Source organism: Lathyrus oleraceus, chromosome 5 (genome assembly GCF_024323335.1).
Source record: "Lathyrus oleraceus cultivar Zhongwan6 chromosome 5, CAAS_Psat_ZW6_1.0, whole genome shotgun sequence".
Lineage (NCBI taxonomy): Eukaryota > Viridiplantae > Streptophyta > Magnoliopsida > Fabales > Fabaceae > Lathyrus > Lathyrus oleraceus.
Window position 1 is genome coordinate 520,781,518 of NC_066583.1, and position 144,179 is coordinate 520,925,696.

At 39.1% G+C, this 144,179-nt stretch overlaps 1 protein-coding gene across 1 annotated transcript; it reads left to right on the forward strand.

The window, feature by feature from the left end:
• Nucleotides 1–15,061: 15,061 nt before the first annotated feature.
• LOC127081774 (uncharacterized) lies at nucleotides 15,062–77,842 on the forward strand. The gene is made up of 4 exons (XM_051021991.1): nucleotides 15,062–17,467; nucleotides 77,186–77,340; nucleotides 77,499–77,553; nucleotides 77,639–77,842. Exons 1-4 carry the CDS (start codon nucleotides 15,062–15,064, stop codon nucleotides 77,840–77,842), a joined length of 2,820 nt encoding a protein of 939 aa, XP_050877948.1.
• The last annotated feature ends 66,337 nt before the right edge of the window (nucleotides 77,843–144,179 follow it).

The window sequence follows — 144,179 nt, forward strand, 5'->3', positions numbered from 1 at the left end:
CAAAATCAAATTTGAGAATTTTAACCATTGTGTTTTCTCTTTTCATTTAAAAATAGAGTATGATATGATCAATTTATAATGAGTAAATTTAATGCAATGCTAAAAATAATTATATTATTCGTAGCCCTAAAATGAATAATATATTTTGTTTGTCCCTTTTGCACACTTAATAAATACCTCCTAAGCCTATTTTGTAAAGGGGATAACATAAAAACTTTATAATAATTTGATAAATATTTTTTAAGTTACTTTACATCCTTTGGTGATAGAAAAACAACACGTTTTTTGTTTTTGGAAAATTGTTCAATTATGTTCAAATTATTTGTATAACTATTGTGATGGAAAATTAACAAACAATAACATACTAATACACAATAGTAAAAGAAATTCTCAAACTTGTAAGAACCTATGAGTTTCAACAACACATATATGGGAACCAATAAAACAAATAAACGTCCAAGAGAACATCGATATTTTAACGTGAAAAATCTTCAATGTGAGAGTAAAAAACCACAAGTCGTCCAAATCAAAGAAATTTTGTTACTCTAGAATCAAATAAGGATACAAGAGAGTCTTAATGTGATATATAAACTAGTGCTAACAACAATCAAACTGGCTTAAAAATAAGAAACAAAATGCTGAAAAATACCCAGAACTACACAGCTCAGACTTTGTTTCAACGACCCGAATGGTAAAAACGATAGACACATGTGTTGCAAACGAGCCCTCCAAAAATGATCCTGATCGAATGGATAATGAATTTGGAATCGGTGTGTTATTAAGAATGGTTGTAAGAAACGAAAACGGGTTTCTCCCTTTTGAAGCTGATTTTCTACTTTATTCCCCCCCCCCCCCCCTCTCTCTCAACCCTAAAATGACCTTATCCATTTAGGATAAGTGAAACACAAATGAGCTAACATATTTGAGTATTCTCCACATAAGAAGGAAGTACAAACCCAACAAATGTCCACCTCGTAAATATGTGGAGGAAATCGTCAAAATAATGATATTATAACAAGTTTCAAACTTCCTTCTTTGTAACGTTTTACTCATCATATCAAAACAATTATCATTAGTAGGAAATATAGCTAACTCCAACAACTTAGCATCCAAACATCACATATCAATTGAATAATTGAATTCTTACCAAGACGAATAACACTTTAACTATTAACAAATAACACATATTTATCTTGAACAAACAGAAACTCATACAAAAAATTCTTCAACCATAGAAACTCTTTTCATGCTTCAACAATGATAATGATCTTTACCTATGTAGTAGACAATACTACACACTTTCGCTATCTAGAGTACTAAGCCACAACTCCTCATGCAAATTTAATGATGTAGCCCGAAGTGGACTTCCTAAAATCAATGTCTCCAGTCATATCTAAGTCAGAGTACCACTCAAGAAAAGTATTATCTCCTCCAAGAAAAGCTTCATACAAGTATTACCGCAAATATACCTTAAAACCCACATTACAATATTCCAATGCTCTCTATCTGCATTTGACAAAAATCCACTAACTGTACCAACAACATGTGTTATACTTGATCTTGTACATAACATTGCACACATCAAACTAGCGATAATAGATGCATAAGAAACATGTTTAATATAAAATGTTTAATCTTCACGAGAAGGACTTTGATTAGAACTCAACTTGACGTGAGTAACAAGAGGAGTACTTAGGCCCTTAGATATTTCCATATGGTATATATGCAACACTCTTTTGAAGTAATGTTTTGTGTCATCCAAAGTTACTTCTCCTTTCTATCACCCATATGATTTTAATATCAAGAATATCTTTATCTACACCCATGTCTTTTATGGAAAATGGCTCGCCCAACTGCTTATTTAACCTATCAATGTTAGAAATATTTTTACCTACAATAAGAATATCATCAACATATAACAACACAATAATGAAGTCATCAGAATAAAATTTTCTAACAAAGAAGTAATGATTTGAAGTAGTCTTCTGGTCTCCTTGATCACACATAAAAAAAAGTCAAACTTCTTGTACCACTGCCTTGGAGCTTGCTTTAACTCATATAGACCCTTTCTAAATCTACAAACAGGGTCTTCTTTTCCTTTAACCTGAAAACCATTGATTGTTTCATGTACATCCCTTCCTCGAAAACAGTATGAATGAAAGCTATTTTCACATCTGTTTTCTCAACCTTTAAGTCAAAAGTATCAGCCAAGTTCAACACGATTCAGATTGATGACACGTTTACAACAGGTGAGAAAATCTCACTAAAATTAACACCTTTTATTTGAAGGAAACCATTCATCCTTAATGTGGCTTGATGTAGCGGGAAATTCATGACCATCAAGCTATTGACAAGCTAAAGATCAATTAACAAGAGTCGCCATCGCGCTTTTATTGTTTCCAAGGGAAAAGGGAAAAAGTACGAACAAAACCCAAAAAGTAAGAAGTTTTCAAATAAAAACTAATAAAAGTCAAAGATCACAGGTAAGGGGGTTGGTTACACAGAGGGAAGGTGTTAGCACCCAAAGTGTCCTAGGTACTCCTAGGGAGCCCTTTTTGTGTGCATATGTATTTTGTACAAAGTGATGTTTACAAACAAATAGAATGAGGAGATGTGAAAAGAATTCATTAATTATATTTTTGTATTTGACAAGACCTTCGGTCTTGTGCCTACGTACCAACATAAAAATGAGGGATCAAAACCTCATAGTTCGTGCTACAAATTTCAAGGTGGATGCATTGATTTTAACAAAAATTTAAGTTTGAAAGGCACAAAGGCCTGAAAATGATTTGAATGAGTTAGTTCTTTTTGGCTTTTTTGAAAGTTTAAGTCAAGTATAGTTAAGTTTATTTACAAGTTTGATTTAAGAAAATAGGTTTGAAAATGCAATGGCATAAGGCCAAAGTTTCTATCTTTTGCAAAAGTGGTCAAAGTTTAGAACAAAAGAATAGTTCACACAAAGAAGATTTTTAAAAATGGAGGGAGAGATTTTGAAATTAAAGAAATGGTGAGAAGATGAAGAGACTATTCTATGCACAAAAAATTAAAAGTTTAGAGTTGAAAATATCTAACCAAATGGGTAGCAATCCAATAGACAAGCATGTCAATAGAAACCCAGAATTCCCTTGGACTTTTAGAATCAAGCAACACACAAATGCACAATTATATTATCTTGAAGAGCAAGGCATCAAATAAAGATGACCTCGTCCAAGCTTATCCACTTCATGATCTTCTTCAAGATGGCCCATACAACAGATGAATTCCATAAGTCACAGGTTCAAAATAACAACTTAACAATGATCAATGTTGCAGATGAATCTTAGAGAGATCTTCAAAGATGTATCAAATGAATTTCAAATTGCAAGCACTTGGTTCTTCAACAAGTTAGCATTGGCCAAGTCCATTAGCAAAGGATGTTGCCTAAGTTCTAAGTCCATTTGTCCAAGATCAAACCAACAGTCCACTCAAAAGTTTTTTAGGGTTTTTATGATTATTATATGCATTAATGGTCAAAGACCACACAAACAAACAAAGTATACACAAACAAAATATATCACACAATATGGTCCAAATGGACAAAGTGAAAATTACATTAACATAAACAATTAGAATGATATGTATAATGGCAAATGATATAAAGTGCTAAAAGTAAATTGCATTAAAGTAAAGACTTAAAGTTAAAAGTTAGTAGTTAGTAAGTTAGAGGTTAGTTTTATTTTGCTTTTGATTTCAAGACATTCTTTGGAGAACACTCAACCCACTTATCACAAGCATGGATCCTTGAAATAAAACATCTTCCAAAGGAAGGAAAGAAGGCCAAGTTTCCACACAATACCATGAAATAGGGGAGACTTACAATCTCACTAACTAGAATGCTTATGCCTTTTATGTCACAAATTTAGCGCTATGTTAAGCAATCGTAATTGGACTTATATAGAAGTCACAACTATTTGAGGCCGGGCAATAGATTTTTGGTGTTAATGTATGTTGGAGACATAGTATTATGAACTATGCTTATGAAACATACCACACACAAAAATATGCAAAAAGTGTGGCCTAATCTCATCCATACTCATGTCAATCTTTCAATCAACTAGCATTACGACTTTGAGATGTCATATGCCAAATAGAAATGAATGAATGGATAAGAGGAAAGAGATGAAGTGGGAAGGGTATGAATGACATCACAAATTGGTCAAAGGAGGACTTTTACCAAATTAATATCATTCATTCATTTTGGGAGATGGAATGTATATTCCATCAATCCCCTAAATCCAATGATATTAACTTGACAAAGTCAAATCAACCTTGACCAAGGCCCAACAACAATAAGCAAACTCAATTAAGTCAATACAAATGGTCAACAAAATTTAAATGGCATTTATTCAATTAAAAATAATAAAATAGTGCATTTAATTCAAATATGTTTTGTCCAATTCCTAAAATCTCATTAAAACACCAAAGAAATGGCCATGAGATTTATCATAGGTCAAACAAGGTCAAAGGACCTTGGAGAAAAAATTTCATAATTTTTGGACATTTAAAAATATTTTTAAACAATTAAAAACAAATGCAAAATCAATTAATTCATGAAAAATATTAATAATGACCCAAAAAATAATTTTAATTCAGAATATGAAAGAAAAAAATATTTGAAATTTTTTGGTGAAAGTCCCATATTTTTTGGATGAATATTGAATTTAATATGAATTATTGAAGAAAATGCAATTAAAATAAAAATTCAGAAATTCTAAATTACGTGGACCATCAGATCTCCCTCATTAATTGAGGTGGCAGATCTGATGATCCAAAGCGCGCATTTCACATGTACCTTAGTCAATTGCGTTGTACCAATGATAATTAAAACAAACGTTCAAGATTAAAACGTGAAAGGAGGATCATGTGGTTCAGATGCAAGACACCTCATCGCCGGAGCCAGAGCTCCGGTCATCTTCTCCGGTGAGCCTCACCGGACTGGTCAACATGAACCATCACCAAAATAAAAAACAGGGACATTATCTTGAAGAAAAAATGGCACTGAGCTCGAATCTGACCTCCATTCATTCCAATTCCAAATATATTAAGAGATATGTGGATTTGAAATTCGAGGTACATGAACTGAGTTGCTTCGATTTGACCTCAAAGCAACTCAATCTTCTTGCCTACATTGGTAGGACTTTAGACAACCAAAGAATCAATAGAATTGAGCAAGAATTTGAGAGAATCGATGAGTTTAAAATTTCTGAAAATTACCTTCAATGGAGGTCTGAACACGATGGATCTTGATCTGGCTTGTGCTTGGACTCACTATACTTGCTTGCAGAAGGAAAATGGAAAGGTTTAGAAGCAATGGATTCCTAGAGAATTGAATTCCAAAACAGTGGAGATTCAAGCTTAAATTCAAATGAATTTTTCAGGTTTATCCTATGAGAGTGAAGGGTTTTCAATGAGGGATCAAAGCTGACGCAATTGTGTGTTTATTTTTGAGCAATTGAAGCTCTATTTATAGCTGAATCATGTGATATATGCACACTCTCTTTCACTATCCAAATTTGGCAAATGTGATGTAATGCTGCATAAGCCCGCATAGGCCCATGAAATGATGGCTTGAAGTCCATAATTGAAGATCAGATGTGTTGAAGTTAGCTTAGATTGCAAGGCACATGTGCATTGATGCTTGAAGTTGGCTCCATGCCAAATGATATCAGTCTGTTTAAGCCATGTGCAGCCTATGCATTTCTCATCCAAAATGAAAGAATTTGAGCTCTTTGGAAAGGTGAGATCAAGGAGAACAAGTTTGATGTTGAGCACTTTTTCATTTGGAGCTTGGAACTTGGAGAAATTTGAGGTGGAAGTTTGGAAAAATTTGACATATCAAAATTTTTCTAAGTGTCAAGCCATATGTCTCAATATTCCACCTTGCTTAACATTCTATAAGAGCTTCAAATGAGAAACGTGTCTTCATCAAAGTTGTAGCTCTCTCACAGAACTTAAAAATGGTCACCAATTTCACGTCATTTGGATTTGAAATGATAGAGTTATGCATTTTTGAAGTTTGGAAAAATCACTTGATCAATGGTATAGGTCAAAAGTGACCTATAATGTAGCCTCATATCACATGCTCAAAAAAGTTGAATTAGCTCCCACTCCAAACATAAAAGTTGAAGTAGACGCATTGAATTTGATTGTGCAACTTGGAAATATTTCATCTCATAAAAATTTAGCATGTTATGGCCTTAGGAAGTTGACTTTCAAATTAGGGTTTAGACAAAATGACCTATAATGTTTCAATATAGAAAATGATTTTCCAAGCAAAACTAGCTCTAGGTCTCAACATGAAAGTTGTTTGTAATGTCATTTAGAGTAAGTTTTCTCTTGGAATCACTTTCATATGGTGCAAATTGTAGGAGATATGGTCTAGGGAGACCCAGTTTTGATCAGATAAATCCATCTGGCCAACCACCATCAACCAACTTGCTAACCTTCAATTCTCTTGACTTTCTAGGCTCATGGTAGATCATATATGCATAAGATGATGAATTTTAAAGTGCCCCTTGAGAAATCTTATCAATTGGTGAGATAGCTTGTTGGAGAAGTTACTCAAGATACCCAGTCAAACTAGGGTTTCCAAGGCAAATCACCCTCAAACTCTTGAAGCAAACTTGATCAATATAACGTGTAGAGAACATTGGGACTCATATATGATGTTCATAAGCATTCTTGAATCAATTCCTGGTGGTGCTCTTTGTTCATGAGGGTCTCAAACCCTATATGTGACCTTGATGAATCAATGAGATCATGCCCTACCTACAAAAGAGTTAGGCAAATACAAAGACATATTTTTGGTATTTTGGTTAGTGAAATGATAAAATAAAAGTATGATATAATCACAAAGTGCTTGGTGATCTCTCCCAAAACAAACCCAATGAAAGAGGGGTAAGGAGGATGCCAAGGTATGATCCCAAGGCTAATGCTTATGATGGAATTGCATGAGGGATCTTAGGATCAAAATTGGGGTCTTACAGCTGCCCCTATTTAAGGACATTCTAACTGAGGAGGCGAAGGTTAAAATCTTCATGTCGACTCAGTAGAATGAGCTTAAATAACAACATATAGAAACAAATTTTGGTCCCTAAGAGACCTCATGATGCAAATGATATGAATGCAAAAGTTAATGCTCTGTGGGGACATATTGCCACAAAGGAAAAGAAATCAGAGAGACCGAAAGTCCGCAGGAGCATAATGCATTCCGTAAGGAAAACTCGTTGGGAGACAGAGACTCTGAGGGGTAAAGGAGTTATGCGCAGGCTAGGCTACGACTTAAAACTACTGGGGGACTAGAGGGATTCCACAAAAATGGAGAGACTCAGCCGGGGAAATAACAATATCTGCAGGGGATATGAATAAGTCAGGATAAAACTGAGGTACTCGAATCATGCAGGGGATATGAATAAGTCAGGATAAAACTGCGCACTCAACTCAATTGGGGAGGAATAAACTCCAACACAGGAGGAGTAGAAATATATTATCTAATACCTGTTAATGGGTAAGGAGATAATAAAAATATGACAGAGAGAACATTCGTCACCGGTTAGGATGAATATATCAAGGATGACTCGCTGAGGAAAACCAGGGAGGAGTATTCATTACCGGTTACTGGGTAAGAATAGCCTTGCTGGGGAAAACTGCAGAAAATAGGATTTACAACTACCGGTTACTGGGCAGAAGACCAAAGGGTGAGAGTATCTGTCATCGGTTAGGATGAACATATTAAGGATAAACTCGACAGCGAAGAAAATCCGTCACCGACTAAGATGAACATATCAAGGATAGACTTTCCTGGGGATGTTGAGGAGGATACCCGTCATCGGTTAGGATGAACATATCAAGGATATACCAACTTAACAAAAAGGGAGGAATTACATCTATCGAAAACTGGATAGAAAACCGTCAGAGAGAAAAACCCGTCATCGGTTAGGATGAACATATCAAGGATTAACTCTACGAGGGGACAAAGTAGGATTTACAACTACCGGTTACTGGGTAGAAGACCAATCAAAGTGAAAATCCGTCACCGGTTAAAGTGAACATATCAAGGATAGACTCTGAAAAGGGGAATAAAAATAGGGATTACATCTATCATTTACTGGATAGAATACCAAAGGAGAGAAAATTTGTCACTGGTTAAAGTGAACATATCAAGGATAGACTCTGCACAGGAAAAAGTAGGATTTACGACTACCGGTTACTGGGTAGAAAACCACGAGGAGAAGAAAACCCATCATCGGTTAAGATGAACATATCAAGGATTAACTCTCAGAGTAAAAAATAGGGATTACAACTTGTCGCATCCGCGAAAAACAACCGGCGGGCTAAAACAAAACAAACAGAGCCACCACCATGCGTTATTTATCCCAAAGAGGGAAAGGAAACGCTCGAAGTAAACCTGGAAAAGACATGGTCTCGCGATCAAAGAGAGATGGGATCGGGAGTCGGTTATGCGAAGGGAAGGTATTATCACCCCTACGCATCTGTCGTACTCGACGGGATCCACGCTCAAAAGAATAGAAGAAAGGTTGCTAAAACTACTCACAAACAACACACACACACATCAGAAACAACACAGGTGGAAAGAGAGGAATGGGCTCGCTAGGATATCGCATCCTATGCCTACGTATCTCATCTGGAATGAGAATCAGAGCTACCGTAGTTCGGCTCCCGCACGCCAAACAAAACACACATGCACAGGCAAACATGGAAACTGAATGCCAATCGCTGGACTTATACCAGACTCCGAACCAAACAAACCCACACTGGAAATCAAATGCCAATTGTTGGACTTATATCGGACTCCAAGCACACAACAATAGGATACGGAATACCAATCGCTGGGCTTACATCCATCTCCTAACACACACAGGAAAGTTAACCAACAAACAAGTTACTAAGGAGTCTGGCACTCGAGCCTAGTAACTGTCAAGCAAACTCACACAAAAAGAAAAAGGGTGAACACACAGACTAACAGGGAGTCGGGAACTCGAGCCTGATAGCTGTTGTCGCACCCCAAAATTTGACTTTGGCTTTGTTGACCACATCTTGATTAATCTCGTTGTCTCGTATTCATCTCAATTTTTTAAACTTCGCGTGACAACTGGTTTGATTAGGTTTTGTGTGTTTTCGTTGCTTACCGTGTTGTATTTCGTTGTTTTAGCAAAACCTGGCCGATATCGTTGCCTCGTATTTATCTCGCTTATCTCTGTTGTGCGTGGCATCGCTTCGATTAGCTTTTGTGCGTTTTTATCTATTTAATTGTTTGTTTGTCGGTATTTTGACTGTATTTCGAATATATTAGAGTTTTCGTATTGTCCGATTATTTGTGATTGTGTTTGTCAGCGTTTTCGTGATGTCGTGTTGATTTTATTATTGCCTAGGGTTGTTTATTTAATTACGTGTTGTGCCGTGTGATTTAATAGAGTCTGTTTGAGTCGTGTTGTTGATTTTACTGGTTTACCGATTTACTGGTTTATTGGTTTTATCAATTTGTCTGTTTTGCTGTGCAAATTGTCATCGTTTTTATCGCGTTCGTGTCGCTCGATTTTATCGTATTTTAATCGTGTGCCGTTTAATATTATTTGTGCTTAATATTAATTGTGTTTAGTTGTTAATTAGTTTATTTAATTAGGATTAATATTATATTAGTTTATTATTATTATTATTATAATATATAAATTATATTATTAATTTATGTTAGATATTTTTTTAGGTTTCCTATTGTTTAAGTAATCTAAATATATATTATTAATTTATGTTAGATATTTTTTAGGTTTCTTATTGTTTAAGTAATCTAAATATATATTATTAATTTATGTTAGATATTTTTTAGGTTTCTTATTGTTTAAGTAATCTAAATATATATTATTAATTTATGTTAGATATTTTTTAGGTTTCTTATTGTTTAAGTAATCTAAATATATATTATTAATTTATGTTAGATATTTTTTAGGTTTCTTATTGTTTAAGTAATCTAAATATATATATATATATAGATGTGGTTAGTAAGAAAAAGAAAAAAGGAGGTGGATCAGTAAGGAAAAAACGTGTGGTGAGAGAAACAGAGAATTGAAAAGAAATATTTTTCCAAAAGCATTACCGTATTTCACTTGTTCTTCATTTTCGGTAACCCAAAATCGTCCCGATTATTCACCGAAATACAAAACCGATTTCATATCTTTGAAGTTCGTTGAGTCCAGGTCACAAATATCCAAGGTTCATTTCATTCCGGCGTCGTTTCACCGATCAAAAGCGACGTTGAAGTCAGGTACTCACGAAGGCAGCCAGCACTGCGTCGGTGACGGTTTCCAGCTTTCGGTCGATCATTTGGACGATCAGAAGTTCATCCTCTTCACACAAGGTAATATTCTTCACTTATCTCTGAAATCGGCAAAGTTCCGGCTTGCCGACATGTGTTTTAATATATTATTTATCTAAATATATATATATATATATATATATATATATATTTATTAATTTAGATATATATATATATTATTTTTGTCTATTATATATTATTTGTCTAAATGTACATATATATTATTTTTGTCTACTAAATATTGTTTATCTTTTATTATTATTTTGCATATATGTTTTATTTAAATGTTAGTTAAATTAATTATTTGTTTAAATGTTTATTTTAATTAAATGTTTATTTATATCAAATGTTTATTTTGTCTAAAGTAAATGTTTATATTGTTTTTTTATATTTGTTTATGTTGTTACTAACCGTTTCGTTTCAGTTTCAGCTCGATTAACTCCACTAACTATTCGTAATACTAACTATTCATAGCTAACTGTGTTGTAATAATTTACTCTCTCGCATTTTTTATGTTCTGTATTGTGTGTTTAATCGTATTGTTCACGTTTTATGTTAAAAAATCGAAAAAATCCAAAAAAAGAGAAACCCGATGCGATTCCAACGGTCGCCGTTTAAGAAACCCTTTTCACACACTCACAAGCTTACTCTTGGGCTTCCTTATAATGAGCCCATTTATTTATTGTTTCAGGGTTTAGGCTCATTCAAATCTTTTGCCAGCTTTGACTTTTCAGTTTAAAAACATTTTCAAAAGGACGTGTCTGTCTCGAAGCCTCCCGCCTAGGTCGAGCAAGAGATGGCAAGACACGCCAATCTAAAATCAACAAAACAGACTTTCCCCTTTTCTTTTGGGAGAACTACGTGGATTCTGATTTCTCCATTGCGCCTTGGAGATACATAGGCATGAAGTCTACGACTTTATCGAGTCCAAAAGCAATAAAATCAAGTTCTTTTCTCATCTCCCCAATCAAACGATCAAAGCGAAAAAAGCAAAGCATTCACATAAACATAAGCAAAAAGGTTCCTGTGGAGTACCACAGATGTAGAGGGTGCTAATACCTTCCCTTTGCATAACCAACCCCCGAACCCGTAACTCTAAAGGGATTTATCGTTATTTTTCCCTTCCTCTTTTTGGATAAAATAAAAGACGGTGGCGACTCTTGCATTTAAAATATTTTTCAAACGGGTTAAGTTCAATCAATACTTAATCTCGTGAAAAATCCCGCCGCGACAGAATGGCGACTCTGCTGGGGACTTACATGATTAAACTTATTTGAGGGTTTAGCCTATCTTTGCTTGTTTATATGTTTGCTTTGTGAATATTTGCTAAATTGTATTGTTTGTAATGTTTGTTATTTTGGGTTTTGGGGGATACTTGTGATAAATCCTATACCCGGATTTGGGGCACATTTGAGATAGGATGGATGATAATTCAGGTTGACTTGATAGGAGACAATCCTTACCGAGTTGACTTGAGCCTTTGTCCACTTGGTGGAGGCCTCTTTGAGGGTGATAGTGCTAAACAAGTCATTTGTGAGGCATTGTTGCTTTCGACGGGCCCGTGAAGCCAAGGACCTTAGTTTACCTTTACCCCATCTTGGCCTTACTTAGGATGTGATGCGGTGACCACTTCGAACCAAAAGTCTGGTTTGGTTGATACGCGATATCACACTCAAGCGAGATTCTTTTGAGAATAATATTGGAAAGCGAGCAGTTGCTTAACCCGGTATTATCCGAAGAAGGATCCATAACCTTGGGAACTTTTAGAACCCGTTTGGCAGGTGAACCTTAGAACTTATCTTGGGGCTTTGTCCTAAACTCCATGCTGGTGATGAACTTTGAGCCTTGTATTGTTTGACCATGTTTGTGTTTGTTGCATTCATGCATGACATGCATTCATTCCCATCGTTTCAACCTTTTTCCAAGGAACTTAAAGTGAGGATTGCAAATATTGCAGGAAACATGGATTTTGGACGGAGAAGTGTGAAAAAGTACAATCTCATCAATCCAAAGATAGATGAACTAAAGAAACTGGTTTCTTCGATCGCAGATCCTATTGGTTTCAGAGACAGATATGGGGCACTTATATCTTTATTGACACTTAGGATGGAAGAAGGGTTATTGCAGACATTAGTACAGTTCTATGATCCAGTCTATCACTGTTTCACATTCCCAGACTATCAACTCATGCCTACATTGGAAGAGTATGCCCAGTTGCTTCACATCCCAGTTGCTGATACAGTACCTTTCTCTGGTTCAGAAAAGTTACCCGAGCACAGTTCTCTTGCAAAAGTGTTGTACATGAAGAAGTCAGAATTCAAGAATAACTTCACCACCAAAGGAGGACTTCCAGGTTTCACTGCCAAGTTCTTAATGGGGAAGGTTTCTTATTTTGCCAGTCAAGGTTGTGATATTATTGTGGAGCATTTGTTCGCCTTGTTGATCTACGGTTTGTTACTATTTCCTAATATTGAAGGTTTTGTGGATTCATATGCTATACGCATCTTCCTAAGTGGTAATCCTGTTCCAACTTTGCTCGGAGACACCTATCATTCCATCCATTACCGTACTTTGAAAGGAGGAGGAACCATAGTCTGCTATATACCGTTACTCTACAAATGGTTTGTCTCTCATCTTCCTAAGTCAACTACATTTTGGGATCGCAAGTCAGGACTTCAGTGGTCACAGAGGATTATGTCTCTTACCCAGTCAGATATTGCATGGTATAGTAGAGTTTTAGACGATGTGAAGATCATTGATAGTTGCGGGGAGTTCCCCAATGTGCCCCTCATGGGCACAAAGGGATTCATTTCTTATAATCCAGTACTTGCTAGGAGACAACTCGGTTACCCTATGAAGGACAAGCCTCCTAACATTCTTTTAGAAGGTATTTTCTTGAGGGATAACGAGGAGGACCCTACCATGAAAGAGAGAGTAGTAAGAGCTTGGCATCGTGTTTGTCGCAAAGGGAGACTTGAATTGGGTAAGAAAGATTGTACCTCCTATGAGCCATACCTCCAGTGGATCAGAGCCAGAGGTATACAGTTGAAAATGCCATACCCACATCATGATCCTATCAAACCCGCTCCGTTGAAGACCCCCTACCTTCCGCTAGATGACAAAGAAGAACTCCAAGCCACCTTGGAGAGGGTCAAGAAAGAGAGAGACGCTTGGAAGGATAAGGCCCAGGTGCTCGAAATGGAAAATGAAGAACTTCAGAGACAGTTAAAGGAGCAGAGTGGAGAAGATCGTGCAGGTAAACGTCCAAGGGTGAAAGAGGATTTATTTTCCTCAGGCACAACAGATTACTCCCAAATTCCACAGTCCTCAGGTGCATGGAAAGGTCTTGTAGACAGTTTGGTGAAGGAGAAAGCTTTTATGCAGAAGGCCTATGAAGAAAGAATTGAGAGACTTGAAGGACAACTCTTACTTGTTTATGCTCGTCCTGATGACACATGTCCTTAAATGGTTTTCTTGGTTGTATTTTGGGTTGATAACTTTGTATATTTTGATAAAAATGCTTAAAATGAAAATTTTTGTTTTGTTATCAAAAATGTTTGCAATTCTATCTTTTCTTTCACTTAGAGTTCCTTGGAAAATCATTCATTTTGCATATCCATGCATCACGTGCATACAGGTTGTCTGTCTTGGTCCAGTCTTCTAACAGTTGCTTCCCGCCAGCAGATCCATTTCAAGCTGACGCATAATTACAACACAAGAGCCAACTACAAAAGAAGAATGGAGATAACAGATAACGAGAACCGAGAATTGAAAGCTCAGGTTGACCGCCTTTCTGCTATGGTCGAGACATTGATAGCAAACCAAGCAGCCCAAGCTGCTCAACTTCAAACAGCACAAGCTCAGGTTGCCGAAGCACAAGATGCACAGATCCAGGCGCAAGCACAGGCAGCAGAGATGCGCAACCAAATGTTAACCGCCGGTCTACAAGCAGAGGAAGCCCAGGCTAGGGCTCAAGTTCATAATTCAGGACAGACTTCGGCACAGAATCAACCTCAAAATCAGAATCAGACAACAGCAGCACCCGTCACTACAGTCATCGCTTCAGAAGTCCATGTTGTCCCAGTCACTTCTGTTACCATCACAGCATCCCGTCCTTGGGAAATACCCAGGGATCTTAATCAAGATAGATATCAACAAGAGTTCGTTCCACCAAATGCTCTTGTCTTCACTAATGTGCCTCCCGTTGTTCACTATACTCCTCACCTAGGAGAACCTGTCTATCACGGCCCTACCCCAAGTGAGGATCCTGGTCTCAATGATAGAATGGATGAATTCCAGGATCAGTTTGCAGAATTACAAAAAGAGATAAAAGCTCTTCGTGGGAAAGAACTGTTTGGCAGAGATGTAAATGATATGTGTTTGGTTCCAGACGTAAGGATGCCAGCAAAATTTAAACTACCAGAATTTGAAAAGTACAAAGGAAGTTCTTGTCCACAGACCCATTTGGTTATGTACGTGCGAAAGATGTCAATGTAACCCAACGACCAAAGGATGCTCATTCATTGTTTTCAAGACAGCCTTACCGGTGCAGCTTTACGCTGGTATATGGGATTAGACAGTTCTCAGATCAAGACTTTCAACGATTTAGGCGAGGCCTTTATCAAACATTACAAATACAACCTTGATAATGTGCCAGACCGAGATCAGTTGAGGTCCATGCAACAAAGAGAAATGGAGACATTCCGTGAATACGTGCAAAGGAGGCGCGAAATTGCAGCACAGGGTGTTCCACCTATGGAAGAAAAGAAGATGACGAAAGTGTTCTTAAAGACTCTTGATACTTTTTATTACGAGAGGATGATTGCAAGCGCTCCTACAGACTTTACTGACATGGTAAACATGGGAGTCCGTTTAGAGGAAGCAGTTCGAGAAGGGCGTCTAGTCAGAGAAGGAAGTTCATCTTCAAGCGGGGCAAAGAGGTACGGCGGTTTTATGAAAAAGAAGGAACAAGAAACTAATGATGTGTCCTATAATCATCCAAGAAGGATTAATTATCCTTACCATTTCCAACACCAACATATAGCATCCGTGACTCCAGTAATCACTTCCGCTCCAGTTCAAGTCCAATACCCTCCGCAGCGTACCAACCGCTTCCAACAGAATACTCAGTATCAGCAACAACATCAACCTCAACAACATCAACATCAGTTACAACAACGTCCACCACAACAGCAAAGAAGAACCAATTTTGATCCAATTCCAATGTCATATGCAGAATTGTATCTAGCTTTGATCACTAAAAACCTTGTGCAACCACGACCACGACCTCTTGTACCAGAAGTGCTACCTTGGTGGTACAAGCCAGAGGTATCTTGTCCCTTTCATCAGAATGCTCCAGGTCATGACTTAGACAACTGTTTTGCTTTAAAGTTGGAAGTACAGAAGTTGACAAGAGCAGGTATCCTGACCTTCAAGAACATGGGTCCCAATGTGAAGGACAATCCAATGCCAAGTCATGGTCCTTCATCAGTGAACAATATAGAAGTTTGTCTCAATGAACAACGTGTTACGAAGATGGAGGAGATTCGGCGGTCTTTGGTTGAAATTCATTCTGATTTATGTGCTCATGGTCTATTCCAACATGACCACCAGATCTGTGGTACATGTTCAGTCAATTCAAGAGGTTGTAGAAAGATTCAAGATAATTTGCAAGGTGTCCTTGATCAGGGTTTGATTCAGACTTCTAGACAAGTGAGTTCTCCAGAATCACAAGAACAAGAGGTGAATGTCATCATTCTTTGCTTCAACATTCCAGAGAAAGTAGAGATAGCTTATCATCCGAGGGAGCCAGTGGTGATTTGCCCTCCGGGCCCAATGCCTTACACTTCAGATAAAGCGGTCCCCTACCGCTATGCAGCAACTATTATTGAGAACGGTAAAGAGGTCGAGATTAAAACCTTAGCCTCAGTTACCAATATCGCAGCAAATAGCCGAATGACGCGCAGTGGCCGCGTGTTCGCTCCGCCGGTTATCCCAAGTAGAAATGTTGAGAAAGATCCAGTAGTCGTGGTACCAGTGACAAGAGAAGCAGAAGGGCAAACAAGCAATTCAACCTTTGACAAAGAAACAGATGAACTGCTCAGAATTATCAAGCTCAGTGACTACAAAGTGGTAGATCAGTTGCTACAGACACCGTCAAAAATCTCGATCCTGTCCTTATTATTGAACTCAGCTGTCCACAGAGAAGCACTACTGAAGGTGCTTGATCAAGCCTTTGTAGAACAGGATATAACAGCAGAACAGTTCAACAATGTTGTAGGCAGCATCACTTCGTGCAATGGCTTAGGCTTTTGTGATGAAGAACTGCCAGAAGAAGGAAAGAATCACAACTTCGCTCTCCATATCTCAGCCAATTGTCAAGGGGATTCTTTGTCTAATATCCTAATTGACACCGGTTCATCTCTGAATGTCATGCCCAAGTCTACCTTGTTGAAGCTAAAGTACAAAGGGGGGCAAATGCGGCACAGTGGAATTATTGTGAAAGCGTTCGATGGATCAAGAAAAACAGTCATTGGAGAAGTTGATTTGCCTATTGGTATTGGACCACACGTATTCCAGATCACTTTCCAGGTTATGGACATAGTGCCAGCTTATAGCTGTCTGCTCGGACGCCCATGGATTCACGAGGCGGGTGCCATTACATCCACGTTACACCAAAAGTTAAAGTTTGTCAAGAATGGGCAAATAGTGACGGTTAATGGGGAGCAGGCTATGCTGATTAGCCACCTTTCATCGTTTAGTGTGATAGAAGTAGACGAGACGGCTGTTGAAACTCCATTTCAGACCCTGACCATCAATGATTACAAGAAAAGTGAAGGTTCAATCGCGTCATTCAAAGACGCCCAGCAGATTGTCAAGACAGGTCCTACAGAAATGTGGGGCCAGGTGATAGAGTTGCCAGAAAACGTTAACCATGCAGGATTAGGCTTTGTTGATGGAAAACAAGTGCAGACTTCAGTGGTGCGACCTTTCAAAGGTATCTTTCACAGCGGTGGGTTTATCAACATGGTAGCAGTTGAGGAGGATACTTTTGAGGGAAAGACAGAAGACGAAGGCCCCAGATTTGTGACACCAGGAGTAGTTATGAAGAACTGGACCGCAGTTGACACCCCACATTGTGTCCACATATCAAAGTAATTAAGCTTTTCAGTTTTCAAAAATCTTCCGCTTTAGCCCAAAGCGCGAAGCATTAATTTTGTAAAATGGGCACTTTTGTCAAAAACGTACTATCCATGAAAAAGATCTTTTGTGTTCCTATACACTTGTGTCCTTTTATCTTTTTAGCTTTTTCGGAAAATGGTAACACAAAAAAAAACCTTAAAAAGAACAAATTTTTGCATGTCATGGTCAGTCCCCTAAAAACAATTGTTTGTACAGGTTACTTAAACCCGTTGAACACAATGACATCATGCCCTCTCCCAACTTTGAACATTCTGTATTCGAAGCTGAAGAGGAAGAGTGGGATGAGATTCCAGAAGAGGTCGCCCGCCAGCTTGAAAATGAAGAAGACACTATTCAGCCATACAAGGAGCCTTTGGAAACAGTCAACTTGGGTTCGGAAGAAAATGTGAAAGAAGTCAAAATTGGAGCATTGTTATCCCCACAGGTCAAGGAGCAATTGATCAGCCTGTTGAAAGAGTATGTAGATGTGTTTGCTTGGTCTTATCAAGATATGCCTGGTCTCGACACTGACATCGTAGAGCACAAGCTACCTTTGAAGCCAGAATGTCCACCGGTCAAACAGAAATTAAGAAGAACACATCCAGATATGGCCGTCAAAATTAAAGAAGAAGTTCTGAAGCAAATAGATGCTGGTTTTCTTGCCACTTCAGTGTATCCAGAGTGGATAGCAAATATTGTGCCAGTTCCTAAGAAGGACGGGAAGGTACGAATGTGTGTCGACTATCGTGACTTAAATAGAGCAAGCCCAAAGGATGATTTCCCCCTACCTCACATTGACATGTTGGTAGACAATACAGCAAAGTTTGACATATTCTCCTTCATGGACGGATTCTCCGGGTATAACCAGATCAAAATGGCTCCCTAAGACATGGAAAAAACTACATTCATAACACCATGGGGAACATTCTGTTATCAAGTGATGCCGTTTGGGTTTAAGAACGCAGGTGCTACTTACCAGCGAGCCATGACAACGCTCTTTCACGACATGATGCACAAAGAGATTGAGGTTTATGTGGATGACATGATCGCGAAGTCTCGTTCAGAAGAAGGTCACTTAGTAGATCTATTGAAGCTGTTTCAATGATTGAGGAAGTTCCGTCTTCGCCTCAATCCGAACAAATGCACATTTGGCGTTAGGTCAGGTAAACTCTTGGGCTTCATTGTCAGCCAAAAAGGCATTGAAGTTGATCCAGATAAAGTAAAAGCTATCCAAGAGATGCCCGCACCAAAAACAGAAAGGCAAGTGAGAGGTTTTCTAGGACGATTCAATTACATATCCCGGTTTATTTCTCACATGACTGCCACTTGTGAACCTATCTTCAAATTGCTGAGAAAGAGTCAGAATTGTGTTTGGACAGAGGATTGTCAGAAAGCATTTGACAATATCAAAGAGTACCTCATGGAGCCTCCTATCTTGTTACCACCGGTTGCTGGAAGACCGTTGGTTATGTATTTGGCAGTGCTTGAGAATTCTATGGGCTGTATTCTGGGTCAACATGACGAAACTGGAAAGAAAGAGCATGCCATTTACTACTTAAGCAAGAAATTTACTGACTGTGAATCACGATACTCCTTACTCGAGAAGACATGTTGTGCATTGGGCTGCTAAGAGATTGAGGCAGTATATGTTAAGTCACACCACTTGGTTGATATCCAAAATGGATCCAATCAAGTACATTTTTGAGAAGCCTGCACTCACTGGTAAGATTGCAAGATGGCAGATGCTGTTATCAGAATACGACATTGAGTATCATACCCAGAAAGCTATCAAGAGCAGTGTGTTAGCCGAGTACCTTGCTCACCAACCCGTTGAAGATCACAATGATAATGAGGATGAGTTTCCTGATGAAGATGTCATGTTCCTAAAATCCAGAGATTGTGAAGAGCCATTTCCTGAAGAAGGACCTGAACCAGATTCTCAATGGGGTTTAGTATTTGATGGAGCTTCCAACGTTTATGGACATGGAGTAGGTGCAGTCATTATCACTCCAGAAGGTTCTCATATTCCTTTCACGGCAAGAATTTGCTTTGAATGTACAAACAACATTGCTGAATATGAAGCCTGTATCATGGGTCTTGAAGAAGCCATTGACCTCCGCATCAAAAATCTTACTATTTATGGTGACTCAGCGTTAGTTATCAATCAGATCAAAGGAGAATGGGAAACACGCCACCCTGGCTTGATCCCATACAAAGACTATGCAAGAAGATTGTTGACTTTCTTCACCAAGGTTGAGTTGCATCACATTCCTCGGGATGAGAATCAGATGGCGGATGCTCTAGCTACGTTGTCTTCAATGTATCAAGTGGGTTTTCCAAACGAAGTACCCAGAATTGTGATCAAGCGACTTGATAGACCAGCACATGTGTTTACAACTGAGGCCAGTTTTGATGATAAACCATGGTACCACGATATCAAGCATTTCCTTCAGACTCAGGAGTATCCTCTTGGAGCAACAGAAAAAGATAAAAAGACTTTGAGAAGATTGTCAGGCAGTTTCTTCCTTAATCAGAATGTGCTCTATAAGAGGAATTATGACATGGTCTTACTCAGATGTGTTGACAAAAAGGAAGCAAAAATGTTGATGAAAGAAGTTCACGAAGGGTCCTTTGGTACTCATGCAAATGGCCACTCTATGTCAAGAAAGATGTTGAGAGTTGGTTACTACTGGTTGACCATGGAATCAGATTGCTACAAATTTGTAAAGAAGTGTCACAAATGTCAGATCTACGCTGATAAGGTTCATGTACCACCAACCTTTTTGAATGTGATTTCTGCTCCTTGGCCATTCTCAATGTGGGGCATTGACATGATCGGTATGATTGAACCCAAAGCTTCCAACGGACACCGTTTCATTCTCGTGGCAATTGATTACTTCACCAAATGGGTGGAAGCAACTTCGTATGCAAAGGTGACAAAGCAAGTGGTGGTCAGATTCATAAAAAATAATCTCATTTGCCGATATGGCATTCCAAACAAGATCATCACTGACAATGGCTCCAATCTGAACAACAAAATGATGGATGAATTATGTGAAAGTTTCAGGATCGAGCATCACAACTCTTCTCCTTACCATCCCAAGATGAATGGGGCAGTTGAAGCTGCAAATAAGAATATCAAGAAGATCATTCAAAAGATGGTTGTTACCTATAAAGATTGGCATGAAATGCTGCCTTTTGCACTACACGGATATAGAACATCAGTCCGTACTTCAACTGGGGCAACCCCATTTTCACTTGTATACGGTATGGAAGCTGTGTTACCGATAGAGGTTGAAATTCCATCAATGAGGATACTAATGGAAACTCAGTTGTTAGAGGCTGAATGGTGTCAAAGCAGATACGATCAGTTGAATTTGATTGAAGAAAAAAGAATGACTTCCTTATGCCATGGACAGTTATATCAAAAGAGAATGAAGCAGACATTTGATAGGAAGGTTAAGCCGAGAGAATTCAAAGAGGGTGACCTTGTGCTCAAGAAGATGATACTATTTCACAATGATTCTAGGGGCAAGTGGACTCCTAACTATGAAGGACCCTATGTTGTCAAGAAAGCCTTCTCAGGCGGTGCTTTAATTCTTACAAACATGGATGGTGAAGAGCTTCCACATCCCGTGAATACAGATGCAGTCAAGAAATACTTCGCCTAAAAAATGAAAAGAACAACTCGCTAAGTTGAAAACCCGAAAGGGCGGCTTAGGCAAAAATGAGCGTCTCGGTGGACTGAAAACCTGAAAGGGCGGTCCAAGCAGAAATTAGAGACATAAAAAAACAAAGAGAATATTATCCCGGTAGATTGAAAACCCGAAAGGGCAATCTAGGCAAAAGTTAGGGATTTCAGGCAAGTAACTGCATAACGGAGACAAGATCATTGAAGTATCAGAATATTTTCAACAATTCTCCAACTTTCTTAAGGCTGCAATACAGGTTTCAAAAGTGGAAGAGAGAATGATGTCATTGTAGTTCAACGTACCCTTTTTCCACGAAATTACCATTTTCCAATTTGTAAAGATCTATGGAATCACGCTGTTGGCTGATTACCATCCTATCAAATCAATTTGAGCCTTTCTATATTTCTTGGCACTCTTAATTTTCATTTCAATTTACGAAAGTTCTTTTACTTTGACAGATATGTTTTGAAACAAAAGTTTTGAATTAAAAACAGTTTTTGAAAACTATAAAGATTATTTATTTTGATTTGTGGACATCAATAAAAGGATTGAGACATGTGGTCCCAGTAATTCTGAAATCATGTGATTCCAACTAGACATGTTCATATTACTATCCTTATATGTATATGATGAAAAAATCTCCACAGGTGTCTTGGCAGTAATATTTCTCCAGCAGAGGTTGTGATTCTGGATATCCCCAGCTATGCTTCCTAGTTTTCCTCAAGAGATCATGCAAGAAATATTTCAAGAAGTTTCTTCCCTTCACTTGGGGCATGAAGACTCCCCAGTTAATTGATCATGAAGACTCCCCAGTTTAATTGATCATGAAGACTCCCCGGTTAATTGATCATGAAGACTTTGATCCAGGTTTTAAGTTACAGATTTGGCCTATGGGATTACTACAGGTATTTCCCCAGTAATTTATTAAGGCGGGATCAGCAATGTCCCCAGCAGAGGATGAGAAGGAAGATTTGATTTCCCTGAGCAGGAGTAATACAGAGGTCTCCATCCCTCAGCGAGTGAAGAAAGTTGATATTCAGAAACTACAGGGAATCTCCTGTTGTTCTCTGTCCATTCAATAGAAGGATATGTCTCCGCCTCAGTAATGTTTTGTAGTAAAAGAAGAGTGTGTTATGCATTTTAAGCAAATTCAAGAATTGCAGGATTTCTCCTGAATTCTCATTTATATTCAAAGGTCAGACATCACTGTTCCCCGACAGAGTCTCCTAGAGGAAAGATCTCGTAACCAGATATCAGACACCATAATCCCCTGCAGAGTCTTCAGATATAGAAAGTCTCCATGATAATTAAAGCAAAAAAATCAAGGATAGATTTCCCCTATATTCTTATTCCCTGGAAAGATACCACCTATCCCCAGCGGACTTTATCCCCAGCGGAGTCTTCCAGAAGAATAATCCCTTCTGCATTATCAGCAAATTCAAGAATTGCAGGACTTCTCTTACAACATCATCTTATTTCCAGAGGATAACACCTTGTATCCCCAGCGGAGTCCTCAGAAAGGTCCAATCCTCATATACCTCACAAATTCAAGAACCGCAGGGAATCTCCTGCATTTTTGAAGTAGAAGGCATCTCCATTCTTCTACGGAATCCTCAGCAGAGACAGACTTTTAAAGAAACCTGGATATGGTGCTCTTGTACCAATTCCCCAGCAAGTCTTTGTACTACTCCCCAGCGAGTCTCAGTGCAAATCTCCAGCAAGTCCTTATGCAGCTGTTAACATTTTTAGTTATTCCTAGTTTTGTCTGTCCATCATGCATTCATTACTAAATATTCATGCATATCTATGACATATCATGCTTGCATTCATATGCACCTTGTTTCCTTGTTTATATTGTGGGTTGAGTCAATCTCTCCATATAAAGTATCCTCATAAGCAGCAAAATACCTTTTATTGGTCATGTTCCCCACAGAGATCTATGCCTCGTGGAAGATGGTTGTTTCAGTTGTAAATCCTGAGGAGTTCATTCCTCTTCAGTTGAAGTCTTGTTTGACCGTTTCATTCTAGTTCTATCCTAGTTTGAACCTCGTGTCTCCAGATAAAGCTCAGAAATTTCCAGTAAAAGAAGGCAACAATATAGTCGTTGTGACTCTCATTCAGTAAAACAGACATGACAGATATTGTGTCCAAGTCCTTTATACCTTCATCTTTGAGTTGGTACCCATTACAAACTTGAGTTACCTACATCCATGAGTGGTAACCTTTGTTATCCCTCGGATAAATTAATTACTATCTCCATCTATGAGTTGATAACATCCTCACAGAAAGTTCCATGGTTCTACCTGCAACTTTGAGCTGGTAGCGTGCTTTCGTCTTTGAGTTTAGCACAGATTCCTTTTGATTCCACCTTCGTCTTTGAGTTGGTGAAGTACCTGCAACTTTGAGCTGGTAATATGCATTCATCTTTGAGTTAGCAAGATTTCTTTTAATTCCACCTTCGTCTTTGAGTTGGTGAAGTACCGTCATCTATGAGCTGGTAGTGTGCATTCATCTTTGAGCTTGCACAGGTTTTCCTGTGATTCCATCTTCGTCTTTGAGTTGATGGAATGCCTTCATCTATGAGTTAGGTACACTTTATCCTGTTACCTTCATCTTTGAGCTGGTAACGTGCTTTCGTCTTTGAGTCAGCATAATTTTCTTATGTTTCCATCTCCGTCTTTGAGTTGATGGAGTACCTTCATCTATGATTTAGGTACATAGTGAGCCCTCATCTATGAGCTGGTAGTATGCATTCATCTTTGAGTTCGCACATTTTCCTGTGATTCCATCTTCGTCTTTGAGTTGATGGAGTACCTTCATCTATGAGTAGGGTACGTTTGATCCTTGTTGAACTGATAGTGTGCTTTCATCTTCGAGTCTGCACAGATAACTTCTGATTCCATCTTCGTCTTTGAGATTGATGGAGTACCTTCATCTATGAGTCAGGTACATTTTGTCCTTCCACCGTCATCTTTGAGTCGGTAATGATAAACATCTCCAAGAGAATATGTTCTAAATTCTTTTAAACACCTTTGTCAATGAATCGGTGGTTGCCTTCAACTTTGAGTCGGCATTTCTCTGTCTACCTCATCAATGAGTTGGTAGTGCGCATTCAACTGTAAGTCTGCACAATGATCCTTAGATCTGATTCTTCATTTACACCATCATCAATGAGTTGGAATTTGATTTCCCTAGCAGTGTTATTATCAATCTTTTGAAGCTTGCCTTCAACTTTGAGTTGGCATGTCCTGTTTACCTCATCAATGAGTGGGTAGTGAGCTGTCAACCATCAGTTAACGCAGTTCGATTCTAATTATGCCCTTGTTATACCTTCATCCTTGAGTTGGTATTCATCTTTTCTGTTATCTCCATCTTTGAGTTGGTAATGTACTGTCACATCAGTACTCTTGTTATATTGATCTTTTTCCACTTTCATCTATGAGATAGTGATGTATCGTCAACATTGAGTCGATACCTCTTTTCCTCCTATTTTCCATCTATGAATAGGTAGTGAATCTTCCCCAGCTGAGTATTCTCAGTGTTTACCTTCATGCATTGAGTCGGTGTATGTCCTTCCCCAGTAGAGTTTGCACTCCTGTGTCTCTGTGTCTGTCTGTCTTTTGCATCATGCATACATGCATTTGCGGTCAAATTTTGTGGCGTTTGTCATATTTAATTACCTTACGCCATTCGATAGCTTCCAGCTATCTGGCCTAAGTTAATTAAATAGGGGCATCTGTCGCACCCCAAAATTTTACTTTGGCTTTGTTGACCACATCTTGATTAATCTCGTTGTCTCGTATTCATCTCAATTTCTTAAACTTCGCGTGACAACTGGTTTGATTAGGTTTTGTGTGTTTTCGTTGCTTACCGTGTTGTATTTCGTTGTTTTAGCAAAACCTGGCCGATATCGTTGCCTCGTATTTATCTCGTTTATCTCTGTTGTGCGTGGCATCGCTTCGATTAGGTTTTGTGCGTTTTTATCTATTTAATTGTTTGTTTGTCGGTATTTTGACTGTATTTCGAATATATTAGAGTTTTCGTATTGTCCGATTATTTGTGATTGTGTTTGTCAGCGTTTTCGTGATGTCGTGTTGATTTTATTATTGCCTAGGGTTGTTTATTTAAGTACGTGTTGTGCCGTGTGATTTAATCGAGTCTGTTTGAGTCGTGTTGTTGATTTTACTGGTTTACCGGTTTACTGGTTTATTGGTTTTATCAATTTGTCTGTTTTGCTGTGCAAATTATCATCGTTTTTATCGCGTTCGTGTCGCTCGATTTTATCGTATTTTAATCGTGTGCCGTTTAATATTATTTGTGCTTAATATTAATTGTGTTTAGTTGTTAATTAGTTTATTTAATTAGGATTAATATTATATTAGTTTATTATTATTATTATTATATAATATATAAATTATATTATTAATTTATGTTAGATATTTTTTTAGGTTTCCTATTGTTTAAGTAATCTAAATATATATTATTAATTTATGTTAGATATTTTTTAGGTTTCTTATTGTTTAAGTAATCTAAATATATATTATTAATTTATGTTAGATATTTTTTAGGTTTCTTATTGTTTAAGTAATCTAAATATATATTATTAATTTATGTTAGATATTTTTTAGGTTTCTTATTGTTTAAGTAATCTAAATATATATATATATATATAGATGTGGTTAGTAAGAAAAAGAAAAAAGGAGGTGGATCAGTAAGGAAAAAACGTGTGGTGAGAGAAACAGAGAATTGAAAAGAAATATTTTTCCAAAAGCATTACCGTATTTCACTTGTTCTTCATTTTCGGTAATCCAAAATCGTCCCGATTATTCACCGAAACACAAAACCGATTTCATATCTTTGAAGTTCGTTGAGTCCAGGTCACAAATATCCAAGGTTCATTTCATTCCGGCGTCGTTTCACCGATCAAAAGCGACGTTGAAGTCAGGTACTCACGAAGGCAGCCAGCACTGCGTCGGTGACGGTTTCCAGCTTTCGGTCGATCATTTGGATGATCAGAAGTTCATCCTCTTCACACAAGGTAATATTCTTCACTTATCTCTGAAATCGGCAAAGTTCCGGCTTGCCGACATGTGTTTTAATATTATATATATATATATATATATATATATTATATATATAATATATATATATATATATATATATATATATATATATATATTATATATATATATATATAATATATATATTATTTTTGTCTATTATATATCTAAAAAAATAAATATATATATATATATATATATATATATATATATATATATATATATATATATATTATTTTTGTCTATTATATATTATTTGTCTAAATGTACATATATATTATTTTTGTCTACTATATATTTATTGTCTAAAATATAAATATATATATATATATATATAATATATATATATATATATATATATATATATATATATTATATATATATATATATATATATATATATATATATATATATATATATTACTTTTGTTTACTAAATATTGTTTATCTTTTATTATTATTTTGCATATATGTTTTATTTAAATGTTAGTTAAATTAATTATTTGTTTAAATGTTTATTTTAATTAAATGTTTATTTATATCAAATGTTTATTTTGTCTAAAGTAAATGTTTATATTGTTTTTTTATATTTGTTTATGTTGTTACTAACCGTTTCGTTTCAGTTTCAGCTCGATTAACTCCACTAACTATTCGTAATACTAACTATTCATAGCTAACTGTGTTGTAATAATTTACTTTCTCGCATTTTTTATGTTCTGTATTGTGTGTTTAATCGTATTGTTCACGTTTTATGTTAAAAAATCGAAAAAATCCAAAAAAAAGAGAAACCCGATGCGATTCCAACGGTCGCCGTTTAAGAAACCCTTTTCACACACTCACAAGCTTACTCTTGGGCTTCCTTATAATGAGGCCATTTATTTATTGTTTCAGGGTTTAGGCTCATTCAAATCTTTTGCCAGCTTTGGCTTTTCAGTTTAAAAACATTTTCAAAAGGACGTGTCAGTCTCGAAGCCTCCCGCCTAGGTCGAGCAAGAGATGGCAAGACACGCCAATCTAAAATCAACAAAACAGACTTTCCCCTTTTCTTTTGGGAGAACTACGTGGATTCTGATTTCTCCATTGCGCCTTGGAGATACGTAGGCATGAAGTCTACGACTTTATCGAGTCCAAAAGCAATAAAATCAAGTTCTTTTCTCATCTCCCCAATCAAACGATCAAAGCGAAAAAAGCAAAGCATTCACATAAACATAAGCAAAAAGGTTCCTGTGGAGTACCACAGATGTAGAGGGTGCTAATACCTTCCCTTTGCATAACCAACCCCCGAACCCGTAACTCTAAAGGGATTTATCGTTATTTTTCCCTTCCTCTTTTTGGATAAAATAAAAGACGGTGGCGACTCTTGCATTTAAAATATTTTTCAAACGGGTTAAGTTCAATCAATACTTAATCTCGTGAAAAATCCCGCCGCGACAGCTGTCAAGCACAACACACTCAAAAACAGAAAAGGGTGCCCGGAGAGATCTCGTATGACCTCCTGCCTACGTACCACATCTGGTATGAGGATCAGGGCAACGTAGTTCCCCTTAACAGGGGAGAAACTTTCTCCTAACCAGAGACTGGGAAATGACAAACTAGAAGGGAGCCTGACTTGAGCCTAATAGTTATCATGCAATCCACAATGGTCCTAGGTTGAGGTTTCTATCTAACTTGCACAGGCAGCAAGCTATCCTAAACAGCACCAGCACAACAAACATACACACAATTAGCACACACTATATACAAACAAAGTAGGCTCACACAAGGTTAGGCTTTAGTCGAGGGGTCATGTCAACCTCAACAAACAAGCCACTGTATCAGGATGATGTTAGCTCTTAACCCTAACATTGAGAGTTAGGGTGAAGCAGATGAAATGGGAAATGAGGGTAAGACCTCACAGCTCTTATCCCTGGCCTGGGAGAGCTTCAGACAAATGAAAGTGGGAGTTCATAAAGTTGGAACTCTTCTCCACATATGACTGACTCAACAAAGATCTTGGGTTAATATCCACAATGCATCAACACAAGGTGTGTGAGCAAAGTGGATGACACACTGAGTAGCAGGAGATGGGTTTCACATCTCTTTTATCTGCCAATTGCCTTATCAAAGGTCTTTTCCTGCTTGGCACAAAGATAAGCAAACACAAGCATTGCCTCTTAAGGAGGACTTCAGACAGGTGTCTGCCCAAGTAACAGGACAGGTCTTCCAGATTACATGAAGTTAGAGAAGTTATACCTCAAATGGTTAAGCAACCAAGCAACAGCAAAAGCAAGTTCAAAGAACTTAAGCAACTAATGTACCTGAAAACAATCTAACTCAGTCAGTATACAACTCACAAAGTCAATCAGACAGTTAATAGTCAACAGTCAACAGACATAGTCAAACAAGCCAAGCATCAATGAGCAAGGCACAAGCTCAACTCAAATGAGCTAAAAGCAACCTACAAAACAAGTCAAGGTTAGTCAACATCAACCAAACAAGCCAACTTAAGCAATGTGAATCAATCTCCTCAAGACCATATGCTTCTTATCCTGAAAACAAAGCTCAAACATAAGCACAAACCACTAGGACAAGGCCTAGGGTCAAAGAGGGAGAAATAATTCAAAACAGAACATGAAAATTTACACGAATCAACTTCAATCAATTACAAACATCATCCAAAAAATCCCACATCAATATCAATCAGCAATTTCATTTCATGAATCAAATATGGCAAGGTATGCACATTGGAACCACATTGTGACAACAGAATGAACAAATGCACAATAATTCAAAACTGATTCAATTAATTTCCAGAACATTCATGGCTAAACAGAACACACAACATGATCAACACACCAAAAATTAGAGCAATTGGACAAGTTTAAGCATGGTAATCAAATTCATCAAGTCAAGGCAATCACAATAAGCTCAAAAGAGGCACTAGATGCTACATCAACTTAGCACAAGCCTAAAACAGAATTGGAGCATGATAAAAACCTCCAATCAAAGACAAAACAACCTTCAATATGTCTAGAAGCAATGTGCAAAATTTCACATGCATAGGATAAACAACCATCATTTCACAAATCATTGAAGTTCATGACAATCCAAAAGTGCACAAATGATCATCCAGAAAGAAAAATCTCAAACAAATCAGAAATGATTAATAAAAACCTCAAACAAAAGGAAAAACAACCTCTAACATGTCTAGAAAGAGTGTGAAAAATTTCACATCCATAGGATAAAGCACAAGCATTTCACAAATGAATGAAGTTCAAGACAATTCAAAAGCTCACAAATGACAGTCCAGAATGAAATATCTCAACCAAATCAGAAATCAGTCCAAAAATTCCACAAAAAATCAGGAGCATTCACAACATTCATATCAAGCACCATACAAATAATCAGATCATTTGGATTTCATTTGCCATGGTAAATGCATCAATCAAATTGGACATCACAAGGTGTGACACAAATTGTCACACCTAACTTAGAAAAATCATAACTCAGCAATGGAAATTGATAAAAATGCAAACTCAACATCAAAATGTCCAGCAAGATGTCTAGTTTAAGCATGTAAAATTTCATGAGCATTGGATAAGAATTGAGCATTTAACAATTGATATATCAAAGCAATGTCCAAAATGCACACATGTTAACATTCCCTAGCACAAAAAATTATACAGCGCTGCACAATTTGTGAAAAAAATATTCATAAAATTCTAGACACAAAATATGACATAATGCAAAAACAACCATATTTTTTGGATCATTTTTCTATTTATTATGAATTTTGGAAGTGAAAGAAAAATTAAAAAAACATGAATGAAGCATATGGAATGGCATGGATGGAAAATGAAAAAGAAGCAATTGAAACGCTACAGCCTAGGTTCGAACACGGTTGCTTTTTGAGCGTGATTTTGGCGCCAAGCATCAGCCAATCAAAACGCTTGCATGAGCGTTCCATGCAAAGGTGACGTGCAAACACTAAAAGGCCTAAGGCAACGCTTTGCATCACGAAAAAACCGTTGCCGAATCCTGTGTTCTTCTTCTCCAAATTCGCGCGTGCAACAGTAGCCATCAACAACATCACTCAAGAACAAATTTCTTGTTTCTTAAAATTGAACACATGAACATGTAGATCTTTCATAGTACATCAATAATCAATCAACAACTAAGCTTAAAACATCAAGAATCATGTGAATCGGTCAACTTAAGTTTTGCACATGAAACTTTAAATCACCATAACTCACTCAATAATGCACGGTTTTCAGTGGTTCAAAGCTCAGCATGCTCACACAAACAAGATCTACAAGTCTAGCACAACAATTTCAAGAAAAGAGAGACTCGGAATTTTGACCTCTTGATGAGCAGCTTTCGATTCGTGTGGTTTGAGGCCGTGTAACACTTAGATCTTCCTCCAACAAGCTTGTGGAGTTGATTGGAAGAGGTCTTGATGCTTGATTGCACTTGATTCAACAAAAATTTTATTCCACCATTGATGACCTCAAGCTTTGGATATGCTTCAAACTACACGAATTGTTATGATTCTTGATTCAATCTTGCTCCATAATGATGCTAGATGATGAATTGATCAAGAAAAATGCATGAGATGTGAAGAAATTTGGAAAAAAAATGAGAGAGAATTTTGAGAGACTTTGAGAATTTCTAGATCTAGAATTGGAAAATGTGAAAATTCTGTTATGATATGTGTTATATATGCTTCACTAATCATGATTAATTAACCTCTAATCAAATGCTAATGAAAAAAGGTTAATTTGGAGGTGTTTTGCAAAAATTATTTTTTCACCTTATGCATGGCATGGCATGTGAATAGTGCACGTTTTTGCATTCATTTTCTCTCAAAATATTATTTTAAGACCAATGGAAATGTTAAAATGTGAAAACAATGCATTATTTTTGAACTTGATTTTTTCCCTCCAAAATGAATTGAATTTTCAAATATTTATATGAATGGAATGCATGTCATGTAATGTATGTTTTGGATATTATATATCAAGACATGAACAATGCAAAAAGAACCACTCCATTTGGACTTATGGTTTGAAAGTTATGCCCTTTTGAAGTTCCATGTTCATTTGACCAAGATTAATCCATATCTCTTCAACCATACATGAGAAATTCATGATCTTGGACGTTTTGGAAATGGGAGAACAAGATCTACAACTTTCATGTTCAACAAAATTTCATTTGAAGCATTTTTGATGATGTAATCTTGAGGAGAAAGCCTTTCCATTTTTGGCAATTTTAAATTACAAGTCACTTTCCATTTTTGGAAAGTTTTGTCCTGACTTTATTTTCTTCAATGTTGATGTTTGAAATGTCAAATGAGACTTGTTTGCACATGAATTAAGTATTTCTAACCACTTCCCACCTCCAAATCCAACAGTTGACTTGTGGTTGACTTCTGTTGACTTTTGTTGACTTGGCCATGCACAGATGAATTTGAGCCTCAATCTTCTGATGAAATGGCTCCAAGATGAAACCCTAGCTTACACAAGCTCATTAAAACCATATAATGATCCCCATCTCCTTGCAAAACCCTGATTGGCACAATACAACTGATTAGGGTTGACCAGAGGTCAAAACCCTAATCCCAAGGAACTGATCAGGAACAATGAACCTCTTGGTGATGATGATGTATCCATGATGATGGTGATGTACCATTTCAACCAAGATAATACCCAATCTCCTTGAAGAACCAAGAAACCCTAATTGAAACACAAACCCTCAGATGATTAGTGATCAATTCAATGAAACCCTCAGGCTTGAATCTTTTAACCTCTTTATCTTCTGAACAAGACTTAGGAGGATGACTTGCTTATTGTTCACATGATATGCAAAGATGCAATGACTAATGTCCTAAAAATGAAATGCAATATGCTAAGCTAGTCCCAAGAGAGGAGGGCAAATTTTGAGGTGTTACAGCTGCCCCTATTCAATCCACTGTGAACCTGTCGATATGAATAGCCTCGGCTTTCAGATGATCAGGGTGAAGAGTGATTGAATACCAAGAACAGACGAACAATTTGCACTCTGATGCGAAAATAATCAACAAGGCCTGTCAGAATCGGCAAAGAAGCAATCTCAAAAGAAGAACCCGTCTGGTACGGAGAAAGTCGGCCTGAATACCGAACAGAAATATTGACCTGTATACCAAAATAAATGGTAACACAGGGATAACCATGGCCTGAATGCCCCCTTCGGCCTGAACACCGGAAACCTGGCCTGAATGCCGCAATCTGCATCGATCTGAACTTCGGAAGCTTCTTCGATCTGAACATCGGAAACTGGTCTGAATACCCACCTCGGCCTGAACACCGGAAACCTAGCCTGAATGCCGCAAGCTGCATCGATCTGAACTTCGGCAGCTTCTTCGATCTGAACATCGGAAACTGGTCTGAATACCCAACTCGGCCTGAACACCGGAAACCTGGCCTGAATGCCGCAAGCTGCATCGATCTGAACTTCAGAAGCTTCTTCGATCTGAACATCGGAAACTAGTCTGAATACCCACCTTGGCCTGAACACCGGAAACTGGTCTGAATACCCACCTCGGCCTGAACATCGGAAACCTGGCCTGAATGTTGCAACCTGCATCGATCTGAACTTCGGAAGCTTCTTCGATCTGAACATCGGAAACTGGTCTGAATACCCACCTCGGCCTGAACACCGGAAACCTGGCCTGAATGCCGCAAGCTGCATCGATCTGAACTTCGGAAGCTTCTTCGATCTGAACATCGGAAACTTCTTCGATCTGAACATCGGAAACTGGTTTGAATACCCACCTCGGCCTGAACACCGGAAACCTGGCCTGAATGCCGCAAGCTGCATCGATCTGAACTTCGGAAGCTTCTTCGATCTGAACATCGGAAACTGGTCTGAATACCCACCTCGGCCTGAACACCGGAAACCTAGCCTGAATGCCGCAAGCTGCATCGATCTGAACTTCGGAAGCTTCTTCGATCTGAACATCGGAAACTGGTCTGAATACCCACCTCGGCCTGAACACCGCATCGGTCTGAATACCCGAAAAACTCTTCATGCCTGTCAGCATCGGCAGCAATAAGGTAACGTGACGAATGAGACGACACGTGGGCCAACGACTTATGTTGGGAATAATAAGCCATGAGCATGCCATTCCTACTTAATCCACTGTGAACGAACAATCTGCGCTCAGCTGGGGATTATCTCCTTCTCTTTTCTTTACTTTTTGTTCTTTTCTTGGACCCCGAAACTTTTCTGATCATCATTCCATCTCCGCCCGACAGAAGCCATTCCTCCAATATCGCACTACTAGGGAATACTGTGGATTAGAATCACGACGCCAAACTCCTCGGAGTAACATCTTCACCTTCTGGCGAAACCACCTCTCAAACAATAACCACGACTTGAGACTAGCTTATGCTTGCAATGCTCATGCATGATATTTTTTAGCGTAATGCCCCATAACCATGGAAATGCTACGCAAGTAATTATGCAATATGCTATGCTTATCACATGATGAATGCATAAAAAGTATCCCCCTCAAGGGACTCTTCTGGGGAGCTCGAGGCACTCTGCTGAGGAACTCATCAACACTCCAATCTCCACCCTGCTGGGGAATAGCACTGCTGTTGGGGAAAGGACCACCTTTACCAAGGATGACCTCCACTGAACTCAACCCGCTTGGGGACTTCGCTGGGGAATAAACCACCAACGCACTTTGTGGGGAAACAACGGTCTTTGACTTGCTGGGGATATAACAATCCCGACTCTGCTAGGGGAAACCACTACCAATAGATACCTCCGCTGGGAAATAGCAACCTTCGGGCCTGGCTGCTGAGGAAACACTGATCTCAAACCCGCTGGGGAGATAACCATCCCGACCCTGCTAGGGAAAACACAGACCTTGAATCTGCTGAGGAGGTAACAATCCCAACTCTGCTTGGGGAAACCAGAAAATTCTGGTACTAAACACCCTTCGACTCGTCGAACCATGGCATTCATCATCCAAATCCAATGTCAGCTTTCCAATTTTGAGAATTCCCAGACTCGTCTGGACTTTTCTGATTCATCACCTTGTATTCCCGCCTCCTCCGTACTCGACGGAGATCGAACTCCTTGAATTCATACAAACTTTCCTGTCTTCAGACTTTGAAGAGTCTTCTTGATTAATTCTCAAGGATCGTCGTACGTCTTTCCGTCTTTTCACCATTCCTCCATTCATTCGTCCTTGATTGGACTCCTTGGGGATCCTTTGTCAAAAGGCTTCACATCACAACCTGCAAGTGAGTGAAAATATCTAACAGCACCTGCAAAAGAGATCGTTACACAAAACGTGCCCCAGGCGTGCCAACATTTCAACACTTGAGTCACTCAACCTTCCGAATAAGATTTCAAGTTTCAATCTTATAAGCATGCATTGGAAGGGACCTGTATGTCTTGAAATGCAAAGATTTTTTATCAAAATAAACGGATGTTTTTGCAATCAAAGCGGTAATGAAAACAAAAACAAAATTATTTGACTGAATATGCATTTTATTGATTGAAAAGTGTGGCTCAAAACTGAGCAATACAAAGGAAGCAATTCCTGAAAAGAGGTAATTGCGCATAAAAGGAAAAATCTATCCTAATGGCAATGTGAAACCGTGATCTCATTGAGTTCCAACTCGGTTACACCGCATATGTCCTCGGACTCTCCGTGTTTTCTGCCTTCTGAACAAGACGCCTCCGACTGATCCCTACCGGGGATTATCCATGATGTCATAACCAAAGTACAAACGATCATGCCAGACATAGTTGTTCGTTTCAATCCCTCTTTTGCCTGGACCGCCCATTCGGGTTTTCAGTCCACCGGGATACCCTTTTTTGCCCAAGCCGCCTTTTCAGGTTTTCGACTTGCCGGGTGTACATTGTTTTTCATTTTTTATCCCTAACTTTTGCCCGAACCTTTTCATCATTTTTTTTTGGTTCGCCGGGATGCCCATTTTTGCCTGGACTATTTTATTCTTTTCGTCCAGCGGGTCTCTTATACGAAGTATTTTTTAACTGCGTCCGCATTCACAAGGGATGGAAAATCTTCGCCATCCATGGTCGTTAACAACAAGGCTCCGCCAGAGAAAACCTTCTTGACCACGAATGGACCTTCATAATTGGGTGTCCACTTGCCCCTACGATCGTTTTGAGGAGGAAGGATCCTTTTCAGCACCATATCGCCTACGTGATATACCCGAGGTCGCACCTTTCGGTCAAAAGCACGCTTCATCAGCTGCTGGTACAACTGCCCATGACAGATGGCTACCAGCCTCTTTTCCTCAATCAGGCTCAACTCCTCATACCGGGTCCTTACCCATTCCGCCTCTTGCAACTTCACGTCCATCAGGACTCTCAAAGAGGGAATTTGAACCTCAACCGGTAGCACAGCTTCCATCCCATACACCGCTGGAAAGGCTTTGCCCCAGTAGAAGTACGCACCGAGGTCCGATACCCAGGATACCAGCTTCATACTCAATCATACTGTTGGTGCATTCAAATGTTATCCGGGCAACAAAAGGAATGGGGATCTTTTTGGCTTAACCAAAACAGCTCTAACTCATCCACCTTAACCTCCCCCCATCAGACATCAGAATCCGTTCGGATTCAGGGTCAGGCCCCTCCTCCGGGATCGGTTCCTCACAATCTTTCGATTTGAGCACCTCGAGATGTCCTCATCAGGGAACTCAAACTTCCTTGGTTGATAATCCTCAATGGGTTGCGGGGCGATGTAATCGGACAATACACTCTCCTCGATTGCCTTCTGAGAGGTATACTGAATATCGAAATCAGTCAAAATCATCCACCCTTTCGCAACCCGTCCGGTCAATGCTGGCTTCTCAAACATATACTTGATCGGATCCATCTTGGAAATCCACAAAGTGGTATGAACCAGCATATACTGTCTCGGTCGGCGAGCAGCCTATGCCAAAGTACAACAAGTTTTCTCGAGCAGTGAATATCTTGTTTCACAGTCGGTAAACTCTTTGCTAAGGTAAATTGCATACTCTTTTCGACCAGACTCGTCATGCTGCCCCAGTACACACCTCATAGACCCCTCGAGGACCGTCAAGTACAGATTAACAGTCTCTTTCCATAGGGAGGCAACAGAATCGGAGGCTCCTGCAACTTATTCTTTTATTTTTCAATGGCCCTTGGCAATCATTATTTCACCTGACCGTTTGATTTTTTTTTCACGGCTTGAATATGGGTTCACACGTGGCTGTTAGATGAGATGTGAACCGTGAAATGTCGTTCAATCTACCTAGGAGACCACGTGTAGCACCTCAAATTTGCACCTATCATTGTGCATACCATTCTCATATTAGGTCATAGCATATCATGATACATTGCATAGCATTTGCATTGTCCCCAGTTGCCTCAAGAGCAAGCAAGCAAGAATTAGGTCAAACTGATCAAGAGATCAGTCAACCAATCAAGCAAAGTGTGTTTCTCAAGAAGCCAAGGCCCTAGGGTTTGTCCAACAAGTCCACATGACTTGGAGGTTCATTTGAAGTGTTCAAGTCAAGGGTTGAAGGCTCAGAGGTCATCAGTTCATGCATAGCCAGTCAAAAAACCCTAGAAAGCCAACAGTCAATCAAAGCAGTGGATGGTGGCCATTCTTGTGGAATTTGGGCACCGTGGTCAATAATCAAGAGTCTATACAACTTGGGACATCATTTGAAGTCAAGGTCTCGAGGAATTAGGGTTTGGATTTCATCAGAAGTACTTCAGTCATCCAAAACCCTAGAAAAGTCAAAGTTGGTCAACTGTGTTTGATTCTATGGTTTTGATGGATGGAAATGGTTTGAGAGAGCTTATTCATGTCCTAATAGACCCCATGTATCATGGCAATCAACCTCATTGAAGAATTTGAAGCCAATCAGAAAATTTCCAAAAATAGAAACTGGACCTGTAATTTCAACTGCCAAAAATGGAAACTTCTTGATCCTCAACTTGCATCATGATACAAGCTTCAAATGAATTTTTGCCCAACATGAAAGTTGAAGGTCTTGTTCTCCCATTTTCAAAAAGTCCAAGAACTCTCAAATCCCATGTATGGTTGTCAAGATATGATCAATTCATTTTCACAAAATCTTGAACTTCAAAAGGCCATATCTCTCAAACCATAAGGCCAAATTTGGTGGGGTTTTTTCCTACAAACCACATTTTTCATCCCCTTTCCAAAAATATAAATTTCATCCTCCACAACCTTGCCAATCAAAATGGCATTTTTGACCTTTTCCATTAAAAATCAAAGTTTGACCAAACTTTGACTTTTTGATTCTTTGATTTTTTTACACTTTGGCCAATTGGAAATGCTTGGAAACATCATTTGTGATTTGTCTAGAGCTTAAAATCATGCCCATGCCTTCATCATATCACAATTGTGGACCAAAATGCAAAATTGGCATTTTTTGCAAATGGCTTCAATAAGTGAGAGCAAGGTTACCAATTCATGAACAAGTGTGAAACAGCAAATTAGTAAGTCATTTGCAGCCTGTAGCAAGCCCAGCCCGTGCGTCCTGCACCTCCATATACACTTATGTGCAACTTAGCATTTTGGCATTTTTGATTCATTAAGATTAAACTTGGTTTAACATTTCATTAGTGGAGCTTAAACAGTCAATATAAAGTGAGTTTTCTGCCATTTGCCAACCCTAATAGCAGCCTTCATACAGAGAAAAAAACTCATTCTCTCTCAATTCCATGTTCTTGCATTTTTCGAAAATCTCCCAAAACTCCCAAAGAATCACGAGCTGGCTTGGGTGTTTCATCAATTGAACAACATTGTGGGTCTATTTCAACCACTGTTTCACATCTGTAAAGCTCCATCTCCCAGCTGCTACTTCAATACCCAACAATGGCCAAATTCGATTGGAGCATGTTCAAGGGTTGCTAAGCTCAGAGTCTCCACCAATCATCATTTAGAGGCATGCTTTGCAGCTGTTTCAAGCACTAAGGGTCGGAAAACACTTAAATCTCCATCTGCCCTGCAACATTGGTCAGTTTTCGTATCTCTTACTTTCTAGAACCATGCCATGCCTTAGTTAGTTTGTGATTTGCTGATTCCAATAAACCTTAAACCATTGCAAATGATCAACTATGTTAAGAGAAATCTGATTTTGAAGTTCAATGTCCAAAATTGTTTTTGTTGATTTCGTTTTTGTGTGCTCAAATTAGTGATCATGGATGCCATATTATGTTTGTGTTTAGTTTGATGAATCGATTAGCCTGCTTATTGTTGATTTCTGGGAATATTTTTTCTGTTGCGATTTTTGAAAGTGATGGAGTTCATACCCTGCTGCTCATGCTGTTTATCTGCCCAGAATTCCCATGGTTGTGTTTGTTCTGTTGTTAGCTAAATGTTGCTTAGTGATGATGTTTCATGGCCACGTTTAATCATTGATGCTGTTGTTCATGATTGGTGTTTGGATGTTGAAGTTGATGAACTGCATGAACATGAAACCTTAGCTGCATAAGCATGAGAAATTCCCAGAAATTTGATTCACGATTGGTTGCTGTTGCTGTTTACCCTGCATGCGCACTGTTACATTGGGAGATGACCAATCACGTTATTTCCCAAACCTCCCCAATGCACGGTCGTTTCATTTAAGTTGGCCATCAATTACAAATATGCCATTCAGTTGACCCTCGTTTGACCATTAAACATGTTACTTGTTCATTGTTTTCATCCAATTGTTCATTAACTTCCATAATTCACAATTCATTCGATTCAAATCCAAAAATCATGAGATTTTTTCCATAAGGTTCATGAATGTGTCTAGTATTTGATTTTGATTTTTAATTAATTTTTCATTGGCTGGATTTTAAATGATAATTGTTTTCCCAACATGTATGCCAAATTGATACATTGTGTCATTCCTTTTGTGAAATGCTCATGTTGTATCCAATGCCTTTGAAATTTTTTGTGGTAAAACTAGACACATTGACCTTTGTTTCCATATAGGGTTTATGCATTTCCCATTTGTGGTTTGTGAGTTACAAATTTTTGAAGTTATGTGTTGCATTTGGTGCTACATGAATGATATGCATTTTCCCAATTTTTGTTCATACACTTCCTGGCCTCCAAATGACTCCAAATTTTGCATGAATCATCTAATCGCATGTCTAGTTTGTGTATGAATTTTCCTGGAATTAATTGTTCTGTTTCCAATTTATTTGAGAATTTTCTTCCATGCTTAGTCATTTGTTGACTTTTTGTGCCATACATTGCCAAATCTTTTGTGAAATTCTCACATCATATTGTATGTCCATGAAATTTCATATGTGATAACTAGACTCTTTGAGCTTTGCATTGGTGTTAATCTCATTCATTTCTCTTCTGTTTTCAAATTGATATGATTTTTTGAGGTTGACCCATGCTTGTTGACCTTCATTATGCATGCTTGAAATTATGTTGACTTCTTGATTTTCATTAATTGCCTTCCTCTCATCCAAATGCCATGAAATTTGACATGCTTACCATGTTAGATGTTAGGATTGAGTGTGATTTATTTGGTGATTTTTGAAATTGTTTGAGTTGACTTTTGATGCAAGTCATTCTGTTGACTTCTTTGAGCTTTCATTTGCCTTACTTTGACTTCAAATGTTCATGAAATGATAATAATGCATGATTTGAATGTGGGCCCAATTGTGATAGCTTCTTAAATGTTTGACCTTGACTTTGGTTGACTTTTCTTTGCTGTTTTGACTTTTTCTTTCATCTTTGACCCTAGGCTAGCCCTAGTGGTCTTTTGAGCTCACAATTGAGTTTTTGTTTCAGGTTAAGCACCAATGCCTCAAAGATCATTCAAACTTGTTTGAACTTGATTGTTTACCATGTGCTAACCTTTGTTTTGTAGGTGTGACTCATGTGTTTGAGTATTGCTTTGCACAGTCGACCATCTGTGTTGACTGTTTACCCATTCCTTTTGCTTTTAACTGTTGAATTGCATACTGATTGGTTTGACTTTTTCAGGTACTTTAGTTGCCTAAGTTCTCTGAACTTGATTTGCTTTGCTTTTTAGCAACTTGCTTGAGGTATAATCTCTTTTACTTCATGTAGTCTGGAGACCCGGCTTGTTATTTGGCCGGGCAAACTGTCTGAAGTCCTCCTTAAGAGGCAATGTTTGTGTATGTTTAAATCTTGTCCCCAAGCAGGAAAAGTCCTTCAAGTAAGGCAATTGGTGGAAGGTAGGGATATGCAATCTATCCCCCACTACTCTTGTTGTGTCATCCCTCTGCTCACGCTGCTGTGTGTTGATGCATTGGGATACAAACCCAAGATCTTGTACAAAGTGTACAGTGTCAGAGTCTTCGAGTATAGAAGGGTTCCCACTTTCTGGACCCATGCTCATTTGTCTATTAGCTCTCCCTGGCCAGGGATAAGAGCTGTGAGGTCTCATCCTCACTTCATCTTTTCATCTGCTTCACCTTAGCCTCTCAATGGCAAGGTTAAGAGCACACTTACCCTATTCCAGTTGGCCTTAGTGCCTAACCCTTGTGTGAGCCTCTTGTATGCATATAGAGTGTGCTTCTTGTGATTGTGATTGCCTGTCTGCTTTGCCTCTTTAGGTGTAGCTTAGACTTGCCCTTGTGCAAGGTAGGTTGTGCTTGACTTGCTTCCTGTGCAAGTCAGGTCTGTGTGGCTTACCTCCTGTGTGAGCCATGCTTAGAGTTGTTCGGCCGAACTACGGCAACTCTGATTCTCATGTTCAGATGAGATACGTAGGCACGAGATGCGATGTCTTGTCGAGTTTGACTAACAACTAACAGCTAATCCTTGTTTGCTTTCGCCCTTGTTGCGATCCTTTCTCTCGCCCTCGTTGCGATCCTTTCTCTCGCCCTCGTTGCGATCCTTTCTCTCGCCCTCGTTGCGATCGAGACCTTCCCTTTCTCTTGCCCTAGTTGCAATCGAGACCTTTGTTCCAATAGTTTAGGCGAACTACGGCAACTCTGATTCTCATGTTCAGATGAGATACGTAGGCACGAGATGCGATGTCTTGCCGAGTTTTGACTAACCACTAACATCTAATCCTTTTCTCTCGCCCTCGTTGCGATTGAGACCTCCCATTTCTCTTGCCCTAGTTGCAATCGAGACCCTTGCTTCCTGTGCAAGCCTTGTCTAGGATAGGTTGGCCCGTGTGCCATTTAGCTAGAAACCTTAACTTAGGGTTGACTTTGCATGACAACATCTAGGCTCGAGTCGTAGTCTCCCTAGAGTTGTGTCTCCCTCTGTTATCTGGTTAGGCTAGAACCTTTGTCCCTGCGTAGGGGAACTACATCGCCCTGATCTTCATGCCAGATGAAGTATGTAGGCAGGAGATTGAGCTGATCTCTCCGGGCGCCTTTTCTTTTCTTTTGTGTTTGTTTGACAGTTATAGGCTCGAGTCCCCGACTCCCTATTAACTTGTTGTGTTGTTGCGTGCTTGGAAGCCGATGTAAGTCCATCGAGTGGCATTTGGGTTCCAGTGTGTGTTTAGGTTCGGATGCTGATGTAAGTCCAGCGATTGGCATTCAGGCTCCACGTTTGCCTTTGCCTGTGTTTGTTTGTGTGCGTGTCAGCCGAGCTACGAATGCTCTGATTCTTCTTCGTCCAAGAAGATACGTATGCATAGGATGCGATATCCTAGCGAGCATGTGTCGTTTCCCCAGTCCGAACTACTTCGACTCTGATGTCTATGCCTGATAGACTAAGTAGGCCCAGGATACGATATCCTGCCGAGTCAGTTTCAGTCAGTTTCTTTTGTCTCTTTCAGCCAGTGTGTGTGTGTTTGAGCAGTGTTATAGCAACCATTTTCCTTCCTTTTGTGCGTGGATCCCGTAGAGTACTACGGATGCGTAGGGTGCCTAATACCTTCCCTTCGCATAACCGACTCCCGAACCCATCCTCTTTGGTCGCGAGACCATGTTCTTTCTTAGGTTTACTTCGAGCGTTTCCTTTCCCTCTTTTGGGATAAATAACGCACGGTGGCGGCTCTGTTGTTTCTTTCTTTTTCCCGCCGGTTTTTCGCGCGATGCGACAGCTGGCGACTCTGCTGGGGATATAGAGAAGTTGACCTACGCTAGTCCATCTTCCCTGAGCGAGTCTCTCCTAGCGCTCTCTAGGATTAGGGTTTTGGTTGCTTTCTGCTTGTTGTACTTTATTGCATTCATTTGTATATATTTGCATTTACTGTTTGCATTTATTGTTTGCATTAATGTTTGCATTCATTCATATCCATCTGCCGGTTGTCTGTTTGTTGGGATGGGATATTTTGTGAGAAATAAGCCCACTACCCAGGCTTGAGTGTACACATAGGTGTTAGAGTGGATAGTCATGAGGCTTGCGCGGCATGTTGCTATGATAAGTCGTTCATGAGACCCACATTCCGGACGAGGTTTCTGTTGGATATATTTTGTCCTATGGGTGTTCCATAACGACAAATATTCCTTTAGAAATCGTCGACTCTGGTGACCATTTCCCGAGAACTCAGTCGAGGCCTCTCCTCCGAGACGTGATTATGTTAGCTCAGGTGGGCGCATTCTCACTGCTCAATCCGAGGACCCCGAGACTGGGAACTTGCTTTAGGATATCCTGTTGAGGGGAGTCAGCAGAGGTCTTTTATCCCGTAATTATGCCAAACCTTCAGTGGTAAACGTATTATTCTCGACTGAAGGGTTGAAGCTGACAAACTTCTGTTCTTAGAACCTACCAGTGAGGGGAGGGTTTGATCTCTACAGATACAGTTTCTGCCAGTAATGCCGTGTTGATGATCTTGAGTCGGATTTATGGATCGTTATTTCTGGACGCCGGAGGTTTGACCCTGGTATTGATCAGAGGGTTCCGTTTATTTCGGACCCCTGGGCTGAATTTGAGGGTACTCGCTCAGATGGCGACTCAGTTCTCCAAACATGGGTTCAGATGCCAGCTCCTCAGATGACTTTGGGGTTTCAGATGGTTCCTCAGATGCCAGTTCCTGCCAGTCTTGGCTCCATCATTTGCATCATAGCATATTTATTTTCAAAAAATAATAATGCATGAAAAAATATGAAAATGAAAAAAGTTAACTCGCATACGCATATCCTTTTCAGGATCATTCATGATAAAATAGCATTCGCATCATACGCATATCATGTACATATCATCCTTGCATTACAGACATGTTTTGGGGACAAGACTTCTCACTTCGGTTCTTGACTGAGACAGGATTATTGATCACCGTCCGCACCGCGACCAGACTCAATCAACGAAATATGGATCAAGTACAAGCCGAGTTGGCTGAGATGAGGGCAAACATGGCCCAGTTCATAACAACGATGCAAGGAGTCGTTCAGGGGCAAGAGGAGCTGCGTGCCTTAGCCCAGAGACTGGAAGCCGTGATTCCACCAGTCCGTCGCACTCCACCAGGGGATGTACCCGTTCATGAGAATGCTGCTGTCGCTATCCTCGTCGATGATTATGCCGTGGGTGATGAATTGGAGGGGATCAGAATCAGTGAACAGCCTCTTGCTGCAGAGACTGTTAATGTCAGAGCAACCCGCGCTCCGGTTCGCCATCCTGGCTCTTCAAGTTCTTCCGGTTCTAAGAAGCCATCCTCTGGGGCACCCAGAAGGGGAGAGGGTGAGACAAATGCAGTGCACCGTCGAAGGAGTGCAAATAGAGGACCATGTCGGCAAGTTGCTGCTGTAACTATTCCAGCAACTCAACCTCAACCGCAACAGAGAAGACCAGCTCAGCAGCATCAGCGTCAACAACATCGTCCTCAGCAGCGGGCTTCCCAGCCTCACGATGGTAATCAAGCTGGTACAAGTAACGAGAGGAAGAAGATCACTTTTGACCCAATCCCCACGTCCTACGCCGAACTGTATCCCTCTCTGTTAGAGCGGAACTTGATTACTCCCAGAGACCCGCCGCCCATACCCGTCAACCCACGGTGGAGGTATAGGCCTGAACAACATTGTGTGTATCACTCGGGTGCTCCTGGTCATGATGTGGATAGCTGCTTCTAGCTGAAGATGAAGGTTCAAGACCTTGTGAGGTCAGGTATTCTTATCTTGGAGGACTTAGGTCCCAATGCTAATCAAGTTTGAAGATAACAAGTCCTGGGCTGGCGCCGACTTTTTCCTCAGAAGGGTTGTTCGGAAAGCAGAAGCTGCTGATGCAAGAAATACTGACAGTTGTCATCCCCGGTGGGATCTATCACAATTGGGTCACTGTGGGCGTTACTACAGTTGTTCATAAGTCTTTGTAATAATCACTTTGTTTAAAAACCCTTCTCCCATGCCAAAAGGAGAAGTGATGGCATTGTTGGCAACATTTTGTGCAATGATATTTTCATTCAAATAAATTCATGTTAAAACATTTGTTTTTCCAATTGTTTTCCCTTTTCGCTTTTTGCATGAAATCGGTGATCACCAAAAACCCTTAAAAACAAGAATAAAAGCAATCTTTTCATCTGCATAACGATTGTCTTGTTTGATTTTCAAAAAGCTTTTCATATCAAAATCATTATGCAGGTTGTTTCTCAAACCCATTGAACATAGTGATCGGACGTCATCTCCCAAATTTGAATTCCCTGTATTCGAAGCGGACGAAGATGATGTTGAAGGAATTCCTGACGGTATTTCCCGATTTCTTGAGCGAGAAAAGAAGATCACTCAGCTGCATCTCGAGAATCAGCAGAACAGCCAACTGGGGCATTATCAAAAAAAAGAGAAAAAAGAAAAAAAAGAGGAGGGTGCAAGATCAAAAAAAGGAAATCAATCAAAATCAAAAGAAATCAAATCAAATCAAAAGCAAAATCAAAAGAAAAAAACAAAAGAGAAGATAGCACCCTCAAAGTCCCAAGTTGACTGATGCTGAATTCGATCGAAAAGAAGAGATCAACTGCCATGTGTCATGGTCAGTCATATCAGCAGAGAGTGGAAAAGCATTCGTTAAGAAGGTCAAGCCTCGTGTGTTCCGAGGGACCTCATGCTCAAGAAAGTCCTGTCTTTCGTGCTCAATTCCAGGGGCAAGTGAACCCCTAAGCTATGAAAGTCCATGTGTTGTCAAGAGAGCCTCTTCAGGCAATGCTTTGACACTTACAGCAATGGATGAAGAAGTTCACTCGTCCTGTGAATTCCGATGCAGTCAAGAAATACTTCGCCTAAAACAAAGAAAAAAAAGCAAAAGCTCGATAAGTCGAACACCCCAAAGGGCGACTTAGGCAAAAAGGAGCGTCTCGGTGGATTGAAAACCCGAAAGGGCAATCCAGGCAAAAGTTAGAGACATTGAAAAAAAAAAGAATTTGCATCCCGCTAGATTGAACACCTCACACTGGGGCAATCTAGGCAAAAATTAGGGATTTGGCAAGTAACTGCATCTTGACAAGACTGCGCTGTACATCTGTCATCCGTCAGGGATTCTCGATTCGTCATCGACTGAAGCTCTGAATACATCGAAAATTCAGAATGGTAGAGGAAAGGTCATTATGTTCAATGTAGCCCTCTCCATTATATATCACCGATTTCAAACTTGTACAGATCTATGGAGTCTCGCCCTTTGCAGACTACCATTCCATCACATCAATTCGAGCTTTTATCCAATTATTTGCATTCTTATTTGTTTCAACTCAACAAACGTTTTGCATGTTTTAATTGATAAAGTATCATTGTTTTCAAAATAAACAAATTTTTCACAAAACTATTCTTAAACAAAGTGAACATTCACGATGATGGAAGGATACTTAGGAGATCCGCAGTGCTCTCCCGAGGGTGGTACGATTACCAACAGGTAAGACAATTGTTCGTATCTCGAGCATGACTGTATCTTTGTCCTGCAGAACCTCGTATGGTTTCTCCTCAGTGATTTTGCCCGATGCAGTGTTGGTTGAAGTTGTTCATCTTCATGTTCCCGGCAGTACAGATTCTTCCTCCAAATCCCTGTTAGCTCTATTATGGGGCATCCTCAGTAGAGTGTTGTTTGAGCCCTACCGTGGGGCATCCCCAGCAAGTTTGCTGTCTCGGACATTATTGTGGGGCAGCTCCCCTAGCAGAATGTTTACTGAAGACTTCAACTTTCGCCTCTCCAGCAGGGCAGTCTTCATCTCCCCCAGCATGGGTGCTTTTCTCGGAAGATTCAGTATTTGGAGGGTCGACATCCCTGTAATCCGGCATTCTCTCAGATAGATCCCTCAGTGGAGTTGTTGGCATGATGAGCTTTCTCAATGCCTATCTATCCTCATCAGAGATCTGGTTGCTCCTTGGTATCCCTGATTTCCAGCACAAGTTGTTGCGGCGCATCCGCCTGTATGTTGAACTCTTTTCTCCGGTTGTGACCAACGATCCCTCCGGAAGCCTCTTATGGCTCTTCCTCCCCTGCAGGATAAGTGTTCCCTGATATCCCAGTCCCCAGTGGATTTTCTTTGCTCTCTGGTGGCTTTGGTTTTCTCTCCGGACGGTTGATTCCCGGACCTGCGTGTTGAGCATGTCTGTTTGTCAACATTCATCATACATTCATCATGCATAATGCATACATGCATAATCATAGCATTTGGATACTCATGTTGCAGCTGTTGCCGGGTATCTGTTGATTGTTACCTCCTGCTTTTTGTTGATACAGATCTCTCCAGTAGATTTTCCTTAAGCAGATATGGGTGTGTCTGATCTCTCCATGTAGAGTCTACCCCTTAAGCAGAAAGTGTCTATCCTTTCCTTCCATTTCCCCACTGAGATACGTCCTCGTGGATGACGGTTGCTTCCGTTCCCTTCCAACACACATTGGGATGGGTTTTCCCTATTGAGTTCTTTCCTCATTAGGATGAGTCTTGTTTCAGTCTACCTTTTTTGGATCGATCCTGAATTGGCTGTCTCTTGTGCTTCCCTGGGGCATAAATGGATAGTCGCTCACTAGTCGGCACTCATTCATTTCATCCTCAGCGGAATTTTTGGCCTCTACCTACGAACCGGTAGCTGTAAGTCCTATCTTTACGGTCTCCTACCCACTACCCGGTAGTTGTAAATCCTTTTTTCTCACTCTGTCCCTCAGCGGAATTTGTTGGCCTCTACCTACAAACCGGTAGTTGTAAGTCCTATCTTTGTGGTTTTCTACCCACTAGCTGGTAGTTGTAAAATCCCACATTCCTCCCCTTGTCGGAGTTAACCCTTTGTGCTCATCCCGATGATGACTGGTTACTTTTCCATTGGCCTCTACCTACGAACCGGTAGCTGTAAGTCCTATCTTTGTGGTTTTCTACCCACTAGCTGGTAGTTGTAAAATCCCACTTTCATCCCCTTGTTGGAGTTAACCCTTTGTGCTCATCCCGATGATGACTGGTTACTTTTCCGTGGTTTTCTGCCTACTAACCGGTAGATGTAATCCCCTCTTTGCAGTTATCAATACCAAGTTTGCAGTATTGATATTCTTTCCCCTCTGGATACTTGCCTTGATCAAGCAGTATTGTCCCCATTGGGTCTTCCCCTTCTTCTTGGATACTTGCTCCGAGTAAGCAACTTTATCCTCTTTTGATTGGTCATCTTTTGCATACCTAGTCTGGTACCCAGATGCCTTTTTTCTCGGTCGATTATTCATTTAACAACCTACAACCCGGTTATGGATAATCTTCCAGGCGAGTGTATTGTCTACGTTTTGACGGCTATAGATAATATGTCTTATGTTTTTTCCGGTATTCAGACCGAAGGAGTTTCCGACGATCAGGTCGATGTACTCATGGCACAAGGCCAATTTTCCGGTATTCAGACCGAAGGAGTTTCCGACGATCAGGTCGATGTACTCATGGCACTCAGGCCAATTTTCCGGTATTCAGACCGAAGGAGTTTCCGACGATCAGGTCGATGTACTCATGGCACTCAGGCCAATTTTCCGGTTTTCAGACCGAAGAAGTTTCCGACGATCAGGTCGATGCACTTATGTTTTTTCCGGTGTTCAGACCGAAGAAGTTTCCGACGATCAGGTCGATGTACTTATGTTTTGTCCGGTGTTCAGACCGAAGAAGTTTCCGACGATCAGGTCGATGTACTTATGTTTTTTCCGGTGTTCAGACCGAAGAAGTTTCCGACGATCAGGTCGATGTACTTATGTTTTTTCCGGTGTTCAGACCGAAGAAGTTTCCGACGATCAGGTCGATGTACTTATGTTTTTCCGGTGTTCAGACCGAAGAAGTTTCCGACGATCAGGTCGATGTACTTATGTTTTTTCCGGTATTCAGACCGAAGGAGTTTCCGACGATCAGGTCGATGTACTCATGGCACAAGGCCAATTTTCCGGTATTTAGACCGAAGGAGTTTCCGACGATCAGGTCGATGTACTCATGGCACAAGGCCAATTTTCCGGTATTCAGACCGAAGGAGTTTCCGACGATCAGGTCGATGTACTCATGGCACTCAGGCCAATTTTCCGGTATTCAGACCGAAGGAGTTTCCGACGATCAGGTCGATGTACTCATGGCACTCAGGCCAATTTTCCGGTTTTCAGACCGAAGAAGTTTCCGACGATCAGGTCGATGTACTTATGTTTTTTTCCGGTGTTCAGACCGAAGAAGTTTCCGACGATCAGGTCGATGTACTTATGTTTTTTCCGGTGTTCAGACCGAAGAAGTTTCCGACGATCAGGTCGATGTACTTATGTTTTTTCCGGTGTTCAGACCGAAGAAGTTTCCGACGATCAGGTCGATGTACTTATGTTTTTTCCGGTGTTCAGACCGAAGAAGTTTCCGACGATCAGGTCGATGTACTTATGTTTTTTCCGGTGTTCAGACCGAAGAAGTTTCCGACGATCAGGTCGATGTACTTACGACGCTCAGGCATTGGTTATCCCTGTGTTACCATTTATTTTGGTATCCAGGTCGACGTTTCTGTTTCGGTATTCAGGCCGATTTCTTTTCCGTTCCAGACGGACTGTTCTTTCAAGACTGTTTCTTTGCCGATCCTAACAGGCATTCCTGTATTATATCCAGTCGGTGCAAATTTCTACGGTTCTTTTGTATTCAATCCCTGTTTACCCTGAAAGTCTGACAGCCATTGCTATCATCCGTTCGGGTTCCCAGCTGATTGAATAGGGGCAGCTGTAGCACCTCAAATTTGCACCTATCATTATGCATACCATTCTCATATTAGGTCATAGCATATCATGATACATTGCATAGCATTTGCATTGTCCCCAGTTGCCTCAAGAGCAAGCAAGCAAGAATTAGGTCAAACTGATCAAGAGATCAGTCAACCAATCAAGCAAAGTGTGTTTCTCAAGAAGCCAAGGCCCTAGGGTTTGTCCAACAAGTCCACATGACTTGGAGGTTCATTTGAAGTGTTCAAGTCAAGGGTTGAAGGCTCAGAGGTCATCAGTTCATGCATAGCCAGTCAAAAAACCCTAGAAAGCCAACAGTCAATCAAAGCAGTGGATGGTGGCCATTCTTGTGGAATTTGGGCACTGTGGTCAATAATCAAGAGTCTATACAACTTGGGACATCATTTGAAGTCAAGGTCTCGAGGAATTAGGGTTTGGATTTCATCAGAAGTACTTCAGTCATCCAAAACCCTAGAAAAGTCAAAGTTGGTCAACTGTGTTTGATTCTATGGTTTTGATGGATGGAAATGGTTTGAGAGAGCTTATTCATGTCCTAATAGACCCCATGTATCATGGCAATCAACCTCATTGAAGAATTTGAAGCCAATCAGAAAAATTCCAAAAATAGAAACTGGACCTGTAATTTCAACTGCCAAAAATGGAAACTTCTTGATCCTCAACTTGCATCATGATACAAGCTTCAAATGAATTTTTTCCCAACATGAAAGTTGAAGGTCTTGTTCTCCCATTTTCAAAAAGTCCAAGAACTCTCAAATCCCATGTATGGTTGTCAAGATATGATCAATTCATTTTCACAAAATCTTGAACTTCAAAAGGCCATATCTCTCAAACCATAAGGCCAAATTTGGTGGGGTTTTTTCCTACAAACCACATTTTTCATCCCCTTTCCAAAAATATAAATTTCATCCTCCACAACCTTGCCAATCAAAATGGCATTTTTGACCTTTTCCATTAAAAATCAAAGTTTGACCAAACTTTGACTTTTTGATTCTTTGATTTTTTTACACTTTGGCCAATTGGAAATGCTTGGAAACATCATTTGTGATTTGTCTAGAGCTTAAAATCATGCCCATGCCTTCATCATATCACAATTGTGGACCAAAATGCAAAATTGGCATTTTTTGCAAATGGCTTCAATAAGTGAGAGCAAGGTTACCAATTCATGAACAAGTGTGAAACAGCAAATTAGTAAGTCATTTGCAGCCTGTAGCAAGCCCAGCCCGTGCGTCCTGCACCTCCATATACACTTATGTGCAACTTAGCATTTTGGCATTTTTGATTCATTAAGATTAAACTTGGTTTAGCATTTCATTAGTGGAGCTTAAACAGTCAATATAAAGTGAGTTTTCTGCCATTTGCCAACCCTAATAGCAGCCTTCATACAGAGAAAAAAACTCATTCTCTCTCAATTCCATGTTCTTGCATTTTTCGAAAATCTCCCAAAACTCCCAAAGAATCACGAGCTGGCTTGGGTGTTTCATCAATTGAACAACATTGTGGGTCTATTTCAACCACTATTTCACATCTGTAAAGCTCCATCTCCCAGCTGCTACTTCAATACCCAACAATGGCCAAATTCGATTGGAGCATGTTCAAGGGTTGCTAAGCTCAGAGTCTCCACCAATCATCATTTAGAGGCATGCTTTGCAGCTGTTTCAAGCACTAAGGGTCGGAAAACACTTAAATCTCCATCTGCCCTGCAACATTGGTCAGTTTTCGTATCTCTTACTTTCTAGAACCATGCCATGCCTTAGTTAGTTTGTGATTTGCTGATTCCAATAAACCTTAAACCATTGCAAATGATCAACTATGTTAAGAGAAATCTGATTTTGAAGTTCAATGTCCAAAATTGTTTTTGTTGATTTCGTTTTTGTGTGCTCAAATTAGTGATCATGGATGCCATATTATGTTTGTGTTTAGTTTGATGAATCGATTAGCCTGCTTATTGTTGATTTCTGGGAATATTTTTTCTGTTGCGATTTTTGAAAGTGATGGAGTTCATACCCTGCTGCTCATGCTGTTTATCTGCCCAGAATTCCCATGGTTGTGTTTGTTCTGTTGTTAGCTAAATGTTGCTTAGTGATGATGTTTCATGGCCACGTTTAATCATTGATGCTGTTGTTCATGATTGGTGTTTGGATGTTGAAGTTGATGAACTGCATGAACATGAAACCTTAGCTGCATAAGCATGAGAAATTCCCAGAAATTTGATTCACGATTGGTTGCTGTTGCTGTTTACCCTGCATGCGCACTGTTACATTGGGAGATGACCAATCACGTTATTTCCCAAACCTCCCCAATGCACGGTCGTTTCATTTAAGTTGGCCATCAATTACAAATATGCCATTCAGTTGACCCTCGTTTGACCATTAAACATGTTACTTGTTCATTGTTTTCATCCAATTGTTCATTAACTTCCATAATTCACAATTCATTCGATTCAAATCCAAAAATCATGAGATTTTTTCCATAAGGTTCATGAATGTGTCTAGTATTTGATTTTGATTTTTAATTAATTTTTCATTGGCTGGATTTTAAATGATAATTGTTTTCCCAACATGTATGCCAAATTGATACATTGTGCCATTCCTTTTGTGAAATGCTCATGTTGTATCCAATGCCTTTGAAATTTTTTGTGGTAAAACTAGACACATTGACCTTTGTTTCCATATAGGGTTTATGCATTTCCCATTTGTGGTTTGTGAGTTACAAATTTTTGAAGTTATGTGTTGCATTTGGTGCTACATGAATGATATGCATTTTCCCAATTTTTGTTCATACACTTCCTGGCCTCCAAATGACTCCAAATTTTGCATGAATCATCTAATCACATGTCTAGTTTGTGTATGAATTTTCCTGGAATTAATTGTTCTGTTTCCAATTTATTTGAGAATTTTCTTCCATGCTTAGTCATTTGTTGACTTTTTGTGCCATACATTGCCAAATCTTTTGTGAAATTCTCACATCATATTGTATGTCCATGAAATTTCATATGTGATAACTAGACTCTTTGAGCTTTGCATTGGTGTTAATCTCATTCATTTCTCTTCTGTTTTCAAATTGATATGATTTTTTGAGGTTGACCCATGCTTGTTGACCTTCATTATGCATGCTTGAAATTATGTTGACTTCTTGATTTTCATTAATTGCCTTCCTCTCATCCAAATGCCATGAAATTTGACATGCTTACCATGTTAGATGTTAGGATTGAGTGTGATTTATTTGGTGATTTTTGAAATTGTTTGAGTTGACTTTTGATGCAAGTCATTCTGTTGACTTCTTTGAGCTTTCATTTGCCTTACTTTGACTTCAAATGTTCATGAAATGATAATAATGCATGATTTGAATGTGGGCCCAATTGTGATAGCTTCTTAAATGTTTGACCTTGACTTTGGTTGACTTTTCTTTGCTGTTTTGACTTTTTCTTTCATCTTTGACCCTAGGCTAGCCCTAGTGGTCTTTTGAGCTCACAATTGAGTTTTTGTTTCAGGTTAAGCACCAATGCCTCAAAGATCATTCAAACTTGTTTGAACTTGATTGTTTACCATGTGCTAACCTTTGTTTTGTAGGTGTGACTCATGTGTTTGAGTATTGCTTTGCACAGTCGACCATCTGTGTTGACTGTTTACCCATTCCTTTTGCTTTTAACTGTTGAATTGCATACTGATTGGTTTGACTTTTTCAGGTACTTTAGTTGCCTAAGTTCTCTGAACTTGATTTGCTTTGCTTTTTAGCAACTTGCTAGAGGTATAATCTCTTTTACTTCATGTAGTCTGGAGACCCGGCTTGTTATTTGGCCGGGCAAACTGTCTGAAGTCCTCCTTAAGAGGCAATGTTTGTGTATGTTTAAATCTTGTCCCCAAGCAGGAAAAGTCCTTCAAGTAAGGCAATTGGTGGAAGGTAGGGATATGCAATCTATCCCCCACTACTCTTGTTGTGTCATCCCTCTGCTCACACTGCTGTGTGTTGATGCATTGGGATACAAACCCAAGATCTTGTACAAAGTGTACAGTGTCAGAGTCTTCGAGTATAGAAGGGTTCCCACTTTCTGGACCCATGCTCATTTGTCTATTAGCTCTCCCTGGCCAGGGATAAGAGCTGTGAGGTCTCATCCTCACTTCATCTTTTCATCTGCTTCACCTTAGCCTCTCAATGGCAAGGTTAAGAGCACACTTACCCTATTCCAGTTGGCCTTAGTGCCTAACCCTTGTGTGAGCCTCTTGTATGCATATAGAGTGTGCTTCTTGTGATTGTGATTGCCTGTCTGCTTTGCCTCTTTAGGTGTAGCTTAGACTTGCCCTTGTGCAAGGTAGGTTGTGCTTGACTTGCTTCCTGTGCAAGTCAGGTCTGTGTGGCTTACCTCCTGTGTGAGCCATGCTTAGAGTTGTTCGGCCGAACTACGGCAACTCTGATTCTCATGTTCAGATGAGATACGTAGGCACGAGATGCGATGTCTTGTCGAGTTTGACTAACAACTAACAGCTAATCCTTGTTTGCTTTCGCCCTCGTTGCGATCCTTTCTCTCGCCCTCGTTGCGATCCTTTCTCTCGCCCTCGTTGCGATCCTTTCTCTCGCCCTCGTTGCGATCGAGACCTTCCCTTTCTCTTGCCCTAGTTGCAATCGAGACCTTTGTTCCAATAGTTTAGGCGAACTACGGCAACTCTGATTCTCATGTTCAGATGAGATACGTAGGCACGAGATGCGATGTCTTGCCGAGTTTTGACTAACCACTAACATCTAATCCTTTTCTCTCGCCCTCGTTGCGATTGAGACCTCCCCTTTCTCTTGCCCTAGTTGCAATCGAGACCCTTGCTTCCTGTGCAAGCCTTGTGTAGGATAGGTTGGCCCGTGTGCCATTTAGCTAGAAACTTTAACTTAGGGTTGACTTTGCATGACAACATCTAGGCTCGAGTCGTAGTCTCCCTAGAGTTGTATCTCCCTCTGTTATCTGGTTAGGCTAGAACCTTTGTCCCTGCGTAGGGGAACTACATCGCCCTGATCTTCATGCCAGATGAAGTATGTAGGCAGGAGATTGAGCTGATCTCTCCGGGCGCCTTTTCTTTTCTTTTGTGTTTGTTTGACAGTTATAGGCTCGAGTCCCCGACTCCCTATTAACTTGTTGTGTTGTTGCGTGCTTGGAAGCCGATGTAAGTCCATCGAGTGGCATTTGGGTTCCAGTGTGTGTTTAGGTTCGGATGCTGATGTAAGTCCAGCGATTGGCATTCAGGCTCCACGTTTGCCTTTGCCTGTGTTTGTTTGTGTGCGTGTCAGCCGAGCTACGAATGCTCTGATTCTTCTTCGTCCAAGAAGATACGTATGCATAGGATGCGATATCCTAGCGAGCATGTGTCGTTTCCCCAGTCCGAACTACTTCGACTCTGATGTCTATGCCTGATAGACTAAGTAGGCCCAGGATACGATATCCTGCCGAGTCAGTTTCAGTCAGTTTCTTTTGTCTCTTTCAGCCAGTGTGTGTGTGTTTGAGCAGTGTTATAGCAACCATTTTCCTTCCTTTTGTGCGTGGATCCCGTAGAGTACTACGGATGCGTAGGGTGCCTAATACCTTCCCTTCGCATAACCGACTCCCGAACCCATCCTCTTTGGTCGCGAGACCATGTTCTTTCTTAGGTTTACTTCGAGCGTTTCCTTTCCCTCTTTTGGGATAAATAACGCACGGTGGCGGCTCTGTTGTTTCTTTCTTTTTCCCGTCGGTTTTTCGCGCGATGCGACACCACGAACCTCTTTTTTCTGTTTTCGGTTCAGGCATTTCTTGTATTACCCGTTTTTTTTTAGCAGGATCAACCTCGATTCCTCTCTTACAATGAACCCCAACATCTTACCGGACCGTACTCTGAAAGTGCACTTATTTGAATTCAACCTCAGTTTGAATTGTCTCAACTGGTCCACTCAGCTTGGCCAGATCTACCAGATGCCCCTCTTCTATTTGGGACTTTGCTATCATGTCATCGTCATAGCATTCAATTTCATGATGAATCATATCATGAAACAAAGTCACCATGGCTCTCTGATAAGTAGCACCGGTGTTCTTGAGACCGAATGGCATTACCTTCGCTCGTGACACTCGCCTCGAAGGCGGAACCAACCTTTACTTCCTTTCTGACCTCCTCGGTACAGAGGATAACAAGCTCAACTTTCTCTTCGTGCGGCTGAATCACTTTCTCCTCTTGTTTCAACAACCTGGCTAATTCCAGCAGATCACAATCTTCTTCGCCTTATTCTTCGGCATGATAGATCGGATTGTCGAAGTCATACAGAGGTGTAACCAAATTGTTATCAACGAGATCAGGAGAATTATTTTTCGAAGTTGGAACGAGTCAAATCAAAAAAAGGGAAAAATGAAAACAAACATTGCCATTTTTATTTATTTTTAAAACTGCGAAAATAAATGAAAAACAGGGAACACCACTTTTAATGTGAAAAACATCCATTTATTAATGATGCAAAATGTTGCACAATGAAACACATGAGGTGGCCCTTACAATGGACCATTACGTTTCGGGCAAAACGTATGGCTTTCATGCAAACAGAATTGAAAACAGGAAATATTACTCTTCCGGATGAGTGACAGTGATGACCTTTTAGGCCTTCCAGTTCTGGACTTCCATCCCTGGTACGCACGGTTTTATCCAACCATCAAACTCGCAGTCATTGTCAGTCTCTTCACCTACCGCACAAGCGTGATCCGAATCTTCAGCAATTGCACCCACCATCGCCTGACCATGCGCCGGCATGGGATTATCATTAACATTCGGTGATGGTGCAAAATTGATGGCCTTGGAGTCTACCAGATCCTGGACAACATGCTTAAAAGCTCTACAGCCCTCAATGTTATGCCCTGGTGTACCAGAATGGAATTCACACTCGGCATTCTCATCATAGTTAGGAGGCATCTGATCTGATCTTAACGGAACCATCGTCCTTGGCTGAACCAACCCCAGATCCATCAACTTCTTAAACAGAACAACATATGTCACGGGCGGCTTATCGAACTGACGATCAATCCCTTTTCCCCTCACTTGGTACCCGGCTCTCTGTGCTCTCTGTTGAGGTGGCTGATGTTGCTGTCGTACTGACTGATTACCAGCAGGGGTGGTTACCGCAGCAGTGTGCTAGTAGTAACGATCCCTACCGTGTCCTCTCTGGGAATACACATCACTCGATTCACCCTCATTCTTGCGCTGACCATTCCCAAATGGCTTCTTTACTCCAGACGACGGAGCATTTCCCTGTATTTCCCCCATTCTTCAGCCAGTCTTCAATCCTCCCCACCTTCTCGGCAATTGCTTTCTGCCCCAAGGCGAACTCTTGCATGACATTGATCAGCTCTCCCATCTTCTCTTTCAGCTCGAGAATGTCTGTGTTGGGTGTATCCATCAGTTTGGGTGTGTCGTGTCTGGTGAAGTATCTGTGCGGACGGGTTGTGTGCAAGGGAATGATTCGGCGTGCGCGAGCAATGATTCCTGGGTAAACCCAAACATGTTAGAAACTGACACCTGCAAAACAGAAGACAGGTTATTATGACTCACGCATGAATGCAATGTTTATCCATATGAGGAACACTCTTTCCTTCGATTCTGGCTTCATCGAGACGGATAAAAAATTCGACAATAACATTCTGACATCAGGATGTCTCTCAACCAGCATCTCAATCGAGAATGTACCCTGAATATGGATAGACATGAGTTAGATGCCGATGAATGCAAAATGTGGATGATGCTGATGCGTGAATGCAATGCATTGTGCCATCCTCCAAGTCATCTGAACAACCACTGCACTGAGTTACAGCCTCTGAATTGATCTCAACCATCTGAGGTACTGAGTAACCACAAATCCGACTTGAGGGTTCCGAAATAAACGAAACTGAAAGATACATCACCATCATCACCAGAGAGTCCTCTGAACAGATAACCATAAAACCCTCTAAACCAGCCCGGGGAATCCTGAAATAAACGGATCCCCACTGATAAATACCACGGACAGAACTCCGGCTTCTCGGAAATAAATGTCCATAAATCCGACTTATAAATAGAACTCTGATCAATAACTGAACCATTAGTCACCATCAGAACATGCATCTGTAAGAATCAACCCTCCCCTCATAGGTGAATTCTAATCAAGTCATCCTAAGGAGGATAATGGTCTCGACAATCGGACAAAGATACTCAACGGGTTTGCCCTTTCGGGTGTGCCGTTGCAGCTCTCTTAAGATCGTCTAAACCAAAGATCCGGGAAAGAACGGTCACCGAAGTCAACAGCCCTAAAGAGATAACCCAACCAAAGTGGAACACCCCACTAAGGAAGAGCTCACTCAGAAGAACCTCGTCCGGCTTGTGGTATGTCACGTCGCAACATCATGCTGATAAAGCAAGTGAGGAAACGTGAGGCCACACTAATCCTAGGTGTATACTCGGGCCTGGGTTTTAGCCCCACTCAGAACACCCACCCCAAATCAGAGAAACCACCTGTATAGAGGACAACAAAATGATAGTATGATGCATGCAAATATTTATGCAAATATATACACAACATAATAATCATAAATGCAATAAATAAAGCAGCACAAACAACCTAAACTATCCTAGAGAGCGCTAGGAGAGACTCGCTTGGGGAAGATGGACCAGCAAGAGGTCAACTTCTCTATGTCCCCAACAGAGTCGCCAGCTGTCGCATCCGCGAAAAACAACCGGCGGGCTAAAACAAAACAAACAGAGCCGCCACCGTGCGTTATTTATCCCAAAGAGGGAAAGGAAACGCTCGAAGTAAACCTGGAAAAGACATGGTCTCGCGACCAAAGAGAGATGCGATCGGGAGTCGGTTATGCGAAGGGAAGGTATTAGCACCCCTACGCATCCGTCGTACTCGACGGGATCCACGCTCAAAAGAATAGAAGAAAGGTTGCTAAAACTACTCACAAACAACACACACACACACCGGAAATAACACAGGTGGAAAGAGAGGAACGGGCTCGCTAGGATATCGCATCCTATGCCTACGTATCTCATCTGGAATGAGAATCAGAGCTACCGTAGTTCGGCTCACGCACGCCAAGCAAAACACACACGCACAGGCAAACATGGAAACCGAATGCCAATCGCTGGACTTACACCAGACTCCGAACCAAACAAACCCACACTGGAAACCAAATGCCAATTGCTGGACTTATATCGGACTCCAAGCACACAACAATAGGATACGGAATACCAATCGCTGGGCTTACATCCATCTCCTAACACACACAGGAAAGTTAACCAACAAACAAGTTACTAAGGAGTCTGGCACTCAAGCCTAGTAACTGTCAAGCAAACTCACACAAAAAGAAAAAGGGTGAACACACAGACTAACAGGGAGTCGGGAACTCGAGCCTGATAGCTGTCAAGCACAACACACTCAAAAAAAGAAAAGGGTGCCCGGAGAGATCTCGTATGACCTCCTGCCTACGTACCTCATCTGGTATGAGGATCAGGGCAACGTAGTTCCCCTTAACAGGGGAGAAACTTTCTCCTAACCAGAGACTGGGAAATGACAAACTAGAAGGGAGCCTGACTCGAGCCTAATAGTTATCATGCAATCCACAATGGTCCTAGGTTGAGGTTTCTATCTAACTTGCACAGGCAGCAAGCTATCCTAAACAGCACCAGCACAGCAAACATACACACAATTAGCACACACTATATACAAACAAAGTAGGCTCACACAAGGTTAGGCTTTAGTCGAGGGGTCATGTCAACCTCAACAAACAAGCCACTGTATCAGGGTGATGTTAGCTCTTAACCCTAACATTGAGAGTTAGGGTGAAGCAGATGAAATGGGAAGTGAGGGTAAGACCTCACAGCTCTTATCCCTGGCCTGGGAGAGCTTCAGACAAATGAAAGTGGGAGTTCAGAAAGTTGGAACTCTTCTCCAAATATGACTGACTCAACAAAGATCTTGGGTTAATATCCACAATGCATCAACACAAGGTGTGTGAGCAAAGTGGATGACACACTGAGTAGCAGGAGATGGGTTGCACATCTCTTTTATCTGCCAATTGCCTTATCAAAGGTCTTTTCCTGCTTAGCACAAAGATAAACAAACACAAGCATTGCCTCTTAAGGAGGACTTCAGACAGGTGTCTGCCCAAGTAATAGGACAGGTCTTCCAGACTACATGAAGTCAGAGAAGTTATACCTCAAATGGTTACGCAACCAAGCAACAGCAAAAGCATGTTCAAAGAACTTAAGCAACTAATGTACCTGAAAACAATCTAACTCAGTCAGTATACAACTCACAAAGTCAATCAGACAGTTAATAGTCAACAGTCAACAAACATAGTCAAACAAGCCAAGCATCAATGAGCAAGGCACAAGCTCAACTCAAATGAGCTAAAAGCAACCTACAAAACAAGTCAAGGTTAGTCAACATCAACCAAACAAGCCAACTTAAGCAATGTGAATCAATCTCCTCAAGACCATATGCTTCTTATCCTGAAAACAAAGCTCAAACATAAGCACAAACCACTAGGACAAGGCCTAGGGTCAAAGAGGGAGAAATAATTCAAAACAGAACATGAAAATTTACATGAATCAACTTCAATCAATTAAAAACATCATCCAAAAAATACCACATCAATATCAATCACCAATTTCATTTCATGAACCAAATATGGCAAGGTATGCACATTGGAACCACATTGTGACAACAGAATGAACAAATGCACAATAATTCAAAACTGATTCAATTAATTTCCAGAACATTCATGGCTAAACAGAACACACAACATGATCAACACACCAAAAATTAGAGCAATTGGACAAGTTTAAGCATGGTAATCAAATTCATCAAGTCAAGGCAATCACAATAAGCTCAAAAGAGGCACTAGATGCTACATCAAAGCACAAGCCTAAAACAGAATTGGAACATGATAAAAACCTCCAATCAAAGACAAAACAACCTTCAATATGTCTAGAAGCAATGTGCAAAATTTCACATGCATAGGATAAACAACCAGCATTTCACAAATCATTGAAGTTCATGACAATCCAAAAGTGCACAAATGATCATCCAGAAAGAAAAATCTCAAACAAATCAGAAATGATTAATAAAAACCTCAAACCAAAGCCAAAACAACCTCTAGCATGTCTAGAAAGAGTGTGAAAAATTTCACATCCATAGGATAAAGCACAAGCATTTCACAAATGAATGAAGTTTAAGACTATTCAAAAGTTCACAAATGACAGTCCAGAATGCAAAATCTCAATCAAATCAGAAATCAGTCCAAAAATTCCACAAAAAATCAGGAGCATTCACAACATTCATATCAAGCACCATACATAAAATCAGATCATTTGGAGTTCATTTGCCATGGTAAATGCATCAATCAAATTGGACATCACAAGGTGTGACACAAATTGTCACACCTAACTTAGAAAAATCATAACTCAGCAATGGCAATTTATAAAAATGCAAACTCAATATCAAAATGTCCAGCAAGATGTCTAGTTTAAGCATGTAAAATTTGATGAGCATTGGATAAGAATTGAGCATTTCACAATTGATATATCAAAGCAATGTCCAAAATGCACACATGTTAACATTCCCTAGCACAAAAAATTATACAGCCATGCACAATTTGTGAAAAAATATTCATAAAATTCTAGACACAAAATGTGACACAATGCAAAAACTACCATATTTTTTGGATCATTTTTCTATTTATTATGAATTTTGGAAGTGAAAGAAAAATTAAAAAAACATGAATGAAGCATATGGAATGGCATGGATGAAAAATGAAAAAGAAGCAATTGAAAACGCTACAGCCTAGGTTCGAACACGGTTGCTTTTTGAACGTGATTTTGGCGCCAAGCATCAGCCAATCAAAACGCTTGCATGAGCGTTCCATGCAAAGGTGACGTGCAAACACTAAAAGGCCTAAGGCAATGCTTTGCATCACGAAAAAACCGTTGCCGAATCCTGTGTTCTTCTTCTCCAAATACACGCGTGCAACAGTAGCCATCAACAACATCACTCAAGAACAAATTTCTTGCTTCTTAAAATTGAACACATGAACATGTAGATCTTTCATAGTACATCAATAATCAATCAACAACTAAGCTTAAAACATCAAGAATCATGTGAATCGGTCAACTTAAGTTTTGCACATGAAACTTTAAATCACCATAACTCATTCAATAATGCACGGTTTTCAGTGGTTCAAAGCTCAGCATGCTCACACAAACAAGATCTACAAGTCCAGCATAACAATTTCATGAAAAGAGAGACTCGAAATTTTGACCTCTTGATGAGCAGCTTTCGATTCGTGTGGTTTCAGGCCGTGTAACGCTTAGATCTTCCTCCAGCAAGCTTGTGGAGTTGATTGGAAGAGGTCTTGATGCTTGATTGCACTTGATTCAACAAAATTTTTATTCCACCATTGATGACCTCAAGCTTTGGATATGCTTCAAACTACACGAATTACTATGATTCTTGATTCAATCTTGCTCCATAATTATGCTAGATGATGAATTGATCAAGAAAAATGCATGAGATGTGAAGAAATTTGGAAAAAAAATGAGAGAGAATTTTGAGAGACTTTGAGAATTTCTAGATCTAGAATTGGAAAATGTGAAAATTTTGTTATGATTTGTGTTATATATGCTTCACTAATCATGATTAATTAACCTCTAATCAAATGCTAATGAAAAATGGTTAATTTGGAGGTGTTTTGCAAAACTTATTTTTTCCCCTTATGCATGGCATGGCATGTGAATAGTGCACGGTTTTGCATTCATTTTCTCTCAAAATATTATTTTAAGACCAATGGAAATGTTAAAATGTGAAAACAATGCATTATTTTTTAACTTGATTTTTTCCCTCCAAAATGAATTGAATTTTCAAATATTTATATGAATGGAATGCATGTCATGTAATGCATGTTTTGGATAGTATATATCAAGACATGAACAATGCAAAAAGAACCACTCCATTTGGAGTTATGGTTTGAAAGTTATGCCCCTTTGAAGTTCCATGTTCATTTGACCAAGATTAATCCATATCTCTTCAACCATACATGAGAAATTCATGATCTTGGACGTTTTGGAAATGGGAGAACAAGATCTACAACTTTCATGTTCAACAAAATTTAATTTGAAGCATTTTTGATGATGTAATCTTGAGGAGAAAACCTTTCCATTTTTGGCAATTTTGAATTACAAGTCACTTTCCATTTTTGGAAAGTTTTGTCCTGACTTTATTTTCTTCAATGTTGATGTTTGAAATGTCAAATGAGACTTGTTTGCACATGAATGAAGTATTTCTAACCACTTCCCACCTCCAAATCCAACAGTTGACTTGTGGTTGACTTCTGTTGACTTTTGTTGACTTGGCCATGCACAGATGAATTTGAGCCTCAATCTTCTGATGAAATGGCTCCAAGATGAAACCCTAGCTTACATAAGCTCATTAAAACCATATAATGATCCCCATCTCAATAAAGACCTCATCTCCTTGCAAAACCCTGATTGGCACAATACAACTGATTAGGGTTGACCAGAGGTCAAAACCCTAATCCCAAGGAACTGATCAGGAACAATGAACCTCTTGGTGATGATGATGTATCCATGATGATGGTGATGTACCATTTCAACCAAGATAATACCCAATCTCCTTGAAGAACCAAGAAACCCTAATTGAAACACAAACCCTCAAATGATTAGTGATCAATTCAATGAAACCCTCAGGCTTGAATCTTTTAACCTCTTTATCTTCTGAACAAGACTTAGGAGGATGACTTGCTTATTGTTCACATGATATGCAAAGATGCAATGACTAATGTCCTAAAAATGAAATGCAATATGCTAAGCTAGTCCCAAGAGAGGAGGGCAAATTTTGAGGTGTTACACAACTACCTTTTTACTGGGTAGAATACCAAAAGCGAGAATATTCGTCACTGGTTAAAGTGAACATATCAAGGATAGACTCCTGCAGGGAATAGATCCACTGGGGATTCTGCTAAGGAGAAAAAGGGTACTTCTGCCGGGTATTGGGCAAGAAGTGAAAAACTGCAAACTAAGAAGAATATTACCAGTTACTGGGTAATAGACTCTTAGGGGACCAAAATATCTATCTAGGCAAGAGCTAGAAAGAAACAATCAATTAAGACTCAACCCAATGAGGACATAACTCAAGGGAAGTAATTCCATCTAGAAAATCTACTGGAGAGGAAACTGAAATAACAACCATCCACGAGGAAACAAACTCAGTGGGGAAACAGAGAAAGGTTAAAGTCTTTCTGTTTAAGGGGCTGACACTCTACAATTGAAGGAGGACAAACACCAGATTTGGTATGGAGATAAAGCACCGCCATAACAAAGAATGAGAATCTCAAACAAACCAAATATGAAGATATAGGATATGAAAATTATGAATTCATATGAATGTATATGTATATGTATATATGATGATTATGCTGACAAAACGATCACAGAGGATACAAAGGTGTCGCAAAGAAATTGAACCACCGGTACAATCCCTGGTCAATCCACAAAATATGGAGAGTACTGCTGGAGAAAGTGAAGATCAACATCCTGAAGGGCTTAACCCTAGCTGAAGACGGAGGAGATCTGCTGAGGATAAAATATCCAATCTGTGGGGAATTTTAGGTCAAAACCATAAAAATGGGAGACAACCCTACAGAGAAACAAGTCAGAAGCTGCTCAGGAACCAGGAGGAAACTCCGACTGGGGAGCAAAGATAAAATGGCAATTGGTAGGGATACCAAAGCGATCTACTGGGGAAGATCAAACATCTCTGATGACGATCCACCTGCTGAGGAAACACGAACTCCGCTGGGAAAGGCCAAAACTCTGTCAGGGACAAGGACACGCCGCAGGATATCTGAATCAACCAACTCAACTGGGGATAAAGAAAGGAGCTCCACCGGGGAAATGAATCAACACAAACGTCTACGGATACCCGAAGGATTAACTGCTTGGGGAACTTCAGATGCTTCGCACTTAAGGACTTTCTTTCTACTGAAATGCTGTTGATATTCTTTTTAATTGCTTTTGGAAAAGTTCTTGCTTTTATATTTTAAATAAAACTTGATTTTGCTTTTTTAAAAAATTTAATTTCAAAATGATCATAATAAAATTTAAAACTATTGGCTGAAGTAAATAAGAGAAGAAACAATTGGATAAAAGCTCAACTTTATTTAATAGAATGGTAGTCTGTAAATGACAAGACTCCATAGATTTTACAAAGTTGAAAATGGTAATTTACATGGAAAAGGGTTACATTGAATACAAATGATCCTTAATCCTTCTACCAAATCTTGATATCCACTGTGCTTTTGACCGCTCCTGGGATGATGAAATGATGTCAACCCTTGTGCTCAAACAAGTCTTCAAAACACTGAAGATTAGCCGAATGTAGTTACTTGCCATAATCCCTAATTTTTGCATAAGTTTCCCCAAGGTGGGGTACTCAACTTTGTAGCGGTGTATTCGTCGCTATATGATTTATCGATTAAACCATAAGCAAAGCATACAATGAATTTCGAGTCGCCACCGCACTTTTATTTATCCAAAGGACTGGCTAAAAAGCGAACAAAAGCCTAAGAAGTTTTACACGTAGAAAACTAATAAAAAGATCAGAGAGTCTGGGTAAGGGGTAAATTACGCAATGGGAAGGTGTTAGGCACCCACTACGTCCTAGGTACTCCTAGGGAGCCCTTTTCACACTTGTTGTATAAAGATTGTTATTTGTTATGACATAAGTATTGTGCAAACATGATTGGGATGATGAGAAAAGAATATACAATTTTATTATTTTTGTGTTCGAACGGATGAACCCGTTGCCTACGTACCTTCCATCAAAGGTAAGGATCAAAACGCCGTAGTTCGGCTAAAAGATTTCCAAAAGTTGGTGGATTCAATTTTAAAACACAATAGCACTGAGGCTTTTCATTATCAATGGGAGAACACTCGACCAAAACCAACATCCACCATGCGAGGATAGCTTCGACGTACTAGAGGGGTTAACCCTGTTTTCAGTACGGAAGTCTTACTGTCGACTCACTAAGGATAGGTAAGATTTACATCAACCACAATGATAATTGAAACCTAATGGCTAATGTGAAAAGATTAACAATGGACAGAGCCAAAACAAGTGAATGGGTGAAGTTAATTGATTGTGATTATGAAAGTAAAGTCAAAGTATGATTAAGATTAATTCAAAGAAGTATTATGAAATGAAGTTTGAAAAAAGTCAAGGACTTGGGTCCAGGTCTTTAATTTGAAAAAACATGAAGACGTTTGCACAATATCTATGTCAAGTTTGAAATCAAAGTGTGAAAAGCTTTAGGACATAATGAGGATGAATGGATGAAGATGGATTGTAAAACTTCTTAGAAAGTTCACCTCTTGAAATCATATAGGAGATGATTCAAGTGTGTCCTTTGGAATGAGCAATGGATAATAACAAGCAAACAAGAAAGTCAACAAAAGCGGATATCGGATGCCAATCACTGGGCTTATACCAATCTCCGAAAACAGAACAGGATATCAGAAGCCACTCAATGGACTTACACTAATCTCCTAAAACAAAGAAATAAAATGTGGATACCGGATACCAATAGATGGATTTACACCAATCTCCTAAAACAAAACGAAACTTGGATACCGGATGCCAATCTGTCTGGACTTATACCAATATCCAACATATGATCCTAGGAAAGCAAATGCCAACTTGCAGGGACTTACAATTGCATCCTCACATAAACAAAGAAAAACAAAACATGGATGTCAGATGCCAATCTGTCTGGGCTTACTCTAACCTCCACAGTATGGTCCTAGGAATACAAATGCCAACTTGCAGGGACTTACAGTTGTATCCTCACATACAACAAACAAAACAACATGTGATCATAGGAAAGCAAATGCCATCTTGCAGGGACTTACAGTTGCATCCTCACATAAACAACAAATGCATCAGGCAAAGATAAGATGAGTGGCCAAGGTGATGGTCTTATACTCACTTCCATATCATAGGAGCAATGGCCAATGGATGGTCTTACAATTGTCCTCAATGGGTAAACAGCAATGATAAGTCACAAAGACAAATGAGATGATCATGCATTAATGAGCAATTAATGATGATAAATGTATAAAGCATACAAGCAAACATGTGCATATGAAGCAAGTGATCAATCAATGAAAGCAATCAGCACACACTATAACCAAGCAAGGAGGCTCATACAAAAGGGTTAGGCATTGAAGCCAACTGGAATAGGGTTAATGGTGCTCTTAACCTTGCCATTGAGGGGCTAAGGTGAAGCAGATGAAAGGATATGAGGGGTGTGCCTCATTGCTCTTATCCCTAATCAGGGAGAGCATTTGAATATCAGAAGGTGTGGGAGTTCAGAAAGTAGGAACTCTCTCCACATGTTTGACTCTATAGATCTTGGGTTTGGATCTCAATGCTACAACCATGTAATGGGAGCAAGGAGAAGACTCACAGAATAGTAGGAGATAGGTTGCTTATCTCTTTGATCTACCAATTGCCTTATTTAAAGGACTTTTCCTGCTTGGGACAAATGTAAACACACACAAGCATTGCCTCTTAAGGAGGACTTCAGACAGTTGCCTGGCCAAGTAACAGGCCAGGTCTTCCAGACTACATGAAGAAAAGGAATTATACCTCAATGCAAATTGCTATAAAGCAAAGCAAAGCAAGTTCAAAGAACTAAGCAACTAATGGTACCTGAAATGGTCAAACAGAATCAGTACACCATTCAAAAATCAAAGTAAAATGAAAATAGAATTAACAGTCAACATAATCAGATGAATGTGCAAAGCACAAGACCCAAATCATATGAGTCAAGCCACCTACAAAACAAAGAGGTTAGCTCATGATAAACAATCAAGCTCAATCAAATTGGATTGTTCTTTTTGAAGCATTTGTGCTTAACCTGAAAACAGGAACTCAAACATAAGCAACAGGACCACTAGGACAAGCCTAGGGTCAAAATGAGATGAGAAAGTAAAAACAGCAAGGGATAGTCAACCAAAATCAAGTTTAAACAAACAAGAAGCAAACTCAATTGGTCCCACATTCATATCATTCATCATCATGATTTCATAAGCAAAAGAAGTCAAAGCATGGCAAATGAAAGCTCATAGAAGTCAACAGCAAGACTTAGCTCAAAACCAATCATAATCAATTCCAAAAATCATCAAATAAATCATGATCAATCACAATCCATAACATGACATGCATATAAAATTTCAGCTCATTTGGATCATGGGAAGATAGTCAATGAAAATCAAAAAGTCAAAGCAATTTCAAGCATGCTCAAAGAAGTCAACCAAACATGTATCAACTTCAAAATTTCATAAATCAGTGATAACAAATGATAAATGAATGGGATCAACACCATGGCAAAGCTTAAGAGGTCTAGTAATCACATGTAAAACTTCAAGTTCATCCAATAGAGTATGAGAATTTCACAAAGGAAATGGCAACATGTATCACACAAGTCAACATTTTGGTCAAACAGGGGAGAAAATCTCAAACAATTAGGAAATGCCACAATTAATTCCAAGAAAATTCACACATAAACTAGACATACAAAAGTAGGTTCATGCAAAAATTCACATCAATTGGAGGTCAGGAAGCATGGTATAGAAAATCATGAAGTTAGACATCATTGGTGTGACACAAATTGTCACACCCTAATTCAAAAATTCATAACTCAATGACCAGATAAGATAAATTCACAAACTCTATATCAAAATCACCATGAATGAGTCTAGTTTGTGCACAAACAATTTCAGGGCCATTGGATATTTCATCATTATTTCACAATTGAATTGGCAAAAGGTGCAAAATATTGATACATGAGCAAAACCCTAATGCCATTAAAAATTCAACCATCCAAAAAATCAGCAAAAATCATGATAAAAAAGTAGAGATTCATATGAACAATATGAAAAACATTTCATGAATTTTGGATGTGAAATGATGATGTTATGAATTTTGTAAGATGGTGTATCAATTTGGAATAAAAAATTGAAATGAATTGATTTTAAATGGATTAAATAAACCGTGGATGGCATTTTTGTAATTGTTGGTTCACTTAAATGAAACGGTGCGTAGCACCTGGGGATGTGGCACGCTGTGATTCGGCATATGGCAATGGAACAGTAGAAGCATGCAGAAAATTCAAACAACAAACAGCCAATCGCGTTTCACATGATTCTGGGAAAATTTTAGGGTTTGTGAACAGTGTCATCGTGTTCATCATGGTGAAGAAAAAAATGTTCCAGTTTTGGCAAATGAGTACACCATTCCAATCAGCAAATCATGTACATCAATAATCTATCATTCATTTTCACTAAAACATGCTAACAAGGTCGAATCATGCATGAACACAAATGACAATCAAACTTTAAGTCAGCATAACTTTCTAAATACACAACCATTTTCAACCATTCAAGGCTCATAATGATCAGGGTAAAGAGATCTACACATTGCATACCATGATTTAGAGAAATGAAAGATTCGAAAACTTACTTGATTTTGAAGAAAATTGTGAAACAGTGTTGTTTGGATGTTGTAAGCTCAAACAGATGTCCAAGAGGTGTCCAGGAGGTGAATAGAGGAAGGTTTAAAGCTCAGCTCTCCTTGAAAATGCTCAAATCGTGATTTGCCATTGTTGAAACTTGGAAAAACAGAACATGAGAATGGCTGTACAGTTAGTGTTTTATGCTTGAAATGAGCTTAAAATTGTTGGTAGATGATGTAGGAGTCAAAGCCAGCTCGAGTCCTTTGGAGGTTTGAGCAGAAAATGCAAAATGAGAAAATGGTGATTTGAGAGAAAATGAAATATTCTGTGTGTAAGATGTGGCTGCTGCTAGGGTTGGAATTCTCAGAAAAAGTGTTTATATACATCTGTTTAGTGTTGGCTCAGCAAGTGTTAATCATGATTATCACAAATGGACCATTTTGCTCATTTTGCTAATTTTCACCAAGTGGCAAGGAGGGTGTGTGTTCTGCCCGAGCTTGGGCCTCAAGCATGCTTCAAATAACATTTCAAACAAGTTCCAATTGGCCAAAGTGCTTAAAAATCAATATTTGGAAAAGTCAAATTTTAACTTCACTTGAAATTAAATAATGCAAGTCCAAAAAGGCCATTTTGATTGGTGATGTTTTGGTGAATGATGATGACATTTTTGGAAAGAGGGGATCAAATGTGACTTGTAGGAAAAAACCCCACCAAATTTGGCCAAATGGTTTGAGAGATATGGCCTTTTGAAGTTCAAAAATTTTTGAGATTGATTTGATCATAACTTGCCAACCATACATGGGAATTGAGTGTTCTTGGACTTTTTGGAAATGGGAGAACAAGATCTTCAACTTTCATGTTGGGCAAAAATTCATTTCAAGCTTGTATCATGATGTAAGTTTGAGATCAAGAAGTTTCCATTTTTGGCAAATTTGAATTACAGGTCAAGTTTCTATTTCTGGAAATTTCCTGTCTGACTTTATTTTCTTCACTATGGATGCTTGACATGATATATGAAGCTTGTATAAGCATGAATGAGACCTCTCAGACCAAATCCCATCATCAAATTACTGATTAAATGGACAGTTGACCAAGTTTGACTTTCTAGGGTTTTGCTTGACTGAAGCACCTTCTGATGAATTCCAAACCCTAATTCTTTGAGAACTTGATTCCAAATGATGTCCCAAGTTATATGAACTCTTGATTATTGATCATGGTGCCCAAATTCTGCAAGAATGGCCACCATCCACTGCAATGCCTGACTTTGACTGATTTTGACCTAATTGCTTCATCTGCAAGCAACAAGGTTAGAATGACAATATTTTTGTACTTTTTGGTTAGTAAACATATGAAAAGCAAATATATACAAATGCAAAACATGCTTGGTGATCAAGAACCAACCACAAGGCAACCCACCCACTAGGAGGGAAACTAGGGCATGCAATGATCCTTGAGGCCATGATAGGATATGATATGGGCCATGAGGGATCTTAGGGCCCAAAATTGGGGTCTTACAAACTTATCGGGAAATTCTTCTATTTTATGTCTCTAATTTTTGCCTGGATCGCCCTTTCTGGTTTTCAATCCACCGAGACGCTCATTTTTGCCTAAGCCGCCCTTTCAGGTTTTCAACTTAGCAAGTTGTTCTTTTCTTTTTTAGGCGAAGTATTTCTTGACTGCATCTGCGTTCACAAGACGAGTGAACTCTTCACCATCCATAGTTATAAGAATCAATGCACCGCCTAAAAAGGCTCTCTTAATAACATATGTGCCTTCATAATTGGGAGTCCATTTTCCTCTGGAATCTGGCTTAAAGGACAAAATCTTCTTGAGCACAAGGTCACCTTCTCTGAACACTCGAGGTTTGACCTTCTTATCAAAAGCTTTCTTCATTCTTTGCTGATATAATTGACCATGACACATGGCAGTTAATCTCTTCTCTTCAATCAAATTCAATTGGTCAAACCTGGTATGGCACCATTCAACTTCAGTCAACTTGGCTTCCATGAGCACACGTAATGAAGGAATCTCAACCTCTACAGGGAGTACTGCTTCCATACCATAAACAAGAGAGAAAGGGTTTGCCCATGTTGAAGTGCGGACGGATGTACGATACCCATGTAAAACAAATGGGAGCATCTCATTCCAATCCTTATACATGACAACCATCTTCTGGATAATCTTCTTGATGTTCTTATTCGCAGCTTCAATAACCCCATTCATCTTAGGCTAGCAGGGAGAAGAATTGTGATGTGCAATCTTGAAGTCTTTACAAAGAGGTTCCGCCATATTGTTATTCAAGTTCGATCCATTATCAGTAATGATCTTACTTGGCACACCATAACGACATATGATATGATTCTGGATAAACCTTACAACAACTTGCTTTGTTACATTTGCATATGATTTCGCTTCAACCCATTTTGTGAAGTAATCAATTGCCACCAAAATGAAACGATGTCCATTCGAAGCTTTGGGCTCAATCATCCCAATCATATCAATTCCCCACATGGAGAAGGGCCATGGGGAAGAGATAACATTCAATACTGTCGGAGGAACATGAATCTTATCAGCATAAATTTGACACTTGTGGCATTTCTTCATAAATTTGCAACAGTCAGATTCCATTGTCAGCCAATAGTAACCTGCTCGCAACATTTTATTTGCCATGGCATGTCCATTGGAATGAGTACCAAAGGAACCTTCATGCACTTTAGTCGTCAACAAGTCTGCTTCGTGTCTATCCACGCATCTAAGCAAAACCATGTCAAAGTTCTCTTGTACAGTACATCACCATTCACGTAGAAATTGCCGACTAATCTTCTCAAAGTCTTCTTATCTTTCAAAGATGCCCAGGCGGGTAAATCTGACTTTGGAGGAAACATTTGATGTCGTAATACCACGGCTTCTCGTCTTTGATTTCTTCAACAAAAAACACATGAGCTGGCCTATCAAGACGCATCACAGATAAATTGGGAACTTCATTCCAATATTTCACTACAATTATTGATGCCAACGTTGCAAGAGCATCTGTCATCCGGTTCTCATCTCGAGGGATATGATGAAACTCAACCTTTGTAAAGAAAGTTGAAATCCTCCTCGCATAATCATTATATGGTATCAAACCGGGTTGATTTGTCTCCCATTCTCCTTTGATCTGATTCACAACCAAAGCTGAATCACCGAAGACATCCAAATACTTGATTCTGAGATTCATGGCCACTTTAAGCCCCATAATGCAAGCTTCATATTCTGCCATGTTGTTTGTACACTTGAAAGTCAACCTAGTTGTAAATGGCAGATGCGTGCCTTGAGGTGTAATGATCACTGCCCCAATGCCATTTCCATATTGATTAACAGCTCCATCAAATACCATGCCCCAACGGGAACCAGGTTCTGGCCCTTCTTCAAGCAATGGTTCATCACAATCTTTCATTTTCAAGTACAAAATCTCTTCATTAGGAAAATCATATTGTACTTGTCGCATCACGCGAAAAACCGGCGGGAAAAGAAAGAACTACAGAGCCGCCACCGTGCATTATTTATCCCAAAAGAGGGAAAGGAAACGCTCAGAGTAAACCTGGAAAGAACATGGTCTCGCGACCAAAGAGGATGGGTTCGGGAGTCGGTTATGCGAAGGGAAGGTATTAGCACCCCTACGCATCCGTAGTACTCTACGGGATCCACGCACAAAAGGAAGGAATATTGGTTGCTAAAACACTGCTCAAACACACACACACTGGCTGAAAAGAGACAAAAGAAACTGACTGAAACTGACTCGGCAGGATACCGCATCCTGGGCCTACTTAGTCTATCAGGCATAGACATCAGAGTCGAAGTAGTTCGGACTGGGGAAACGACACATGCTCGCTAGGATATCGCATCCTATGCATACGTATCTTCTTGGACGAAAGAAGAATCAGAGCATTCGTAGCTCGGCTGACACGCACACAAACAAACAAGACACAGGCAAACGTGGAGCCCGACTGCCAATCACTGGACTTATGTCAGCATCCGAACCTAAACACACAAAGAGGCAAACGTGGAGCCTGAATGCCAATCACTGGACTTACATCAGCATCCGAACCAAACACACGCACACTGGATCCTAACTGCCACTCGATGGACTTACATCAGCTTCCAAGCACACAACAACACAACAAGTTAATAGGGAGTCGGGGACTCGAGCCTATAACTGTCAAGCACACACTCAAACAAACAGACAGCAAATTGCTAAGGAGTCAGGCACTCGAGCCTAGCAACTGTCAAACAACACACACAAAAAAGAAAAAGGGCGCCCGGAGAGATCAGCTCAATCTCCTGCCTACATACTTCATCTGGTATGAAGATCAGGGCGATGTAGTTCCCCTACAGAGGGATAAAGGACTAGCCTAACCGGATAACAGAGGGAGACACAACTAGGGAGACTACGACTCGAGCCTAGATGTTATCATGCAAAATCAACCCTAAGTTAAGGTTTCTAGCTAAATGGCACAAGGGCCAACCTATCCTAAGCATGGCTCACACAGGAAGCAAGCCACACACACTTAACTTGCACAGGAAGCAAGCCAAGCAAAACCTAACTTGCACAGGAAGCAAGTCTAAACTAATCCTAACTTGCACAGGAAGCAAGTCAAACAATCCTAACTTGCACAGGAAGCAAGTCAAACAATTCTAACTTGCACAGGAAGCAAGTCAAACAATCCTACAAGCACAGATAGCACACGCTATACACAAGCAAGTGGCTCAAACAAGGGTTAGGTTTTAGTCGAGGGGTCATATCAACCTCAACAAACAAACCTCTGGAATGGGGTGAATGTGCTCTTAACCTTGCCATTGAGAGACTAAGGTGAAGCAGATGAAAGGTGAGTGAAGATAAGACTTCACAGCTCTTATCCCTGGCCTGGGAGAGCTCAAGACAAGAATGTGTGGGTTCAGAAAGTGGGAACCCTTCTACACATTTAAAACTGACTCAACTGTACGATTGTACAAGATCTTGGGTTTTTATCTGCAATGCATCAACACAGTGGTGTGAGCAAAGCAGATGACACACTGACTAGTGGGGGATAGATTGCATATCCCTACCTTCCACCAATTGCCTCTTCACTTAGGAGGTCTTTGACTCTATGCAAGGACAAAATTAAACAATCACAAACATTGCCTCTTAAGGAGGACTTCAGACAGTTGCCTGGCCAAGTAACAGGCCAGGTCTTCCAGACTACATGAAGTAAAAGAGACATACCTCAATGCAAATTTCTTATACAAGCAAAGCAAAGCAAAAAGTTCACAAGGAACTAAGCAACTAAAGCACCTGAAACAGTCAAGCAGATGTTAGTATGCAACTTCAAACAAAGCAAACAGAAACAGACACCAACAGTTAATTGGAGGCACATGGATGTGCAAGGCACAAGGCTCTAGGCATGTGAGCCAAGCCACCTACAAAACACACAAGTTAGTCATGGTATTCAGGCAAGCTCAAACAAAAAGAATTGGTCTCATTGGTCATTTGTTGGCCAACCTGAAAACACAAACTCAAAGGTGAGTAACAGGACCACTAGGGCAAGCCTAGGGTCAAGAATGAATGAGAAAGTCAAAACAGCAAATGGTAAGTATCCAAAATCATGTTCAAACAATTAGGAAACAAAACCAATTGGGCTCACATTCATATCAATCATCATCATCATTTCATGAACCATTTAGGTCAAAGTATGGCAAACAGAAGCTCATGGAAGTCAACAGCAAGACTTGAATCAAAAGCAATCTTAGACATTTCCAAAAATCACCAAATAAAACATGATCAAACCTAACACATAGCATGGTATGCATGTAAAATTTCATCTCATTTGGACAAGTGGAAGGCAGTCAATGAAAATCAGAAAGTCAAAGCAATTTTGAACATGCTCAATGAAGTCAACCAAACATGCATCAACTTAGAAAAATCATAAGTCAAAGATGGTGTATGATAAATGAATGGGACTAAAACCATGGCAAAGATGAGGATGTCTAGTTATCTCATGTAAAATTTCATGTCCATCTAATAAAGTATGAGAATTTCACAAATGAAATGGGAACATGTGTCACACAAAGTCAACAATTGACTAGGCAGGGGAGAAAAATCTCAAACAATTAGGAAATGCCACAAATAATTCCAAGAAAATTCACATGTAAACTAGACATACAAGAGTAGGTTCATGCAAAAAATTGGATCAATTGGAGGTAAAGAAGCATGGCTATGAAAATCATGAAGTTGGATATCAATGGTGTGACACAAATTGTCACACCCTAATTCAAAAATTCATAACTCACAAACCACAAATGATAAATTCACAAACTTTACACCAAAATAACCATCAGTGTGTCTAGTTTAAGCACAAAAAATTTGGGAGCCATGGGATACATTCTCATCATTTCACAAATGATTTGGCAAAGTGTACAAAATTTGGTCACATGTCATAAACCCTAGCAACATTTAAAAACCACTCATCCAAAAATTCTGGAAAAATAATGATAAAAAAGTAGAGATCATGATGAACACAACACAAAAAATCCCATTGAATTTGGATCAAAAATGAGCAAGTTATGATTTTTGCAAGATTGGTAATTAAAATGTGAAATTAATTTGGATTAATAAAGCAAGAATGGCAAAGTTGTAATTCCATAATCCACTTAATTAAACACGGTCGTTTTGGCCATAGAATGAAATGTTTTGATTGGTCAATGAGTTTCAGGCCATGCATACGAAAATGGGGAAAATCTGGGCAAATTGGGATTAGGGTTTTACTGTTCATCCCTCTCAAAAATCATGATTTCACAAACTTGCCCAAAAATCAAAATTGAATATATGGAAATAATCAGCATGGCAAGGCCAACAAGAATCCATCATCATTTTTCGTTAAAACAACAGACAAGTCAAGAATCGAGCAAAAACAAAACTTGACATCAAACTTCAAAACAATATATCTTCATGAATAAGCAACCATTTCAAAAAGTGAAAGCATCATGTCAATCAGCATGGATAGACCTACACTAAGCATGTATCAATTTGACAAAAGAGGGAGGTCGAAAATTTACCAAACTGAACAGGGCAATGTTGAATGTGATGCTGGAGATGCTTTTAATGCTTGACAGGTATCCAAATAGCTTCAAAGGGTCCAAGGCAAGCTGTTTGACACCTTACTTGAACTTGAATCAAGTTGGAAATGAAGATGGCCACTGAACTGGTTTTTGCTTGATTTTGAGAAAGGTGATGTTTTTAATTTTCAAACAGTGAGCAATGGAGGTTTGAGACAGCTTCAATACACCCTATGGATCATGACAAACTAATTTGCTAAGCTTGGAATGGCCTGAGAGTGAAAGTGGCTTTGAAAATGCAAATTTGACACAATGTGACAAGTTGAAAAGTGATTTTGAGTTCTTGATGTTTTCTGCAGGTTTTGAGGCTTTGGACACTTGCTATGTGATATTTGAGATGTGTTGGCAATGCTCTTTTGATCAACAAATGCTTAGAACAAGAGCTGTCATGTTTTGGCTATTTTGTCGCTTTTTGAATGAAATGTGAAAATGAGATTGGGAACACCATGGTTTATGCTGGCTTGGGGCTGCCTTTAGTGGTTCAAAAGGATGCTTGGATTGTGTTCAGGGCAAGGCAAGGCTTGGTGACTTTGGAGTTTTGACAGAAAATTTGAAAATGCAAGAAGGTGAGATTTTGAGAGTGAATGAAGTTGATTGGTCTGCTATGTTATGTTTGATGGCTGCAGTTTAGTGGTTCAACATGAGAAAGATGGTGGTGAGCAAAGGCCAAGGTTTAGTTCATTGGGAGTGTTTGGACAGAAAATGAGAAAGTGTCAAAATGTGATCTTTTTTTTGAGTGAATGAAAGTTTTGGTGTTTTGGACAGGGTTGATGGCTGCTAAGTGTTTGTGGCATGACAGAACATGATGTTTATCCTACTGTCTTGTGTTGGTGAAACAAAACCAAGGCCAAGCTCATTGGAAGTTTTGGACTGTTTTTGGAAGAAAATGCCAAATGCAGTTTTTTAGCATCAGTGGAATTGATTGTGTTAAGGCTTGTGGCTGCTACTTTCAAGGTGATGAAAATGTGTAGTAAAATAGCAGTGCCTGGTTTAGTGCCCTTTTGGAGTTTGACAGTTTTTGAACAAATGCCAAGATGTGAGCTTTTGCCTTAGTGAGGTTGGTTGGTCTACTGCTATGTTACGTTGGTTTGTGTATCTGCTGTGACAGAAAATGCTGAACAAATTGCCTCAAGCCAAGCCAGCTTTTGTTCTCCTGCTGTTGGATGTTGCTAGCAGGTTTTGGAAGAAAGGCCAAAGTGCAGTTTCAATGAATGAAGCTCTGTGTCATGTGTGCAATTGCTGTGTTGTGGCTGCTGTCATGTGGTACTGTCTAGTGAGGTTTGGCCATGGCAGGAAAAATGAGGGAAAGGCATGCTTGGTCTGTGGTGTTTGACAGAAGAGTTTTTGAAAATGCCAAGCAAGGATGATTGAAGTCTTGGTTTGTTCAGTTGGTTATGTTGGCCCTTAATTCCTCATGACAGGAAAATTAGGTTTAGAAATTTCTGTTGGAAGTTGCTTTTTGGACAGAAATTGCAAGTGTGCCAAAGGCAAGGTGAATGAATGATTTTCTGCTGCACTCTCCTTTTTTGCTTGTGGCTGCAATGAGCCTTTCTCTTGACAGAAAAATGGTGCTGTCCAAACTGCTGTTGGACAGTACAAGTTATGGCATGGGGGTATGGTTGTTCTTGACAGCTTTTCAGCAAAATGGCCAAAGTCCTTTTCAATGGATGAACCTCTATTGGTTTTGTGCTGTCCAATGTGGTTGTCCAAGACAGAAAATGATGGAAAAAATTCTGCTATGGGACAGTACAAGTATGGTTCATGAGATGCATTTGGTGAGAACATGTACTTCCTTCCCTCAATCCAAGCAAGCAAAGGATGGCTCTTCTGTTGGTTTAGGCTGCTAATAATGTGTTCAAAATGACAGCAAATAGCCTCTAAATTTTCTGTTCTTAAGAGTACAAGGCAAGGCATGGTGGATGGTATGGACAAGTATGGTGAAATTGTACTTTTCTTACAATTCAAGCAATCAAGCCATGGCCTCATGTACTGCATAAAATGAGCTTGCAAACATGTTTTAAATGACATTTCTGAGCTGTTCCAATTGGCCAAATGTTAAAAAAATGTTTATATCAAAAAGTCAACCTTTGGTCAAACTTGCATTCAAATGAGAAAAGTCAAAAAATGCCATTTTGATTGGTGAAGTTTTGGCTCATGAAATTTATATTTTTGGAAAGAGGGGATCAAATGTGACTTGTAGGAAAAAACCCCACCAAAATTGGCCAAACGGTTTGAGAGATATGGCCCTTTGAAGTTCAAGATTTTCTGAAATCGATTCGATCATAACTTGCCAACCACACATGGGAATTAAGAGTTCTAGGACTTTTTGGAAATGGGAGAACAAGATCTTCAACTTTCATGTTGGGCAAAAATTCATTTGAGGCTTGTATCAAGGTGTAATTTTGAGGATCAAGACTTTCCATTTATGGCAGGTTTCAGTTACAGGTCCAGTTTCCATTTTTGGAAATTTTTGATCTGGCTTCAAATTCTTCCATGATGGTGTTTGGCATGATATATGATGACTATTTGGACATGAATAAGATCTCACAAACCATTTCCTTTCATCAAATCACTGATTAAATAGGCAGTTGACCAACAGTTGACTTTTAGGGTTTTTGACTGTCTGCGTATGAACTGATGACCTCTGAGCCTTCAACCCTTGACATGAACACTTCAAATGGACCTCCAAGTCATGTGAACTTGTTGGACCAACCCTAAGGCTTTGGCTCCTTGAAAAACACACTTGCTTGCTTGGTTGACTGATCTCCTGATCAGTTTGACCTAATTCTTGCTTGGCTTGCACTTGAGGCAACTGGGGACAATGCAATGCTATGCAATGGACCATGATATGCTATGACCTAATATGAAAATGTATGTACAATGATAGGTGCAAATTTGAGGTGCTACAGTACTGACTGGTAATCTTTAATTGGTTGGTGAGCCAAATGGTCAGCCAAGATACTACCTTTGATCGCTTTCTGAGATTGGTATTTGATATCATACTCTGATAACAACATCTGCCAACGGGAAATCCTCCCAGTTAAAGCAGGCTTCTCAAATATATACTTGATTGGATCCATTTTGGATATCAACCAAGTGGTATGATTCAACATATATTGACGCAAACGCTTAGTAGCCCAAGCCAATGCGCAACAAGTTTTCTCAAGCATTGAATACCGAGTCTCACAGTCGGTGAACTTCTTACTGAGGTAGTAAATTGCAAATTCTTTCTTCTCAGTCTCATCTTGCTGACCAAGAACACAATTCATACTATCTTCTAGCACATTCAAATACATGATCAACGGTCTTCCTTCAACAGGGGGAGACAAAATTGGAGGCTTAAGCAAATATTCTTTGATACTATCAAATGCTTTTTGCCAGTCTTCGGTCCAATCACAAGACTGATCTTTCTGAAGAAGCTTGAATATAGGTGCACATGTGGCAGTCATGTGGGAAATGAATCTGGAAATATAATTCAAGCGGCCAAGAAAACCTCTAACTTGCTTCTCAGTTTTGGGCGCAGGCATCTCTTGTATTGCTTTGACCTTGGCAGGATCAATTTCAATACCCTTCTCGCTGACAATAAAGCCCAACAACTAACCATAACGAACACCAAAAGTGCACTTATTGGGATTCAAGTGGAGTTTATACTTCCTCAAACGCTGGAATAGCTTCAACAAATGCTCAACTTGTTCCTCTTCATCAATTGATTTAGAAATCATGTCATCGACATATACTTCCATCTCTTTATGCATCATATCATAAAAAAGAGTAGTCATTGCTCTCTGGTAAGTTGCACCAGCATTCTTTAAACCAAAAGGCATCACTCTGTAACAGAATGTTCCCCAGGGTGTAATGAATGTGGTCTTCTCCATATCTTCAGGTGCCATCTTGATCTGATTATATCCGGAAAATCCATCCATAAACGAAAAGACTTTAAATTTAGCAGTATTGTCTGCCAACATATCAATGTGTGGCAGAAGGAAATCATCTTTCGGACTGGCTTTATTCAAATCTCTATAATCAACACACATGCGGACTTTTCCATCTTTCTTCGGCACAGGCACAATATTTTACACCTATTGTGGATACTCATCAGTTACAAGGAAACCGACATCAATCTGCTTCTGAACTTCCTCTTTGATCTTCACAGCCATATCAGGATGCGTTCTTTTCAACTTCTGCTTGACTGGCGGGCATTCTGGCTTCAACGACAATCTATGCTCCACAATCTCAAAATTCGACCCATGCATGTCTTGATAGGACCAAGCAAACACATCTGAATACTCTCGAAGAAGATCAATCAACCCCTTCTTAGCATCTGGACACAATCAAAACCCAATCTCGACTTCCTTCACATCATCTTCGGAACCCAAGTTGACTAGCTCAATCTGCTCTTCAAACGGCTGAATAATTTTTTCATCTTATTCAAGAAGACGAGACAATTCCTCACTCACTTCTACATCACTTTCCTCCTCGGCCTCAAACACAAAGAATTCAAAATTTGGAGAAGGAGAATGATCATTGTATTCAATGGGGTTAGGAACCAACATGCATAATGATTTGATATTTTGATTTTAGAGAAGTGAATTTGTGACCAAATATTATGCAGATGGACAATTATATTGTTTATTTATGTTTTTTGTGATTACCATTTTCAGAATAAAGCAAAAAGTAAAAACAAACATCAACGATGTGGATGAATAGAATTAATTTTATTGATGATCAATTTAAAATGCCCAAACAATGTTCGCTTCTCCCTTAGGCATAGGAGGAGGAATTTAAAATATAAAAGCAATTACTTAGATCGATGCAAAATAACAGGAATATCAATAGCAGTCCAATTGTTGCATGTCTTTCCATGCATCACAAAGTTGGTGCAGTCTTCCTCTTTGCTATCCTCTAGCACAACAACTAAGTGTTGTTCATTTCCATGAATGAACCCTCCGCTACGGAAGCTGAGTTGCATCTCTTCAGATCTAACAGCTGACGAGCCCTTCTGGAACCCCAAACCGGTTCTTCCTTTGTTGTCGGAGACCTCTACCATGCGCCCCCACTGATCAACAACACCCTCTTCAACAATCTTCTGAGCATCTCTCAGCGAGGACATAGGTGCCTCAACTCTCTTCTCAGTAGCAATAGATAAGGCTTGGAATGGAGTTCCAACCTCATCCTCAGCTTCAACATACGAGAAAGATGACAGATGGCTAACCAATAGCGCTTTCTCTCCTCCAAAAATCACTAGCTTGCCATTCTTGAAAAATTTGAGCCTCTAGTGCAGAGTGGATGTAACAGCTCCTGCCTCATGAATCCATGGCCTTCCCAATAAACAACTGTAGGCCAAGTGGATATCCATTACTTGAAAAGTAATCTGAAAATCACTCGGACCTATCTTAACTGGAAGGTCCACTTCACCAATCACCGTCTTGCGCGAGCCATCAAAGGCTTTGGCAATTACTCCACTGTACCTCATGGGAGCTCCTTGGTAAGATAGCTTTGACAAAGTTGACTTCGGAAGCACATTGAGTGACGAACCGGTGTCAACAAGCACATTTGACAGAGCATCTTCCTTACAATTCATAGAAATATGCAAAGCCAAATTTTGATTTCTTCCCTCCTGAGGGAGTTCTTCTTCGCAAAAGCTCAGATTATTGCATAAAGTGATGTTAGCCACAATGTGATCAAATTGATCCACAGTAACATCCTGTTCTACATATGCCTGTTCAAGAACTCTCTGCAGTGCTTCCTTGTGTGCTTCGGAATTCAAAAGCAGAGACAAAAACTGAGATCTTTGAGGGAGTCTGGAGCAGCTGCTCAACCACATTAAATTCACTCCTTTTAATCAATTGGAGTACCTCATCATCATCATTGGTTTTCAAGTTGCTGGATTCACCAGACTAATCCTTTGAACAACCAACCGGATCTACATTGGGCACTTCCGCCTTCTTACCAACACGTGTTTCTTCTTTACTCTCTAGGAACACCGGCCCAAATACTCGACCAATGCGGGTCACCTTCGTCACATCGACAATGCTCACCACTGAACTGGTCGTAGGTAACGGGACCTCTTGACCATTATCTATCATCGTAGCATTGTACTGGTATGGTACAACCTTATCATATGATTATGGGACTGGGCCCGCTAACCGTATTACCAACGGCGATACTTATTTATTGCTTACGTTCTTGTTGCTGCTGCTATCATACTGAATTACTAACCGCTCTCGTTGCTTTAAAAAGGGCACTATGACATTGACATCATCATCTACATGACGGGATTGAACAATATGAATCATACCTTCATCCATCAGACGCTGGATATCCCTTTTCACTACAACACACCCTCTTGGGTTCACGCTACAAACACCACAACCATCATGATCATGTTCACAGTCACTCACCAAACAAATATCTTTATGAAACTGCACCAAAGATCTTCGGATAAACCGGACGTCAAAAACCTTGAATTCACTAGGACAACCGTCCACCATATTCACCGAGGAGTTCCCATGAGCGGGCAAAGGGTTAGCTTTCACATTAGGCACGCGGTCCTTAAAGGACACCATACCACTTTTGATAAGCTTTTGGACCTCATATCTCAACGGATAACAGTTTTCAATATCATGCCCGGGTGCACCCTGATGAAAAGCACAACGAAGCTCAGGTTTATACCACCAAGGAAGTGGTTCTGGGATCGGCGGTGGGTTCCTCGGTTGAATCAAGTTTTTGAGGACCAGAGACGGATACAGTTCTGCATATGACATAGGAATTGGGTCAAAAGAGACCTTCTTCCTCTAAAAATTCTGCTGATGATGATTGTTGTTGGTATTGTTGTTGTTGTAGGTGTTTGTTGTTGTTGACGTTGATGTTGTTGTTGTTGAATTGGTATTGTTTGTTGATTAGAGAATACTGGAATTACTGATGACACTTGATGATGATGATGTTGACGGGGTGGTAGATTTATTCTGATCTGAGGCCTCCTCTGACTCCCATTGGAAATTGCATTAGTCTCATTGTCCTTCCTCTTGCTGAAACTACTGCCATACTTCTTGCTTGTTGACGCCTTATCTTTTGACAATCGTCCTTCACGGACCCCTTCTTCAAGTCTCATCCCCATATTTCCCATTTCGGTAAAATCACTGGGGGCACTGACGATCATGCGTTCATAATAAAATGAACTCAGGGTTTTCAGAAATATTTTTGTCATCTCTTTCTCCTCTAAAGGAGGAGTGATCTTGGCAGCCAACTCCCTCTATCGTTGCACATACTCCTTGAATGTATCTTTATCTTTCTGAGACATGGACCTCAGCTGGTCCCTATCCGGTGCCATATCCACGTTGTACTTGTATTGCTTCACAAAAGCCTCTCCCAAGTCATTGAAAGTGAGGATGCTTGCACTATCCAACCCCATATACCAACGGAGTGTAGCACCAATCAAGCTATCATGGAAGTAGTGAATCAGTAATTGGTCATTATCTATCTGAGTTGACATCTTGCGGGCATACATCACAAGATGACAGAGTGGACAAGAATTCCCCTTATATTTTTCAAAGTCAGGCACTTTGAACTTCATTGGGATTTTAACATTGGGTACCAAGCACAATTCAGCAGCACTCTTCCCAAACAGATCTTTACCTCTCAGCGTTTTCAATTCCTTGCGCAGCTCAAGAAATTGATCTTTCATTTCGTCCATCTTCTCATAAACATCTGGATCCTCAGACGGCTCAGAATGATAGATGGTATCCTCTACGCGAGGCAAAATGTGCACAACGGGAGGTGGCACAGACATGACCGGGCTAAATGCCGGCATGGAAGCAAAAGTAGGCGCAAAGCCTTCTGGCACAAAGTTAGGCGGCATTCCCCACGGGAATCCGGCAGGCAGGTTTAGTGCGAAGTGGGTGGCAGCAGCAGGCACGATAGAGGTAACCACTTCTGAGATAGAAATCCTCGCGGGAGGAGTTGCAGGCGTTGGAGAAGCTTGACTTTGAGCAGCAAGAATTGACTCCATCATGGCAGTCAGTCGGGCGATCTCGTCCTTCAGCTTTCTGTTCTCTTGCTCTAGATGTTCCATGATTTTCTGATGATTGGCTCTGGTGTTGTACCAGTGAGTCAGCTTGGCTAAAACACAGAAGAAGACCAATCAGACACCTAGCAAAAACCTGCTTATGCAAATGATGCATGAAATGCAATGCTTGATTATTTTTATTTTCAAGGAACTTACTATATGATTTGCAAATATATAATATTTAAATGGTAATTGCAACAATTTGATATGACCAAAAATCTCTTTTTATTTATATAAATTGGAAGGATTACACTCAGTACAATTTCAGAAACCAAAATAAAAAGATACAAGAGAAAAGGAGACTAGTCATCCTAAGGATCCCTAACAACAATGTCAGAAGATCTGACTGAAGGCGCGTACTTTCTTCGAATGCGACGGATCTCGGTCTCAAAAGAAGCCGTCATCTGAGTCTTCTCGAGGACAAGCTGGTCAACAATCTTCTTCCAAGCAACGGAAGGCTAAGGCATGCTAGTAGATGAAACCTCTGGCTCTCTCTGTCTCTTAGTCACTCGGTCTTCAAGTAGCTCAATCAGTGCATCTTTGTCCTTAGACTCCAACTGCAACTCTTCATGCTTCTTGCTCAAAGCATGGAAATGCTCTTCCCACATATCCTTCTCTTGCTTCATCTTGACGAGTGCGTCTTCCAACTCCTCTACATCTTGGTTAGGGAGATTTAATGGCTCAACCATAACCATAGACATAGGTCTTTCACAAGGATAAGACATCTTCAACTCCAAAGCTCTCTTCTTCACCCAAAGAGTGTAAGCTTCCAAAGCTACACAGTTGCATGGACCAAACTCGGATCTTTCTTTCCTATGCACATTATGACAAGCATGCCCAATCTTCTACTTCAAAAGTTGGGGATCTTTACCCTCTTGATAGAAAAGTCCTTCTAACAACATGTTATTAGGTTTGTCTCACAAGGGGAACCTAAGTTGATGACGAGCCAAAGCAGGGTTGTAGTTAATTCCTCCTTGTGCACCAATGAGAGGCACATTAGAGAATTCACCACAACTATCAATAATCTCTAAACTGCTTAAGGACGGATTAGACCAAACTATATCATCATTAGTGAGAGATATAAGTCTCTGAGACCACCTTAGACATTGTTTGTTCTCCACAAAAGCAGGCGTCTGAGGCAAGTGCGAAATAAACCACTTGTACAGAAGAGGAATGCAACAGACAATAGTTCCACCACCTTTAGAATTCCTTAAATGCAAAGAGAAATACATATCACCCAACAAAGTAGGCACAGGATTCCCAATTAAGAAAAGTCTAATGGTGTTAACATCAACAAAACTGTCAATTTAGGGAACAAAGCTAATCCATAGATGAGCAACACAAAGATAGCTTCAAAAGCATCCATACTACCAGCTTGAGAAAAAGTGGCAGCTTCCTTGATGAGGAATATAGATGGCAACCCAAATAACCCTCCTTTATTCACCCAATGAGCCTCTATCTCAGACTTCTTCAAATGAAGAGCTTCAGCAATAATACTAGACCGAGGAATCTTCTCAAATCCACTAAAGGGTACTCTACTAGAGACACGTATCCCCAAAAGTTGAGAATACTCCTCCAAGGTAGGCACAAGCTGAAAATCTGGGAAAGTGAAACAATGGTAGAGAGGATCATAGAACTGCACCAATACACTCAAGAGTCCTTCAACCACATCAGCAGATAAGATGGACAGAAGCTTCCCATGACATTGTTTGAAGTCCAAGGGATCTAATACAAAAGATGCTATCTTCCTTAACTCTTTCAAGTCGGGACATCCGAAACTATACTTCTTAGTGTTCCTTCGTCCACAATCCATGGTCTGAAAATATTTGCAAATGATACCTTAGTTCCTTGAAATTTTCGTGTGATGAATGTTATGATGCGCATGAATGCATGAATGCAACAATCACAAATAAGGGATCATACAAAAGGCAAACAAAGGTCAAGGGATGAATTAAGTCATTGTCAACATTAATCATCCATTTTGGTGGATTATGGCTTTCACCTTATCAACACCCAAGTTCCATTGATATTGACAAGACTTGATTGGATCAACCAAGAATCAAGGGTTTGTTGCAAGCCACGAGCATGGAGTCTGGGTAAGAACCATCCCAAAGGAGTGAACTAAGGATAAAAACCTATAGATCATGTTCTAAAAAGTTCCCAAAGTCTTAATCCCATCTGTCGGATATTACAGGTTAAGATAACTGACTCATCGACCCATAATATTCTCAAGAGAAACTCGTCTGAGTGTAGTATCGCGTAACAACTGTTATCAAGTCTACACCTGAACAGTTTCCGCACTACGTCCTAAATAGGCCAAGATGGGTTAAGTGTTCTAAGGTCCCCAGTTTTTCAGACCCAATTAGAAATAGTAATGCCTAACCACAAATACTTGTGTGACATTTCCAAATCCAAAGGAGTCTCCACTGAGCAGATGGATCTCAAGCCAACTTGTTAAGGACTACTCCACACAAGTCGAACATGACTATACCATCCTCTTATCTTAATTGCACTCAAGTTCGGGTTAGAACTTATCTCACCACTCAGAGATCACCAAGCACAACAAGCAGATTATATCACACATACATATATACAAACATCACATATATACAAATATATTCACACAAAAAGTAGGCTAAACCCACTGGAGACTACTCCCCAGCAGAGTCACCATTTAATTTTTGTAGCGGGAAATTCATGATCATTAAGCTATTGACAAGCTAGAGATCAATTAACAAGAGTCGCCACCGCGCTTTTATTGTTTCCAAGGGAAAAGGGAAAAAGTACGAACAAAACCCAAAAAGTAAGAAGTTTTCAAATAAAAACTAATAAAAGTCATAGATCACAGGTAAGGGGGTTGGTTACACAGAGGGAAGGTGTTAGCGCCCAAAGTGTCCTAGGTACTCCTAGGGAGCCCTTTTTGTGTGCATATGTATTTTGTACAAAGTGATGTTTACAAACAAATAGAATGGGGGGATGAGAAAAGAATTCATTAATTATATTTTGGTGTTTGACAAGATCTTCGTTCTTGTGCCTACGTACCAACATAAAAATGAGGGATCAAAACCTCATAGTTCGTGCTACAAATTTCAAAGTGGATGCATTGATTTTAACAAAATTTAAGTTTGAAAGGCACAAAGGCCTGAAAATGATTTGAATGAGTTAGTTCTTTTTCGCTTTTTGGAAAGTTTAAGTCAAGTATAGTTAAGTTTATTTACAAGTTTGATTTAAGAAAATAAGTTTGAAAATGCAATGGCATAAGGCCAAAGTTTCTATCTTTTGCAAAAGTGGTCAAAGTTTAGAACAAAATAATAGTTCACACAAAGAAGATTTTTAAAAGTGGAGGGAGAGATTTTGAAATTAAAGAAATGGGTAGAAGATGAAGAGACTATTTTATGCACAAAAAATTAAAAGTTTAGAGTTGAAAAGATCTGACCAAATGGGTAGCAATCCAATAGACAGGTATGTCAATTGAAACCCAGAATTCCCTTGGACTTTTAGAATCAAGCAACACACAAATGCACAATTATATTATCTTAAAGAGCAAGGCATCAAATAAAGATGGCCTCGTCCAAGCTTATCCATTTCATGATCTTCTTCAAGATGGCCCATACAACAGATGAATTCCCTAAGTCACAGGTTCAAAATAACAACTTAACAATGATCAATGTTGCAGATGAATCTTAGAGAGATCTTCAAAGATGTATCATATGAATTTCAAATTGCAAGCACTTGGTTCTTCAACAAGTTGGTATTGGCCAAGTCCATTAGCAAAGGATGTTGCCTAAGTTCTAAGTCCATTTGTCCAAGATCATACCAGCAGTCCACTCAAATTTTTTTTTAGGGTTTTTATGATTATTATATGCATTAATGGTCAAAGACCACACAAACAAACAAAGTATACACAAACAAAATATATCACACAATATGGTCGAAATGGACAAAGTGAAAATTACATTAACATAAACAATTAGAATAATAAGTATAATGGCAAATGATATAAAGTGCTAAAAGTAAATTGCATTAAAGTAAGGACTTAAAGTTAAAAGTTAGTAGTTAGTAAGTTAGAGGTTAGTTTTGTTTTTCTTTTGATTTCAAGACATTCTTTGGAGAACACTCAACCCACTTATCACAAGCATGGATCCTTGAACCAAAACATCTTCCAAAGGAAGGAAAGAAGGCCAAGTTTCCACACAATACCATGAAATAGGGGAGACTTACAATCTCACTAACTAGAATTCTTATGCCTTTTATGTCACAAATTCAGCGCTATGTTAAGCAATCGTAATTGGACTTATATAGAAGTCACAACTATTTGAGGCCGGACAATAGACTTTTGATGTTAATGTATGTTGGAGACATAGTATTATGAACTATGCTTATGAAACATACCACACACAAAAATATGCAAAAGGTGTGGCCTAATCTCATCCATACCCATGTCAATTTTTCAATCAACTAGCATTACGACTTTGAGATGTCATAGGCCAAATAGAAATGAATGAATGAATAAGAGGAAAGAGATGAAGTGGGAAGGGTATGAATGAGATCACAAATTGGTCAAAGGAGGACTTCTACCAAATTAATATCATTCGTTCATTTTGGGAGATGGAATGTATATTCCATCAATCCCCTAAATCCAATGATATTAACTTGAAAAAGTCAAATCAACCTTGACCAAGGCCTAACAAAAATTAGCAAGCTCAATTAAGTCAATACAAATGGTCAACAAAATTTAAATGGTATTTATTCAATTAAAAATAATAAAATAGTGCATTTAATTCAAATATGTTTTGTCCAATTCGTAAAATCTCATTAAAACACCAAAGAAATGGCCATGAGATTTATCATAGGTCAAACAAGGTCAAAGGACCTTGGAGAAAAAATTTCATAATTTTTGGGCATTTGAAAATATTTTTAAACAATTAAAAACAAATGAAAAATCAATTAATTCATGAAAAATATTAATAATGACCCAAAAAATAATTTTAATTCAGAATATGAAAGAGAAAAATATTTGAATTTTTTTGGTGAAAGTCCCATATTTTTTGGATCAATATTGAATTTAATATGAATTATTGAAGAAAATGCAATTAAAACAAAAATTCAGAAATTCTAAATTACGTGGACCATCAGATCTCCCTCATTTATTGAGGTGGCAGATCTGATGATCCAAAGCGCGTGTTTCACATGTACCTTAGTCAACTGCGTTGTACCAATGGTAATTAAAACAAACGTCTAAGATTAAAACATGAAAGGAGGATCATGTGGTTCAGATGCAAGACACCTCATTGCCGGAGCCAGAGCTCCGGTCATCTTCTCCGGTGAGCCTCACCGGACTGATCAACATGAACCATCACCAAAATAAAAAGCATGGACATTATCTTGAAGAAAAAATGGCACTGAGCTCGAATCTGACCTCCATTCATTCCAATTCCAATTATATTAAGAGATATGTGGATTTGAAATTCGAGGTACATGAACTGAGTTGCTTCGATTTGACCTCAAAGCAACTCAATCTTCTTTCCTACATTGATAAGACTTCAGACAACCAAAGAATCAATAGAATTGAGAAAGAATTTGAGAGAATCGATGAGTTTAAAATTTCTGAAAATTACCTTTAATGGAGGTCTGAACACGATGGATCTTGATCTGGCTTGTGCTTGGACTCACTCTACTTGCTTGCAGGAGGAGAATGGAAAGGTTTAGAAGCAATGGATTCCTGGAGAACTGAACTCCAAAATAGTGGATATTCAAGCTCAAATTCAAATGAATTTATCAAGTTTATCCTATGAGAGTGAAGGGTTTTCAATGGGGGATCAAAGCTGGCGCAATTGTGTGTTTATTTCTGAGTAATTGAAGCTCTATTTATAGTTGAATCATGTGATATTTGCACACTCTCTTTCACTTTCCAAATTTGGCAAATGTGATGTAATGCTGCATGGGCGCGTATAGGCCCATGAAATGATGGCTTGAAGTCCATAATTGAAGATCAGATGTGTTGAAGTTAGCTTAGATTGCAAGGCACATGTGCATTGATGCCAAATGATATCAGTCTGTTTAAGCCATGCGCAACCTATGCATTTCTCATCCAAAATGAATGAATTTGAGCTCTTTGGAAAGGTGAGATCAAGAGGAACAATTTGATGTTGAACACTTTTTCATTTGGAGCTTGGAAGTTTGGAAATATTTGAGGTGGAAGATTGGAAAAAATTGACATATCAAAAACTTTCTAAGTGTCAAGCCATATGTCTCAATATTCCACCTTGCTTAACTTTTTTATAGGAGCTTCAAATGAGAAAAGTGTCTTCATCAAAGTTGTATCTCTCTCAAAGGCCTTAAACATGGTCACCAATTTTATGTCATTTGTATTTGAAATAATATATTTATGCATTTTTGAAGTTTGGAAAAATCACTTGATCAATGGTATAGGTCAAAAGTGACCTATAATGTAGCCTCATATCATATGCTCAAAAAAGTTAAATTAGAACCCACTCCAAACATAAAAGTTGAAGTAGACACATTGTATTTAATTTTGCAACTTGGAAATATTTCATATCATAAAAATTGAGCAAGTTATGGCCTTGGGAAGTTGACTTTCAAATTAGGGTTTAGACAAAATGACCTATAATGTTTCAACATAGAAAATGATTTTCCAAGAAAAACTAGCTCTAGGTATCAACATGAAAGTTGTTTGGAATGTCATTTAGAGTAAGTTTTCTCTTGGAATAATTTTTATATGGTGAAAATTGTAGGAGATAGGGTCTAGGGAGACCCAGATTTGATCAGATAAATCCATCTGGCCAACCACCATCAACCAACTTACTAACCTTCAATTCTCTTGACTTTCTAGGCTCATGGTAGATCATATATGCATAAGATGATGAATTTTAAAGTTTCCATTGAGAAATTTGATCAATTGGTGAGATAGCTTGTTGGAGAAGTTACTCAAGATACCCAGTCAAACTAGGGTTTCCAAGGCAAATCACCCTCAAACTCTTGAAGCAAACTTGATCAATATAACATGTAGAGAACATTGGGACTCATATATGATATTCATAACCATTCTGGAATCAATTCCTGGTGGTGCTCTTTGTTCATGAGGGTCTCAAACCCTAGATGTGATCTTGATGAATCAATGAGATCATGCCCTACCTACAAAAGAGTTAGGCAAATACAAAGACATATTTTTGATATTTTGGTTAGTGAAATGATAAAATACAAGTATGATATAATCACAAAGTGCTTGGTGATCTCTCCCAAAACAAACCCAATGAAAGAGGGGTAAGGAGGATGCCAAGGTATGATCCCAAGGCTAATGCTTATGATGGAATTGCATGAGGGATCTTAGGGTCAAAATTGGGGTCTTACACTTGATACCTTGGATACTTAGAGTTGCTCTCATGTTTAACTCTATAAATCCCTTTCGCCTTCAGGAAACTTTACTAAATCATAAGTGTGATTATCATGCAATGATTTCATATTGTCATACATTTCATCCAAACACTTTTTTTATCACTTTCAATGGCATCTTGAAGACACTCAGGTTCATCCTCATCAGTCAAGGTCGTATAATAATTAGAATTATGCCTTGTAGAAGGTTGTCTTTGTCTATTAGACCTCCTAATCAGAAATTGAGATGATTATGGAGTTTCATCAAAATTATTATCCTGTGATATATTATTATCCTCTTCATCATCATTAGTTGGAATATTTATCTCATCTCATAGTTGTTGATCATCAACATAATCATGTGGCTCACCATTATGATCATCACCACTAATAGTATCTAGATTATGAACATGTAACTAAATTGGATCAGTATTAGAAAAATTGATATATTTCTTGGATGTAGTCTTATCCAACTTATCAATGACTTCAATAGTATGGTCTTCCCTAAATACCACATCGTGGCTTGTGATAAACTTCTTCCTTGCATGGTTATATAACGAGTAACCAAACTCATCTTACCCATAGCCGATGAAGATACATTATTTTGAATTTGCATCCATCTTAGATCTTTCATCCTTTTGAATACGCACAAAAACCTAACAACCAAAAACTCTTAAATGATCTTATTCGAAATTCTTTCGAAACAAAAAATTGTTCAATGCAGACGAGAGGAGTGAGATTGAAAACATGAATTGTCGTGTAAAGTGCCTCACCCCAATAATGATTGGCCAACTTAGATCCATAGAAAAAACACCACACTCTCCCAATTAATGTTAGATTCATCCCATCTGCTAAAAAATCATATAAGTAGTTTTAGAAGGAGTCTTTTCATGTGCAATACCTCAGGTAGTCTATTTGTTCATCTAATGAACAAACCCTTCATTCACCTTAAAGTTACTTAGCCAAGGTCTGAACCACCCTATTTTTCTAAAAGAGGTTGACACGTTGATCAATGACTTGCCTTTCTTCTGCATGAAGTAACTTGGTCTATATGTAATCTCGAACTGCCTATGCTCGTCCAATGAGCCTTTGTCCTCGGCTGGCAAGATTTTTTAAGAAAGGATGCCCTATATTTGTCTTGTCTTGGTTGGGCGAGCCTTTTCTTAGTCCAATGAGTTATATACTACTTAACTTAAATGTTTTGTGATTTCCTTGGATATTTTAACTTTTGCTCATGAATAGCATAGTTGAAATGTTCGTACATATATTTTATCTTCTTTTGATGACATATATTTTATCTTCTTTTGATGATATATTGGGGTTTTTTTTATGACAAATGGTGATGCTTGAAGATGAATGTATCATCTCTTGTGATGATCATAATGTGCTCAAGATATTAAAGATATATTGTGATGAATAAGTTTTAATCAAGGCGTGATACTTAAAAAAGATGTGACACTATTCAAAACCTAAAATAATAAATAATAGAAAAGATATGACACTATTCAATTTCATACATGACAATGACACATAACAAAATTATAACAATTTTCAAAATAAAAAACTCAACGATAAGGAAACACACAGTAAAACAATATTTTAAAGTAATAAGATAAAAAAAATGAAATTTTAAATTTAATTTATTAAATTCTAATTATAACTCAAATTTATTAGTGATATGCAGAACTTGGAGGTCATATGGTATACATCCAAATTAAGAGGAAAAAAAACTATAATAAACTTTACTGTCTTATTTTAATTCAATGTCAAGATTTTAGAGCACAAAGCCATATTTTCAAGATATAAAAAAATTACGAAATTAAATAAGTGTATAAAAAAGTAGTTATTTATTAAAAACATGAATCTTAAATGCAAATTTATGGAATATTTTAAAACAATATATTACTTTTATTTTATGAAATTTGAAGAAATAACTCTTCCTTACATCAATGGTGTTTGTTAAGTATCTTTAACAAATTTACATAGTTCGTTAATGCACTTATAATAGTAAGTATTCATGTTAAGGTTAACAATCTTCGTTCGTGGACAATCTTCATCAGTTTTACATGGAACATTCGCGGCTGTGAAAAATAAAATAAAAAGACGTTAGTAAAATAAGATATAAAAAATTGTGTAAGAACTTAAAAATAGAAACAAAACAGAAATATTTAAAGGTGAGAATAAATTTACCGCTAGCCTTATTTGAAAGAAGAAGTAGACAAAGAAGTAAAATCATAGCAAAAACGAATTTGAGAATTTTAGACATACTTTTTTCTCTTTTCGTTTAACGAATAGAGTATGATGTGATGAATTTATAATGTGTAAATTTAATTTGTAGCCCTAAAATAGATAATATATTTTGTTTGTCCCTTTTGGACACTTAATAAATGTCTCTTAGGCCTATTTTGTAAAGGGGATAAAATAAAAACTTTATAATAATTTGATTCATTATTTTTTTAAAGTAATTTTCCATCCTTTGGTGATTGAAAAGAAACATGTTTTTTTTTCCGGAAATTTATTCAATTACGTTCAAATTATCTATATGAATATTGTATGAATATTGTGATGGAAAATTAACAAAAAGATACACCAATATGCAGCAGGAAAAAAATTCTCAAAATTTGTAAAAACCTACGAGTATCAACAACAAATATATGGCCACCAATAAAACAATAAACGCACAAGAGAATATCAGTATTTTAACGTGAAAAATCTTTAATGTGAGAGTAAAAAACCATAACTCGTCCAGACAAAAGAAATAATTGCACTATAATCAAATAAGGATACTAAAGAGTCACATTGTGATGCACAAACTAGTGTTAACAACAACCAAACTACAAAGTAAACATGCTTAAAAATAAGAAACAAAAAGCTGAAAAATACTCAAAACTACAACTTCAATGCGAAGCCTATATCTCTCAGCTCAAACTTTGTTTGAACGACTTGAACATTAAAAAAGGTTAACACGTGTGTTGCAAACCAATCCTCCAAAAATGAGCCCGATCCAATGGCTAATGAATTCAGAATCAGTGTTTTATTGAGATTGGTTAAAAGAAAACGAGAATTGATTTCTCTCTTATTTTCTCTCTTTTGAAGCTGATTTCCTACTCTCTCTCTCTCTCTCTCACACACACACACACTCTTTCTCTCTCTCCTATAATGACCATCTCCATTTAGGATAGGTGAAACACATTGTCAAACCGACGATATTACAACAGACTTAGCATCATAACAAGGGAGCATAACCCCAACAAATCTCCCTCTCGCATTTATGTGGAGGAAATTGTCAAACCGACGATATTACAACAGACTTCAAACTTTCCTCTTGGTAACGCTTTACGCATCATATCAGAACAATTATAATTAGTGTAAAATTTAGCGAACTCTAACAACTTAGCATCCAAAACATCACATATTCAATGAACAATTGGATTCTTACCAAGATAAATAGCACTTTAACTGTCAACAAATAACACATATTTGTCTTGAACAAACCGAAGCTCCTACAAAAATTTGTTCAACCATGGAATCTCTTTGTGTGCTTCGGTAATGGCAATGAACTTTCTCTTTGTAGTAGACAATACTACACACTTTTGCAATCTGGAGTGTCAAGCCACAACTCTGATTGTAAATTTTATCATGTAGCCCGAAGTGGACTTCCTAAAACCAATGTCTCCAGTCATATCTAAGTCAAATTACCCCTCTAGAAAATTCTTATCAAATATTTCATATTCACTTGAAGGACTTTGATTAGAACTCGGCTTGATATGAGTAATAAGATTAATACTTACTTCCTTAGATATTTCCATATGGAATATCTGCAACACTTTTTTGATGTAATATTTTGTGACATCCAAAGTTACTTCTCCTTTCTATCACCCATGATCTAATGTCAAGAATATGTTTAGTTGCACCCATGTATTTTACGGAAAATGACTCGCTCTATTGCTTATTTAACCTATCAATGTTAGAAATAGTTTTCCCAATAAGAATCATATCATTAACATATAACAACAGGATAAAGAAGTCATCATAAGAAATTTTTCTAACAAAGACGTAATGATCTGAAGTAGTCTTTTGATATTCTTTATCACACATTAAAAATCTCAAACTTCTTGTACCACTGGATTGGAGCTTGCTTCAACTCATATAGACTATTTCTAAATATACACACATTGTCTTCTTTTCATTTAACTTGAAAGCCATAGGTGGTTTCATGTAGATCCATTCCTTGAAATCACCATGAACGAAAACTATTTTCACATCCTTTTTCTTAACCTCTAAATCAAGAGTACCAACCAAACTCAACATGATTCTGATTGATGGCATCTTTAAAATAGGTGAGAAAATCCCATTAAAATCAACACCCTTTATTTGACGGAAACCTTTCACCACTAATGTGTCTTGATACCTTGGAGACTTAGAGTTGCTCTCACGTTTAAATCTATAAATCCATATGTTTTCCAAAGCCCTTTTATTCTTCAGGTAACTTTACTAATTCATAAGTATGATTATCATGCAGTTATTTCATCTCATCATGCATTTCATTTTATTTTTTTCACCTTCCATGGCCTCTTTGTCGCGGTGAGAAAAATTTGAGATTAAGCTATTGATTAACTTAACTCAGAAAAGGAAGAGTCGCCACCGAATTTTATTGTTTCTAAAGGGAATGGGAAAAAGGTCGAACAAAACCCATAAAAAGGTAAAACAAAAGAGAAATCTGGATACGAGGGTTGATTATGCAAGAGAAAGGTATTAGCATCCCTCATATCTATGGTACTCCATAGGAACCACTTACAAATCTGTGTTTATGGAAAATGTTGGGTTGTTTGTTGATTGATTTTAATGTGAAAATACATTTTGTCGTATTCGAGTGGAAAAACTCAACTTACTACCCACAAGTATGAGGAAATAAGCATTTGCATCATCTTGATATGGAGAAATTTTAATTAGACTTTCTCACAAGTACATATCAATATTCAAGTGCAAAATGTCAATCATTTCTCAATATATTGTAGAAGTATAGTGGTTTGCATCACTACCAGAATAGACTAATATTTAATCTTTTAGAAAAAGACTCTAAAAGGAAAATGCACAAAGGCACAAAAAAGAAGTTTGATGAGGTTTGTCTTTTTTTAGAAGTTTGAAAAAAGAGTTTAAGTATGCTTAAATATTTTAGCATTTATTGAGAAAAAGATTTTCTGGATCACTTGACAAAGTCAAGGTTTGCTAAGAAAAGGTGTGAAGTTTGAAAACAAGAGGTTTTTGAAATATGGAGAAGTTTTAAAAATTGAAGAAGTACGAGGAAGAAGAAGAGACTACCCTAAAGCAAAAAGTAAATGACATGAAATAAAAGGTTTCATTGTAAGGTAGCCCAAAAGAAAGCCTTTGTGTGTGTGCAAGTGTACTAACCGCAAGACGGAGCAAGCATTTGACATTGGTCAAAACAAGCATTTCCTTTCCCTTTAGATTTTAACATAAAATGAATAAGCACATGAATAGATTAATATTAAAATATCCAAATGAACAACAAAGTCATAGAGCCACAAATAAACATCCAAGTCTTGCATTGAAGAACCAAGGGTTCAGAGGGATCACAAGGTATCAGATGAATCAAGGTGTCAGATAAACTCCAATCAAGGGGAAAGCACTAAGTCCATAGGGTCCAAATTCCAAAATACTCCTTAAGCAAGGGATAGTAACGCAAATTCCATAAGATCATATTAAAGTTTTATGAGTTTTAGCCATTTTATCATGTTTTTGTTCTTTTGCAATAAGAAGACAATAAGAAACATAGAGTGAAAGGGCAAGAATATAAATGACATGAATGTAAATGACATAAATTTAAAGTTAGGTGTTAGATATAACAAGATAATGATCATGAGGAAAGTAATGTATGTGGCAATCATGTTAGAGTATTGATACAAAGTCAAACTCTCAAGACATGAAGCACAACTGTTTCAAAACTCAAAGAGGAAAGAAGAGAACAAGAGGCAATATGAAAGAAAGCTTAAGTTTTTTACTTAGGATCCACTGTCAAACAAGTCAAGGGACCCAAACATATGGCACAACCTAAGGATGATCTATCATCTAACTCAAAGTCCCAAAAATATGATCAAATGATCATCTATCAACATATTGAATTAGAGAAGATTGAACCAACCTAAGAGTCCATCTATGGATCAATTTAAATATAGAATTATTGATCAACCAAGTCAGGAACTGAAGCTCAAACATCAAGTTGTACAAAAATTAATCAAAAAAAGATTTTAAAATTGATTAAAAAAGGAAATTAAAGAGAAAATTTAAACAAAGCACCAAAACATAAAATAAATTTTTGAAAAAAATAGAGAAGGTCAATAAAAATATAAGTAATTAGATATCAAAAGTTGGATCTCAAAATATTTGAAAACTATAAAAAATAAAATTGAGAATGAAAATTAAAAAGAAAAATGAAACAAAATATTAATAAATGCAAAAATGATTTTTAAAATTATGAAAAAAATTTATGTGATGCAAAATATTTTTAGAGACTTTATGCCAAAAACTTGAACAAAAATGGATCAAAGATGAGTGAGAAATTAAATTGGAAAGAAAGAAATAAAAGAAAAATATATAAAATACAAAATAAGGCGTCAACGACTACCTCTTTTGAAAAACATGTGTGTCAGGTTCACATTGGACAAGTTCAAATGTTTTGCTCCATGGAGCGTGAAATAGACTTCGTCTTCAACCTCAGTTCAATTTTTCAAATCTCATGAACTCGTGTTTTTAGCAACACCCAAGTATGGAGTTAGCTTCGCAACACATCATTGTTTCATGTCTATTTGCATCAGAACCATTGATTGGCTTTGAGCAAAGTGAAATTTCTCAAGAACACGAAGAACCCTATTTCTCAAAGTAAAATTAAATGGTGAATACGAAGAATAAAATCAAGGTAGTTGATGGCTTTAGATTAGTGGAACACAACGAACACACTGGTAATTTGTTTGCTTAGAAATGTAACTCGTATCTACCTTTCTCGTTGAAGTTTCAAAGGTCAACAATGGTGGATTTGAGAATCTGGTTCCAAGGAGTTTTAAGCCAAGACAATGCTTCTATTAGCTTCAAAAGGTGTCGATGAGTGATTCTGGGTGAAGATTCGAAGCTAAAAGAGCTTGAACCAAAAAAATGGTTAACTAGTTTTTTAAGGTATCACGTTAAAATGGTTTTAGAGTTTCTTTGGCTATGAAAGTTTTCAAATGAAGACAAAAGTTTCCTCTATTTATAGGAAATGATATGAGATCATGGTACGTGTAAAATGGAGGCCAAGTCGTGTGAATTAGGTCAGGCTTTTGATGATTTGCAAAACATGTGAAATGAGACATGAAATGCGTGAATTGGCACTTGAAACCAGTAGTTTTGCACTTGTTCAGGTGAATTTTGCTTTATGAATGAGGTTGCACATGTGCAGGTGGTCCCATATTGAGAATGGCATGAAATTCGTGACCTGAAACTTGTGCAAGAACATAGTTCATGGTACCATGTTGGAGCTTAGGCCAAATGAGATTCACTCGTGCGTTTTGAGATGTTCTTTATGCCAAATGATCTCCTCATGGTGAATAATGAGATGCAAAAATAATAAAATCAAAAGGATACTTGAGTTAAAAATGGCATGTATGGAAATTTTGGGTTGTGACCTGAAATTCTAGGTCAGACATTAGGTCGACCAGGTTTTGGACCTACTTTTGTGCACATATGGGCATCTTGGCCAATTCAAAAATTTATGGACTTAGAGGAAAAATTAATGTTTAACCCTAGAAGCAAAGTTGTAGAGAAGTTCAAATGTGACATTTGGCTCGAAGTAGATTCCAAAAATGTTGATAAATAAGAGAGTTATGGTGTTTGGAACAAGTGTCATGCCATACTTGATTTTAGGTCAACCAAACATGTACCAACTTGTGATTTCTTGCCATTTTCTTGCATCCAAAGGCCCAATGATGAAAAAATGAATACCAAAAATAAGGAAACATGATTGTCCTTTGAAGAACCTTGATAATTGCTTGAAAATTGGATGAAGATGGCATGGAAGTAAACACATGAACCATACTTGAATCAACTTTAAAATCATGCACCAAATTTGAACTTCTTTTGATAAAATATTGTTGAATGAAGTTTGACATGAATGTGACCTAAGATTATAGGTCATTCCTTAAAGTAGAAGCTCATGTGACCCTCTTGTTGACCAAACTTTGACCTTGGGAATCAAAACCCTAGTTTAGAAACCAAGAAAACATGTGACCTAATATTGTTGATTTCAAGTCCCTACCTTATATAATAAGAAAAAGAAAACAACACATATTTTTGTATTTTGAATAAGGTTAGCAGAGTTAAAATGCAAGCATGCAAAAAGGTAAAAGAAAACACAAATGGTTCTTGATGATCTCTCACAAAGGCAAACCCAAAGAGGTGGAGATTAAGAGGATACCATTATAGGTGAAATCTTAGGGGTAAAAATTAGGGTATGACAACTGCCCCTATTTAAGTTTCTTCTAACTGGAGGTATGAAGATTGAAAATCTTCGTATCGACATGATTGAAGAGACTTAAATATAGAAGACCCTATTTTTTGCCCTAAGATGCCGCACAATGATTATGATATGAATCCAAATGCTCGGACTCTGTGAGGAAGACGGCGCGGGAGACACACTCGACGCAAACGAACTGCAAATCTGATACTGCTGGAGGATAAAAACTTGAAGTGAGTCTGACCGGGAGACAAAAATCATTGGGGAACAACAGAAGACCCCTAAGGCTTATGCTAAAGAGAAAACCAAAGCACAACCACAAGCGAAAGAGATAGAAAACCACAATGGAAGACTCCATTGAGGAATATGCAACAAAACACTGAACTTACTAGGGAAATAAACTTTGAGTAGAAAGTCGAAAAGGAATTACTACCAACTCAAAGTTGAAGGCAGTAAACATGATCTGGACATACTACAAACTTATAGACGAAGGCAGTGACATGATTTGAATATTACCGTCGACTCATAGAAAAAGGCGATGACAAGATTTGAATTGATAACAAGCTTCCCATAACTTCCGGTCTCCAACCTGGAACGGGTCTCGGCTTCTTCTTTAACCAAGTCTTCTACCTAGAAAGGGTAATAAACTTCCCACGACCTCTAGTCTTCAACCTGGAACAGGTCTCAATTTCTTCTTTAACCAAGTCTTCCACCTGGAAAGGGTAAGAAACTTCCCATGACTTTCGGTCTTCAACCTGGAACGGGTCTCAGTTTGTTGGAGATTAAAGTTTTAACTCTGATCGGGAATCATAACAAGCTTCTCAAGTAAAGAGACAACCACTTGTTATAAAAAGAGTATGTGTTAACTTTGATCTGTTGAGTCACAACAAGCTTCTCTATCTGGGATTGACTGAAGAGATTTCCACTTGGTGAAGAGATAATGATTGATATTTTAGGAACATATAAGCTTCTCAAATAAAGAGATTGTCTCTTGCTATTTAGCAAAAGATTAATATTTTAGGAACATGCAAGCTTCTCAAATAAAGAGACTGCCACTTGCCGTTGAGCAAAATCTCTAGGAGATTTCCGAAGTGATACTTATTGAGGAAATAGATTCTTCAATCATTGAACAAGTCTTCACTACTGAGGGAAATAAGATCCAAAAGGTATAAGACACGCTTTCTTCACCATCTACGTTTCCCACCTGAAGAAGTCGAAAAAATGTTGCAGGGGACCAAAGTTCAATCCAGGCACGAACTGGAGAGAAGCAATCAAACAAGACTCAACCCAACAAGGAATGAACTCGACTATGGATTTGTTACATCCAGAAAAATGAGTTGGGGAGGAAAACTGAAATACAATTCTTCCTACGAGGCACAAACTCGGTGGGGAAATAGAAGATAAACTCTCTTTTAGGGAAAAATTAAAACTAGGGAAATGGATTAGAGACACCAAGGACATGAGAATGAGCATGAATCTTTCTTAGGCCATGCATGATAATGATTTATGAATGCCAAAAATGAATGAAATGTTATGCTTATGCTTACAAAATACACACTAAATAACTAGGAGACCAGAGTACACAATAAACTGGATACTAAGCCAAATCTCAACTAGACGAAGACTCTGCCACAAATCTTCTCTTCTGCCACATCTTCCAAGACGAAAGATCCTCCGATGGGGATACAAGATCTACTTTGGAAAAACAAGATCTGTTGGGGAACTTGCAACAAAAATCTTCAAGAGTCAAAAGCTCTCTGAAGGCGTAGACACTTTTGTTGGCTTTGTGATGGGAAAAACCCTAAATCAACGTTGCAACAACAAAATTGGCTGGAGGAAAACCACTATCTAACAAAAATCCGTTAGAGAATGTAGGGTTATCAGAAATAGGGTATGTTGGGAACCCGCATTCCACACTTTAAGACTTGATCGACGTTGGACAACTGTCGGCGTTCCTTTTAGTTTATTCAACAATCAAAGGAAAACATTTTGTAATTTTCAAAAGCACGTTTATTATTAAACCTTTGTTTCAAAAATTATTATCGAATATAAACGACATTCTGCAAAAGAAATAAATACATACGAATAGAAATTAATTGGCAAAAGTCAGGATTTTATTGATAGAACAAGTCCACAAAACGCGTGACTCCATGAATCATTACAAAGTTTGGGAAATGGTAAATGGAAAGGCTACATTGAAATACAATGACCATTATTCTCCCTAACAACTTTGAATTCTTGTAATTAAGCTTTTGTTGAGAGAGATTGAACTGAGACTTCCTAATCAATGATGGTGTTGCTTCACGTGATCACGCCTTACCTGATGTAGTTACTTGCCATGAAATCCCTAACTTTTTCCTAGATTTCCCTTTCTGGTTCTCAATCTACCGGGATGAATTATTTCTGTTTATGTCTCTAATTTTTGTCTGGACCATCCTTTCGGGTTTTCAGCCCACCGAGACACTCATTTTTTCCTAAGTCTCCCTTTAGGGTTTTCAACTTAGCGAGTTGTTCTTTTGATTATTTAGGTGAAGTATTTCTTAATTGCATTGGCATTCACCGGACAGTGGAGCTCCTCACCATCCATATTTGTAAGAACCAATGAACCTACAAAAAAGGCTTTCTTGACAACATATGGGCCTTCATAATTGGGAGTCCACTTGCCTCGAGAATCATTGTGGGGAGGCAAGATCCTTTTGAGCACGAGGTTACCTTCTCTGAATTCATGAGGACGGACCTTCTTATCAAATGTGTTCTTCATCCTCTTTTGGTACAACTGACCATGATAAAAGGATGTCATCCTTTTCTCTTCAATTAAATTCAATTGTTCATATCTATTTTGACACCATTTAGCTTCTATCAACTCAGCTTCCATCAAGACTCATATTGATGGGATCCCAACTTCTATAGGGAGCACTGCTTTCATGCCATAGACTAAGGAGAAAGGGGTTTCCCCTGTTGAAGTGCGGGAAGACATCCAGTATCCATGCAAAGAAAAAGGAAGAATTTCATGCCAATCCCTGTAGGTTACAACCATCTTCTGCATGATTTTCTTGATATTCTTATTCGCCGTCTCAACAACCCTGTTCATCTTGGGTCTGATTAATAACCAATGTTGAATTCCCTAAGACATCAAGGATCTTAATCCTGAGATCAATAGCTTCTTCGAGGCCAAGGATACACGCCTCATACTCCGCCATATTATTTGTACAATCAAAATATATCCTTGCAGTAAAAGGAATATGAGACCCTCAATGAGTAATTATAATTGCTCCAACTCCACGACCATATGCATTAGAAGCTCCATCAAATACCAAACCCCATTAGGATCCAGACTCTAGCCCTTCTTTGGGACCTGGTTCATCATAATATTTAGCTCGAATGTCCATAACATGTTCACCTGGAAAGTCGAATTGGATAGGCTGATAGTCTTGAATCAGTTGGTGAGCCAAATGATCTGCAAACACACTTCCTTTAATTGCTTTTATAGTATGATATTCAATTTCATATTGTGATAGAAACATCTTCCAACGGGAAATTCTTCCTGTCAATGCAGACTTCTCAAAAGTGTACTTGATAGGATCCTTTTTGGATATCAACAAAGTAAGTAGTATGGTTCAACATATACTTCCGAAGACGTCGGGTAGCCTATGCCAAAGCACAACAAGTTTTCTCAAACAAAAAATAATGGGATTCATAGTCTATGAATTTCTTACTCACGTAATAAATAGCGTACTCTTTCCTACAAGTCTCGTCATGTTGTCCGAGGGCACAACCCATCAATTCCTCCAAGCCTGTTAAATACATAATCAGAGGTTTCCCTTCCACTGATGGGATCAAAATAGGAGGCTCAAGCAAGTAACCTCTGATATTATCAAAAACCTTATGAAAATCTTCATTCCACGCAATGATTTGATATTTATGAAGTAATTTGAAAATTGGCTCACAAGTGGCAGTTAAGTGAGAAATGAACCTGGAAATATAATTCAGACGTCCGAAAAATCCTCTAACTTGCTTTTATATTCTAGGTGCGGGAATATCTCGAATAACCCTGACTTTGTCTGGATCTACTTCTATACATTTCTGGCTGACAATGAAACCCAAAAGCTTCTCAAAACGAACGCCGAAAGTTCATTTGTTTGGATTCAAGTGGAGTCTGAATTTTCTAAAATGCTGGAACAACTTCAACAAGTATTCAACATTATCTTATTCAGTTTTAGACTTGGAAATCATGTCATCAACATATACATCGATTTCCTTATGCATCATGTCACAGAATAGGGTAGTCATAGTCCTCTGGTACGTAGCACCAACTTCTTCAAGTCGAATGTCATCACTCTATAGCATAATGTTCCCCAAGGGTTGATAAACATTGTTTTTAATCTGATTATACCCGGAAAATCCATCCATAAAGGAGAAAACATTGAAATTGGTTGTATTGTCTACCAACGTGTCAATATATGGCAGAGGAAAATCATCTTTTGGACTGGCCTTATTCAAATCTCTATAGTCTACCCATATTCTGACTTTTTTCGTCTTTCTTTGGAACTGGCACAATCTTGGCCACCCATTGAGGATAAATAGATGTGACAAGGAAACCGACATCAATAGATGTGACAAGGAAACCGACATCAATCTGTTTCTGCACCTCTTCTCTAATTTTGACAGCCATATTAGGATGAGTTCTTCTTAACTTCTACTTCACTGGCGGACATTCTGGTTTAAGCGGAAGTCAGTGCTCTACAATATCAGTAACCAATCTTGGCATATCTTGATACAAACAAGAAAATACATTAACATACTCTTTCAACATCTCTACCAACCTATTGGATCCAAAAAGAAAAAACATATTGGATAACAAAACATCTTTTGTTAGTGATCTTAAAATTTGAAACAAAAGTGCCCGAACAAGGTCACCTTCACCTTGGGCAGAGTGAAAGGAATTATTTGAAAAAACAAAACAAATTACTTTGACAAAATAAGGACACTAGAAACATCCACATCAATCCAATTTTGACTAGTCTCTCCATGCATCATAAAGCAAGGCCATTATGGATATGAATCTCCTTCACTAATAGCAGCAACGACTTGATCTCCAGGGTGAATGAAACCAGCATTGTGGAACACCTCTTGGATAGGTCTGATAACAGCTTCATGCTTCAATTCTCTTCTATATGTATAAAGTGAGAAACCTAAACCAACTATGTTCTTATTCGAGGGAAGCTCAAAATTTTTGTCCCAATCCTTCTGCTTGACCACTCTTCACAACCTGTTGCACATCTTTCAACGAAGTGATAGATGCTCCACTCTTATGAACAACATTGTGTATATCAAGGGCTTGTAACTGAGTCCAAACAATTGCCTCATCTACATCTATATATCGGAAAGAAGATAGGTGACTGACTAGCAAGGCCTACTCACCGTAAATGATTACCAGTTTATCATCCTTAACAAACTTGAGTTTCGGATGAAGAGTTAACATTACTTCCCCAACATCATGTATCCATGGTCTTTCCAATAAACAACTATACACCGAGTAAATATCCATCACCTGAAAAGTGACTTGGAAAACTTGTGGACCTATCATTATTGGGAGATCTACTTCACTAATTATCGTCCTCTTAGAACCATCAAAAGCTTTGACTACTACCCAACTATGCTTCATATGAGTACCTTGATAAGCTAACTTATACAAAGTTTCTTTTGGAATAACATTTAGCAAAGAACTTGTATCAAATAAAACATTGGATATGGAGTCCTCTCGGAACCTCATAGATATCTGCAAAGCATAATTGTGTTTCCTGCCCTCTGGCAACAATTCTTCATCATTGAGACTCAAGACATTACAGACCGTGATATTTCCCACTACACCATCAAATTGATCAACTGTCACATCATGATCTACATACGCTTTCTCTAACACCTTCATCAAATATTTTCGATGAGTCTCGGAGTTCAGTAACAAAGACAACACCGATATTTTCGACTGAGTCTAAAGAAGTTGATTTACCACCTTGTAATCACTTATTCTTATTAACCTTAGCAATTCTTTGGCATCCTCATTCTTATTGGGCTTATTAGACGGACCAATAACCACTGGTTCTTGATTAACCACAACAGGATCTTTACCATGCACTTTCTTACTTGCTGACACATAATCAACCTTTTGGAGAGGTGCTGGAGCAAACATATGTCCACTTCTAGTCATACCACTGAAATATTCTATATTCTCGATAGACCGAGCTGCTTCAATCATTATCTTCTTACTATCTTCCAACATAGTAGCATTATACCTCAAAGGAACAACTTTGTCGGATTAATACGGAATCGATCCAGGAAAACAAATTATCAAGGGAGTCACAACACTTTCCTTGCTCTGATAATTGATTTCCAAAGGCTTTGGAATATCAAATTGAGGAATAATTACATCTACTTTATCCTCCTTACGCTCAATATTGACCTATAAAATACCTTGGTCCATCAAGTCATGGATATCTTTCTTCACTAACTCACATCCTTCAGGATTCTATTCACACAATTGGAAATTTGTATGGTCATCTCCGAACAAACCAACCTTGCACAAATTAACATGCATATCAGCCAAATGAGTCTTTACTAGATTAACATCATAAATCAAGCACTCTTCCGGACAAACTTATAGAAGGTCCACCATGTTCTGGTAGAGGATTAACTTGCACATTAGGTCTGACATCTCAGAACTTCAACAAACTATTCTTGACGAGCTTCTAAACTTCTGCTTTCAACGAGAAACAGGTTTCAAGATCATGCCTCGGTGCTCCCTGATGAAAAGCACAATGAGCTTCGGGTTTATACCACCACGGAAGTGGGTTTGGAACAGCTGGCAAAGATCGAGTTTTAATCAACCCATTTTGCAAAAAATATGGATATAATTCCATATAAGTAAAAAGGATAGGATCAAACTAATTATTCATGAGAACACAGGCTTGCTAATTTTGATTAGACTGTTGATTATGTTGAAACTACGGTTGATAAGTCATAACAACAGGAGTTGGACTAACCACCAGAGTTACTGCGACAATATGAGGTTATTGATAATACTGTTCTTCTAATCTGACTCCCATACCAACCATTTCAATGAAATCATTTGGAGCTCTAGCAACCATCTTCTCATAATAGAAAGAACTCAAAGTCTTGAGAAACACCTTTGTCATCTCATTCTCCTCCATCAGAGGGTTAATTTGAGCAACAACTTCACACCATCTCTAAGCGTACTCTTTGAACGATTCCTTATTCTTTTGTGACATGGCATGAAGCTGATCACAATCAGGACCTGTGTACAAACTATACTTGTACTGACACACAAATGCCTCTACAAGGTCATTAAAATAATTGTCATGAGCTTTGTCCAACCCCATATACCACTTCAAAGTTGCACCAGTCAAGTTTTATTGAAAATAGTGGATCAACAAATTATCATCGTCAGTGTGAGTAGCCATCTTCCGGAAATACATAGTCAAGTGACTCTGAGGACAAGAATTACCCTTGTAATTTTCAAAGTCAGGGACCTTGAATTTGACAGGGATCTTAACATTGGGAATCAAGCACAAATCATAAGTATTCTTACCGAACAAGTCTTTACCTTTCATAGCTTTCAACTCTTTATGCAATTCCTGAAATTGATCCTGGAATTCATCCATTCTCTTATGAACATCTGGATTCTCACTGGGAGTAGTGTGATATATAGGATCCTCTACTTGTGGCGCAGTATGCACAACTGAAGGAGTGGTGACCATTGCAGGTTGAACTGGAGGACTTGATTCACCAAAGGAGCTTCAGCAACAAGATTGAAATTGTTTGGCATATAATTAGGAGGCATGCCCCAAGGATAACTAGCAAGCATATGATTCTGATGCGGAGGTCCATTAGGTATAGCAGATACAACAAGAGTTGTTGCAATCTCGGAGATAACAGTCATTGAGGTTGAGTCGGAGGTGGAGGTGGATTCTGATTTGCCACCAAATGTTCCAACAGAGCAGTCATTTTGTCCATTCCCGTCTTTAATGAATTCACATACACATGGATTTCTCTTCGCTCTTACTTAATTGTCTCCATCTTTCTCCTTGAGTTAGCATGAGTATTGTACCGGTGTATCAACTTGTCTTCTACGAAGACGAAGAAAAATGAATGAGACTCTGACAAACAATTGCAAAAAGCAAGACCAAATGATGCAAATGATGCTTGAAATGCAATGTGCAAATGATTGTTTTCAAGGAACTAAGGAATTAAAAATAGATTGGACACGTCATAAGTAGTAACTCATTTAAAATGAAAGCTCGAACTTTCATTTCGTTAAAATATCTAGAAGGATTACAATTTATGTACATGAATTCAAAGAAATCCTAAACAAAAGACATAACCTAAAGCCTAATATCTGAGGGAGTCCCAACTGAAGAAGGTCCTCCTTCATGCTACAACTTCCTCTTGAGCTTCTTGACCTGAGATTCAAAAATAGTCTTCTTGTCAGGTTTTTCTTTCAAGATCTTGTCAACAACACCTTTCTAGGCACTAGACCTAGCCTCTTGATCCCTCTTCCTTTTCAGTCCATGTTGTTCAATTAAGTCGTCCTTCTGGCGAAGTAGATGATCTTTCTCCTTCAATTGCCTTTGTAGTTCCAACCTCTCCGCATTTGAAACATGACACTTGATTTCCCAAGCATCTCTTTCTTGCTTCATCCGAGAAAAAGCAACTTGGAGTCTTTTAAAATCTTCAACTGGAACAGGAATAGGTCCTATAACTATAAGGATAATAGGTCCTACAAGAGGATAAGGCATCCTGATCTTAGCAGCTCTTGCTTGCGCTTACTGAGTGTAAGGCTCCAAGGCAACACAAACTTTGTTTCCTAATTCATCCATTCCTTTTCGGTGAACCTTATGCCAGGCGTGTACTATCTTCTCCTTTAATCCCTTTTTATAAACACTTTCTTGAATGAATAACCCTTCCAAAAGAATATTTCTTAGTTTATCCTTCATCGCATACCAAAGTTGACGCCGAGCCAAAATCGGATTGTAGGTGATACCTTATCTTGTACCAATAAGAGGTACATTAGGGAATTCACCATAATTTTCAATAATCTTCACGTCATCATAAATTCTAGAATACCAAGTCACATCTGCATTGGTGTCGCAACCTGAAAAATACAGTGCGAAAAAAAAAACCGGCGAAAGAAAAAGACAGAAGAGTCGCCACCGTGCATTATTCATCCCAAAGGAAGGAAAGGAAACGCTCGAAGTAAACCTGAAAAAAGGAAAGGACAAGACAGGGTCTCGTAACCAAATCTTGGGTTCGGGAGTCGGTTATGCGAAGGGAAGGTATTAGCACCCCTACGCATCCGTAGTACTCTACGGGATCCACTTTTGTAGTTCTTGTCTAAAGGGTGTGGGTTTATCTTGTGCTGTTTGCCAAAAAAAAAGGGTTAAATGAAAATGACTCGCGCGGATGTCGCATCCACTGCATACGTATCTCATCTGAATATGAGAATCAGAGTCTTCGTAGCTCGGCTGACCTATGGGTTGGGGGGATGTGTGCTCGCTAAGACATCGCGTCTTATGCCTACGTATCTCATCTGGGCTGAGAATCAGAGCAAAACGTAGTTCGGCTAACTACGGGGTTATGGATTGGGTTTTGGACGAACGACGTCACTACGCAATCTACCGGATGCTCGACCTTTGGAGACTTACTCGCCTGTAGTAGAAGGAGTTAACGTGTTGCTTTGAGTTTTAGGGTTTGGGATGCTCGAGGGCAAAAAGGCAGTCCTTGACGAAGGAACCGCGCTACCTGCAGGGATATGAATACAAAACACAAAACATGTATCTCAAAGTAAAATGCCACCAAGGGGCTCAAACGTTGCCTCCTATCGAGGTCTTCCAGCTAGGAAAGCAGTAAAATGCGGGAAAAATGTAAAAGTACCACGCGGATAAAGATCCGAAGTAACAGCAATTAGAGGAATGAGAAACCCTGAGATCCTTCCAAGCTGATTGGAGAGCTTGATTGAAATTGAGTTGCACCCGTGAGGTTTACAAAACAATCTTCAGGGTTTATGTGAGGCAGAGGCGATTCTGTAGTTGAGTTCCCTTCAGGGTTTGGAGGCTGCTCTGAACTCCGTTAGGTCTTCTCTCACTATCTTTTTCCTCAGGGTTTTGTTCCAAGGAAACCTCAGAGTGTTTTTGCTTCTCTTCAAAATCCCCCTTTGTTCTGTGTTCTCTCAAGTGAAGCCTTGGTATTTATAGACTGAATTTCATGGTTTTGTGGGCTCAAATGAGAGAGACCCAAGTCCAAAATTTTTTACTATATTATATTTATTTAATTAATTAATTAATTAATTAATTAATTAATTTTTTTTTTTTTTAAAATTATATTATTAATTTTTTCGTTTTTTTTTTTTTTTTTTTTTTTGGATCTAATTCTGATTGACATGATGAAATGCAATATGAAATGCTAAATGAATGCATGAATGAGGAGGGCAAATTTTGGGGTGTTACAGCTGCCCTTATTCAATCATCAGCTAAACCGAGTAGGATGAAAGCGAACAGCTTATCAGACAAACGGGGTGAGCTGTGATTGAATACCAAAGATAGACCGAAAATTTGCGCTCCGAGAACACCACAAAAACGCGGAAATACACCGTGCTGTTTATTTTTCTTCCGATCCTCTGGCTTAAACTGGAGTTTCGATCCTCTGGCTGAACCTATACTCAATTTAGTCCTCTGGTTGGATATTAATTTTGATCCTCGGGCTGGATACGATTTTGATCTCCTGGCTAGATCTTCTTCGATCTTCTGGCTAGATCTCCTTCGTTTCGATTCTCTAGCTGAATCTATTTCCTTTGATTCTCTGGCTGAATCTACCTCGATCTTCTGGCTAGATCTGAATTGTTGCGATTTTCGATCTTCTGGCTAGATCTTCTTTGTTTCGATTCTCTGGCTGAATCTATTTCCTTTGATTCTCTGGCTGAATCTACTTCGATCTTCTGGCTAGATCTGGATTATTTTGATGATAAATTCCCGTCATTAGGATCCCGCATCTGAGGCATGCGCTGGTTGATCCTCTTTTGAAATCTACACCCAACCTTCATATTAGATATACAGCTTCGAGAATATTCCACTTTTGGGCTTCGTACATATTCTTCGGACTAGAACATGTTGTAACGACTCCTCAATTAGACTTGCTGGAGAAATAAAGCTTGTAGGCGACTTCACTGGGGAATCTTCAAATTGAGCCTCAGGCTGACTCTTGGGAAAACGATTCTCAGGCTGAATCTTCAAAAATGACCCTCATGCTGGATCACGGGAAAACAATTCTCAGGCTGAATCTTCAAAAAGTGACCCTCATGCTGGATCACGGGAAAACGATTCTCAGGCTGAATCTTCAAAAAATGACCCTCATGCTGGATCACGGGAAAACGATTCTCAGGCTGAATCTTCAAAATGACCCTCAGGCTGGATCACTCACACTTGATCCTCTGGCTGGATCTCATGACCTTGGTTGTAAAGTAATTCTTCAGTCTGCTTGGAAGAACCTGTTTATCAGCTTATGTGTATGCTTGATATGATATGCATGCGAATGCAAATGCTATGCATGGTGTAAAAGAAGAAAAAGAAATCTGCTAGGGGAAGCAAACTCCGGTAGGGAACAAATCGCTGTATCGATCCTTGAATGCTCTGTGGGGAATGATCCGTCTGCCGGGACCAATGAGCCACCAAAAATAAATTGGCTGCTTGAAAAGTTGACCTTGCGGGGGGAGTATCAACTATGGAAACTTTGTTCGGCGAGGCTCTGTGAGGAGAGTCTGTGGGGAAAATACTTCCTGGGGAAATGTCGTAGGAAACGACCTTTGCTGGGGATATGAACTTGCTAATCGCCCTCAAGCTGGGGATTAACAAATCTGTTAAAAATAATCTGCTGGGATGAGATGAACACTGGGAACACCACCCTCTTGTCCATTGGTTATGCAACCACTCTGCTGTTGCTAGGAAGATACAGTCTGACACTGTCAACTCCACTGGGGATATATAGTCTGGATACTATCAACTCTACTGGGGATAGACAGTCTGGATACTGTCAACTCTGTTGGGGAACATGCTCTGCTGAGGAGAGACTTTGTCAACCGCTTGGGGATGAGGATTCATGACTTGGCATCCGGTTCCTGTGACCTGCAACCAAAAATACACGTATGCCTCGGGGGAATTACTCGGTTTGAATTCACCGTCCGGGATTAAGCACATTCAAAGCAATTTTAAATGTTTTCCTGTGCAAATCATCTGCAAAAGCCACCATTATGTTCATATGCAATATGTTTTATCAAAAATTCGGACATTTTTGCAAACAAACTGATAAATGAAAAATAAAGAGGCTCTTTAACTGAATTATTCGACTCTTACTGTGAAGAAAATTTGTGCCAGGAATAGGCGAGGGCATCAGGAAGCTGATCCCTGAAAAGAGGTGATCGCTATAAAAAAGAGAATTATCCTAATGGCAATGGGGAAACGGGGTCCCACTGAGTTTCGACTCTGCTATGGCTCGTATGTCCTCAAGACGCTCTGCTCATCTTGCTTTCTGAAGTGGATGATTAGTCGATCTTTAACCTTCGAAGATTGCCGGATTGAATGAAACGGTGATATAACACTGATGAACTCAGATCATAGTCATTCGCTTATTCCCTAACTTTTGCCTGGATCGCCCCCTTTTTGGGTTTTCAATCCACCGGGATACCCATTTTTGCCTGAGCCGCCCTTTTGGGTTTTCGACTCATCGGGTGTACTCTTTTTTTTTTATATATCCCTAATTTTTTCCCGAACCTCTTTATTCTTTTTTTTGGTTCGTCGGGATGCCCCCTTTTTTGCCTGGACTATTCTTTTTACTGTCCAGCGGGTCTATTTTATGCGAAGTATTTTTAACCGCGTCTGAGTTAATAGGGGACGGGAATCCTTCGCCCTCCATTGTTGTTAGCGTCAAAGCTCCGCCATAGAAAATCCTTTTAACCACGTACGGACCCTCATAGTTCGGTGTCCATTTGCCCCTGTGATCTGTGTTGGGAGGAAGAAATCTTTTGAGTACCAATTCACCGACTTGATACCCCCGAGGGCGCACTTTCTGACCAAATGCTTTCTTCATTCGTCTCTGACCGAGATACGTCAATTCTGGGTACGTAGTTCCAGCATAGCACCATTTCCCGTTGGTTTGATTGATGACCAAAGATGAGTCCCCGTATACATCCAGGGATTTAATCTGTATTTTGACGGCTTCCTCAAGTCTTAGGATACAAGCTTCGTATTCGGCTTCATTGTTGGTGCAGGGAAAAGTTATTCTGGCACCAAATGGCATATGAACCCCCTTCCGGTGTGATCAACACTATACCAACTCCGCGACCATTGACGTGGACCGCCCCATCAAACATCATAACCCATTTGGATTCAGGGTCAGGCCCCTCCTCCGGGAGTGGTTCCTCTCAATCTTTCGATTTGAGAAACATGATGTCCTCATCAGGAAAGTCAAACCTCATAGGTTGGTAATCATCAATCGGTTGCTCTGCAAGATAGTCTGACAAGACACTTCCCTTGATGGCTTTTTGTGAAGTGTATTGGACGTCGTACTCTGTCGGTATCATTTGTCACCTAGTAACCTTTCCGGTAAGTGATGGCTTTTCAAAAATATACTTGACTGGATCCATTTTTGATATCAATAGAGTCGTGTGAGTCAACATATACTGTCTTAGTCGGCGAGCAGCCCATGCCAAAGTGCGGCAAGTTTTCTCGAGCAATGAGTATCTTTGTTCACAGTCGGTAAACTTTTGCTAAGGTAGTATATTGCATGCTCTTTTCGACCTGACTCGTCATGTTGACCGAGCACACAACCCATTGACTTTTCTAACACAGTCAAGTACATGATCAACGGTTTTTTTCTCTCGGACTGTAGACTGGCCTCGATCTTGATTTCTTTCTTGTCGTCTTCGGTACCAACGTTGATGGTCTCAACCATCTCCTGATAAGGTGTAATAGCTCGGTCCTCCTGTTTCAACAATCTGGCTAACCCTTTAGGCAATTCACAATCTTCCTCAGCCCCTTCTTCGGCTTGATAGATAGGATTGTCGAAGTCATACTTGGCCATAGCAGTGTCGGTAGCAGTGAGATCCGAGTGGTCGGCTCTGCATGATGGAGGATCATGCTTTACCTTAGAATGAGAGAATATTTTTTTTAAAAGAAAGGAAAAACGAAAAAAGAAACATTGCCATTTTTTTTGTAAAAAGTAAAAAAAAACTGAAAGAAAGAGAACACAAAATTGTTTGCAAAAGCCGTCCTTTATTGATGATAAAAATAATTGCGAAACGTAACTAAATGGATGGCCCTACAAATGAGTCATTACACCTTGGGCAAAGTGTAAGACTTTATTATGCATGTAATAAAAGGAAAACAATAAAAATCACTCTTTCAGCAGAATAACCCGGACGGTTTTTCGGACGACCAATTGTCGAGCTTTTCTCCTGGGACACACGGGCGAATCCAGCTATCTAAGTCACAGTTGCTGTCATCCTTGTCTTCATCTGCAGCATTGACGGTGTGGGGAGAAACCAAACCCCCGCTGGAGAGAGTACCGGTTTCATTCTTCTGAGATCCCGGAGTATACCCCAATCCAAACTTGTCTTCTTTGATGACTGGCTCCACAAATTTGCCCCAGCCTTGGGCATTACCAGCTTTAACCACTTCGACAGCTTGCTTGTATGAAGAGATAAAAGTCCCGACCTTCTCAAACTCAGGTGAAAAGACAGCTTCGGGCGCGACCTCATTGATGTTTGTAGTTTCGAAGCCCTGACACAGCATCTCATGCATCTCGCCGTCCATCTCTATATACTTAAATGTAGACACGTGGCTAACAAAAATATCCTCTTCACCACATACAGTGACGATCTGACCTTCTAGTTCATATTTGAGCTTCTGGTGGAGAGTAGAAGTAACAACACCGGCAACATGAATCCAAGGCCGACCTAGCAGACAGCTGTAGGCAGGCTGGATATCCATCACATAAAAGGTGCTCTTGAACACCTGCGGTCCAATCTTAACTGGCAACTCAACTTCTCTAAAGACAGCTCTCTTAGAGCCATCAAAAGCCCTCACAACTAAGTTACTTGGCCTCAGGATGATGCCATCGCAATCCAACTTCATTAAGGCTTTCTTTGGAAGAACATTCAGAGAAGAGCCTGTATCAACCAAAACATGGGAAAGCACCACCCATTTGCACTCCATTGTGATATGCAAGGCTTTGTTGTGATTCCTGCCCTCAGGTGTCAGGTCATTATCGGTGAAACCTAGCCCCCGGCTAGCGTTTACATTGGAAACTACCGACTCCAGCTGGTTAACAGTTATCTCCGGTGGAACATAGGCCATATTCAATACTTTCAATAAGGCTGCTCTGTGCGCCTCAGAGCACAGCAATAGTGAGAGAATGGAGATCTTTGAGGGTGTCTGATTTAGCTGGTCGACTACCTTGTAGTCACTTTTCTTGATAATCCTCATAAACTCATCCACTTCCTTCTCGAATGCGGTCTTAGGAGGATCTTCCTCAGTAGTAACCTCTTCGGTGGATATCTGTTTCCCTTTAGCCTTGGCAGCTGCCTCGGCTTCAGTATTCGCGCGTAATGTTGATGGTGCAAATAGGCGTCCACTGCGAGTGAAGCCACCAACTCCTCCGACATTGTCTACAGCGGAGCTACCGATGTCAATGTCTTCTTCGTTAACTTTCTGCCCCTGGCAGTAGATATCAGCCCCATAGTGCCACGGGATAGCACTGTCTCTCTCATACGGAACAGGTCCTGGTACCGTGATGGTGATTGGACCAACCAAAGTCGGTTGAGGGCTGTCAGAGTAAATTACAACTGGTGCTGAACTTTCGATGTTCACTGCTGCTGGTTCTGTACTTTCTGGGAAATATATTGTTGTCGGAGCGAGTCTCTCGGGAACATATATTTCTTCAGGAGTGAAATAAAATGTCACTGTCGACACATCATTCTTCACTGGACGGGCCTGATCGAACTGAAGACAACCTTCATCTATCAGTTGCTGAATACCCCTTCTCAAACTGTCACATCCGTTTTCGGCAGCTTGACAATTTCTGCATTCTTCCCCACAGCCTGGGAAAATCTGTCCTTTCAGAAGTCGGTCTTTAACCACCGATAGCGAAGTCTTCACCTTAGTCACATCAGAAACCAAATTCAAAGTTTCCCCACTATCAACAGCATTAATCCTCTGCCCGCCGTGAGCCGGCATCGGGTTCTGGATAACATTAGGCACCGGAGCAAAATTGATAGCCTGGGCATCTCTCAGATCTTGTACCTTTAACTGGAGAGCCTTGTAATTATCTGTAGTATGGCCAGGTGCGTTGGAGTGAAAAGCACATATGGTGTTGACATCATAACCTCTAGGCAAATTATTGGGATCGATTGGTGGGGCCAGAGTTCTCAATGTAACCAGATTCATGTCAATCAGCTTGGGAAGTAATACTGAATAAGGCATTGGGATTGGCTCGATGACCCGGTCTGTCTGCCTTGGACGTTGTTGATAATGTCTCTGCTGACCCGGATTACCTCCTTGTTGTTGATTGTTGTACCTGGGTTGTTGTTGCGGATGATATTGCGGTTGAGGAACAGGTGTTGGAATGGTGACCGCGGCCACTTGATCTTGATAATAAGTAGGGCGTCCTCTACCCCTGCCTTTGCCGGCATACACAACGCTCGCCTCGCCTTCTTTTCTTCGCTGACCGTTACCAGCAAACGGTCTCTTGGGACCTGATGGGTTGGAAACACTATTGTCTTGAATTCGGCCCATCTTCAACAGACTCTCGATTCTTTCTCCAGCAATTACTATCTCTGCAAAGCTGATTGACGGGCAAGCAGCCAATCTCTCAATATAATTGCCTTGAAGAGTGTTCATGAACATGTCCGCCATCTCCCTTTCAGACATAGGGGGTTGGACGGACGCAACAATCTGTCTCCAACGCTGAGCATACTCTCTAAAGGTTTCCTTGGCAGTCTGAGACATACCTTGCAACAAGGTCCGATTTGGAGCCATGTCCAAGTTGTATTGATATTGCTTGATAAAAGCCTCTGCCAAGTCTTTCCAGCTCTTGATGGTAGTACGAGACAAATGAGAATACCATTCACGAGAAGCTCTAGTTAGACTGTCTTCAAAATAGTACATCCACAGCTTTTCATCTTCCGTGTGAGCTCCCAACCTTCCCAGATAAGATTGGAGATGAGTGCGTGGGTTAGAAGCCCCGTTGTATTTCTCAAAAGTAGGGGGTTTGAACTTGTGAGGAATCCTTACTCCCTGAACCAGACCAAGATTTGTGACATCAAAACCTAAGGAATTTTGAGACTCCAAAGATTTGAGCTTCTCAGCAAGCTCATCCATACGGCGAGTGGTCTCGAGGGCTTCGTCGTGCAAAGAAAATTGATCATACTGACAATCTTCAGTAACGGGGTGCCCGTTAATCCAAATTCCTTGATTCACATTGTATCTTCCACCAATACCATTCCCAACATTCCCCGTGTTGCCAACATTACCCGGGTTTCCATCAACATTTGTGTTACCTGCGTTTCCAGTGTTCACAGGGTTATCAGCGTTCCCAGGGTTACCAGGGTTTCCCTCAGCATTTAGTATCTCCACCTCCGGATCGTGTCTCGGTTGCTCAACCAATTCCCTCAGCTTTTCCTGACCTGCTGCCATACCAGTCATCAATGTCATGAACTGATCCATCCTTTCACGCATATCAGCCAGCTCTTTCTGTACTTTGTCCATCACTAGTCGTGGACGGTTTTCCTTTGTCGGGTATCTGTGAACTTGCTTGGGACCAATAACTGCCTGATACAGGGAACAAACATTAGACACTGCGGTGACACCTGCAAAACAGACAAGGGTTAATATGCATGGTATGCGATGCACTGCTTGTTCAGTTTTAAGGCACCCCCGTTTTGAAAGGGAATACCCTGCAAATGAATAAGCATGAGATGTTGGATGCAAATATGCAGATGATGTTATGCAATGCAAAGGCATGTCAATCAGAATTGATGGATCCGCTTGAACATCTGTCAGGTTGCACTGTCTGGAGAGAAATTAAGAGCACACCAAACAAAGGTCATGGGATGGATCATGTTATCCTTAATATCAACCACCCATTTTGGTGGATTATGGTTTACACCTTATCAACACCCGAGTTTCATTGATATTAAGGATACCTGATCGGATTAACCATGAATCAAGGGTTTGTTGCAAGTCACGAGCATGGAGTTTAGGTTAAGAACCACCCAAAAGGAGTGTACTAAGGTTTAAACCTGCCAAACATGTTCTACAAAAGGGTTCCCATAGTCATAATCCCATCTTTCGAATATTTTCAGAGGAACGACTACTCGTATTCCAAAAATATTCTCAAGAGAGACTCTTATGAGTGTAGTATCGCGTAACAATCGTCTCAAATCTTACATTTGAACGACTTTCGCACTACATCCTACGAATAGGCCAAGATGGGTTTGGTAAACTAAGGTCCTCGGCTTCTTAGGTCTATATTGGAATAAGTAATGTCTAACCACAACTTACTTATGTGACATTATTGATCTCAACATGACCTCCACCAAGTGAATGGGCTTGCAAGTCAACTCGCTAAGGAATACTCCACACAAGTTGACAGGACTATGCCATTCTCCTATCTTAAGTGCACTCGAGTTCGGGTATAGAACTCATCTCACAAAGATCACCAAGCAGCCAGCCAACAGAAACAGCAATGATATGTACACAATGCAATAAGGTAAAGCGGGTAAATAAATAACTGTACAAAAGCATGAACACCCAATAAACAAGAAATCACACAAGCTAGGAGGGACTCGCTTAGGGAAGATGGACCAGCAAGAGGTCAACTTCTATATGTCCCCAGTGGAGTCGCCAGCTGTCGCAACCTGAAAAATACAGTGCGAAAAAAACAACCGGCGAAAGAAAAAGACAGAAGAGTCGCCACCGTGCGTTATTCATCCCAAAGGAGGGAAAGGAAACGCTCGAAGTAAACCTGAAAAAAGGAAAGGACAAGACAGGGTCTCGCAACCAAATCTTGGGTTCGGGAGTCGGTTATGCGAAGGGAAGGTATTAGCACCCCTACGCATCCGTAGTACTCTACGGGATCCACTTTTGTAGTTCTTGTCTAAAGGGTGTGGGTTTATCTTGTGCTGTTTGCCAAAAAAAAAGGGTTAAATGAAAATGACTCGCGCGGATGTCGCATCCACTGCATACGTATCTCATCTGAATATGAGAATCAGAGTCTTCGTAGCTCGGCTGACCTATGGGTTGGGGGGATGTGTGCTCGCTAAGACATCGCGTCTTATGCCTACGTATCTCATCTGGGCTGAGAATCAGAGCAAAACGTAGTTCGGCTAACTACGGGGTTATGGATTGGGTTTTGGACGAACGACGTCACTACGCAATCTACCGGATGCTCGACCTTTGGAGACTTACTCGCCTGTAGTAGAAGGAGTTAACGTGTTGCTTTGAGTTTTAGGGTTTGGGATGCTCGAGGGCAAAAAGCAGTCCTTGACGAAGGAACCGCGCTACCTGCAGGGATATGAATACAAAACACAAAACATGTATCTCAAAGTAAAATGCCACCAAGGGGCTCAAACGTTGCCTCCTATCGAGGTCTTCCAGCTAGGAAAGCAGTAAAATGCGGGAAAAATGTAAAAGTACCACGCGGATAAAGATCCGAAGTAACAGCAATTAGAGGAATGAGAAACCCTGAGATCCTTCCAAGCTGATTGGAGAGCTTGATTGAAATTGAGTTGCACCCGTGAGGTTTACAAAACAATCTTCAGGGTTTATGTGAGGCAGAGGCGATTCTGTAGTTGAGTTCCCTTCAGGGTTTGGAGGCTGCTCTGAACTCCGTTAGGTCTTCTCTCACTATCTTTTTCCTCAGGGTTTTGTTCCAAGGAAACCTCAGAGTGTTTTTGCTTCTCTTCAAAATCCCCCTTTGTTCTGTGTTCTCTCAAGTGAAGCCTTGGTATTTATAGACTGAATTTCATGGTTTTGTGGGCTCAAATGAGAGAGACCCAAGTCCAAAATTTTTTATTATATTTTATTTATTTAATTATTTAATTAATTAATTAATTAATTAATTAATTAAATTTTTTTTATTTTTTTATTTTTTTATTTTTTTTAAAAAATTATATTATTATTTTTTTTCGTTTATTTATTTATTTATTTATTTATTTTATTTTTTTGGATCTAATTCTGATTGACATGATGAAATGCAATATGAAATGCTAAATGAATGCATGAATGAGGAGGGCAAATTTTGGGGTGTTACAATTGGTGAGAGACATGATCCTCTAATACCACCTCAAACACTTCTTGTTATCCTTGAATAAGTTGGATTGCGGCAAGTGCAAAATAAACCACTTGTACAATAAAGGTGCACAAGATATAACAGTTCCTTCATTCTTATCCATTATGTGATGGATATAATAGTAGGTATCTGCAAGCAAAGTAGGAACTAGATTTTGAATCAGAAAGATACGGATAACATTGATGTCCACAAAGTTGTCAACATTATGGAACAAGACTATGCCATAAACAAGCAAAGCGAGAACAACTTCGAAAGCAACCATACTTCCATCACTAGCAAGAGTAGTAGCCTTCTCCATCAATAACTTAGCAGGTAGACCAAGAATACCTCATTTGCTCACAAGATTAGCATCAATTTCCCCTTTTCTCAAATGCACAAACTCTCCAATTACACGAGACTTTGGAATCTCCTCTAAACCACTAAACGATATCTAATTTGATACAGGCAAGCCTATGTAATAGGAATACTCCTCCAAAGTAGGTACAAGATGATAATCAGGGAAAGTGAAACACATATACATTGAATAATAGAGTTAGACCAAGGTGTTAAAAACTCCATCTTCCACATCAGTGATCAACACAGTCAGAAGTATTCCATACCGGTCTTTGAAATCATAAGGACAAGCCACCAAATATCCTAGCTTCCTTAATTCTGTCAATTCAGGATGTTTGAAATGGAACTGATAAGTGTTTCTCCTTCCAGAGTCCATACTCAAATTACCTACGATGTTTGTGAATAAAGTTCTTAAGTTCCTAAAAAACCAAGTGAAAAAGAGATGTTAAAAGAAAAACATATTGGATAACAAAACATCTTTTATTAGTGATCTTAAAATTTGAAACATAAGTGCCCGAACAATGTCACCTTCACCTTGGGCAGAGTGAAATGAATTATTTGAAAAAACAAAAAAAAATTACTTTGACAAATGAATGACACTAGAAACATTCACATCAATCAAATTTTGACTAGTCTCTTCATGCATCACAAAGCAAGGCCATTATGGATTTGAATCTCCTTCACTAATATCAGCAACAACTTGATCTCCAGGGTGAATGAAACCAGCACTATAGAACACCTCTTGGATAGGTCTGATAATAACTTCATGCTTCAATTCTCTTCTATATGTTTAAAGTGAGAAACCTAAACCAATTATGTTCTTATTCTCGGGAAGCTCAACAATTTGTCCCCAACCTTCTACTTGACCACTCTTCATAACCTGTTGCACATCTTTCAACGATGTGATAGATGCTCTACTCTTCTGAACAACATTGGCTATATCAAGGGCTTGTAACTGAGTCCAAACAACTGCCTTATCTACATCTATATATCATAAAAAAGATAGGTGAGTGACTAGCAAGGCCTGCTCACCTTAAATGATTACCAGTTTATCATCCTTAACAAACTTGAGTTTCTGATGAAGAGTTGACATTACTTCCCCAGCACCATGTATCCATGGTCTTCCCAATAAACAACTATACACCAGGTAAATATCCATAACCTGAAAAGTTACTTGGAAAACTTGTGGACCTATCATTATTGGGAGATCTACTTCACCAATTACCGTCCTCTTAGAACCATCAAAAGCTTTGACTACCACCCAACTATGCTTCATATGAGTACCTTGATACGCTAACTTATACAGAGTTTCTTTTGGAATAACATTTAGCGAAGAACTTGTATCAACTAAAACATTGGAGATGGAGTCCTCTCGGAACCTCTTAGATATATGCAAAGCATAATTGTGTTTCCTGCCCTCAAAGAATAGTATCCCACAACTCACAAGGTCTTGCACCTTGGTGTTCAACGGAAAGCAGTTCTCCACATCATGTCCGGGCGCGCCGGAATGATACACACAATGAAGTTCAAGCTTGTACCACCATTGAGGATTGGTTGGCACAGCAGGAGGATCACATGGAGTTATCAACTTCCTATCAATTAAGGAAGGGTAAAGTTCAGTGGTGGTTGTAACACCCTCCTAAAATACCCCCAAATATTTAATTAAAATAACAATATTTCAATCAGAGTAAATATGCAATAAAGGGTGTCACACAATCATTTCACACTAATCATCAAAATATCTTGTCATGCTCATTTATTTAATCAAAATAAAACATTTGCATAATTCGCAGCGGATACAAAATAACAACATTCAAATCATGTACTACATTACATGTAAAGTGGTTCAACAACCAACAGAAAACATAGTAAAACATCCCATCCCGATGTTACATCTACCAGAGCATGACCCACTAAGGACTACACTAGACTCCAAGGACTAGCTTCTACTCAATCACTGCTCGTTACCTGAAAACATAGTTGTAAGGGTGAGTTCCTCAATCGATATAATAAGCATTATAAAATATCATGTAATGCTAAGTAATATAACACATATCATCACCCTAATCAGATTACACATATTCAGCAACGGCAATATCAACTCATAATCATCACCATCATCATACTCAAACTCAAAACAACCATAAAACACACGTATAATATTGGAATACATCCATTCATATTATACGCCATACATACATATATTATGCAATGAGACTCCATGCATGCGGTACCGACTACTCGTGAACATATAGTTCAACCTCACCGACCAAATCCAGGTACGGCTACCAAGCTCACTAGTCCCACTCATTTGAGACCTAGTGACTCACATCACTAATTCCTCACCATGGGAATTAGCTACCACTCCAAGGGCTATGCTATGCACGCTAAATCACCTAGCATGCAAACATCAACAACAATCCACCATAACTCATCACTAATTCCTCACCATGGGAATTAGCTACCACCATAAAGGCCACAACATGCATGCTAATCACCTAGCAATGCTACATCATCAACAACAATTCAAGAATAGATATATGCTCACACTCTAAGCCATAAAACAGTCTATTCACAAATTCACACATAACTGATACATTCACAGCATCATGCATACCATCACACATCATCAGTATTTTATCACATAAGCATATCATATCATGCCAAATAACAACCACAGTATTAGCACACTCTACTAATACCTATACTACTCAAAATAACGGGAAATGATCCCTAATATATCATACATCATCTGAATTACGTTACTCAGCTGAACAGTTAAAAACTGCACAACAACAGCTCAGGAAAATCACAATCCTGCCCATACGCGTATTGCCTAACCCCATACGCGTATGGCCCATTTCCTGACCAAATCCCATACGCGTAACACCATCTCATACGCGTATGCTACGCGTACCACTTCCCCATACGCGTACCAACAGAGACCAATCTACGTTCAAAACATCATCTTTCTCATCCATACGCGTATTGCCTAGTGCCATACGCGTACCATGCCATCTCATACGCGTATTGCCTAGTGCCATACGCGTATGACCAGAAACCAGAATTTCCAGATCTGCAATGGCTTTCTCTGCTACGAGATCTATCCAATTCAACCTTCCACAGTCCAATTTTTACACATTATTCGTTCATATCATCTAACACAAACCATATCTTATTCAATTTCACAAAATCTAACATTTTTACATCTAATTCCTACGAATTCCTCTCAATTATAACCCAATTTCGTTCATCCAAAAAGTTCACGATTTCATCATAATCATCCAATTCAGAGATAAATCAATAGTTTATCACTACCCATCACATATTATCCCATAATACCCATTAAACGATGATAAACCCCCCTTACCTGAGTTAATCCGGCGAATCTTTAAGCTTCAAGCTCTTCCTCCCTTCAACCCTTGTTCTCTGGCTCTCTTTGCCCTTTCCACTTTTCTGTCCCTTTTTCCTTTTCACGTGAAAAATAAACCTTTTTACTAAATGGGACCTTTTCTAACTTCCAACTTTTATTCCAATAAAATAATAACCCAATAATAATAATTCCAATAATATTCAATAATTATTATTCCAATAATAATAATAATTCCAATTATTTAATTAAATTAATAAATATATTATTAACTCAATTTAAATAATTATCTTATTTTATCGGGGTGTTACATAGGTCATAGGAATCGGGTCAAAATTCACCCTCTTCCTCTCATGATTGCTGGTGTTGTTGTTGTTATTATTGTGAGGCTGGTAAGCCTGTTGTTATTGACGAGATTGTTGTTGTGGTTGTTGAGGTTCTCTGAAAGCAGGTGCTATATGAGCCACCTGGTGTTGGTTGACGACTGGACGAACTTCCTTCCTCCTTACAGAGGGCCTTCTCTTACTATGGGAAGAAACAACATGAGTCTCCCCTTACTTCTTCCTGGCAAATCCTCCATATTTCTTTGCCGAAGATTCATCACGGGACAGACGTCCTTCATGGACTCCCTCTTCTAGCCTCATCCCAATATTTACCATTTCGGTAAACTCCGAGGGAGCACTAGCAATCATGCGCTCATAGTAGAAAGAGCTTAAAGTATTCAGAAAGATCTTTGTCATCTCCTTCTCCTCCAATGGTAGCACTATCTGAGCTGCCAATTCTCTCCACCTCTGGGCGTACTCCTTGAAGGTTTCCTTGTCTTTTGGGGACATCGCCCTCAGTTGATCTCTGTCCGGAGCCATGTCCATATTGTATTTGTACTGTTTCACAAAATCCTCTCCTAGATCATTAAAAGTGCGGATGCTTGCACTATCTATCCGCATATACCAACGGAGCGCAGCACCTGTCAGGCTATCATGGAAATAATGAATCAGTAGTTGATCATTATCTGTCTGGGTCGACATCTTGCGGGCATACATCACAAGATGGCTGAGTGGACACGAGTTTCCCTTATACTTCTCAAAGTTAGGCACTTTGAATTTGACTGGGATTTTCACATTGGGCACTAAGCACAGTTCATCAACAATCTTCCCAAACAGATCTTTGCCTCTCAGTGTTTTCAGTTCCGTGCGCAGCTCAAGGAATTGGTCCTTCATCTCATCCATCTTCTCATAAACATCTGGGCCTTCAGATGGCTCGGAATGATAGACGGTTTCTTCTACACGCGGCAAAGTGTGCACTACGGGAGGTGGCACAGACATGACCGGGCTAGATGCTGACATAGAAGCAAAAGTGGGAGTGAAACTCTCTGGCACAAAATTGGGTGGCATTCCCCAAGGGAATTCAGCAGGCAGATTCGGAGCGAAGTGGGCGGTGGCAGCATGCACTGTAGAGGTAACCACTTCAGAAAGGACAGTCCTCGCGGGAAGAGTTGCAGGAGTTGGAGAAGCTTGGCTCTGAGCAGCAAGAGTTGACTCCATCATGGCATTCAGTCGGGCAATCTCCTCTTTCAAATATTGGTTCTCTTGCTCAAGGTGTTCCATGATCTTCGAATGATTGGCCCGAGTGTTGTACTGGTGAGTCAACTTGTCTTTAAAATGAATGAAGAGAAAAGAGTTAGACCACTGTATCAAGGGCTCGGAACCAAAACCTGCTTATGCATATGATGCATGCAATGCTCGTGCATATGATTTGTTTTTAATCGAAGGAACTTTATAAAGATCTACTTGCAAATGTTTTGAAAATACTGAAAATTTTTAAGACATATGTGGAATACTCATAGCAATATAATATTTGGAAACTTTTTACACCAAAGAAGTAGTACAGTCTCGGTAACCAAAATACAATACAAGGGAAAAGGAGAATAAACATCCTATGGAGCCCTAAAAGCAGTCGTCTAAAGCTTTCGAGATCGAAAGATACGTCGCACAAAGCCTCTTCACCTCTCTCTCATAAGATGCTTCCATGTCGGCCTTCTCCTTGGCAAGCTGATCATATCTCTTCTTCCAAAACCTAGATGAGTGAGGTAGGAGATAAGAAACCACATCATCGGGCTCATCAATAACCTGATGCTCTAGAAACTCGATTATTGCATCCTTATCCTTAAGCTGCTGAAGAAGCTCCTCACGCTCACGAACCCAAGCACGCGAACAATCTTCGTCTCTCAACTCCTCTACCCCTTGATTAGGGAGGGTTGAAGGCCCAACCATAACCATAGGGGTAAGTCTCGGATACTCATACGACATGCGGTACTCGAGGGCTCTCTTCCTTACCTAAGAGGTGTAAGGCTCAAAGCAACACAATTCTTCGGACCAAGCTCATTCCTTCCTTTCCTATGAACCTTGCGCCAGGCGCGGATCATCCTATCCTTCAGGTTTTTGGGATCTTTACCCTCTTGAAAGAATAAGCCTTCCAAAGAAATGTTGTTAGGTTTATCCTTTAAGGGGAACCCAAGCTGACGGTGAGCCAAAGCAGGATTGTAGTTAATTCCACCATATGTACCAAGAAGAGGTACATTGGAGAACTCACCACAAGAATCAATAATCTTAACACCATCATAAACACGATTATACCAAGAGATATCATCATTAGTGAGAGACATGAGTCTCGTGGACCACCCTAGACATCCCTTGTTCTCCTTGAAGGCAAGTGTCTAAGGCAAGTGCGAAATAAACCACTTGTACAACAGATGCAGACATCATACAATGGAACCACCGCCCTTTGCATTCCTCATATGCAAAGATAAATAAGTGTCACCCAACAGAGTCAGAACGGGATTAAGAGAAGAGAAAATCCTAATAGCGTTCACATCCACGAAGTTGTGGATGTTGGGAAATAACACTAGTCCATTGATGAGGAGTACAAATATGGCTTCAAAAGCTTCCTTACTCAAGGCCTTCCCAAATAAGGTAGCCTTGGCAATCAGAAAATCAGACGGGAGACCTTGAATTCCACCCTTGGTAGTCATATTGGCAACAATGTTAGATACCTCCACGTGAAGCATGTCAACAATCTCTTGGGAAGACAGAATCTTCTCCAAACCACTGAAAGGCAATCGGTCAAGAATAGGTATACCCACATGATAAGCGTACTCCTCTAAAGTAGGCAATAGATGGAAATCCGGAAAAGTGAAACACTGATACAGAGGATCGTAGAACTGCACCAACACACTCATCAGACCCTTATCCACTTTGGTAGAAAGAATAGCTAGAAGCTTCCCATGGCGAGCTTTGAACTCCAAGGGCTCTAATACATAAGATGTCATACGCCTTAACTCTCTCAAGTTGGGTTGTCTGAAACTGTACTTCTTCATATTCCTTCTTTGCTTATCCATGTCTGAAAATTTGCAAATAGACCTTTTAAGTTCCTTGCGAAAATCTTATTGTCGATGACATGAATGCGGATGAATGCATGAATGCATGGATGCAACAAACACACTCAAGGATCAAGCAAGTCACACCACACAAAGGTCACAGGATGGCTCAAGTCATCGTCAATATCAATCATCCATTTTGGTGGATTATGGTTTACACCTTATCAACACTCAAGTTCCATTGATTTCGAGGATATACGAGAATGGATCGACCGTGAATCACGGGTTTGTTGTAAGTCACGAGCATGGAGTATCGGTTAAGAACCACCCAAAGGGAGTGTACTACGGTTAAACCTGACAAGCATGTTCTAAAAGGTTCCCATAGTCATCATCCCATCTTTCGGATATTTTCGAATAAAACGACTACTCGTCCTCCAAAAATATTCTCAAGAGGGACTCCTATGAGTGTAGTATCGCATAACAATCGCCTCAAGTCTTACACTTGAACGACCTCCGCACTACGTCCTAAAATAGGCCAAGATGGGCTAGGTATCTAAGGTCCTTGGTTTCTAAGGTTCCTATTGGAAAGAGTAATGCCTAACCACGACTACTCGTGTGATATTAGTGATCCCAATAAAACCTCCACCAAGTGAATGGACTTGTAAGTTAACTTGTTAAGGAATAACTCCACACAAGTCAACAAGACTATGCCATTCTCCTATCATAAGTGCACTCGAGTTCGGGTATAGAACTCATCTCACAAGAAACCACCAAGCATACAAGCAATTAATATGTCAAGAAATTCATACATTACAAACAATACATTCATCCCAAATTTGCTCAAAAATATGCCACAAATAAACATAAACATACAACACATACAAGCAAAAAGTAGGCTAAACCCACGGGGCTTAAGACTCCCCAGCAGAGTCGCCACTTTTCTGTAGCGGGGTTTTCGTTACCTTTAGGTTTATTGACTAAACCAAAAGTCAACATACAATTCGAGTCGCCAACGCGCTTTTATTTGTCCAAAGGAAAGGCTAAAAAGCGAACAAAAGCCAAGTAAGAAGTTTTTCAAATCAAAAATTAATAAAAATGTCAGAGATCTAGGTAAGGGGGTTGGTTATAAAATGGGAAGATTTTACGCACCCAAAATATCCTTAGTATTCTAAGGGAACCTCTTTTTCCAAATATGTGTTGTAGGTTGGTATTTGTGAAAATATTTGTGTAAAAGATTGGAGGGATGAGAAGAGAATAGATTATATTTACAAATTTTGTTGTTTGAATGGATGAACCCATTGCCTACGTACCATCACAAAGGAGGATCAAAACCTCGTAGTTCATGGTAAAAATTTCAAAGATTGGTGAATTGATTTTAATCACAAGCCTTAAGGTCTTTTGTTGTCAAAGGGAGAAAACTCAACCTAAACCAACAATCCACCATGTGAGGAAGGCTTCAACATGCTAGTGAGGGGTTAACCCTATAATAAGCATGGAAGGCTTATAATCCAACACTAAGGATGAGGTGAGATTTACATCAACCACTATGATAACTCTAACCTATGACTAATGTTTTTAAAAAGGGTTTAACAAGTGGCCATTGGAAGCACAAAAACAACTTGAAATGGGTTATATTTACAAGTTAAATTTTCTTACAAAATGAGGTCAAAGTTGGATTAAAGTTTATTTACAATGAGTATTTATGAAAATGGTTTTGAAAATTCAAAGGCTTAAGGCCTAGGTTTCTAATTTGAAATAAAGTCAAAGTTTTGAAAATGATTTTTGGCTTGGTTAGATTGGGGAGAAGAGAGAAGGGCTATTCCTAAAGCATACAAAGATAAGGGGGGAAAGATAACCCATGGAGTTCCTTTTCTTTGAGTCATATAGAGATGACTCAAGATGCTCCTTTCCTTTGGATTTAGAACACAAAACAAGCAATCAATAATTGAATTCAAGCTCCTAGGATCTCCATTTGGCTTGGCTCTTAACTTGGCTACTCATGACAATGGTCCTCTTTTCACAATATTAAGATGGGATCCCTATCACACAAAAACACACATCAAAAAGCTCACAACACAATAAGGGGAATGGATAAAGAATAAGTTTGAGGAGAAGTCCTTTGAGGTCAACTTTGAATTTTAGCATTCTAAACGCATGAGGCCTAGTTTCTCTTCAACAAATTTTGCATTCTAAAGGCATGAGGCCTAGTTGCTCTTGAACTCCTTTAAGCATGGGTAAATCCTAATTCTAAGTCCTTTCTCCTTTTGTATTTTGGTTCACATCAAAACAAACACAAACAACACAAAATAGTAATATATTCATATACAATAATGGGCTCAAGTGAGCAAAAGAAAAATGACATAAACATAAAATATGTGCTCAAGTGAGCAAAGATGAAAATCAAGATGAACAAGAAATAAATGACATTAAAAGTAAATGACAAGAATTTAAAAGCTCAAATAAAACTTAGTAGTTAGTTGAGTTATGTTAGCTTGTCATAAGAGAATGTAGCGTTATGTTAAGTAATCGTAAGTGGACTAATGTAGTAGTCGCACCTTTCTGAGGCCGGTCAATAAGAATATAGGCAAAGAACATAAGTTAGAGGTCATGACTAGTAAGCCAATCTCCATAAACTTGCCATGCAAACAAAAGAGGAAGGGCCTTGTATTGACTTTTGGTTATTTGCTTGACCAAAAAGTAACCTATCTTTGACACAAAATAACTCACTTGATCATGGATCAAGTTGAGTTTGGTTTGGATCAAAGAAGATTAAACTTCTATCTGTCAAGACCAACCTCAAGACTTCATTGGCCATTGAGGGAAAGAAAGGGGTGAAGATGAAAGGGAGGGGGTAAGAAGTCAACAACCAATCCCAATTGATCAAGGGATAACTCATCCTTGATCAAATTCATTCATCTTTCTAGGTGATGATCCTTAAGGATATTCAAACCACAAGATTCAATGAATTTGATCAAAGTTGAATAAATTCAACCTCAATCAACACCAAAGAGAAGAGAAATGAAAATAACAAGTCAAGGAGTCAATGATATTTTTTGGTATTTTTTGCATTAAAAGAAAATAAAAATAAAAAATAAACAAACAAAGTTGAACCTCTAATTCAATTCAAAACAACTTCAATGAGTCCACTTAAATTCTCATAGGTTCAACATAGTCAAACAAGCTTTGACTAATTTTATCACAAATTTTTAAAGTCAGAAAGTAATTAAAACCAATTAAAAACAACCAAAAATAGCATAATATGAATTAAAATCTCAAATAATCTTAAAACAAACAAGAAATTATTGAGACTATTTTTCATTGACTTATCATGATCCATAGATGTTATGAAAATAATTTTGTATTTTTTAAAAGTCAGAAAGTATTTTAAAATGAATTAAAATCATCAAAAACCAAGTAATTCATAAAAAATATCAAATGAAGTCACAAAATAATTAAAAATCATAATATGAAACTAGATTTTTCAAGAAAAATTTCAAAGTTGGTTTCATATTTTTCTGACTTCATATGAATTTTTAATGAATTTTTGAAAATAGAATGAATTAACAGAAAATAAAAAGAAAATGAAATAAGCGAAAAATGAAGAGCCATTAGATCCACTTCATTAATTGACGTGGCACTAATGCATGGCCTGGATCCGAGGATACACGGTAAACATAAGTCAGCAGCGCCACACAAAGAATTAAATGAAGTAATTAAAACGGATGCACACGATTAGATCATGGAAGGGATATCCAAGGGCCATAAGCATGCACACGTGGTGGTGGCGGTGGAAACCACCGTCTTCTCCGGCCAACCACACAAACTCCGACCAGAATTGCAGAAAAATAAATCTCAATAAAAATGGAAAACAAGGACATGGAAATGAAACTCGTGTGATGTAGATCATCAATGTACCAATGGATTTCTTTCAATCTTCCCATATTGAGAGAAAGATGAAGGAGAAAATCAAGGTGTCCACAGGAATTGTTCATGAAATGGCAAATTGAATGCATCAAACGCTTGTCTCAAGTATGAGGACTTCAGAGAACCACCAAAACATAAGAAAACTACATTGAATTAGGAGTTTCAGATCCAAAAAGTTTGAGTTGATACCTTCAAATTGGTGAGTTTCTGGCCACGAATTCTTCAAGCTCTTTGTTCCTCTTTGATCTCTGAGTGTATGGAAGATGATTGGCTAAGGAATCTAGCTTTAAAACTCAGCTAATGTTGCTGAATTTCAAGCTCAAAAATCTGAAAAATTATGAGTGATTCCTTTAGTGAGGGTTATGGTTTCAGTTGTGCAGCATATGGGATCTCTAAAAGGTTTTTTGAAATGAAGCTCATGAGGTGTTTATTTATAGGTGAATACAGCTGAGTTCACACTTTGCTCATGTGCATGGGATTTGAATTTTTGATTGCATGGGCCTTTGTGCACGTGTGAGAGGCCCATGGATAGCTGAAGAAGCTTATTGAGATCATGTGAAAGGAATTTGGTCATGCACATTGGATGGTAAATGCTTGCAATTCAAGTTTCAACATAAAATATCAAGAATGCACCTAAATGAAAATAAATTCGAATCTCCCAAATGGTAGACCCCAAGGACTATTGTAAGTAATGGTTGGAAAGCTCTTGAAATAAGGAACAAAAGTCATGTTGGGAAAAAATCATTTGGCATGTGCAAATTGATCAAAACTGGCTTGGAATTCAAGTGTAAAACATATTCAAATCACTTTGAAAAAGTTAACCAAAAGTAAGCTTAATCAAACCCCTATGTCCTTATGATACAAGATTCAAATGAAACATTCTCCAACATAAAAGTTGTAGGTCTTTTCATTATGGTCAATCTAGACTCAAAGTTTGCATCATTTGGATTTTCTATGACAAAGTTATGGGCATTTGAAGTTGAGTACTTTTTCAAATTCAATGAATTAGGTCCAAGATGACCTATAATGTTTTGCAATATCACATGGATTTATTTTAGGATTGTGAAATTTTGTCCAACATAACATTTGAAGTAGAAATCTCAAGATTTCTAATGCCTTTGGTCTCATCTCAAAATCATAAAAATTAAGGGAGTTATGCCCTTGGCAAGTTTACCAAAAATTAGGGTTTCAGTCAAAATGACCTATAATGTTTTGAAATGAATGATGACCTTCCAAGTTTCAAATGGATTTTTGATGAACATGAGCGTTGTTCATATGGTTCTTAATAACATTTTTTTTCTTGGGGTCATCTTCATTTGACAAATACATCAAACGTTATAGCTCATTGGACCTCAGCTTAGTCAGATGACTTGATTGGTCAACTTTTCAAGGTCAAACTTCCAACCTTGATGAATAAATGATTGAGGTGACTCACATAGGCTCATATATGCATATAATGATAAATGAAATAACTTCCCTTGATTAAATTTGATCAGAGGTTGAGATTTCTTCAGAGGCAAGGCACAGTCAAAGCATAGTGAAATTAGGGTTTCCTTGGGAAACAATCTTCAAGCCCTTTGGGTTATCTTGATAAAATTGGAAAATTGAGATACTTGAAAGATATATATGATGATTAGTAAATTTGTGGACCATTGCCATGCTTTTTCTCATCTTCATCTAACCATTGCATTGGGCTTATGAGCTTCCTAGGAGCATTGTGGAGCACATGATCACTTGAGCTTCAAAACAAAAAGAGTTAGTGACATATTTTTGTGCTTTTGGTTAGTAATCAAATAATAAATGCAATAATATACAATACAAGCATGCTTGGTGATCTCAAAACACTAAAACAAGTCCCAACCCTAGGGTTAAGGAGCCAAACATGCTATGATCCTTGAGGGAATGCACTTGTGCAATAACATGATGCCATGAGGGATCTTAGGGTCAAAATTAGGGTTTTATAGATGCCCCTATTTAAGGTCATTCTAGCCGGAGATATGAAGGTTAAATTTTTTGTCTCGACGAGATAGAATGATCCTAAATAATAGCAAAGAGACGAATTTTTGTCCCTAAGAGACCTCATGATGAAAATGTATGCATGCAAAATAAAATATTCATGGTGAATAATTGCCACAAAGGAAAAGAAATTGGGAGAAACTGAGGATCCATAGGAGTAACACACTCACTAGGGAGACAGAGACTCTGGGGGGAAATAAGGTAAAAATGCGTGAGTAGGTCACGACTTTAAAACTTGCTTGGAGACACGAAGGGATTCCACGAAAATAAATCGATGGAAAGACTCGAGCTGACACAAAGATGCATGTATTGGGGAATATGCCAATACAACAAAACTATCCACAAAGGATACATCGGATAAAATCCAGACTCAGACGGGGATGTCCACAAAGGACTCAGCTGAGGAAGAAACAACGAGATATTACCGGTTACTGGGTAATAAACTCAAAGAGAGACATGTTATCAAAAACACCGGTTACTGGGTGAGAGAACAGCACACTCGGGGAGAAAGAATATCTAAGACCGGTATAAGAGTGAAAAATATCAATCATCCGAAACATCTGAGGAGGACCCAAAAGGCACATCTCAACTCAGGAAAAATCTGACTCCACAGGGGACCAAAAAGTCATAATAGGGAGCAGAGGGAAGGAACACCCATGATACTGATTACTGGGTATATAATAGGTGACCAACCAGGCGTGAATTGGGAACATCCAAGACACTCATCATCCGAAAGGAGGGCTGAAAAAGCGAACTCAACTTACAGGATGGACACTCGATTCCACAAGGAAATACGAATCTTACTCGACTGGGGAAGGAAAAGACTTCGACTGAAGAGCGCATGAGATATATTATCTACTACTATTATATGGGTAAAACGTAGATAACATACTCGCATGGAAGATTATCCGCAACCGGTTACTGGGTTAATAAAGGATAAATTGACCAAAAAGAAAGGACATCGAGATACCGGTTACTGGGTATAAAATGATGACCAATCGGAAGGAGAAACAATCATTACCAAACAAAGGGTGAATGAAAGATGACTCGCTAGGGATAAATTGCCTGACAACAGCAATTATCCAAAAGATATATCACCGGTTACTGGGTGGTATACTAAAAAACAAAGGAATGTCAATACCGATATTGGGTAAAGATAACCAACAAAGAGGGGATTACATCTACTGGTTACTGGGTAGAAAACCACAGAAATAGGACTTATAACTACCGGTTACTTGGTAGAGGGCCACAAGATCCGCTGGGGACAGGATGAACAATTACTGGTTACTGAGCAATTGAACAACTGAACCACCGGGAACTGCAAGGGATAACAAGAAAGGAAATCAATCTAGGAACAAACTAGAAAGACACAATCAAACAAGACTCAACCCGACGAGGATATAACTCAGGGGAGTAATTCCATCCCGATACACAACTGGGAAGGAAACTGAAACAATAATCATCCACGAGGACATAACTCAGTGGGGATGAAATAAGAAAAGATAGACACTTTCTGCCTATGGGGCTGACTCTATATGGAGAGATCAGACACAAACATCTGCTTGGGGAGGAACATTTTACCAATAGCAGGAGATAAAAAGCAAAGATATATGGCAAAGAATGCATTATGAATATTTGAATGCTATGATTATGCATGCATGATTTGTGAAAATGCTGACAAACAGACATATCTAACACAAATAAGTCCAAGAATCACGAGCAAACACTCGGCAAATGTCTCGACAAGCAGGACGAAGCCTACTGAAGAACTCAACTTCGGAATAACCCAAGAAGGATGAAAATAAATCATCGGGGACATCAAACCCTATCCCAAAGCTACACTCGCTGAGGATATAAAGAAGATATATTCAGGAGCAGCGAAAGAAGATGATCAAACAGAGAACTCAACTCCGATGGGGATTATCTCTGGAATAAGAATAAACAAGGGAAGACTTTAACCATAGTTGGGTATAGGCAAAGTCAAAGCTTCCAACTGCAGGAGGCAACACTCTGCACATGAAAAGTCTTCCTGGGGCAAACAATCCTGACATAAGGAAGATGCAAAAAATCTTCCCGGGAGTTTCCATCAACTTTCTCGGGGACAGGTGGTTTAATAACAATGATATCCGTCGGAGAAGAAGCTCTACTGGTGAAAATTATGACGTAATGATGTGGAACTCTGTGGGGAACAACCACCAACCAGATGTACATCAATCAAAACACTCTTTTTTATCTGCCGGAGAGGAAACTCTGCAAAGGGGAATAATAGCATTTTGCTCCACTAGGGAAGGAAATAACAATCTTCACCACCCGCTCTAAATGCTAGAAGAAATATTCAAACTCTGAGGAGATAAAAACATCAAACTCTGATCTGGCAACCCTACTGGGGACAAACTGTAAATGTTCTCGAGGGAACTACCCTTGCTGGAGAAAACGGAAATGAATCCTTCATCAACAAGCGTCATACTGGGGATACCCCTTTTCAAAATAAATGAAAAGGGAAAAAAGCCCTAAATCAATTGCACTTGGAAACTTCCTGCTGAGGAGACAAATAACTGGAAAGGTAGCTTTGCAGGGAACACATGCTTACTTCGCTGGAGATTCTCACTCATGCTGGGGAAAAACAACCTTCCTCGTGAGTAGACAGTCAGCATATCAACTTTTATCAATCTATAAGGGATTTTAGGTCAGTCCACACAAGGGATGACAACCATATAATGATAAAACACAAATGCTAGTGCCTGATATAGAGGGATACACGTCTCTAATGTATCGAGGCAAAAATTTGGAAAAGAAGGGGTCATTCACAGATCAACCATATACCAATCATGGATTTCCAAAACTCCACTGGAGAAACAAGTATGTATACACAAATAGGGGAAAGCAATCCATGAGACAGATCAATTCACTGCCATCAAGGAGAACTTCTTATACTAGACTCTCTGTGAAGCTGATGATATATCATTCTTTCTGTACTCAGTTGGGGAGACAACTTGAAGGCTGATGAAGAGAATATAAGGAGCAAGAATGCCAAAATATGAACAAATGTCTTACCCTTTGATGATCATATTATCCTTGGGAAAGCACTGAGAACATCCCACTTATCCTTTCCGCCATTTTGAATGTTCACTTTGTTTAAAACAGTTTATTTATGAAAACTTTATTTGTTTAAAACAATGATATTCATCAATTAAAACATGCAAACGTTTGTTAAACAGAAACAAATAAGAGTGCAAAGAATTGGATAAAGGCTCAAATTTATTTAAGAGAATGGTAGTCTGCGAATGGCGAGACTCCATGGATCTTTACAAATTTGAAATTGGTGATATACATGGAAAAGGGCTACATTGAACATAATGACCGTTTCTCCACCAATTCTGAATCCACTAAATTCGAAACTTCAGTTGATGATGACTGAGCGAGAATCTTTGACAGATGACAGTTGTAGAACAAAGTCTTGTCAGGATGTAGTTACTTGCCAAATCCCTAATTTTTGCCTAGATTTCCCCAGGGTGAGGTACTCAATCTAGGGGGATATATATCAATTTTTATGTCTCTAACTTTTTCCTGGATCGCCCTTTCGGGTTTTCAATCCACCGAGACGCTCATTTTTACCTAAGTCGCCCTTTTGGGTTTTCAACTTAGCGAGTTATTCTGTTTTTATTTTTAGGCGAAGTATTTCTTGACTGCATCTGAATTCACAGGATGAGTGAAATTCTCCCCATCCATAGTTGTGAGCAACAGAGCACCGCCTGAAAAGGCTCTCTTAACAACGTATGGACCTTCATAGTTTGGAGTCCACTTGCCCCTAGAATCGGGTGCGAAAGACAAGACTTTCTTGAGCACGAGGTCACCTTCTCGGAACACACGGGGCTTGACTTTCTTATCAAAGGCTTTCTTCATCCTTTGTTGATATAACTAACCATGGCACACGACAGTTAATCTCTTCTCTTCAATCAAATTCAGTTGGTCATAACGACTATGAACCCATTCAACCTCAGTCAACTTGGCTTCCATCAAGACTCTCATTGATGGGATCTCGACCTCTACGGGGAGCACAACCTCCATGCCATATACAAGAGAGAAAGGGGTTTCCCCTGTTGAAGTGCGGACGGATGTACGATAGCCATGCAAAGCAAATGGCAGCATCTCATGCCAATCTTTGTATGTAATAACCATCTTCTGAATAATCTTCTTGATGTTCTTGTTAGCAGCTTCAACAGCCCCATTCATCTTGGGTCTATAGGGAGAAGAAGTATGATGTGCAATCTTGAACTCGCTACACAACTATTTCATCATCTTATTGTTCAAGTTAGATCCATTATCAATAATGATCTTGTTTGGCACACCATATCGGCATATGAGTTGGTTCTTGATAAACCTCACAACCACCTGCTTTGTCACATTTGCATATGATGCTGCTTCAACCCACTTGGTGAAGTAGTTAATGGCTACGAGAATAAAACGGTGACCGTTTGACGCCTTAGGTTCAACCATGCCAATCATGTCAATTCCCCATATGGAGAAAGGCCATGGTGAGGAAATAACATTCAAAAGTGTCGGGGGAATGTCGCATTACGCGAAAAACCGGCGGGAAAAGAAGAAACAACAGAGCCGCCACCGTGCGTTATTTATCCCAAAAGAGGGAAAGGAAACGCTCAGAGTAAACCTAGGAAAGAACATGGTCTCGCGACCAAAGAGAAAGGATTCGGGAGTCGGTTATGCGAAGGGAAGGTATTAGCACCCCTACGCATCCGTCGTACTCGACGGGATCCACGCACTAAAGGAAGGAAAATGGTTGCTAAAACACTGCTCAAACACACACACGCTGGCTGAAAGAGACAAAAGAAACTGACTGAAACTGACTCGGCAGGACATCGTATCCTGGGCCTACTTAGTCTATCAGGCATAGACATCAGAGTCGAAGTAGTTTGGACTGGGGAGACGACACATGCTCGCTAGGATATCGCATCCTATGCATACGTATCTTCTCGGACGAGAGAAGAATCAGAGCATTCGTAGCTCGGCTGACACGCGCACAAAACAAACACAGGCAAAGGCAAACGTGGAGCCTGAATGCCAATCACTGGACTTACATCAGCATCCGAACCAAACAAACTCACACTGGAACCCAAATGCCACTCGATGGACTTACATTAGCTTCCAAGCACACAACAACACAACAAGTTAATAGGGAGTCGGGGACTCGAGCCTATAACTGTCAAGCACACACTCAAACAAACAGACAACGAATCGCTAAGGAGTCAGGCACTCGAGCCTAGCAACTGTCAAACAACACACACAAAAAGAAAAAAGGCGCCCGGAGAGATCAGCTCAATCTTCTGCCTACATACTTCATCTGTTGTGAAGATCAGGGCGATGTAGTTCCCCTACGCAGGGAAAAAAGGACTAGCCTAACCAGATAACAGAGGGAGACACAACACTAGGGAGACTACGACTCGAGCCTAGATGTTGTCATGCAAAGTCGTCCCTAAGTTAAGGTTTCTAGCTAACTTGCACAGGAAGCAAGCCTATCCTAAACATGACTTGCACAGGAAGCAAGCCACAGCTAACCTAACTTGCACAGGAAGCAAGGGTCTCGATTGCAACTAGGGCAAGAGAAAGGGGAGGTCTCAATCGCAACGAGGGCGAGAGAAAAGAATTAGTGTTAGTTGTTAGTCAAACTCGACAAGACATCGCATCTCGTGCCTACGTATCTCATCTGGACATGAGAATCAGAGTTTCCGTAGTTCGGCTACGGAGGGACAAAGGTCTCGATTGCAACTAGGGCAAGAGAAAGGGAAAGTCTCGATCGCAACGAGGGCGAGAGAAAGGAAAAGGCTCGATCGCAACGAGGGCGAGAGAAAGGATCGCAACGAGGGCGAAAGCAAACAAGGATTAGTCTAAACTAAACCTAACTTGCACAGGAAGCAAGTCAAACAAACATACAAGCACAGGTAGCACACACTATATACACACAAGGGGCTCACACAAGGGTTAGGTTTTAGTCGAGGGGTCATATCAACCTCAACAAACAAACCTCTGGAAATGGGTGATGGTGCTCTTAACCTTGACATTGAGAGCCAAGGTGAAGCAGATGAAAGGAGATGAGGGGTGTGCCTCATTGCTCTTATCCCTGGCCAGGGAGAGCATTTGAATATCAGAAGGTGTGGGAGTTCAGAATGGGGGAACTCTATCCACAAGTGACTCTATGGATCTTGGGCTTTTACCCACTATGCATCAACACAGGTAGTGTGAGCAATGTGAGTGACACACAGACTAGCAGGGGATAGGTTGCTTATCCCTTGGGTTCTGCCAATTGCCTCTTCACTTAGGAGGTCTTTGACTATGTACAAGGACAAGATTTAAACATACACAAACATTGCCTCTTAAGGAGGACTTCAGACAGTTGCCTGGCCAAGTAACAGGCCAGGTCTTCCAGACTACATGAAGAAAAAGGAATTATACCTCAAGCAAGTTGCTATTTAAAGCAAAGCAAAGCAAGTTCAAAGAACTAAGCAACTAAAGGTACCTGAAATGGTCAAACAGATCAGTACATAGTTCACAAGTTAAAACAAAGGAAATAAGAATCAATCAGTCAAATCAGATAATCAAATGTGCAAAGCATAAGACTCAAATCATATGAGTCAAGCCACCTACAAAACCAAAAGGTTAGACAATGATATTCAAGCAAGCTCAATCAAAAAAGAAATTGATCTCATTGGTCATTTGGTGTTCAACCTGAAAACATAAGCTCAAAAGTGAGTACCAGGACCACTAGGGCAAGCCTAGGGTCAAAAGAGAATGAAAAAGTCAAAACAGCAAAGGGCAAGCATTCAAAATCATGTTTAATCAATCAAGAAACAATTCCAATTGGGTTCACATTCATATCAATCACTATCATCATTTCATGCACAGTTTAGGTCAAAGCATTGCAAACAGAAGTTCATAGGAGTCAACAGAAAGACTTGCATCAAAAGTCAACTCAAACATTTTGAAAAATCAACAAATAAATCATGATCAATCCTGACACCTAGCATGGTAAGCATGTCAAATTTCATCACATTTGGACAAGTGGAAGGCAGTCAATGAAAATCAGAAAGTCAAAGCAATTTTGAACATGCTTAAGGAAGTCAACCAAACATGTATCAACTTAGAAAAATCATAAATCAGAGATGGTGTATGATAAATGAATGGGACTAAAACCATGGCAAATATGAGGATGTCTAGTTATCTCATGTAAAATTTCAAATCCATCTAGTAAAGTATGAGAATTTCACAAATGGAATGGCAACATGTATCACAATAGGTCCACATTTTGGTCAAACAGGGGAGAAAATCTCAAACAATTAGGAAATGGCACGATTAATTCCAAGAAAAATCACAAGTCAACTAGACATATAAGAGAACGTTCATGCAAATATTGAGGTCAATTGGAAGTCAAGAGGCATGGATTCAAAAATCAGGAAGTTGCACATCCATGGTGTGACACAAGTTGTCACACCCTACTTCAAAAAATCACAACTCTCAAACCACATAAGATAAAATCATGATCTTTACATCACAATAAACATGGATGAGTGTAGATTAAGCACAAAAAATTTCAGATCAAATGGATAATGCATCACAATTTCACAAGAGATTTGGCAAGGTGTACAATATTTGGTCACATTCTACAAACCCTAATGCCATTTAAAATCCAACCATCCAAAAAATCAGCAAAAATAATGATAAAAACCTAGGGATCATGATGAAGATGATGCAAAAATTCCCATGAAATTTGGAAATGAAATGAATGATTTATGAATTTTGCAAATGAGCCATGTCAAATGAAATAAAAATATGAAATAAATGAATTAAAATGGATTTATTAATGAACCGGATGGCAAAGCTGTAAATATGAATGTCACTAAACGGAACGGTGCCGTTTTGGAGCACGGATTAAAATGTTTTCATTGGTGCATGAGGCTACAGTAACCATGCGTACGTTCAAAACAATTTATGGGCAAGGCTTTATGAAACTTAGGGTTTGCAAGAACAGTATGAACAATGTTCATCTTCCAAAATCGAGCTTACAAGAATTTTTCCAGAAATCCAAATTGAGTACACACAAATGATCATCAAAGCATGGCAAACACAAATCCAACATCAATTTTCATTAAAACATACTGTGTATCATGAATCGAGCAAGAATCAAAAACATCATCAAACTACATTTCAGCATAACTCGAGCAATAATCCACCATTTCATGCGATTCAAAGTTCAAAACACTCAGGGACAAAAGATCTACACAATACATATCATGGATTTGAGAAATGGAGGGATCGAGTTCTTACTTGTTTTTGAAGAAAGTTGGAATTCAGTTGCTATCTTGGTGATGTAGGCTCAAACAGATGAAGATTATGGTTGGTATTGATGGATACTTGAAGCAATTTAGCTCAGCAAGGCTTGGAAACACTCAAATCGAATTTCACCATTGTTGGAGCTTTGGAAAAACAGAACACGGGATGCTATTACAGTTGGTGAATGGTGCTTGGAATGGCTTCCAAAGTGATGGCAAAGTGAAGAACCCGTGAGCAGGGGTCGAGTTCTTTGAGGATTTGAGCAGAAATTTCCAAAATGCAAGATGAGAGTATTTGAGAGAAATGATCTTTTTCTGTCTTGGATGGCTGCTGCTAGGGTTGAAATGTGCAGAAAAGTTGCTATATATTTGCTGTTTTAACTTGGCTAAACAAATACTAATCACCATTAACTCAAATGAACCAATTTGCTCATTTTCCCAAATTTGACCAAATGGTGGTGTGTGGTAGTATGAGCACGAAAATGGGCCTTGCACAAGTCACAATTAGCATTCTGAACCCATTCCAATTGGTCATTTGGATGGAAATTACTTAATTCAAAAAGTCAAAATTGCACCTCACTTGAAATTAAACATGATAGTTCAAAAAGGGCCATTTTGATTGGCAATGTTTTGGCACATGAAATTTACATTTTTGGAAAGAGGAGGTTAAATGTGGTTTGTTGGAAAAAAACCCCACCAAAATTGGCCAAATGGTTTGAGAGATATGGCCTTTTGAAGTTCACAAATTTTTGAGATTGAATTGATCATAACTTGCCAACCATACATGGGAATTGAGTGTTCTTGGACTTTTTGGAAATGGGAGAACAAGATCTTCAACTTTCATGTTGGGCAAAAATTCATTTGAAGCTTGTATCATGATGCAAGTTTAGGATCAAGAAGTTTCCATTTTTGGCAGTTAAAATTACAGGTCCAGTTTCTATTTTTGGAAATTTTCTGATTGGCTTCAAATTCTTCAATGATATTGTTTGCCATGATATATGAGGCCTATTGGGACATGAATAAGCTCTCTCAAACCAAATCCATCCATCAAAACCATAAAATCAACCACAGTTGACCAAGTTTGACTTTTCTAGGGTTTCTGACTGATTGTGCATGAACTGATGACCTCTGAACATCCAACCTTTGACTTAAACACTTCAAATGGACCTCCAAGTCATGTGAACATGTTGGACCAAACCTAGGGCCTTGGCTCCTTGAGAAACACCCTTGCTTGCTTGGTTGACTGATCTTCTGATCAATTTGACCTAATTTCTTAATTGACTTGCACTTGAGGCAACTGGATCAATGCAATGCTATGCAGTGGACCATGATATGCTATGACCTAATATGAAAATGTATGTACAATGATAGGTGCAAATTTGAGGTGCTACAGCTGCCCCTATTCAATCAGCTGGGAACCCGAACGGATGATAACAATGGCTGTCAGACTTTCAGGGTAAACAGGGATTGAATACCAAAAGAACCGTAGAAATTTGCACCGACTGGCTATAATACAAGAAGAACCACGTCATTTACCGATGACAACTGCATGACAACTTCAGGAAAGCAAAACCATTTACCGATGGTTAACAACTGGAAACTTGATATTTACCGATATCAACTTCAGCAAGACCATTTACCGATGGCCGCTGGGAAAACAACTTCTGAAAAGCGAAAACCATTTTACCGATGGTTAAAAACTTGATATTTACCGATATCAACTTTAGCAAGACCATTTACCGATGGCTGCTGGGAAATAATTTGATGAAAACAAAACCATTTACCGATGATTAAAACTTGATATTTACCGATATCAACTTCAGCAAGACCATTTACCGATGGCTGCTGGGAAATAATTTGATGAAAACAAAACCATTTACCGATGGTTAAAACTTGATATTTACCGATATCAACTTCAGCAAGACCATTTACCGATGGTTGCTGGGAAACAACTGGGTGTAGAAAAGGAAGCAAGACCATTTACCGATGGTGGCTTCTAGGTGACTTGATATTTACCGATATCAACTTCAACAAGGCCATTTACCGATGGCTATTGCAACTGGGAATTCGATATTTACCGATATCGAAGAGAACTGGGCCATTTACCGATGGCATCTCCGCTTGGGGAGGGACAAAATCTTCGTAGTAGAACCAGACAAGACGTTTACCGACGACTTCTGGGGATTTTGGTTTTATTAGCAAAAGAACAAAGAATGACCGGACATTTACTGATGACTGGGATGAGACTCTTGTTGGGGGAGAGACAAACAAATATTTGCAACTGGAAACCAGATAGGACATTTACAGATGACTCTACTGGGGATTTCTAGCTGGGGATTATCAGACATTTACCGATGACTGAGAGAAAG

Excerpts from the sequence above, each read along its gene's own strand:
- LOC127081774 (XM_051021991.1), top strand. The coding sequence starts at position 15,062 with ATGGAGACATTCCGTGAATACGTGCAAAGGAGGCGCGAAATTGCAGCA. Across the intron at positions 17,468-77,185 it reads CCAGATTTGTGACACCAGGA|AAAATGCTGAACAAATTGCC; the intron begins GTAGTTATGAAG and ends CTGCTGTGACAG. Across the intron at positions 77,554-77,638 it reads TTTTTGGACAGAAATTGCAA|AAAAATGGTGCTGTCCAAAC; the intron begins GTGTGCCAAAGG and ends TTCTCTTGACAG.